General features: G+C 44.0%; 1 long non-coding RNA gene and 4 gene segments (V, D, J or C); 3 read left to right on the top strand and 2 right to left on the bottom strand.

Moving 5' to 3' along the window:
* Nucleotides 1–23,628: 23,628 nt before the first annotated feature.
* On the bottom strand, nt 23,629–56,703 carry LOC121165085. The segment is given in 4 exon segments: nt 23,629–24,148; nt 39,956–39,992; nt 56,186–56,487; nt 56,614–56,703. Coding segments are annotated over 4 exon segments (717 nt in total).
* LOC121165101 lies at nt 40,086–40,715 on the bottom strand. Of its 2 annotated transcripts, none has more exons than XR_005885196.1 (2): nt 40,411–40,715; nt 40,086–40,156 (listed from the first exon to the last, which is right to left on the bottom strand). It is a non-coding gene; the product is annotated as an uncharacterized LOC121165101 (long non-coding RNA). The 2 variants fall into 2 exon arrangements; XR_005885195.1 differs by having other exon boundaries at nt 40,463–40,715.
* Nucleotides 56,704–62,428: 5,725 nt separating the features above from the next.
* On the top strand, nt 62,429–63,091 carry LOC121165096. The segment is given in 2 exon segments: nt 62,429–62,482; nt 62,607–63,091. Coding segments are annotated over 2 exon segments (383 nt in total).
* Nucleotides 63,092–69,253: 6,162 nt separating this feature from the next.
* LOC121164972 lies at nt 69,254–94,840 on the top strand. The segment is given in 2 exon segments: nt 69,254–69,345; nt 94,509–94,840. Coding segments are annotated over 2 exon segments (387 nt in total).
* Nucleotides 94,841–97,574: 2,734 nt separating this feature from the next.
* On the top strand, nt 97,575–98,325 carry LOC121165092. The segment is given in 2 exon segments: nt 97,575–97,652; nt 97,777–98,325. Coding segments are annotated over 2 exon segments (393 nt in total).
* Nucleotides 98,326–101,929: the final 3,604 nt, after the last annotated feature.

Below are 101,929 nucleotides of genomic sequence, written 5' to 3'. Positions count from 1 at the left end.
ATTATTTAAGCAATAAATTAATCAGAACACATACACGTGACATATATTTGGCATGAACTAATCAGGAAAATGTCCTGCCTCAGGGATTTCCAGCAGAAGAAAGTGCTTCAGAGGTGAAGAAAAAAGAGCTCATCCTTGGGTTGACGCAACCCTGAGCTGAGTCCTGCCAGGATGGCACGGTGCCCACAGGGCTGGAGAGCTGCTATTCCCTGGGTGTCCTGGCTGAGAGCCTGGGGCAGACATCGCCAACCTGGACACTCCTGCACAGCGGAGACGGAGGAAGACCCTGGATTACACCTTCTTCAACCATTCTTATGCTCCCTGTCCCTTGCCAGGCTTCCCTCTGCCAGTTCTAGATGCCAATGGAGCCAGGGACAGGAAATGAGCCTGAAAGTAGATGGGCAATGACTGCCACACAGCATAATCTCAAGTAGATAAAAATCATGCTTCTGAAATGCTGCGAAGAGTAGTGATTGGTGTGGAGTGGTTTGAGTGAGTATATAGCCCTTCATGGTTTCCCTGATAATGCACTTGGAAAAGTAGCAGGTGGTGGCCCACATGTTTGGGACCCTGTCATTCATGTGGAATATCCTGTGGAGACCAGGATGAAGTTTCTGGCTCCAGAATCCTAGCTCCAGGACACACTAGGATAATAAGATGCTGGACTTTATTCTTAGTAAATACTTCCAATGAAAGAACCTCAACTGAATTTGAACTGTGGTAATGCAACAAGGTGGAGAAATCCACCATGGGGAGAGGGTTTGGGGAGGGCTGGGGGAAATCCCAGTGCATGACCCACTGAGACCTGGCTGTTGTGGCAATGGCCAATGCTGTGGCGATCTGAAGCCAGGAGCCAGGAACTTCTTCTGGGTATCCCTTCAAACAAATAAATGAGATTGAATAGGGATATGATGCAATCCACGGGTGGACACTCTGAGGCGCTTCCTTCCTGTGACCAGCAGGGGGCGCTCCTGACCAGCACACCAATGTCTCCTGGTCAGGTTGCTGAGGGAGCCATTGTGGGGCAGGATCCCAGCTGCCTAATCCTCTGCCCCTTGTATCTTTGTCCCTGTCTGTTTCAGGGCCCAGCGTTTATTTAGTGTTAGGCAAGCTACTGCCAGGATTCCCAGGAAGGCTAGACCGAGTACCCCCAGGCCTCGAAGGGCCTCCCTTTACCCTTCAGGGCACATATGTGGCCTGGTATGCTTGCAATGATTCCTGGTGACCTAGAGCTACTTGTCCAGGGATGTCAGTGGCCGCTGCTTAGAACTGTCAGTCCAGATAACAATGGTACATGCACTATCTAATCCACTGTGATTTTTCCCAGTAAGTCATTCAAACCACTGTGTTAGCGTTCTTTGATTCTGAGTTTCTGCTGGTTTTTTTGGGAGCCATCTCATCCTATGGGACTGACTCTGGGAGACCGGCTCTGGCTGCTAAAACTAGCCAAGGCCAGGTGTAGTTATGGTTGCATGGTGGCAGCTTCCTTGGCTCTGTGCTGGCCAGGCCTGCTGCAGTCCTGCCTTCCCGAAGCTCCTCTGAGACCTCTTGGGCAGCTGATTTTCACTGCACATCTTCCCATGAGTCCCCAGGGATCAGAGGAAGTTCATTTCAGGGAATGACAAGGCTGTCATGTGGGAGAAGAAGTCAAATTCCAAAGTGGGGGGCATTGCACTAATGTAGTAGGACTCAGCTCTGGAAAGCAGCTGCAGCCCCACGGGGAGCCCCGGGCTGCGGTAGGGGTGCTCACAGTGAGCTCTGCCAACCTGCTGTCTGTGCAGAAACTCTGGGTAAGGGCTGGGTCCTGACCACACACCCCTTGGGGCCGTGCGTCCCTCACCCTGTGTGTGCATCTGTGTGTGTCCTGAGAGTCCCTGGGGCCATGTGCCCCTTACCCTGTGTGTGTGTGTCCTGAGCACCCCCAGGGCCATGTGTCCCTTACCCCATGTGTGTGTGTGTGTATGTGTGTATGTGTACATGTGTCCTGAGCACCCTGGGGCTGTGAGTCCCTCACCCTCTGTGTGTGGGTGTGCATGTGTGTTGGGCTGTTGCTGGAAATCCAAGGGAGATGGATACAAGATGAGACTCGTGTAGTTTTTACAGTTTGGCTTTTCCGAGTAGCCCTCTTCCCACCTTCCTCACTTAGGGCGGGTCTTATTTGGGTGTCTTTTGTCCCTCAGTGATTGTAGAATATGTTGTTATTTCATGCCTTTCTCTTTGGGAATGTGAGTTAAAACCGCTTGAGCCTGAGTTAAAACACTGTGGAGGAACATAAAGAAGCTGTTAGCCGAGCTCTGGGTAAAGAGGGCTCAGGGTGCAGTCTTAATTGTGAAAATGAAGCAGAGTTTCCTCAAAGTGCACTATTTCAGGCAAGAAAAGCTGAGTGCCAGAGAGAGCCATTATCCTGGCATGGGAGATTCCTGAAGCACGGAGCAGGGCTGAGGGGGTGCTCTGAGCTGGGCCCACGGGAGACCGGATCTTCCCTGAGCACATTTTCTTGGGTTTTATGTATTGCACTTTTATTTGTCAGATTAAGATATAACTCATGTGCAATTAGATTCTCACTGTGCTGTCTTATGTAGAGTGCTGTATTTGTAAGATATATGTGCAAACATTTATATTTATGTTCAAAGATGATAAGGAGAATAAAAGGAGCGCTCCCTTTGTAAGCGACCCCGTGGGGTTGGTTTTTAATCGCGTGCACGTGATAAGTGCTCTATAGTTATAATGTCACTTAGGGACAACATACACTTCCTGGGTACTCCTTCCCTTAGGAAGCCCACCTGACTGTAATTCTGGGTTTTCACTTGACTACAAATGATGGCAGTGAGTAAATGATTCAAAAACATACCCAAACGAAGACTGCATTCTGACCCCACTTTCCTGAAAGCTTTCTGTGCTGCAAATGACCAGTATTTTTATAATCTGAATTTTAGTGTAAGAGTCATTCTAAACAAATTCCCCCAATTTTGGTTTTATAATTAAAGAAGTATTTTACCTCAACAAGAAGACCTGATCTAAGGGCATCCTTGCCAAATTCGTGAAATACGTGTATTGTGAAAAAAAAAAAACTGTGCATTTCAATTTTTTTACACCAATGTAAACATCTTTAATTCCACTTCGCACAGACTTTTTGAATTGCCTTCATGCAACTCATACCTCTGAGCCTTCACTTGCTGTTCTGGGGTTCCTGACACACCACTTTCTGGTTTCAGTCCACCTTTAAGAAAATCCTGACATGCTTTAGAGCTTAAAGACGTTATCAAGGATGTCTCAGCGTGGAGGATACGGACTAGTTGAGAGAGTTACTTCCTGTGGGTACTTCTTTTTTTTTCCACTATTTTACTAGATGCATGGATTACTTTTCCAAAAATTCAGTGAGAATAATTTCTGTCATCAAGGCAGTAAAACAGAGGATGCATCTGAGCTTTCTCTTCTTGCACATACTCGGCCTTTTTGAAAACTCTCAAGAACAGAACTAAACAAAGGCGTGTCAGCAATGGGAGTGCCCTGCTCCACAGTCTGCGTCTACCCTGACATACACTGCTAATTCGCTGTAGATGATTGTCTAAATGTAAAGTCATTCCAGTTCCCAGACCGCAGTGGTCAAGGTTCTTTGTGGGGCTCACATGCCACTTGCCAGAAGGAGATAATTCATGATTCGGTAAATTTTACCTCTCAGATCACTCGTGTTAGAAGGTGTTGATGCTTGTTTAAGTGACGGCACCTTTTGGGCTGGAGTGGATCCCCATGGCCACGGAATGACCACTCAGGACCAGGCAGGGAGTGACTGGTTCCACCTCAATCAGAAAAGAAGCAAAGCTTTATTGTTTTCTCTCTCTCTCTCTCTCTATTTTACTTATTTTTATTGGCAAGTCAGATATACAAGGAGAGAAGAGACAGAGAGGAAGATCTTCTATCTGTTGATTCTCTCCCTAAGTGACCGCAACAGCTGGAGCTGCACGGATCTGACGCCATTAGCCAGGAGCCAGGAGCTTCCTCTGGGATCTCCTACGTGGGTGCAGGGTCTCAAGGTGTTACGCCATTCTCCACTGCTTCTCCTGGCCACAAGCAGGGAGCTGGATGGGAAGCAGGGCTGCCAGGATTAGAACCAGTGCCCATATGTGATCCCGGCATGTTTAAAGCAAGGACTTTAGCAGTTAGGCCACCGCTCTAGGCCCAACAACACAAGTTTTAAAGGAAGGAAATTCATAATCTTGTACTTGATTGGAGCAGCGGTCTACCCCTTTTCCAGTCTTCTTTCATGGCATACCATTTTTGCACAGAGCTTATTTATTTACAGGTACCGTATCAGTGGGCAGCTTTCTGTGTTGCCAAGCAGACGTTAGAAACCCCTCAGCTAACTGCACGTCAGTCCATGGAGTTGGTTTCCCTTGGCTTCCGTGGCCATTTCCTGGATCTTGGGCACTGAGGATATTTCTGTTGTTTGATGTTTAGACTTCTTCAGTTTAGGGAGTTGAGGAGGACGAAATTTTAACAATTTTTGATAGCTGTTACTAAACTCCATTTCTAAAGGATATATTGACTTACAAATGCCAATTCAGTGGTCACAAATGCTATTTTTAACCATGTAGGCATTATCTTGCAGTTTGTTTCCACACATCATTGTTCTGCCCCGCCATTCAGCAAAACAAAACAACAAAAAAAAGGTGCTTGCGAGGACAGTAGACATGTCTGCCTGCACGTGTTGTTCACATATTGCAAATAGTCTCTTACTGGGAAACAGAAAGAACCAATTTAGCTCCAGGTCTCAAGTCTGCATTTTTTTTTTTTGCTCTTATTTGATAATCCAGTTCTGAATGTTTTTGTCACAGACCCTGAACAGTGGTCTGGAAGCTCTGGGTTTCTGTTTCGATGACTGCAGGTGTGTGGAGTTGAGGGAAGCTGTTCCCGCGGGTCCAGTTACGCGGGGCCATGTCAATGTTCAGCAGGGAGTGGCAGGGTGGGTTTGCTGGCCCTTCTCCTTCGGAGGGAATAGGGACTGAGGGGGTGGTCCCCGAGTTCCCATCCTGGAAGTGGATTCTGCTCCCCTTCCCCAGAACGAGCATTCCGAAGGTCTCATGTGTTAAGCTGACAAAGCATTTCCTGAACACTGCTCTTGTAAACAGTACTCAACCACAGAGTGTAAGCAGGTAATCCTGTCTGCAGTTCCACGGTGAGGCCTACTGTAGACGGGGGAATATCTTAGTCAGGGACAGAGTAAACCAGGACTAATGTTTTCTAAGCCAGTGTTGACGTTTGGGTACTTACTTCTGTTTGAGGCCACTTCACTACTTTCCAACATGCGATCAGAGAGCATCTCAAATGCTCTCTAGTGACAATTACAGCACAGGAGGGAAACACTGATTCGTCTGCCTTGGCAGATATGTCCAACATTGGCATTTAAACCAGGGTGCCTAGGAGTCTCTGGGTTTAATTTTAGCTTACCTCAGTAGCCTGCATCTTCTCTCGATCGCATTCCTCCGAGTGTGGACGTGCATGCTCAGCATGTGTGGGGATGAGCACCCAGGCATGGGTGCAGGCCTGGCATGAGACCTGAACCCTGGGCGGCAGGGCAAGCTGCACGGTGGGCCCAGTCTGTCTCTGTTGTTCTAGTTTCTCTTTGGCCATCTGTCTTTCTCAGAGAAGCTCTTCTTTCAGTGTTACTCCAGGAGGATTACTGCAAGGCCCCTTTTCATGGTACTGTGATTATTTCCACATTTCAGGTAGCAACTCATGTTCAAAGAAAGGACCTTAAAAATTCCTCTGTCGCCATGTGGAGGTGGTGACCTTTCAGATGTGAAGAGAACCTTCACACTCGCCTGATCCAACCTTCTCTTGTTCTACATGGGGAAACTAAAGCTCACTGAATTGCCTGGCCGAGGAGGGCCTCCAGCCTACTGTCTTTGCGGCTACACATTGAGCCTCTGATCTGAACTATTTTTCAAAAGGGTGCCGTGGTAGACAGAGGGAGGAAGACCCTGGCTTAGGAATCAGAGGCAAATAAGAACTAGAGCAGTGCCTTACAACTGGGAGGTCCTTTGCAGGTTATATACTTCTGAATAGGAGGGCCAGTGCAATGGTTCAGTTTTCTAATCCTATGTGTATAAGCACCAGCATCCACATGTGGGTGTGAGTTTAAGTCCCTGCTGCCTCACTAAATGTCCAGCTCCCTGCTTGTGGCCTGGGAAAGCAGTGGAGGATGGATGAAGGCCTCGGGGGCCTTGCACTCACATGGGAGACTTGAAGAAGCTCTTGGCTCCTGACTTTGGATTGGGTCAGCTCTGGCTGTTGTGGCCACTTGTGGAGTAAATCAGTGGATGGAAGACCTGTCTCTCCTTCTCTCTGTAAATCTACCTTTGCAATAAAAATAAATAAATCTTAAAGTTCTGAATACATAGAAGCATGAATATGGAAGATAAGGCTTATTTGCTGCTTTATGAAGCAGAGTCTAATTCATGATATTTGCCCCTGGGTAGTGTTACAGTAACTTGAGAGCTACTTACATGAATGATCAGAGGAATTCAATTGTTGAGGAAAGGACAGCACTTCTGGCTTTATCTAATTCAGTGATGATTTTGAAATATATTTCATTTAACTAGAATGATTCATTCGTTAAGTAAAGCTAACATGGAATTTCCTGAGCTTCCTTAACAATTTTGATCCATATCTTTTGCACTGCAATCAATATTTTAATTTCACCTTTGCTAAAGAAATAAAGTTTCAGATTTTAAAAGCTTTTTATTTTATTTATTTTTAAAAGACTTATTATTTGTTTTTATTACAAAGTCAGATATACAGATAAACAGAGAGGAGGAGAGACAGAGAGGAAGATCTTCTGTCCATTGAGTTGCACCCCAAGTGGCTGCAATGGCTGGAGCTGTGCTGACCCAAAGTCAGTAGCCCAGGGCCTCTTCTCGGTCTCCCACGCAGGTGCAGGGTCCCAAGGCTTTGGGCCATCTTCGACTGCTTCCCCAGGCCACAAGCAGGGAGGTGGATGGGAAGCAGGGTTGCTAGAATTAGAACCAGTGGGCTTATGGGATCCTGGCTCTTGCAAGATGAGGACTTTAGCCACTAGGCTACTGTACTGGGCCTTTAAAGCTTTTTACAAATTAATCTTATTTGGGAGGTGCCAACACACATACACACACACACACACACACGTACGTACACACACAAACACACACACAGGTGTGGCAAGGTGAAGGGAGAGTGCTGACATCTGATAGTTTGCTCCCAAATGCTTGCAAAGGCCAGGGGCCAAAGCTGGGGGCTAGGAATGTAAACCATATCTCCCATATGCTTGTCAGTAACCGAGTAACCTCAGTCATCACTGTTGTCTCCCTGGGTCTGCACCAGCAGGAAGCAGAGTCAGGATAAAAACGCAGGTACTCTGTGAGGGCTGCGGGCACCGTGCTTCATGTGTTAACCACGAAGGTAAACACCCACCCTGGTTTGGGGAGTTTGATAACCGCATGGAACAGATTTAAAATCTAGTGATGTCATTCAAAAATGAAAAAAAATGCAAAATTCCTTAAGTCTGAGTGACAGATTCTGGGGCAGGGGTCTGGATGTCACGGGTGGGAGCTCAAGGAGAAGACTGGTTGCCTGTGTTGTGTGAACGAGGGACAGAGAGGTGAAGCTTCCTGTGTGGAGGCTGCAAAGTGTAACGCATTGTTCACCCCTAGGTTGGTGGAGCTTACCTTTGCCTAGGCCCTTCCTTAGATGCTGTCACCTTGTCCCTATTCTTACAACAGCCATCAGAGAGTTACTGTGTTATCTGCAGAAATCATAGATGAGGAATTATGCATGAAGCGATAATTGGTTCAAGGTCAAGCCACATAGGTGAGCTGGATTCAAGGTCAGGTCTTCCTAACTCAAGGGCCAATCCTTTTCCCATCACAGTTTTATTAATATCGTGGAGTAATTAGAATTAAGATACTTTTCTGTCTTCTTTGACAACTGATTCCAATGTCTGATCACTTCCTTTTTATTTTTTGTGGACCTGCTAGGTAGGAGGCACGGGATCCTAACCCACCATTGCCTCTAACAGATGGTCCACTCCTGCTGAACCAGCACACAGTGGAACTACATTTAAAACAGTTCCCTCTTCTGACGTGACCTTCTGTTTCCACTCTGTGTTATGGGAACAAGTGGAGTAACTGAGTGGGAATCTTGGGAGGAAGGCTCCTCACCCCCATGGGTTGGCGGCCTCAGCTTCACTCAGTTCTTCCGGTGTTGCACAAGAGACCTGTGACCTAGACACTCATACCAGCCCTATAGTGAGAATGGCATGTTTTCTTCTTTTGCCAAGCACATCTGGCCAGAGCAGGTGCAGGGGTGGACTCCTAAAATAGAGTCTTTGTTCCGTGTGATGTGGCACTATGGAAATCCCCTAGTTTCTTCACCTGTTGTTCAGGTTAAGGAAATGGTCTCTCTCTTCATCATGGCTTGCTCCTGACTTCTGTGACGTTCATTTATCAATTGATTTTTTTTCCTAGTTTCTTCTTTGATAAAAAAATATAAGGCTTATTCTTGACAACCTCAGGGTCACTCCTAGCTTTGAGAGTCTGTGCTCTTATTTCTGATTAGGGCTCTATTTTGGAATCCTCCATCTCTATTTCACTAAGTCTTCTGGTAATGTTATTCTAGCAGGAATATCTAAGCATAAAGACTATTCTCAATGGTTAGAGCACATTATACCCCTTTGACCTGAGATTTACTCTGTCCCAGCAGCCCTCTGTTGTGCTGGGAGTGTCACTCACAGGCTTGAGCTAATCCTATGTGTGCTGAAAGTCACAGAAAACCATAGATGACTTAATTTAATGTCATGGAAATGTTATTTCTATGACAACAATTCTTCCCTTTTGGCTAAAATAGTAAATATCCTTCTTGAAATTTCTAATTTTCAAAAAAGATTTATTTACTTTATTGGAAAGGCAGATATATAGAGAGGAGGAGAGACAGAGAGGAAGATCGTCCATGCTTTCATTCACTCCCCAAGTGGCCGCAAAGGCCAGAGCTGAACCAATCTGAAGCCAGGAACCAGGAGCCTCTTCCAGGTCTCCCACATAGGTGCAGGGTCCTAAGGTTTTGGGTGATCCTCCACTATTTTCCCAGAATACAAACAGGTGTTGGATTGGTAAGTGGAGCAGCTGGGACACGAATTATCACCCATATGGTGTTGCTTGCAAGGCAAGGATTTAGCTACTCAGCCATCGCGCCAGGCATGGGGAGCAAACATTCATCATGATTTATGCTTTGAATATCTTGATATATTTCTCATTTTATTTGAGAGGAAGATAGAAAGAGAGAGACCCATCCATCCACTGGTTTACTCTTCAAATGCTTGCAACAGCCAGGGCCAGGTTGGGCTGAAGAAAGAGGCACATAACTCAATTCAGTTCTCTCATGTGAATAGCAGGGACCCACATACTTGTCCATCTCTGGCCTGCTAGTGTGCGTATCAGCAGGAAGCAGCCAAAACTGGAACCAGACATTCTTATAGGGCAGTTTAAGCACTGTGGTCCCCTTCCCCCCTTTTTTTTCTTAAGAGAAGGAAGTGCCACAGATATAGTAGGTAATAGAATTTTCTCTCTGTCATTTACATTTTTCTGGATCTTGCTTCTCAAATTCCCTATAACCTGACCTCAGATCCTTAAAGGAGGGGACAGGCCCTGGGAACTCTGATGTTTGACTTCAGGGCTTGTCCCACACTGCTTTAGAAAATGCCTGACTTTGTCTAGAATCAGTCTGCTCAACAAATAGCACCAACTGAGTGGATAATTCCACAGAGGCTTTAAATTTTTCTCTCACAGATAGATACTTCATTTACAATAAACATTTCTTTGAGATGCAGTTGATAGGAAGAATAACTTCTAATATTTGACAGCATAGTAGAGTAACTATGTTGGATGACAATTAGTTGTTCCTTTCAGAATATCCAGTCAAAATAATTTTGAAAGTTCTTGGGCCCAGCAGCATGGCGTAGTGGCTAAAGTTCTTATCTTGAACACGCCAGGATCCCATATGGGGGTTGGTTCTAACCACTGCAGCTCCACTTCCCATCCAGCTCTCTGCTTGTGGCCTGGGAAAGAGTGTCGAGGACAGCCCAAAGCCTTGGGTTCTACACCCATGTGGGAGACCGGGAAGAAGTTCCTGGCTCCTGGTTTTGGAATGGCTCAGCTCTGGCTGTTGTGAATCATTCACTCTGGGGAGTGAATCATTGGATAGAAGATCTTCCTCTCTGTCTCTCCTCCTCTCTGTATATCTGACTTTCCAATAAAAATAAGATTAATCTTTTAAAATTGTTCGAAAGTTCTCAGCACAAAGAAATGATGCATGTTTGAGGTGATCTGATCATTGAAATGTACAACTATTATGTGCCTATCAAAAAGAAGAAGAAGAAGGAGAAAAAAAAAGAACTCTGTATGAACTTCCTTAAAAAATGTTTTGAATTTCAGAGGAAACATTAGCAGTACTCAGTGACTTGCTAAGTAGGTGGTAATGCCTTCCTAGGGGTGGCCCTTCCGTGGCTCAAATAGGTGAGTTCTTGTGAAGTGGAAATAATCTCATGAGATGCAGCATCTTCCAGCTTTCAGTTTGATTCAAGCCACACCAGTTCAGCCCTGTACAAGCACGACTCCAGAGCAGTCTGATTTAGCACAACCAGACCAAGTGGTACTTGGGTACGTGTGCCAGTGCATCTGCCGATTAAACCATTCCCTTTGCATTAGCTAGAACAGGATGGCTCATGTCGTTCCTTGCTCTTCCCTACAACCTCAGGGAAGCCTGGGCCCTGTCTCAGTCTGTGTGCCCACTTCTCAAGGTCTTTCCCCTGGGTTTGCTTGACAGTGTAGACTAGAGGAAGTAGAACCAGACAGAAAAAGACCTGACCTGTAGTCTTTGTTCTAGTTTAATTACTGATAGCGCTGCCAATCGATTGCTTCCAGCCTCAGTTGTCAATATGAAGGAGGTATTCTGATTTTACTGGGTGCTGTTTTAGAGTTCATGGAATTCACTTTTTGCTCTTTCATCCAACTTTTTGATTGATTATAATCTAGCCTCAATCACTCTTAGTTTTACCTGGATCTTCTCAGAGCATTAGTGCTGTTTGTACTATTATAGTTTTTCCTGGTTTGTATTTTTTTTAAAATTTTTTTTTGGCAAAGATTTTTGTTTGCTTTTTCTACACACAGGCTCCTTATATCCCTAAGCTGTTTAATCCCTGTACCCGACATTCTTGGGGATTCTTGTCAAACCCTTGTCAGTTGCTTTATTGCTTCACCATGATTTTATCTTTGCTTTAGGCTTTCATATGTGTGAAGGAGTCATAACTCAAGAGTAAAAGGTTATTAATATTTTAAACAAATTCTGGGATTTTACTAGATCTAGTATATGATTTTGGGCTGATGTTGTAGACATTTTGCCAAAAGATTTGAAAAAAAAGATTTATTTATTTATTTGAAAAGTGGAGTTGAGGAGAATTGCAATCTTGCAATTCTGGTTCACTCCCCAAATGGCTACAATGGCTGGGATTGGGCCAGCTCACAACCAGAAGCCAAGAGCTTCATCCAGGTTTTCCCATATGGGTGGCAGGGACACAAAGGCTTGGGCTACCTTCTGCTGCAGGAGCATTTTTTTTTTCAGGGAGCAGAATTGGAAATGGAGCAGCTGGGATATGAATTGGCTGGTGTTGCCACAATGCCAGCCTCAGGTTGTTTGCTTTGTTTTGCTTTGGAAAGATTCATTCTTTTAACTAAATCAAGTTGTCTGATAAATTAATCTTCGGATACACATACACCAATTCCTTCCCAGCTGTGAAAAAGTAGTGATTCTATGTCAGGGAAACTCAATAAGCATTTGCCTCTGGTCAAACTATCTCAGTTCAAATGATCTCAGGGGCTGGTAGGTGTAGCATCCCATGTACGTGCAGGTTCATGTCCTGTCTGTTCCACTTCCCATCCAGCTTCCTGCTTGTGGCCTAGGAAGGCAGCAGAGGATGAAAGATCGTTCAAAGCCTTGGGACCTTGCACCTTGTGGAAGACCTGGAAGAAGCTCCTGGCTCCTGGCTTTGGATTAGCTCAGTTTTGGCCATTGCAGCTATTTGTGAAGTGAGCTAGTAGATGGAGGATCTTTCTCTCAGTCTCTGCTTCTCTCTGTAAATCTGACATTACAATTAAAGAAAAAAAGCTTAAAAATATGTGAAGACCAAAGAACCATAAGCTGGGGTCTGGAGTGAAAGTGGAGCAGCCAAGACAGGTACTGATGCCCAGGCACTGTAGGCAGAGGCTTGGCCAATTCAACCATCTTGCTGGCCCCAGAAAGTGGGATTTCCTTAGGCCAACTGAAAAAAGAAACAGTCTGTTATTGATTTTTAGACACATCTTTAGATAAATAGCTGCTCAAATTTAGAAGTCTATCAACTTTGTGTTACAGTTACCAAACCTCATTATTTTGGGGAATGTCATGAATCCTACAACATGAGTGATGCTGAGATTTGTGACTGCCTATCAGGTTTATCTATTGAACAGTTTTAGGAACCTGTTCATATATTACTGAATATAGTCTTGAAAGAAGTACATTCTTTTCTCTTTTCTTTTCATAAATTTTTATTTATGATAATGTTTATCTAGTTGATTAGGATGGCAGGGGTCACCATATTAAGGGAAAGTGAGATCATTATTTCTACATAGTCTTTTTCTTTTTCCTGCATATAAGAGAAGGGGAGAGATAAGAGGAGAAGCCACACCCAGACTCCCAACCACCTCAGTATGCAGGGATGGAGAACAGCCACCTGATGTCATCCCAGGCTCCCCGATATGGAGTATGTTCTGAGGGTTCTGTTCAAGTGGTTTCAGTACTTCTGAAATGCTGTTGATCTCGCAGATCCAATGATGAGGAAATCCTTCCAAGCTCCATTGGCTGGCATAATCCACCTTAGAGTCTCCATTCACACAGAAATTTACTGTTAAGCTTTGCTGGGTTAGCTAACCAATTTGTTTTCTGTTATAGCACCAGATGTCCTCCACAGGCTCCAATGGTCTGCCAAATTCTCCATGTGCATCTGGGTGTGCTGCCCACTGCACCATTTTCAGTAAGTGAGGAGGCCCAGTTAAACACATGTACTCTACAGTCAGATGACAGGTCCTGCCATTCTCCCCGTGGTTGGAGTTCTGAGTCCAGCAGCTTAGTTGGGGCCCCCTCCAAGAAATTTCATCTGAGATGATCCCAGACATGTCTCCTGTGTGCACCTGCCAGGACAGGGTCCAGCTCATTCTGTCACTCACATCAGCCTACACACACATATTAGTAGTTGCAATTGCTGGTCAGTTTTGTCTCTAGCCTTGTCTCTTACACAAACCAGTAGATACTATGACCCAGTCCAACCCTACCCACTATACACTCAGCCCTCACATACACCATCAAGAGCTGGAGCCCAGTCAGAACAACTCCCAATAGCCTCCACTGGGGTAGCCCCCAACCCTGTTTCCTGTGCCTGCCAGTGTATGTAGTGGATTGGTCCAGTCTATCCCATATCCCATTCAGCTCTTATACATCATTGGGCATTGGAGCCTAACTAAACCCATTCAACTCCACCCTCTAGCCTTCACTCATGCCAGCAGGTGCCACCATCTGTATAGCTAGGCCCACCCTCAGTCCTGGTTCTCATGCTCACCAGTGGCAGCTGCAGCCATCACAGAGATGCCCAGTTTCCCTACTGGGCCCACTCCCAGTCCTGGATTTTGCACTCTTCAGGTGGTTCTACATTCTAGCTTGACAGAACTTGCCCCTAGTCCCAGTACTTGTCAGCTGATCCCGTGGGAAAGACCAACCAGCCTGTATTTACTCTGGGACATGCCTGCACCAGTGGATACAGTCAGTTAGCCTAGCTTGGCCCTCTGCCTAACCCAGTTCAGATGCAAGCCAACAGGAGTTGTATCCCTTTCTGTCCTGGTCTGACCCAAGTCCCAGCTCTCATGCTCACCAGCAGGAGTAGTGGCCCAGTAGGGGAGTCCCCATAGCTCTCCTATTGGGCTCATGCCACCCTCACTCTGAGTTTTGTGTGTGCTGGTGGGTTCTGTGGCCCAGTCTGGCATAGCCCCTTTCACCTCAGCATATGCCATAGTCTGGCCTGATCTGCCTCCAGTTCCAGCTTGCATTTGTAGTTACTGCCACCTAATCTGGTCCAGCCAGCCCCCAATCCTGACCCTAATGTAAACTGGCTGGTGTTGCAGCCTCACCCTACCTGTCCTGCATCACATTGTGGTTCTTGGATCTACCAGTGGGTGTTATGAACTCACCCAGCCTGGTCTGTCCCCATACCTGACCCACACATATGGCAGTGGGTACTGTAACCTGGCCTGGTTTGGGCTGCTCCCAGCCTTGTTTCTTGAGCTCACTTTTACCGATGTCCCGGCAAAGGAGTTTCCCAAGCTCCTCTATCAGGTCTTCTCCCAGTGGCAAATCTCACAGACACTGGTGGGTCCTTGGCTCTGTCTGACTAGGTTTATGTTCTGTGCTGGCAGGAACAGTGGCCTTGCCCAACTGGCCCGCACTCATTGCAGTTCTTACTCTTGGGTCCTACAGCCCAACCATACCTGGTTCATGCCCTGATACCACTCTTGTGTGATTCAGTGAGAGCCAAGACCTAGTCCAGCCAATTCTATACTAACCCCGGCTTTCATGAGTACTAGTGGGTACTGCAGTCCAGCCCAATCTGGTGCACCCCAGACTCAGTCCACACCTGTGCTGAGGGCTACTGCAGTTATATCCAGCCCAGAGTGCTGCTGCTATTCTGGCCCTCAAGCTCACCAGTGGGAATTACAACCCAGCTGGGTGTCTCCTTAGTTCCCCAACCAGGCTTGTTCCCAGCCACAGATCTTGTGTGAGCCAAGACTGAGCTTGGCATAGCTCTGCCATCTTAGCCTTTGCCATTGGATGCTTCGGCCTGGCCTGACCTGACCTGTCCCCAGTCCCAACTCTCACTGGTGGGTGCTGAAGCCTGGCCCTGCTCAGTCTGCTCCCATCTCTGCCTCTTGCAAACTGATTGGTGTGTTAGCCTAGCCCATCATGACCCATAGTTTAACTTGGCTCCTGCACTTGCCAGTGAGCTAAGGCTGGCTTGGCCCTGCCTAGTCTGCTCCCACTCCAGAACTATATAATTAATACATAATTATGCTTCTGATCAATAATATTATTAGAAACTAAACAGGTTGAGTGGATCCAGCAGCAGGGGTGATAACAAACCAAACAGAAGCTATATGTGTGTGTGCTTGTGCATGTGTCGGCTCTGGGACCATGAGCATCTTATTCTCTCATTTTCCACCTATGTATACATAGATAACTGTGTTACATGAACATTGTCTATTTTTTTTTAAGAATGCTCTTGAATTATTTATATTGGTAACCAGATTTATTTTGTATTTTGTAAAAAAGATTTATTTATCTTTATTGGAAAGTCAGATACACAGAGAGGAGGAGAGACAGAGAGGAAGACCCTCCATCCGATTATTCACTCCCCAGTGACTGCAACGGCTGATCCGAAGCCAGGAGCCAGGAAATTCCTCCAGGTCTCCCACACGAGTGCAAGGTCCCAAGGCTCGACATTCTTTCCCAGGCCACAAGAAGAGAGCTGGATGGGATGTGGAGCTACTGGGATTAGAACCAGCACCCATATGGGATCCTGGCATGTGGTGAGGACTTTAGCTGCTAGGCTACCGTGCTGGGCCACATGAACATTGGTTTTTAAAGTTAGTTGTGGAGCTCCTGTTTGTGCCCGTAAGCACTGACCATGTTAAAAGGATGAGTGGTGTGGGGAATGACTGAAGACAGGGCATGAGCCCCAGAATGTTCTGGTCCTTTTGCCAGTGTGGCTCTCTCTGCGGTTGCTGCAATCTGAGAGTACCTTTCCATCTCCAGGTGGGCTGCTCCGGCTAACAGTCAGTGTTTCCATGCTGTGTTGTCAAGCAGTGGAACTCTGGTCAGTGAGCAGCAGGCCAGCCATTGAATATCTCAACAATCCCCAGAAGTCTCCAGTCAGGGACCCTGCAGAAAGGCTGCTGTTGATCACTCTCTATTTCTGTCTTCTCTTCTCTTTCCTCCGTATTCTGTCTCTATTATCTTTTATTTTTCTTCATGTTCTTTTTATTATTTCACCTCCTTTAACTCTTTTTGACATTTACTTTTATTGTCCATGTGATGGAGTTAAATTACGTTTAGTTTTGAAAACAAATTGCAGCATACATGCACACCAATAGAATGTTTCCTTAAAAATGTAAGAGAGGGCCTGATGCTTTGGCTGAGTTGGCTACTCCTCCCCCTTCAAGTGCTGGGATCCCATATGGGCACCAGTTTGTGTCCTGGCTGCTCCACTTCCCAGCCAGCTCCCTGCGTGTGGCCTGGGAATCAGTGGAGGATGGCCCAAGGCCTTGGGATCCCAAACCTGCTAGGGAGACCTGGAAGAAGCTCCTGGCTCCTGGCTTCAGATCAGCTCAACTCTGGCTACAGTGAGCACTTGGGGAGTGAATCAGTTTCTGTTTGTCCTTCTCTTTGTAAATCTGCCCTTCAAATAAAAACAAATCTTAAAAATAATGTGAGAGACAATTTTAAAAACTTAAAAACATAGAGGACTGGTCTATTACTTGCTTGCATCAGTGTTCCTCAATGCAAAATTTTATCATGTCCAGATAATTATCTCTGGCGGATGACAATTGAAAATGTAAATTGGGAACTGATAATGTGGGTCTTGAGTCTGTAGAGTAGTGAGAATTGAATAGGAGCAGGTTGGAGGTCCTTCTGTTTTTGTTGGATCCAGGGAACAGATTGGGCTTCCTTTTTGGTGAGAATCTTTTTAAAGATTTATTTATTTTTATTGGAAAATTTCATATATAGAGAGAGTAGGAGAGACAGCGAGGAAGATCTTACGTCCATTCATTCACTCTCCAAGCGTCCGCAACGAGCAGAGCTGAGCCAATCCAGAGCCAGAAGCCAGGAACTTTTCCACATTTCCCACATGGGTGCAGGGTCCCAAGGCTTTAGGCTGTCCTTGACTGCTTCCCCAGGCCACAAGCAGGGAGCTGGATGGGATGTGGGCCCACAAAGCTTGAGATGAATTTGTGATCTCTTAGATTCCGGAGTCTCTTTCCCCACAGAAATACAGCTGTTCTTCAGCTGGGAAGAAAGTTGTGTGGTTGAATCACTTGAAAATATGCGTGCTGATATCTAGACAGCACATTTTTTTCAATATGAAATACTGCTCGTTTGAAAAAATGTATCTCCCACCTTAATTCTGTAACATTTTGTGAGTTGCATTGTGTCTAAAGAGCAGGATAGGGGTAGGGTGGGATAGGAAATGAGCTGGGCTGAGCTGGATCCTTCTGACTGTGGGTAAAATATAGTAACCAACAAATAGTGCCTCAGTTTCTTTATATTTCAGATGGAGAGATTTTTTCTTATCCATACATGGGAAATCAGGTAATTATGAATAGAAGGTCTGTATTGTATCTTTGCATATAATACAATTAAAAAAAAATCAAAGAAGGGTTCTTTGTGCAATTACTGTAGGGGAAATATCCACTGGGTGCAGGCCCAGGCTCAAGAACCTGTTGATGATTAAGAATTTGAGAAGGTTACAGAATAAGCACATACTGTAAGCCATGCTCTGTACTGCTTGAATTATATATAGTATTTTATGTATTGCTCACATTACCAGTAAGGTAGAGGTATTATTGTTATTGCTTTGTTGTAGACAGATCTCAAGAAAAAACAGAGGTAAATTTCTGGACCCAGCACAGTAACCTAGCAGCTAAAGTCCTCTCCTAAAACACAGCAGGATCCCATATGGGTACCGGTTTTAATCCCAGCGACCCCACATCCCATCCAGCTCCTTGTCTGTGGCCTAGGAAAGCAGCTGAGGACAGCCCAAAGCCTTGGGACCCTGTACCCACGTCGGAGACTTGGAAGAGTCTCCAGGTGTCTGGCTTTGGATTGGCTCAGCTCCAGCTATTGCAGACACTTGGGGAATGAATGAATGGACATAAGATTTTCCTCTCTGTCTCTTTCCTCCTCTGTATATCTGACTTTCCAATCAGAATAAACAAATCTTAAAAAAGAATGTAAGTTTCTAAGTGGTGGATTTCCATGTGGGAGCCTGCTAACCCATACTTCTCAGAGGGCCATGAGGTCAGCTTCGGTGTCAGATAGCTAATGTGTGAGTAGACAGGGGAGGGCATGTATTTTCCCTTCCCTCCAACTTGCATTAGGTGTCACTTTGTGTGTTTTTTAGCCTATGAATAGACATCCATCCATTGTTCTTTGTTAAAATTTCTAGTTACTGATTCTCACCCCAGAGAAGTCTTGTCAGCCATGTTGTCTGCAGGACAAAATATAGAGCCAAGCATGTGGCGATGCTAACAAGTGCCCAGGAATGAATGGAGTCAAGTATCTATATGTCCAACATATAAGCACATTTTTCTATAGTATTTAGGTATGTTTTATAAAAGGGCAGACAGATAATCCTATGACTTGGGTGAAGATGAGGGTAAATGGCTAAGTGGCTGATCATATGTATGGATGGAAAAGAGATATGGTAGAAGAAAGCTTCTATCAGGGGGCTCTGGGAGGCTTACTAAAATATCTTCTGAAATATTAATACGTCATTGATTTCAACCCTTCCCAGCCTCCCATCCCTGAGATGACCTAACTGTTCTACATAAAGCCTTTCTTTCTGTTCTCAAATATTTTCCTGACTTTCCTGGGTTTTTGGAAACACCTTCTTGCTCACAACTTCCTTCCACATGCAGTCTATGTGGTCTTGTTGCCATGTCAGTTTTGTTCAAGGTCACTGACTATTCCAGGCTGATGTTTTCCAGAGGGAGAATCTGAGGACTGGAGATGGGGCAGTGGGCTTAGGTGGAGTGATACCAAAGGCAGTTGGGGCTGCTATTCCATCCCAATACTGGGCACAGCCTTGGCCAGGTGTGGTGGGTCTTCAGGTGCATGAGGCAATGGAAACTTCTAAAAGGGTGTGGAGCGCTCCACCCAGCCTTCTGGAGGAGGATGGGAGCGAAAGCTGCAGATGGGCCCAAGATTCTGTTTTCAGTTCCCTAAACAGTTTTCCCCTTGACCAAAGCAGTGTGACCGTTGCTATGACTGTTGCTATCTTGGTCCCTGGGACTCTCCCAGCTAAGATAGCAGAACTTTTTTTTAATCTCCTTGGGCCAGTCACCATGAAACTCAGGAGTACCTGCTCTAGGGTGGGGCTGTTGGAGGCTTGTTTGGGGTCTGAAACTGTGTTGTGATGATTGAAGATATTGGAGTATCAGGTGGGACTTTTGTTCAAAGTGTTTCTTTTCTAAATGATCCCAGCACTCCTCTTGATTGCCATGGGTTTGTTTAATTCTCCATTTTTACAGAAGTTGAATGATTGCTCCTTGGAGATGCCCATAATTAGCTCCTTACTACAACTGGTAGAAACCCAACAGGTTGAAAGAATACTAGATCTAGCCTCAGACATGTCACTAAGTAACCAGATCATGATCTTGAGTCATTTTGCTGCTAACTAAAATGCTTTATTTCTAAACTTTCTCAACTCTATGATTCATTGATGCAGTGCTCCTAAAACTGACACCCATGGATAATAATTATTGAGGAACTAACATGTTATTGCTTTAAAAAATTACTTGTTAATTATTTGCAAGGGGAAGAAAGAAAGAGGGAGGAAGAGAGAGAGAGACAGACCCTCTATCCACTGTTTCACTCCTCAGTTGTCCACAATAGCCAGGCCTGGGCCAAAGTGAAGCTAGAAGGTCAGAACTTAATCCAGATTTCCTACATGGGCTCAGGAGCTAAAGTATCAGCCATCACCTGCTGCTTTCCAAGGTGTACATTAACAGGAACCCAACTGGAAGTGGAGTAACTGGGATTCAAACCTGAATGTCTTATATTTGTCAAAGTTGTACACATGGTAGTTTCTTTGTTTTTATAACATTCATGTATGATAGCCACCATTAAATCTTAGTAAACTCTTCTGAAATTAATGAGAAAGTGATATTGAATAAGAATAAAGACTTTCTTCTGTAAGAATCTTTCTCAAGAAATATACATTTTTAAAAAAAAAGATTTATTTGAAAGAATTAGAGAGAGAGAAAACAGACAAGACACACACACTCTCTCTCTCTCTCTCACACACACACACACACACAGAAGTGGTTGGGAAGGTGAGCCGAAGGAAGAGGACCTGGTGGGTGATTGGGAGAGTCTCCCTCATGAGCCACTTTGCGTCCTGATTCTCTCTTCTCTCAGCTTCATCCTGCCCACAGCCTTCATGTGCCTACTTCAGTGTACAAGGTCTTCCTGAATTTCTCAACCTGAATCTCAGCAATATACATATTTTGAACTCTGTATTTTATTTTTTGGATGGCATATTCCTAATTTGCAAGATAGTTAAAGACTTTGTGCTGTAAGCATTTGCTGGGAGCCATGAGCCATTCTGAGCACATCTGTGGTTCTCTGTGCACCTGACCTGAACACTCCTTTCTCTTCTGTGACTGTGGATTCACTGTTCTCCCAGCTCCACCTCCATCTGTGACTCTCCCACTCCCTGCTTGTCACTCCAGCACTTTTCTTATGTGTCCCAATCTGCCGGATCATTTCATCAGCGTTCGGAAGGGTTGCCCTTTCTCCCAATTTAATGTATTCTCTCTGTAGAATCTGCTTCTCTTTCTAGAGGTCTCCTTTCTTTCCTCTGTTCTACTTCTTTTTTGAAAGAATTGTCCAGGAACAGTCTCCAAGTTTTTGCCTCCATTCTTGTTTGAACCTATCTGATCAGACTTTTGCTCTGGTAGTTCGCTAGTGACTACTTGCATTGGTAAATACAATGGCCAATTTCATTCTCTATTTTAGTTGACCAGTCTTTATTATTTTTTTTTTTTTAGATTTTTTTTTTTTTAGAAAGTCAGATATACAGAGAAGAGGAGAGACAGAGAGGAAGATTCTCTGTCTGGTGATTCACTCCGCAAGTGGCTGCCACAGCCAGAGTTATGCCAATCCAAAGCCAGGAGCCTGAATCTTCTTCTGGGTCTCCCATGAGGGTTCAGAGTCCCAAGGCTTTGGGCCGTCCTTGACTGCTTTCCCGGGGCACATATGGGAGCTAAATGGGAAACGGGGCCACTGGGACACAAACTAGCTCCTATATGGGTTCCTGGCATGTGCAAGGCAAGGACTTTAGCCACTAGGCTAGTGCACTGGGCCCTTTGTTGACCAGTCTTAACAATCAACCCCGTTGGTCACTCTTTCTTCTGTAATTTTTCTTCTCTTGTTGTCCAAGACTAAATCATTCTTCTGGGTTTCCTACACTTGATCTTAGCTAAAAGTCCGAAAGGTGATCCTCTCATTTTCCTTCTTCTCCATTGGTCAATCCCCTTCATGCTTTGCTTTGTCCTCATTTTGCCTACTTCCTAATAACTGAGTAGTGTCCAGCTCAGTTCTTAGAGTTCTCTGTCCTCACGTGCTAGGCACTCTCTCCTAGTCTCAGGGCTTTACTCGTATCTGTGTGATGATGGGCACCACATTCAGGTCTCTGGCACTGAACTGTGCACCTGACACATCTTGGCTTTGTCTGACAGGCATTTCAGACTTAGCATGTCTAAAATCAAGCTTCTGAGCCTCCAGTAATCAGACAGTGTCGCCTGGGATACGAATGGGATGAAATGGTGAGCTTATTTAGAAACCCAACTTATACTGCCATTCTCATATGTATTTATTGCTTGTTTTGGATATATTCCCAGGCACGGGATTGCTGGCTCATGTGGTAGATGAAGTGTCAGTTGTCTGAGCACTTCCCATACCTGACATCCATAGTGGCTGCATAATTCTACAATCCACCAGCAGTGGACTAGGATACATTTCCCCCACATCCTTGCCAGCAGCTGTTGATTGTTGTTTTCACTGGGTTAAGTAGAACCTCAATGCGTTTTTTGAAAAAGTAAAAAAAAAAAAAAAATAGGATCAGCATTGTGGCACAGCAGGTAAAGTCATTGTCTGCAACATTGGCATTCCCTGTGGGCAGCTGTTTGAGTCCAGGCTGTTCCACGAGTCCTGGCTCTTCCAATCCAGCTCTCTGGTAACACTCCTGGGGAAGCAAAAGATTTCCTAAGTGCTTGAGCCCTTTTCATTCACATGGGAGACAGGGAAGAAGATCCTGGTTCTGGGTTTAGCTTGGCCTAACTCTAGCCATTGTGACTATCTGGGAAGTGACCCAGTGGATGGGAACACTCCTCTCTCACCTTCTTGCTCACATCGCTCCGTGATTCGGTTTTACAAATAAGTAAATAAAATCTAATAAAAAAATTAAAAAATCTGTGAAATTAGTCTCAAAACAATTTAACCCAATATATCCAAATATATTACCATCCCACTATGCAATCAAAATAGAAAATAAAATATAAACATATTTGTGGTACTGCATCTCCTAATGTTGGACTTTTAGACTTCAGCACATCTCAGGATGGCGTAGTCTCATTCTCAAAGCACCTTAACCCAATGTTTTAGTGGTAGCTGTTCTGGACACAGGTCTAGAACATACGGGAGCTAACTGAAGGATCAGCCATTTGATATTACAGATTCTGACTGAAGCACAGGTTCAAGGAGTAAAACAGGCAATAGTCAAATTGAACTACTATTTTTTTTTAAATGGCTAACAGTTCTAGATCTTTTAGTATATATGTGGCCAAATGCTTAACCTTAATTAAACTGGATTACTTTTCTTAGTTTTCACAATTTTACAAGTTAGACTTCTCCCACCTTCAGATGGGAAAATAAAGACCCAACAGTGAAGGAACTTGCCATCATGACCAGTGAATATATTTTCCTGGAAGTTAAGCACACACCATGATAGGGAAGGCAGCTTAAGGATTCATCAGTACACATCACTAGAGCACCAATCACATGTACTTTCACCCTGAAACAGAAGAGGAATAGAAAAGGAAGACTTTTTATGTTGGACAATGACTGAGTCATCTAATGATTGCTGGGTTATGGAATGTGAACATCTGTTAGCTTTAGGGAGCATGCCCAACATTTTAAAGAATGCTCTTAGCCTCACAGTGTAATGAAAAATCAAATTAGGCTGTGTAAAGTGCTCAGCATAATCCTTGGAATATAGGAACTCCTGAATATGTGTGTTTAAAATGGTAATAAAGGTATGACATTCTGTGAAGTCCAAACTCCATGATGGATTTACATGTTCATTTAGGTTGTTTGCATTGTTTTATATCATGCTGTAATAAATGACTTTCTTATATAGTTGCTTGATGTTGAAAGATTGTGTTTTGGTAAACCTGTGGAGTACGTTGGATTGAACTGTGTGAGACTGTGGGGCTCAGTGAGGGGAGAGTAAGTGGAGAGACACAACTCTGCCTTGTGGTCCAGGGGATGGAGGTGTGAAGACAGGATAGGGGCTTGTGGGTTCTCAGGGAGTTGTGCCTCCTAGATGACTGCAGGTTTGGGTGGGATGGAGGATGCAACAGTCGGGATGGGGCAACTTCCTATTTAGTCTCTTAGAAGAGAAACAGGGCAATTGGATGCATAATGTAGGATAACCATTAAATGAGGAAGGAGAGAGAAATAACAGGTGCAAGGATCTCTTTATTTATCTATTTCCCCCACCAATATTCGCATGATCAAAGCCAAGGAAGGGTTTGGGAGGGCACAGGAGGTGAGGGGCTGGAGGACTGCACTGCAGTGGGGGCTAGGTCCACTGAAGGCAGGGAAGCATCGAGGCTGGGCCTCAGGATCCGCTGATGGTGCTGGGTGAGTGTCTGGATTTAACATGCACTCCTACTGAAGCTCTTGACGAGTGGTGAGGTCAGGCCTGCGTGTGTTATCTCGCAGGTGTACTCATCGTTGCTGTTGTAAGTTGCAGTGTCCAACGTCAGAGTGCTGCTGAGGCTGTAGGTATTGTCTGAGTCGTTCTGTGGTGTTTTGCTCTCCAGGATACCAGTCTTCTTGGTAACACCACCCACCTTCCAGGTGACACCGATTTCGCTGGGGTAGAATTTATCCGCTATGCAGACAATAGAGACTGTGCCGGTGCTCAGCTGTTCCTTAGCTGGTGGGAAGATGGAGGCAACTGGCGCAACTGTGCTACCTGAGGAAGGAAATACAGAGGTTTGGGATTTGAGTACCTGGGAGCTTCTCCCCAAGGGGGCATTGGGAATGACCACAGAGCAGTTAGGGACATACAGACAGACAGCAGGCAGTACAATTGTTGCAACACGACCAGCAAGCAAATGTAGAATCTGAAGATTTGGGGTGTTGCCCTGGATACCACTACCCATTCAGAATCCTCAGTATTGTATGAACTCTGTGGGAACCCAAACCAGGAGGCCCCTTTGGTGTGCTCCTCTCCTCTGTCGTCTTTCCCAGGAGGGGTCAACTGAAAGCTGGGCCACCTGCGCAGGAGGAAGTGGTGCCTAAAGCTTCATTTCTGACCTTGAGCAGCTGCCAGATGGCCTTGTGAAAATCCCTATGTCAGTGGGGACTCAGGATCTCGGACAGGAGAGCAGAGTTAAACAGTAATCATAATAAAAAGAATCAAGAATCTTTTCCTGGGAGAAATCAACAGATAGCTGAACAGGACTTGACAAAGCTAAGCATAAGGTTCAAACAGTAGTTCAATATAAGATACTTAATAGGATAAGATATTCAGCACAGATTTTGCTCCTGAAATTTTCAATAAATCACTCTTGCACATCTGTTGCCCATGCTGGCTGAGGGTCCACCATATTCTCTTTATGTTAACGCCATTATGAGAATTATGGTGTGTCAGAAAACCTGGCCATGGCAGAGTTGAACCGGCTCCGGCAGGGTTGCTGTGGCCTTTAGCGGCCAGGCACACTGCCACAGAGAGTAATGGAATGGCCAAGCAAGTCATCCTGTCATGAAAAACGACCACCACAGAGGCCTCAGACCATGCTAGCTGTGCCACGGCCTCCCTGGTGCTACAAGAATAGGAATAAGTAACTGAGGAAAAATAAATAATAATAATAATAAATAAATAAATAGGTACTATTTTCTAACTTCCTACTGATCTCTTTTAATGCAAGATAGTGATCATTATAGCTGTGAAAAATCAATTAATTCCTCAGACTAAAGAGAGAAGGCAGATTAAGAAATACATTTCTCTCACCTTTTCTATATCATACACAATGAGCCAGGCACTGTCACCTTTGTTGATAAAGCTCAATAAAAATGAATGTCTTTGTTCTTTAGAGCACAAAGAGCTCCCTTTTTAAACTTCATTGATTTCTGCCCCTTTGAGTCATCCAGCATAGAGACATCTAATATTATGGCCTCTGAATCCATCCAGCTTTCACACCAGATGCCATGTCTGAAACAGACTCATTGACTCACTTTGATAAAATTCCTACTTCTGCTTCTAGAAGAGTCTATCTGGGCAAAGACAGCAAAACATCAAACAGTACTAAGAGAGAAGGTACTTACAGTTCAGCTCCAGCTTTGTTCCTGGGCCAAAGATGATCCACAGAATTAGCTTTACTGCTTTGCCCTCCACAGAATCCTCCACCTGCTGCCTAGCTCACTAGACCGGCTGATAGAAAAGGTCTGGCCACGGACAAGTTCTTTGCCTCAGTGAACAGATTTTCTGCTCCCTATTCATCTACTTTATTCTTTTTTTTTTAATTGAAGGATTCTATTTTCTGTTGAACTGACCTCAACTCACATTCCCAACACAAAAAAACCTCAAAATTTCACAGCTCCATAAGGAAAAGGATTAGAAAAGTGCACTTACGTTTGAGCTCCAGCTTGGTCCCGGGACCAAAAGGATACCACAGCGAGGACTCCATCATCCTCCCCTCCACCAAAACCTGCTCTGAGGCCGGTCATGACAAACAGGTGGAGGCAGAGAAACTTGTGCTGCTTGTTCCCCCTGTTCTGCTCACAACCCTCTCCACTTTGTCTGCTTTCTCAGCTTTTGATCATTTTTCTTCTACTTACTTTTGAGTCACCACGAATGATGACTTTCACCACACATCACAAAGTTGCACAAATGATACTAAAATCTCACAGAAAATTGAGTAAAAAGGTACTTACATTTGATTTCCACTTTGGCCCCCGGGCCAAATGTGAATCACAGTGAATTCCTTTAAGTTCTCCATCTACAAATACCTCCCGGGAAAGGCAACCAAGACCCACTGTCCCCAGTGAAGTTAGTCTGACTCAGAAATCTCTAAGACTAGCCTCCTGAGGAACCATTTCCCTCCCTGGCACCAAATCCTGGAACATAATTCGTGACAAGCCTGACCTCCAGCGAACAAAGACACACAAAATTGAACAAAACAGCAAACCACAGAGACAGAAGCAGTGAAGAATGGGTTCAAAGGCCACTTACGTGAGATGTCCAGCCGGGTCCCAGGCCCGAAAACAGCACACAATGTTTCCTCCTAACTTCCCTCCTTTACAAAAACTGAGTTTCCCCTTTTGAGCTTGGGTAAGCTCTGCCCAGAACATGTTACGATGTACCCCAGAACATTTCTGAAGCTGACCAACTACTCTCCCTCCAGGACTGATTCTTGGTCTCAACAGAAAGACACAGTGCTTGCTCATGTTTGCCTGGAGGGTTCTTGAGCCTGGTTCCTCACAAGAGTCAGGTTATAGACCCCCACACAGAGCCTGCGATCACAAGACACAGACAACCAGAGAGGGAATCTGGTTTGGGTTTTACTCACGTTGGATTTCCAGCTTGGTCCCCGGTCCAAACGTCCACCACAGTGACAGCTCTTGGTTGTCTCACTGTACAAAAACCCTTTTCATGGAAGGGGAAGGCAGCCCCACCTCACTGCAAGAGGAGTTTCTGCTTTCTGAACAGGTGTAGAAGCTCCATGGCTTCTCAGATGCTGGCTGAGTGTTTGCTTCCTACGGTGAGATCCTAGAAGACACAATATTGATGTATCTGTATTACTCTGGGTAGCCTGCATTCTGTCATAGCCCACCACTGTTGAAGTGCTTTGTTATGTATGCCTGTATGTAAGTATGTTTAAATGAATTCCAAAGAAGAATGAGTAAATTTGAAGTACTGCATGTGTAAACTTTCCCTTAGAGTTGGTTGGGAGAGCTTGCAAATGATAGACTTAGTGTAGTGAGGGAACTATCAGTGTTTTCCTACTAATGTTAAGAAATGACTTCTTCTCACTGAAATTCCTTGAATACATGATGTATTTTCAAAAAGACTAAGTGCATCTCACATGAAGACTCCCTCTAACTGACACAGAGTTAAATCTAGCTAGAATGGGACACCAAAATGAAGATAGAATAGAAAGGCAGCCTTGGTTGTCTGAGTTATGTTCACAGGTGAGGTGCAGTTCAGATCTCCAGGATCTGAACCAGGTGCTGCTGTCTTTGGAGTAGGCATGCAATCCTGAGCTGTCATGAGATTTCTAGGAAACTTCTTCAAAGATGCTGAATTCCTCATTTGACTTTGAGTTCTGTTTCCTTTGTTTCAGTTTTGCTGCTCTTTAATTTTCCTCCCCCAGAGCATCTTCTATTCACAGTCTCAGAACCCTAAGCCCTCTGTATTGTTAATGACCTCCAGTATTTTAGAGACTAGTCCCTCTGAGTGGTTCTTCCTTGAGTTAGCTAGTGAACAGCTCATTGTTCAAGATTCATCTAAATAGTAAGCTATCGTCCAGTTATACCCGAGTGGGTCAGCTGTGTTGGAGGAGCACAGAGACAGGTCTCTGGGCCTAGAACCCCTGATTGCTGTGGTCTGCTCTCAGTGCCTGACTGTGTGAGAATGTTAATTGCTGAATGTTTTTTTTGTCATGTATTTGGGTTATGTATTCCAGCCTCATCTCTTTCCAAGTGAGAATGATTAAACAAATATGAATATCAATCCCAGATCAGAGATGAGAAATTATAATAAACCAGAGAATAATATTGTCTGCTTCAATAGATCATTTTACAGCAGAAATTATATGTGTGATTTCCCAGGTTAGGGGTAGTTTTCTGTGAATCTGTCCCTAGCTTTGATAGTTGCCTGGAATAGTGGAGTTGGACAGTGGCATCAGAAGGCAAGGGCAGCTGAATGAATGAAGCTGGAGATAGAGAGTAGGACGATGTTGACAAGTGAAGTGAGTTGAAGAGCTGGTGGCCAGCAGAGTTACTATGTCCTAGTGAAAAAAGAAAGTGACTTGCACAAAGGTTGTCATGTATAGGACACTTACTAAGGGCTTAAGTTTTACATGGGTCACCATGTGTAATGATTTCCCCAATTTCATGAGCTCAACCTTAGTATTTTTGTGGTTCTGCAGGAGAGCCAACCTAAGTTCAGAGTGGCACAGAACTGATAAATAAAAGCTCTGCAGTGTGATCAGAGCTCATGGACGTAGCTAAGCTTTGCCACAGGTGAAAGTCTGGGTGTGCAGTCAGCTCATTGGATCATCAGGGATGAGAGAGTGCAGGGTGGAGGGAAGGGGAATGCTTCAGCCTGACTCACAGTTCAAAATTAATGGAAAATATCATGGTAGCATTGAAATGGTGAAAATGTGGTAAAATGGGGGAAAAAAAAACCCTGAAATTATGAGCAGTAGAAGTTTTTTTTGTTGTTGTTGTGAAACCAAATATGACAGTGCCTTATGAAGAAGTACAAAGCACCAATAAAATAAGGCAGCTGCCATTCAGTCAGATGTTTTGTTTTTATTGTTTGACTGGGGTAGTTGTCTAGTTTGTTCTATTCTTCTTCTGCTATAGCACCAAAGGAGCTGACATATCCTTCTTTCACAGTCGGCTGTGTTCACTGCTCTGCCTTTTTTTTTTTTAATTAAGTATGATATGTTCTTTTATGTTAGCCCAAGGACCTGGGCCAGTTGTCCCAGGCCTCCCTGAATGCCCCATCCCTGGGGTTCATAAACTTGGCACCCACCTCCAAGCTGGCCTCTAGGAGCTAGTGCAAAAGACCAAAGACCCACTGGATCCCTTGCCACCACCCTGCCTCTAGGGCTCACAAATCCTGCACCCACCTAGCAGATGGGCCAAGAGACCTGGGCCAATGGACATTGGGAAGGTGGCTTCATCCTTGAATTGGAGAAACTGACAACATTTCAGAACTATTCAAACTGTTTGGGCAGAACCATCAGAATAGGTACATATGGAGGCCTTGGGTTGATATGAGGAAGAAGTTCCTCTTCCCTGGGAACTGGGATGTTTGGAAAGTCATGTGTGTCTTTCCCCTTTGTCTCTCCCCTTCTCTCAGAAACAACAAGAAGAAATAGCATATTCGGAAACAGCAAGTTCACCCAACTTTCCCTAAACCTTGATCCTTCCCATCCTGATAAACCATGTCATCATTATAAACAATAAAATGAAAAAAACAAAACAAAACAATTATCAACAACAACAAGATAAAGCAGGCTTCTACACACATAGGGAGTGTTTGTACCAAAAATCAAATTTACAAACATGATAAAGTTCATGATGAAATCAACACCTTTATCTAAGAGAGGAAGATATGACATGTAATAAACCATGACCTTTGCCTGTTGACTTTGCATTTACCTGTTATCTTTGTTACAATAAGAAACAACTGAGCCACAGGAGAAAGACATCTTCTTGGGAGTTTTGGATGAAGTAGCACCAATTTTGACCTCTCACAGGGGTTCTCAGAATGTCGTTTTTCAAAGGACAGATATACATGCATGATGAAAAGGGTTTCTATAATCACAAAACTTAGGGCAGAAAGGACAGGGGCTTCTCTGGTTCTGCACAGGAGACAGAACGGAGAGGTGGGCTGGACATGGACTATTAATGATGAAGTTAGACAGGGATGTCTGTTCCTGAGTATCTTGGAGGCCTATTATGCAGAGTGCAACTGGATGGCAACTAAAGCATATTCTTTCCTAATAAGAGTGGTTCTCATAAGAACCATGGTGGCAACAGGTATTTATTCATCACTCATGATAGTGATCAGTAGCCCTGGAGAAGTGGCTGAGATGTGAACCTATGTGTGTTTCAACCTGTGAAGGAGGGGTATTTGAGTGCCATCCATGAGGCTCTGTGAAGGACTGCTTTAACATCAAGTATCCCTAATGGGCAGAGACAAGGCCAATTGACTGAGGAAAGGCAAACTTTCCTAACCTGGTGTGTGAGGCTGGGATTTCATGTGTAAGAGTGATGGGGACAGAGGATTCTAGCAAACTCATATTGGAAGAGTTTACTCTCTTGACCTCCAGCCAATTACATTGTACTTGTGGAAGAGAGAATGGATAAGGATGGAGTATGAGAGAAAATGTTAGAGAAAGAGAGAGAGCGAGAGAGAGAGAGAGAGAGAGAGAGAGAGAGAGAGAGAGAGAGAGAGAGAGAAAGAGAATGCACAGCTCTAAACCATCCTGAACACTGTGGATAAGTGATCTTAGCAGGGTCCCTCAGCTCTGTCACTTCATGAAATGCCATTCTGGATGGACCCCTGACACACTAGCCAAGCCTCTCAGTGGCTTCCATACCTGGCCCTGGAACACTTGTCTGGTGTTCCTCTTGAAGCCCGGATTCAGCAGGCCTTTCGTTTGTCTCCCAGTTCATCAGGCAGCTGTGGTAGAGTCCAGAACAGGAGATTGTTTTTGCTCCAGCTTGGTTCCTCCTTAGGATCATGGCTCTGTCTTTCTTTCTTTCTTTCTTTTTTCTTCATGGAAGCAGAGATCCCAAAAAGCAGATGGGTAGTTCTTGATCCACATCTAGCTGTGCTTAAGTTAGCACCTGGTTGATTGGTTTTCTGATTGGAATAGCATCATGGATATCCATCCTGGATCCCAGGGTGAATGGTGTGGTGGGCCCCAGTGGCTCACTGGGAAGAGGGAGACAGAAGGAGTCCCTTGAGGAATAATTGGAGCTTTTGTGCCTGTTTCTTCTGTCTATGGAGAAAGAACTGTTGGCAGAAGCAAAATCCTCAGTTATAAGAACCTCTCATCCTGTGGTGGCTGGTTTTCAGAAGCGCGTGAGAGCTGTAGTTGCTTCATGGAGTGAAACAGAGAACCACTAAGCAAGGGCTGCCTACCTTTCAGTGGGTTCAGCCATCAAGATTTGCATACTCAATGCTGTAGTTTCTGCTCATTTTACATAGTGAAAAACCTTGAAGCTCTGCCCCTATCTGTCTGCTGGTCATCCACACTCAATCTTTTTAATCATGCAGAAGAGAAATCCATTGGGTTGACCACTTGAATGCAGTTGTGAAATCTTTGGACTAGGAAGTTTTTTTCCACAGACAGCAGTCCTGCCTCCTCTACATTTGACTGGTCTGGGTTTCATTCTGCCTTTCTCTCCAATTCACTTTATCTTACCTAGCATGAGTTGTTTCCTCTGAGCCCAAGCAGAAAAAAGAATCTCAGAATTGGCAGATATTTCCTGTCATCAGGGAGAAGCAAACAAAAAGCTGGAAGCAGAGCTGGATCAGGCAAAAAAAATATTCAAGAATTGAAAGACACTATTAAGAGGCCAAATATGAGAGTTATGGGAGTCCCAGAAGGTGCAGAGAGAGAAACTGGTTTTACAAACATATTTAATGAAATAAGAAAGGAAAAATTCCCTAATCTAGAGAAAGAATTGGGAAACAGCATCCAGGAGTGGCACAGAACTCCCAACAGGATTGACCAAAAGAGATCTTCACCAAGACACATGATCATCAAGCTCTCCTCAATTCAACATAAGAAAAAGATCCTTAAATGTGCACATGAAAAAAATTCAGTTGACATATAAAGGAATACCAATTAAACTCACAGGAGATCTCTCACAGGAAACTCTACAGGCAAGAAGAGAGTTTTCCAGATTCTAAAAGAAAGAAATTGTCGGGCTAGGATAACATATCCAGCAAAGCTTTCTTTTGTCTTTGAAAATAAAATAAAATTCTTCCAGAGTAAAGAAAAGCTAAAAGATTTTGCCTCTTCCAAATCTGCCCCACAAATGGTGCTTCAAGATGTTCTTTTGACAGAGAAGAGGAATAGCATCTACCAAAACCAAAAGCAAATGTGAATAACATTTCAGTAAAATGACAACAGAAGACTAAACCAATGAACAACCCATTCCTAAAATGAAAGGACCTAAGTACCACCCATACATATTAACCCTGAATGTAAATGGCTTAAGCTCAATCAAACATCATAGATTAATAGACTGGATTAAAAAACAAAAACTCATCTATTTGTTGTCTAAAAGAGACACACTTCACCAACAAAAATCAGAAACTATATCGCATGGGATTTGATGTTTTTGGTTAGTTTCATCTCTTCAAAACATCTTCTTCTGATTAAATCATTCAATGACTCATAGATCATACAGTGGCATCATTTTCTGCAAGAAGGTTCTTGATTTTTCATTTCTCCAGCTACATGTTGGTCATTTAGTAACATGTTATTTAACTTCATGGTGTTGTTAATTTCTTTTTTCTTCCTGATATTGATTTTGTTTTGTGGCTCTTTATTTAAGGGGATATATAGTAGCTGTGTAATGGAGACTGTCATATCTAGTAACATGTTATTTAACTTCATGGCATTGTAAATTTCTATTTTTCTTTCCAGTGTTGATTTTTATTATGACTTTTCATTTAAGGGGATGTACAGTAGCTGCGAAATGGAGACTAACATATCCAGATGTGAAGATACAATGTAGTATGCATTTCTACTTCCAGACAAAGATGAACTTACAATGAGACTATTTACTATACCTTGACAATATGATTCTGGACTGTCTCCCATTGTCCATGCCCGCAGTGATGGACATATGACTGAGTATGAAGAACTATACTTTAGTAATGATATAAAGGAACTTGGTGGGTGGGATAGGGAATTGGGTCTGGGATAAGGGAAATACCAGGAGCCTATGGAACTGTATTATAAAATGATAATAATAATAATAAAATGTAAACAACAACAACAACAAAAATACTGAAGGCTAGATTGTCTTGTGGCCAACTCTCTACACCTACTGCTGGGTGAAGATCTTAGGGGCCATGAGCATCTGGGCAAAATAAGGAGGCTGGAGGATTTTTGGGTCCTGTGAATCCTTCCAGACCTAGGATGCAGTTCCAAAGCAGTCCACGTGGGGGCTCTTGGTGGCTGTCCAGGGTGCTGAAGGACCTAATGAGGATCCACAGATGCCAGATGGCTGGGACTATTGACAGAGCTCTCTCAGATCCACTCCTTTTCTGTCTTGATTTCTGTCATTTTCCTTTATATATATAAAGGAAATATATGTATATATTTTTTCTTAATTTATATTAAGGAATGTATATTATATTATAATATTATATAATGTATAATATTAATATACAATACACACTATATTAATATAATATTATAATATTAATATATTAATTGTTATATTAATAATATTATAATAATATATTGATATAATAATATAATATATTAATATTAAAATATTAATATAATATATTATATATTAATTTATATATATATTTGAAATGTAGATATTCAGAAAGGCCGGGAGAGGCAGAGAGAGAGAAGAAGAGAGAGAGAGGCAGAAGGTGATTGGGAGAGGCAGAGGGGGAGAGAGAGACAGCTTCCTTTTACCGATTCACTGATCTGATGGGCATGTACATGAATTGGCATGGAGAAAAACCTGGAGTCTGTTGTTTCTTCCTAGTCTTCCATTTTGTTAATTACAGAACAAGGCATTATAAATGAAGCAATTAATAAGTCCTGTTGCAGTTAGATTACTCTAACAAGAATAGACATGCGAAAAACAATGCCAAAAACTGTTATGAGTAATCCAAATGATTTCATGATATCTGTCCACAAAGTCCTTTAACTTCTACCTCTGGGAAGCAGTAAAATCTGCGTCTTCTTGTGACATTCCCCTTCCAGAATTCAACAGTTTCAGGTTAACATGATGGTCATGCAGGGCTTCCAGCCATTAGCAATGACCTGTGGCCAACCTTCGTCAAGAATTTTTGTTCCTGGATTGGCAAGCACAGGTGTAATGAGAGTTAACAGGATGAAAAAATTTTTTTAAACTCAACTCCTATAAAGGAGAACATATGAAAATCTCTACATTGGAAAGTTGACTTAGGCAGGGAGGTGCTGAGGGAAAGGAGCTGAGGTCAGCAGCACCTGTCGGTAAGCCTTGCCTGCCTGCACTGCAGCCCACTTCATCACTTCAGTCTACCCCACCAATCCCTCAACTACTTCCATTTCAGAGAAAACTGCAGCTTCTGTATTGTCATTACTGAAGAGTGGAGCAGGCTTCAAGTAGCTGGCATGGTTGTCAACTTCAATCCCGTTACCTTAGGTTCATAGAATTACTGTGACTGAAATTCTTGGTTCTATCAGGCTTCTGATGCCATAACAACTCTGAGGTTCTCTGAGATTTATTATTTATTTTACTGTTTATTTTTTTCTTTATACTACCTGTGAATTTTTTAAAAAGATTTATTTTTATTATTTTTTTTATTGGAAAGGCAGATATACAGGGAGGAGAGACAGAGAGGAAGATCTTCCATCCGATGATTCACTCCCCAAGTGAGCGCAACGGCCGATGCTATGCCGATCCGAAGCCAGGAGCCTCTTCTGGGTCTCCCACGCGGGTGCAGGGTCCCAAAGCCTTGGGCCATCCTCGACTGCCTTCCCGGGCCACAGGCAGGGAGCTGGATGGGAAGCGGGGCCGCCGGGATTAGAACCAGTGCCCATATGGGATCCCGGGCGTGCAAGGCGAGGACCTTAACCACTGCGCCACCGCGCTGGGCCCTACTACCTGTGAAATTTTATAGAAGGACAAGGAAATAGGCTGCATTCAAGTCCTAATCCAAACTCAAGCACCTCTATAAGGACAACTCTTCTCTGCCTCAGACACATCACCATATGCCTCCAGATGGACCAAAGCCACACTGTGGGCACTTCTGTCTCACCTTTGCTCCCTCCTGAATGTGTACATCTGTCTCATCTGTCAGTATCCTTCACTTCCTGCTGACGTTTACCTCCAGCTTGTGCTTGGATTCCTTCTTTCACTGGGGATGAGAGCTTGGAATCAACCACGCACAGCAGAGAAGCAGGTGGGAGAAGGAACCTCGGCCATGGCAACCATCCTAGCACTGAATGGCTCACCCCAGACTCCTGATCCTCAGAGAAAAAACTCACCCCACTGTCTAATTAGGGTTCCCTACTTTGGCTTAAACCATAGGCAGCTGAATGGCTACTGACCTGAACTGACTAAATGAAGACAGACATACTTCCCAATATTGGCTGTTAGAGTTTTGTATTGAGATCTGCAAGTGAATTTGGTCTATAGCTTTCTTTTTCATTTTCTCCATTTTTGCTTCAAGATTATTTTAGCCCTGTGGCATTATTTATGTTTCTGAATAATGGTAGCTTTTATTAAAAAAAGAATTTGGTGAATTGTAGGCATATGTTTCCTTGGAGCTGGAGTTTAATTTAAGCCAACAAACTGTAGAGACACTAGCCAGGAATTGTGCACAGAGGCTGGGTAATGGATGACATTATGTCAACGACTGTTAATTCCAACAGGTACCACAGTGTACTGGTGAGGGGGTCAGTTTTAGAAAGCCCTCATCAGGGCTTAGCAATGTATTAGTGGATTGACTTATATATAACATGTGAAATGAGTTGGTAGCACTTAACACAGCCACTAGTAAGGTACTGCATCCCATAAGTAGGTGCCTGGGTTCAGATACCCACACTTTGGCTCCCAATTACAGTCTCCTACTAAGTAGACCTTAGAAGCAGTGTTGAAGGAAAACCAAGAGTGTGGATTTAGGCAGGAGATTCCTGCAGACAGGAAATCTGAGGGAGTTTACACTTGGATGCTTGATTTTCAGCAGTTCCAGGAAGGCAATGTTTCCTCAGGAGGTCCAGCCCAACAGTCCATCAAGGAAAGTTGCAGGAGACCAGTCCAGGTCTGAGTGTGAAAAGGGCATTTGTGCACATAACCTGATAGGGAAGGCAGCTTAAAGATTCATCAGTACACATCACTAGAGCACAAATCAAACATACTTCCACCCTGAAAAGGAAGGAGAAATAGCAGAGGAAGACTGTTTATGTTGGGCAAGGTCCCAGAGTCATCTAATGATTGCTGGGTTATGGAATGTGAACATCTGTTAGCTTTAGGGAGCATGCCCAACATTTTAAAGAATGCTCTTAACCTCACAGTGTAATGAAAAATCAAATTAGGCTGTGTAAAGTGCTCAGGACAATCCTTGGAATATAGGAACTCCTGAATATGTGTGTTTAAAATGGTAATAAAGGTATGACATTCTGTGAAGTCCAAACTCCATGATGGATTTAAACAGTTTGGTATTACATGTTCATTTAGGTTGTTTGCATTGTTTTATACCATGCTGTAATAAATGACTTTCTTTTATAGTTGCTTGATGTTGAAAGATTGTGTTTTGGTAAACCTGTGGAGTGCGTTGGATTGAACTGTGTGAGACTGTGGGGCTCAATGAGGGGAGAGTAAATGGAGAGACACAACTCTGCCTTGTGGTCCAGTGGATGGAGGTGTGAAGACAGGACGGGGGCTTGTGGATTCTCAGGGAGTTGTGTCTCCTAGATGACTGCAGGTTTGGGTGGGATGGAGGATGCAACAGTCGGGATGGGGCAACTACCTATTTAGTCTCTTAGAAGAGAAACAGGGCAATTGGATGCATAATGTAGGATAACCATTAAATGAGGAAGGAGAGAGAAATAACAGGTGCAAAGATTTTCTTTATTTATCTATTTCCCCCACCAATATTCGCATGATCAAAGCCAAAGAAGGGGTGGGGAGGGCACAGGAGGCGAGGGACTGAAGGACTGCACTGCAATGGGGGCTGGGTCCACTGAGGGCAGGCAAGCATTGAGGCTGGGCCTCAGGACCCACTGATGGTGCTGGGTGAGTGTCTTGCTCTAACATGCACTCCTACTGAAGCTCTTGACGAGTGGTGAGGTCAGGCCTGCATGTATTCTCTCGCAGGTGTACACCTTGTGGCTGCTAATCTGTCTTTATCAGTGACAGAGTGCTATTGAGGCTGTAGTAAAGCTCTCATCACTTTGAGGTCTGATGCTCTCCAGGATCTCATTAAAAAGTTTAGATTGAAATAATCCATTTTAAGCATCAGGTTTGAAATCAGCTGGGTGGTCAACAGCAACAGCAGTAAATCATTAAACCATTTTAGATGTTATGAGTTTAAAGTATCTAGATTTGTGTTTTTCAACAACAGACTTAATATATGAGAAAATATATTTTATTGTTTTATACTAATCACTTTCATAAATGATTAGACATTTTGTACAACTGTAATAGAACACTGCCCAGGCAGCTAAATTGTTGAAATTAACAATATGCCCAATATTTGCCTGACACTTATTAGTCATACATCTTATTAGTATTTAATATAAACTCTGCGCATTGATTGAAATGCAAGTGGCTGAATTGTTGCTGTTAAACTTGATTTTTTTTTGAGAGTTTGGATTGTCGCAAAAATAAAGCTCTAAATATGCTCCTTTCTTTTGAAATGACCTTTCACATGTAAATAAATGTGAGAACGAAATGTTGGATAATACTGGAAATTTCATTTATCACTCAATAAAGGTATGGTCTCCAACAGGGAAACATCAGAAACAGGATAAGATACTGAGCATAAATTCTGTTCCTGAAATTTTCAATAAATCACTCTTGCACATCTGTTGCCCATGCTAGCTGAGGGTCCACCATATTCTCTTTATGTTAGCACCATTATGTGAATTATGGTGTGTCAGAAAACCTGGCCGTGGCAGGGTTGAACCGGCTCTGGCAGGGTTGCTGTGGCCTTTAGTGGCCAGGCACACTGCCACAGAGAGTAATGGAATGGCCAAGCAAGCCATCCTGTCATGGAAAACGACCACCACAGGAGCTACAGACCATGCTAGCTGTGCCACGGCCCCCCTGGTGCTACAAGAATAGGAATAAGTAACTGAGGAAAATTGAAACAACTTACAGTTCTCTCCAAACCTGTAAAATACTTGATACTTTCCTTCAAGCCCATGGGCATTAAACAACACAATGCCATTCCTTCATTTAAGCAAACCTCTTTGAAACAGATCTTTTTGAGCCACCTGTCCCTGCATCATTGTGACTGGAGGCCATTTTGTAGTTTCATGTGAAAATGGATTTTTTTTAGTAAGACAAAGCCTGTAACAGCCTTATTCCTACAGACCCACATCACACATTTTAGGCTGTAACATTACATTGCTACCAAGTTCTCCAGCACACTAAATATGTACTATTTTCTAACTTCCTACTGATCTCTTTTAATGCAAGTTAGTGATCATTATAGCTGTGAAAAATCAATTAATTCCTCAGACCAAAGAGAGAAGGCAGATTAAGAAATACATTTCTCTCACCTTTTCTATATCATACACAATGAGCCAGGCACTGTCACCTTTGTTGATAAAGCTCAATAAAAATGAATGTCTTTGTTCTTTAGAGCACAAAGAGCTCCCTTTTTAAACTTCATTGATTTCTGCTCCTTTGAGTCATCCAGCATAGAGCCATCTCATACTATGGTCTCTGAATCCATCCAGCTTTCACACCAGATGCCACGTCTGAAACACACTCATTGACCCTCTTTGATAAAATTCCTACTTCTGCCTCTAGAAGAGTCTATCTGGGCAAAGACAGCAAAACGTCAAACAGTACTAAGAGAGAAGGTACTTACAGTTCAGCTCCAGCTTTGTCCCTGGGCCAAAGGTGATCCACAGAATTAGCTTTACTGCTTTGCCCTCCACAGAATCCTCCACCTGCTGCCTAGCTCACTAGACCGGCTGATAGAAAAGGTCTGGCCACGGACAAGTTCTTTGCCTCAGTGAACAGATTTTCTGCTCCCTATTCATCTACTTTATTCTTTTTTTTTTTTTAATTGAAGGATTCTATTTTCTGTAGAACTGACTTCAACTCTCATTCCCAACACAAAAAACTACAAAATTTCACAGCTCCATAAGGAAAAAGGATTAGAAAAGTGCACTTACGTTTGAGCTCCAGCTTGGTGCTGGGACCAAAAGGATACCACAGTGAGGACTCCATCATCCTCCCCTCCACCAAAACCTGCTCTGAGGCCGGTCATGACAAACAGGTGGAGGCAGAGAAACTTCTGCTGTTTGTTCCTCCTGTTCTGCTCACAACCCTCTCCACTAGTCTGCTTTCTCAGCTTTTGATCATTTTTCTTCTACTTACTTTTGAGTCACCACGAATGATGACTTACACCACACATCACAAAGTTGCACAAATGATACTAAAATCTCACAGAAAATTGAGTAAAAAGGTACTTACATTTGATTTCCATTTTGGCCCCCCGGCCAAATGTGAATCACAGTGAATTCCTTTAAGTTCCCCATCTACAAATACCTCCCGGGAAAGGCAACCAAGACCCACTGTCCTCAATGAAGTTAGTCTGACTCAGAAATCTCTAAGACTAGCCTCCTGAGGAACCATTTCCCTCCCTGGCACCAAATCCTGGAATATAATTTATGACAAGCCTGACCTCCAGCGAACAAAGACACACAAAATTGAACAAAACAGCAAACCACAGAGACAGAGGCAGCGAAGAATGGATTCAAAGGCCACTTACGTGAGATGTCCAGCCGGGTCCCGGGCCCGAAAACAGCATAACTAGTATGACCTTCTAACTTCCCTCCTTTACAAAAACTGAGTTTCCCCTTTTGAGCTTGGGTAAGCTCTGCCCAGAACATGTTACGATGTACCCCAGAACATTTCTGAAGCTGACCAACTACTCTCCCTCCAGGACTGATTCTTGGTCTCAACAGAAAGACACAGTGCTTGCTCATGTTTGCCTGGAGGGTTCTTGAGCCTGGTTCCTCACAAGAGTCAGGTTATAGACCCCCACACAGAGCCTGCGATCACAAGACACAGACAACTAGAGAGGGAATCTGGTTTGGGTTTTACTCACGTTGGATTTCCAGCTTGGTCCCCGGTCCAAACGTCCACCACAGTGACAGCTCTTGGTTGTCTCACTGTACAAAAACCTTTTTCAGGGAAGGGGAAGGCAGCCCCACCTCATTACAAGAGGAGTTTCTGCCTTTCTGAACAGGTGTAGAAGCTCCATGGCTTCTCAGATGCTGGCTGAGTGTTTGCTTCCTACGGTGAGATCCTAGAAGACACAATATTGATGTATCTGTATTACTCTGGGTAGCCTGCATTCTGTCATAGCCCACCACTGTTGAAGTGCTTTGTTATGTATGCCTGTATGTAAGTATGTTTAAATGAATTCCAAAGAAGAATGAGTAAATTTGAAGTACTGCATGTGTAAACTTTCCCTTAGGAGAGCTTGCAAATGATAGACTTAGTGTAGTGAGGGAACTATCAGTGTTTTCCTACTAATGTTAAGAAATGACTTCTTCTCACTGAAATTCCTTGAATACATGATGTATTTTCAAAAAGACTAAGTGCATCTCACATGAAGACTCCCTCTAACTGACACAGAGTTAAATCTAGCTAGAATGGGACACCAAAATGAAGATAGAATAGAAAGGCAGCCTTGGTTGTCTGAGTTATGTTCACAGGTGAGGTGCAGTTCAGATCTCCAGGATCTGAACCAGGTGCTGCTGTCTTTGGAGTAGGCATGTAATCCTGAGTTGTCATGAGATTTCTAGGAAACTTCTTTAAGGTCGATGCCTCAGCCTGAGTTACAGTTCAAAATGAGTGGAAAATATCGTGGTAGCATTGAAATATCAAAAAGTGGAAAAATGGAAACACTGTGGATAAGTGATCTTAGCAGGGTTCCCCAGCTCTGTCACTTCATGAAATGCCATTCTGGATAGACCCCTGACACACTAGCCAAGCCTCTCAGTGGCTTCCATACCTGGCTCTGGAACACTTGTCTGGTGTTCCTCTTGAAGCCCGGATTCAGCAGGCCTTTCGTTTGTCTCCCAGTTCATCAGGCAGCTGTGGTAGAGTCCAGGACAGGAGATTGTTTTTGCTCCAGCTTGGTTCCTCCTTAGGATCATGGCTCTGTCTTTTCTTTCTTTCTTTCTTTCTTTCTTTCTTTCTTTCTTTCTTTCTTTCTTTCTTTCTTTCTTTCTTTCTTTCTTTCTTTCTTTCTTTCTTTCTTTCTTTCTTTCTTTCTTTCTTTCTTTCTTTCTTTCGTCCTTCCTTCCTTCCTTCCTTCCTTCCTTCCTTCCTTCCTTCCTTCCTTCCTTCCTTCCTTTCTTTCTTTTTTCTTTTTTCTTCATGGAAGCAGAGATCCCAAAAGGCAGATGGGTAGTTCTTGATCCACATCTAGCTGTGCTTAAGTTAGCACCTGGTTGATTGGTTTTCTGATTGGAGTAGCATGCATGGATATCCATCCTGGATCCCAGGGTGAATGGTGTGGTGGGCCCCAGTGGCTCACTGAGAAGAGGGAGACAGAAGGAGTCCCTTGAGGAAGAATTGGAGTTTTGTGTCTGTTGCTTCCCTCTCTGAAGAAAGATCTATTGGAAGAAACAAAGTCCTGAGCTGTGTCAAATGCATGTGTGCCATAGGTACCACCCATCAGTCTACTGAATTGGACCAGGGAGTTTTTCTCCCAATAGGAGTCCTGCCTCCTTGTTTTCATTCTGCCTTTCTCTCCTATTCATTACATCTTCCTTACCATGGCTATTTCCTCTGAGCACAACTGTGTCTGCTCCTTCCAGTAACTTTTGGATACAGCTGGACTGAAACCTGACACTGTGTGGATTAGACAGTGTTGGCTCCTTTGGGAATGTTTTTATGAGTGGATGTGATTTGCTGAAAAGCTATGCAGTGCCTGGGGAAGGGGGGTCTGCTTGTTTCTATTGAAGTCAGCCGTGGACTCTCTACATTCCCTGATTCTGTTTTGCTTATGCTTTCTAAACGTCCAGGCTTTTTGCTCTCTTGAATGGACTGCCAATTGCCTATTTTGTAATCCTTTTAAATGACATATTTTGTTCCCAGGCAACATGCATGTGTACATATGGTCAGCATCCTGGTTTTTATTTTTCCTGAAGAAAATATAGCATACGGCCACTCTCCTAGGACACCTGCACAACCCTGACAGCCCATTCACTTTGGGATTCTGCTTTCTTTCTCTTTTGATATAATGTTGTCATTCCCAATGGCAGTACTCAGAATGCACAGTCTGAATATGGTTCTGGGACAATATTGGTTGTTGGTCTAAGAAAGATTCCATTCAGAAGTCCCTACTTGTAGGCCCAGTGTGGTGACCTAGTAGCTCAATCCTTGTCTTGCATGCATCAAGATCCCATATGGGTATCGGTTGTGACCTGACTGTTGCACTTCCCATCCAGCTCGCTGCTTGTGGTTTGGAAATGAGTGGAGAATGATCCAAAACATTTGGATCCTTCATCCACATGGGAGGCCTGGAAGTAGCTCCAGGTCTTTTGCTTTGGATAGGCTCAGCTCTGGACGTTGTGGCCTCTTGAGGTTGTGAACCAGTAGATGGAATATCTTTTCTCTGTCTCTCCTTTCTGTATATCTGTTTTTTCAGTAAAAATAAAAAATATTTTAAAAAGTCTATACTTGTTTTGGACAAGAGAAAGAACTTTCTCTGTGCCTTCAATTTGCACTTTGATTATTTTTGTGGTGGTTCTGTAGGACCATTGTTGCCTGGAGCTGAAGCAGCAAACTGGTTACTGCCTTGCTGAAACCTTCCCTGCCTCAGACATGTCCCCACATGCCTGCAGATGGACCAACGCCATGCTGTGGGCACTTCTGTCTCACCTGTGCTCCTTCCTGAATGTGTACATCTGTCTCACCTGTCAGTATCCTTCACTTCCTGCTGACGTTTACCTCCAGCTTGTGCTTGGATTCCTTCTTTCACTGGGGATGAGAGCTTGGATTAATGGACTGACTTATATATAACATGTGAAATATAACATGTATAATAGAGGTAGGGATTTGGAGTAGTTGTAAAAATGTTACTTAAGATGCTCACAGCCCATTTTAACTTGTCTGGCTTCTTGTCCCAGCCTTGGCTGTCCATTTCAGAGTGTCTGGGTTCGTGTCCCGGCCCCGGCCCCGGCTTTCCATTGCAGAACTCCTGGGAAGCAGCAGGTGATGGATCCAGCAGTTGGGCCCCTGCCACACACGGGAGGAAGGATTGAGTTCCTGGTTCCTTTTGGCCTGGCCAGTCCTAATAATGGTGGGTATCTTGAGTGCAAGCCAGTGAATGGGACTTCTCTGCATGTCCGTTTCTCTTCTTAAAAATACATAAAAAGGTGGGTCTCAGGACGGGGCGTCTCATGCCTGGATCCCGGACGGCCGCCATGGGCACATGGTGAGCCGTTCTCCCCGGGCCTGCTGGGTTTCGGGGGCCGCTTCCTTCGGGGTGAGTAGACCGAGGGGGGGAGGCCTCCGGGACTGGGCAGGTCCGGGGCCCACCCGCCGCCTTCATGGGGCGGTGAATGGGATTTGGGAGGGGCGCGACCTTGGGCCTGGGTTATTTAAACCTCCAGCAGCCTCCTGGCAGCTGGTGGGTCTCAGGACGGGGCGTCTCATGCCTGGATCCCGGACGGCCGCCATGGGCACATGGTGAGCCGTTTCCGGGCGGCCAGTGCGCCATTGGTGCCAGGCTCCGCCTGCTGGCCGCCCGGCCCGGGAGCTCTGGGGATTTGGTTCTTTGAGTTGCTGCTTAATTAGCTCCAGGTTGAACCCATTGTTCTTCTTGGACCTGAAACAGGCAGTAACTCTTCCTTAGCAAAACTTGTAATCACTAATAATGCTGAGCACCAAATACCAGTCATGCAGAAGCTATGGCTTGGGGCTTGTCCTGCAAAAGTAGCTCCAACAGCTGGCCAAAGCGTCAACTGGTAATGGAACAGAGTAGATTAGGCACGACTGAGCAAACCTTAGCCCACAAGTAAAACTAGAAACCAGGAGGGAGCAGAGGTCATGCCGAGCTAGGCTCTTGTACCTGCTGGTCTGTGGGAGCCTGGGACGCTAAGCCACAGTGTCTAAGGCAGAGTTCGGGACAGGGGAGGGGCTGTGCCAAGCTGAGTCAGAGCATCCATTGGCAGGCATGTGATCTATGGCTGGGAACAGACCCGGTTGGGGAGCAAAGGGGACAACCCTAGCTGGGCTGAGGTTCCCACCAAGAGGCGCGTGGCCTGGAAGGGGGCTGCGTTCTGATCTGGAAACAGTTGTAGTCTCCCTTGACACAAGGGTGGACTGGGATTGAATGCACCGAACTGGGCCGGACCCCGACTCCCCCTGGTGTTCTGGAGGACCAGGGCAGATGTGGGATGGACTAGGCAGGGTCTCAAACCCCTACTGAGCCATGTGTGAGCCATACGTGGGTATGGGCAAACCATGTCTGGGCTGGAACATCCAACAGCAAGAACCAGATTGGGTTGAAGGCCAGTCAGGAAAAGCCACAGTTCCTGCTATGACAGGAGGTGGACTGAGTAGGGTTGGCTCATGGACCCACTGGTAAGCGTGAAACCTGGCATTGGGAGAGGTTCTGATGGAGGAGCCTGGGCAACTCCTCTGGCAGGGCACAGACCCAGCAGGTAAACGCAAGAAACATGATAGGAAACAGCCCAGAAAAAGCCATGGAAAACTACCCACTGGCATACAATTGGCAGACGTGGGGGCAAGACCAGGCTGAATCTGTCCACGTCATCCACTGGCAAATCCAGGCACTAGTGTGGGTCGACCCAGGTTCGGTCGCAACAAAGACTAGTGCACATTATGGAATGCCGAGGTGAGGTTGCCTGTACCGGAAGGGACTGCAGCGCCCAACCAGCCGGAGAACAAGAAAGGAAGTGGGCAGAGCTGGCAGGGGAATAAGGGAGGGTTCCTTTGCTGGACAGCTACTTCCACAGGAGAGCGTGGGCTGGGATGGGGGCAGACCAGACTAGGCAGAGCTACCACACCTGTGCGCCTCATGTGGACTAGATCAGGGAAAGGCCAGGCTGGGCGGATTATTCCTACTGGTGCAAACAAAATTAAAGTGGGTGAGGTTTGTTTGGGCAGCATCAACTGGAATCTGGGAGTGGGAGAGGCCTGGGAGGGAAATAGTGGGCTCATCCCTCTTGGGTTACCACTTCCATGGGAGGACATAAAACTAAGACAGCGGCTGGGGTGGAATGGGATGTGGGACAGACTGGATTACTGCTACACTTACTGGCAAACCAGGGTAGGGGGTGGGCCTGGTTGGGGTTATTGTGGGTCGCTCCAACCTAGGCTACAGCTCCTGCTGGTTTATGTGAGGGCCAAGTATGTGCTGGGCAGAACCAGGCTGGACTGCAACACCCATTGGTTCCAGTGGAAGTCGGGAGTGAAAACAGAACCAACCCAGGAATTGCAACCACCAGCTGATTGGAGCGATGGACGGTGCCAGGCCCTGTACTTGTTAGCACATACAAGAAGTTTCTTTGGAGATCTTCCTAATCTAAATGCTGGACTCAGAACCCTAACGAAGAAAAGAGAGAAGACAGAACAGGTCAACCAACCATCTCAGCTATGATGGACTATGTCAATCAGTGGAGTTTTCAAAGATCTCATAGTGCTTGGAGTGGCAAGATTGACAGTGATTCATAACTGTGGCAATATCAAGACCACTTGAGCAAGAACCTCAGAGCATGCCCTATATCCGGGACCTGGGGAGGGTGGGAAATTGGGTGGGCTTCTCCCTTAAATACCCCCCTTTGAATATGAAGCTAACAATATGGAAAACATACTAGTATTATCCACTTTCCTGTAGCCCTTGAACCTTCTTACCCTAATTAACTATGTAAAGAATGTCAAAATAAAATTTATTAATAAGAAAAAAAAATACATAAAAAGTTTAAGTTTATAACTGGATTGAGATTATTTTTGAAACAGGGAGGCTTTTGAGCAGTATATAAACCTGGCCAGCAGAGGGTACTCATTCCTCATAAATAAAAGTTAAACTAACTTCCTCCTGCCTACTATACATAAGAGTGTTTAGACTATTTATTATTTTTGCTTTCAACCATAACACATATTTTACTTTAAGATTTATTTGTTTTATTTGAAATTCCGAGTTACACAGATAGAGAGGGAGAAACAGAGAGAGGTTCTATTTTCTGGTTTACTCCCTAAATAGCCGTAATGGCCAGAGCTGGACTAGTTGGAAGCTAGGAGCTAGGAGCTTCTTTTGGGTCTCCCACATAGGTGGAGGGTCCCAAAGCTTTGGGTCGTCCTCTGCTGCTTTCCCAGGCCATAGCAGGGAACTGGATCAGCTGGGACTAGAACTAGCACTCATATGGGATGCTGGCATTACAGGTGGAGGATTAGTTTATTAGGTCACCATACCGACCCCTGGACTATTTATTTACAATCAGGCCTAAAAGATTTTTTATATTTGTAAGTAATGTAAACTTCACATTTGTAAACTAAAAAGTCATCGCTAAAACACTGTCTTGGCTCTGGGAGGTCGTTCTCTCTAGGTGCAGCTCCTACCTTGGAGGTCACTCCTATCTCCTGTGCTGGTTCCTTCTCATCCCTTTGTTGTCTGTTAGGTCTGCTATGGGTCAGTCAGTCCTCTTCATCTGTTATACCCTTTGTCTAGTGATCTCACTACATCCCAGGCCAGAGGACTCCCCTGAGTCTCAGAACTGCACCTGTCCATCGCCTAAGGGACATTTGGGGGCATTTGGGGTCTAGCAACATTCCCAAAATCTCATGTGTCTGCTTTTTGCCCATCTTCTGAGATGGCTTTCTTTGGCTTTCCTCGTCTGGGATGATGTCATTCCTCATTTTTCCAGCTGTTCGATTCCAAGCGCTGGCATGAGCCCTTGCTTCCCTGTATGTCAGTGAGATTTCCTTGTTCCACCTGATGCTGTGGCCAGAGCCTGATCACCTTATGCGCAGTCACATCTGGGACTGTTGGTGAAGTGATCAAGAACGCAGGCATGTGCTGACTTGGATGTTAAGTTGAGGAGGGCAGAAGGTGGGAGGAGGTGTTTGTTTTGGAAGATGTCTCAAAGTCCAAGAAGAATGTGGTAGGCACCAAGCGACTCTTTAATGAAAGCCTTCAGGTTTTTTCCCTTCTATGCTGCATTGACAGTGTTTGTGTGTATGCGGGTTACTTTAGGCTTTTTCTTTAGACTAAGGGACAAATTTATCTTATTAATGTTTATTAAAATGTCAGGAGAATACGTGGAGTGCCATATTTAATCCTAGAACTATTAGAATGTAATCACTTGGTTACATACAGAAAGCTTAGAAACAGGATCCCTGTGGAGAGTGAACTTTAATTGATCTTGGTGAGTATAATAGGTAAGAAGAACTCAATTCATGCATAAATCCCTCAGCCAATCACCATGTGAGAAGTTCCCTGAAGAGATGACCAATGTTTTTCCTGGTAGTTTTCCTACATTTTGCAGGAAATCTGGAACCTGCCCTTTGTGCTTCACCTGATTAATGATTCTCTTTCAGTTTATACCTGTCTGCAGTCTGTACCGCTATCTTGGAAAATCCATGTGTATTCCATCTTGAAAGGTACTGTTTCTTATGTCTGATCCTGGGTGGCTATTTGCTAGCAGGTTCCCTTAAAAACCAGATGTCAGGTGGATGCAGGAGTTTGTGATGTGGCTTCACGCCCATGGTCTGGTCACTTATGCTTCAGTGATACCCACCTCCTCCCTGGTGCTCATGTTCCTTGGTACAGAGATGGTGACTTCATTGCTTCACTCTAGTGATGCAGACTCGGTGGGTGGTACAAAGATTAAGATTTGAGATATAGATGTGCAGATCTGGGTCCAAGTCTATTGGAATCCAAGATCTTTCTCTGTCTTACTGTCACTACTCTGACAAAGTGGAAACTCATGTGGAGAGGGAACAAGTGAGAGCTTGCACTTCCACCTTGACTTCAAAAGAATAGCAGAGGAATGAGGCAAGTTCAGTGCATGATGTGGCCCCTGAGCAGAGAAGCAGGACCCTCCTCGAAGTCGATGGGTTCATGAATGGCTCTTTCCCCGGGCTAGCTCCTCGCCTGTTCTCCATGTACCAGGTTCCAGTGACGGTCCACCTGAGCCCAGTGTGGATAGTGCAGCTCAGAGAAACTCACCAGGACTCTCCCTTCTTGTTCCTTTGTCTTTTTTCAGAGAAATTTTCTAGGTGTAAAGTCATCTAAATGGCCTTATGGATGCTAATCCAGGCACCTAAAAATGAATTGAAAGACTGATGATAGTTGCATTTATGTCATTTCACATCAGCAGTCAGAACTTCAAGCTGATGAACTTCAGGAAATCACAGAAAATCGCAAAAAAAAATTGTATTACAGTGGTTCTCATGTCAAGAAATAGGCAGTGCATGTCAACTTTGCCATAAGAACCCTCTGCTTTCTTATGGTGCATTTATCTGCAGTAAAGTACATCTTGTTTTTCAGATTCTAGCAGTGTCTGAGTGTCAATACATGGCTCCTTTGCATACATATATCCCTCTTATTCTCTTTTCAAAATAGAATAAATGATACAATAACACACTCTGGAATATATAATGCTACTTAAAGCATCAGAACAATTTGAAGCCAGGCTGAGTAATTCACATGTTTACCCTGTAATATGGTACAGCAATACCCTAACAGTGAGCTGATTTCATGTAAAATGAAACAAAGTCATGAAATATAGGTAGATGATGCCATCTTGTCTTTGGGTTTATTTGGAGTTTGTCAAGTGCCCTTCATATGCCTCATGTCACATAATGTGTGTCAGAGAGGATATTGTTCTCTGTAGGTAAATTAGTGCAGCCCAAGGTGCCTGGAGACACTTCCCCTGTGCTTAGTTATGAGATGAGCTAGGCTCTTCTGCTTTGCACAGCAATATCACTTCGCCTGCTGATTTGCTTGTTCCCTGGGAATAGCCCACTGCCCTGCACACTTATGAACAGGTGCTCTCACCCTGCGCAGGAGTCGGTGCTTGTCAGGACACAGCATGGACATGAGGGCTCCTGCTCAGCTCCTGGGGCTCCTGCTGCTCTGTTCCCAGGTGAGGAAAGGCAACTGCATGGATTGTCTCAGCAGGAACTGAACTCAACCAGTGTGGTCAGTGCTGACTGAATTTTCCTGTTTCTTCTGTATGGACATGCTGATGAGAGTGGATGATTGTGTTTGTGTTTCTCTTCTCAGGTGCCAGATGTGACGCCACAGTGACCCAGAGTCCCTCCGTGGTGTCTGCACCCATGGAAAGCACAGTCACCATCAATTGCCAGTCAAGTCAGAGTGTTCTTAACAATGAATTAGCCTGGTATCAGCAGAAACCTGGGCAACGTCCAAAGCAGCTGATCTATGATGCATCCAAATTAGCATCTGGGGTCCCTGACAGGTTCAAGGGTAGTGGATCTGGGACATCATTCACTCTCACCATCAGCGGGGTGCAGGCTGTGGATGCAGAAATGTACTAGCGCATAGCCAATTTTGATAGTAGTGCTAACACAGTGATACAAGCCTGAACAAAACCACCCGGAAATGCATAAGTGCATAAGTGCCTCAGCTCCCTGTCCTGAGAATTGTATCTACTAAGAGCCATTCTTAGATGCAGTCAGTGGTCCATGGTTCCTAGAAGGTAGTAAGAAAGTCCCCTAGGAATACTTTGTAGCTTCCCTCTCTTTCGTTAAACTTGGTACCTGTAGCACTGATATGGCCATGTTTTTACTGGTTTAAAAAAAGAAGTGTTAATGCCTGTGTCTCAATTTTACAACATTCCTTTGGATTCATACAGTAAACAGTAAGCATGATGGATAGTTCAAGCAGAATCATTAAACAGAGTTTATTAGAATCCAAGTTACAGACTTCAGTTTTAGGAATGTGGGGATCCTAGATGATAATTGTAGAAACATGGGACCCTGTGCTTTCTCCGTATTCAATGCCAGGAGAATGAAAGCCACAGGGCACCTATTGAGAGTAGCTAAGAATGAGAAAGAGATGTCATTACCCCGGGAAGTGTGATTCTCTGCCTTGCAAAGGACCGGGACAGATTCAAAGATGGAGTTTATAGTTAAATCCAGCAAGATCTCCTGATGCAAACTGTATAATGACTGCACAATTTCAAATCAATTTGTAAGCCACAGTAACCTGTCACAAAATACATGTGACTGTGAGCATGTAATTTTAAAACTGGAAACATACTGGAGTACTACAGAAAGTTCATGCAAAGTAGATTTCATGGACAATCCTGTTTCGCTGCAAAGAGAAGTTGGAAATCATGCTTTAGTTGATTAAGTTGATTATGTGGATTTCCTTCTAAGTTTATGTTAATATCATATCAGTGTATGGAGTGTATGAATATTAATGAGTAGAAAAGTTAGTGTCTGCATGTTGGCATCTCCAGTCTTTTGATGTGTTATGCATATTTGAAGATCCTCTTGGTCCAGTAAATGCACACCACTTGTGTTATTTTCCTCAGGTCAAAGCCCCTTTCAAAAAAATATGTCACTGTACATGTGTGAATCACTCTGATACCATTCCTTTTGCCAATCACTTTATTTTTAATAATACTTTTGTGGTACCGTAGTGGTGGCATAGCAAACTCTTCCTCTTAGCTGGGTTTTTATCCCGGCTGCTCCACCTCTGATCCTGCTTTGGCTACTGCACCCATATATGAGATCCAGAAGAAACACCTGGCCCCCAACTTCAGATCAGCCCATCTCTGGCCATTGTGGTCATTTGGGAAGTGAATCTGTAGGTGAAAAATGTCTTTAGCTATCCCTCTCTCTGTGTTACTCTGATTCTGAAACACAACAAATAAATGTTTAAAAAATCTTTTTTTTACTTTAAAATGCACCTATACAAAGGGAACTCATTTCATATATTTCATATAGATGTTTTGAGAGTGTTGTGATCCTTTCCACTCTACCTGCCCATCCACCATCTGTCCTTCTTTTGTTATTTTCCTTTTAATCTTTATGGCGACATACTTTGAATTTACTTTATATTTCAAGATTATCCATCCTCTAAATAAAATATTCAACAAGTGGAGAGGAAAAAACCCGCAGTTCCTCAGGAGGGTAGACCAGGATTATTGAGTCTCAAGTCCTCTCTAATTCCCCATGCACTACCAGACCTAAGGGGTAATGGCTCCCCCTGGAGGTCATTGGGGGAAATCATGTCAGCTGTCAATCTGGTAGAGCAGTCTGTATCCCAAATCAGGCAGAGCATTCTCATAGAATTGCATCAATAACAGTATCATTGGCTGTAAACAAATAAGAGTATCACAGTATCTCTTAGATGTAGAATATCTTGAAAAACCAATTAGAACCCTTTATCTTTCGTTTTTGCTCACAGCACAGATAATAAAGACAACTCATGTGCTGTCTCTGCTCCTACTCTGCTCCTCTGGAGCAATGCCATTGCAAGGGCCAGCGGGCAGTGTGTGTCCTCATCCACCTAGTGCATCCTCCTGTGGCGGGCTGGAGAAGGGAGGGGCAGAGGCAGGAGGAATGGATCAACGCAAACACTTGTGCTTCCTGGAAATAAACTGAGGTGCAGGCTCATCAATGGTCTGAGATCCAAACTGTTCTCTCAGTAAGGAACAGTTTTTAAAATTTCTCTTTTTGTATATGAAATCATCTGACCTGCAAGTCAGAGACAGGAATCAGTGCCCTAACTCCAGATACCCACCCCCTCAAAAAAGGAGCCCAGCTTTTATAGATATCTTTTATTGTGTTTCATATTTATTTCTTGAGAAAATTTTCTTCCTTGCTGTTCCTCTTATTTTTAAAAACAAATTTATTAATATTAAAGACCAAGCATTATAGAGATGGAAAGACAGAAGTTTATTTCCCATGACTGTGACAGCTGGAGCTGGGCCAGTACAAGCCAGACTGGACCCATTCCGGTCCCCAAGTGTGTGACAGAGGCCCAAGTAGTTGGCTAACCATCTTCTGCTCTGATCACATTAGCAATTATCCAGATCCAATCTCAGGTGCCAGATGTGCTATTCAGCTGATGCAGTCTCTATCCATTGTCTGGAAATGTGGGAGGCACAGTCACCACCAATTGCCATACAAGTCAGAGCATTGGCAGTAGTCTAGACCAGTATCAGCAGAAACCATGGCAATCTCCTAAGCCTCTGATCTATGATGCATCCACGATGGGATCCCTTCGAGGCTCAAGGGCAGTGGATCTGGGACATCATTCACTCTCACCATCAGTGCTGTGCAGCCTGAAGATGTAGCCAGTTATTACAGTTTCCAGTATAACAGTTACCCTCTCACAGTAATAAAAACTCAACCATAGAGCCCACCTAGAGGAGCAGAAGTGCATGTCTGAGCTGCCCTGACTGCTTTTCCTGGAGACTCCATCTGCTGAGAGTGGCTCTAAGCTACAGCCAGGCTTGACAGACCCTGGAAGGTTTGTAGAAGAGGCATGGGGTCTCATTTGAAGCCACCACTCCTTCCAACTCATTGATGATGGCAGCACAGATATGACTGTATCTACACTGATTTAAAGCAAAAAATTGAGGGCTCCATGTGACAGCATCCTTTTAGATTCGTGCTGCACACACATAAGCATTACAGATATTCCAGGCAGAAGTGGTTTAATACAGTTCCTTAGAATCTAAGCTGTAGTTCTATCGCACTTGGATAAGGGGATTGGAGACAGTGTGCGCCTGTGTCATGGAAGGAACAGTCAGCTGACACTGTGGTCCTCAGTCATGGAGCTGATGCTCTCAGCTGGCTGCAGCACTTACAGGAGGTTCCCCAGTCCTCATATTGTCCATGGGTCAGCCTGAAGGTGAAGAATGGTACAGAGTTCTCTTCTCCTGACTTTCACATCTCAGTGCACTCAGGTTGTTTGTTCTATGACTCATCGTAATGAAGTGTGGAAATTAGGGATATTAACACAGATGATATTTATTTATTTGATAAATATTTATCATAAATAAATCAATCTGGGATTTCCTTTCCTTACCTCCCCAAATCCCAAACCCCGCTGATTTCCTCTATATTATCACAATAGTTTGTCCATCAGAAACAGTCATAAGTCCATTATTCTTCTACTTACGTAATCCTGACATTGCAGGTATGGACAATGGTACAGAGTCCAGCATCCTATTGCTATGACATGTATTACAGTTTCATTGGCAATCCATCTCTGATTTGGAAGTAGAGATCTTCACATCTTGAAATGATATTCTGTATTGCACTGTTCCTCTAGATTTTATATGGACATGCGTGTTTACTAATATGTATTGATCTTATATTTTTGCATATACATCAGAAAGAACATATGTCTTTGGGCACAGAGTTGTAGCCTAGTGGCTAAAGTCCTCGTCTTCCATGTGAGGGGATCCCATACAGGTGCTGGTTCGTATCCTCGCTGCTCCACTTACCTTCCAGCGCCCTGCTTGTGGCCTGGGAAGGCAGTCAAGAATGAGCCAAAGCCTTAGGACCCTGTACCCTTATGAGAGACTCAGAAGAAACTCCTGGCTCCTGGGTTCAGGTTGGCTCAGTTCCAGCAGGTGCACCCACTTGGTGAGTAAACCAGCAGATGGAAAAGCTTTATCTCTCCTTTTTTAAAATTTGACTTTCCGGGCCCGGCGCGGTGGCGCAAGTGGTTAAAGGTCCTCGCCTTGCACGCCCGGGATCCCATATGGGCGCCGGTTCTAATCCCGGCAGCCCCGCTTCCCTTCCAGCTCCCTGCCTGTGGCCCGGGAAGGCAGTCGAGGACGGCCCAAAGCTTTGGGAACCTGCACCCGCGTGGGAGACCCGGAAGAGGCTCCTGGCTTTGGATCGGCATAGTATCGGCCCGTTGCGCTCACTTGGGGAGTGTATCATCGGATGGAAGATCTTCCTCTCTGTCTCTCCTCTCTGTATATCCGCCTTTCCAATGAAAAAATAATAAAAATAAATCTTTAAAAAAAATTAAAAAAAAATTTGACTTTCCAACAAAAATTAATAAATCTTTAAAAAATATTTAAAATTTTTATTGTACTTGTTAGTCAATGTTATAGGAAGAAGAAGCGTCAGAGAGATTTCACTGTCATTACCATCAGTCTCCTGGCCAAGAACAGGAGCAGCATGAGAGCATGTGGGCAGTGTGAGAGCCGTCCTCAATCAGGGATTCAGCCTCCAACACAAATCTCCTCTTGAGGCCATGGGTGAGTGAGCTCCTACTGTCGCAGCTGCTTCCTTCCTGCTCTACTTTGTCCCTCCTTTGTCTGTAGAGCATACCACATCTCCTGAATGGAGCAGTCTGTCCTGCATCCTTTGCATGAGGAAGCCAGGTCATAAAGACCCTGTAAGAGTCTGTCATGACCCTTTCTCTGCTTCATTCAGAGCTTTGCCTCTGAATAGAGGCAACTGCCTCTCCCATGTGTCTGCTGACACTGAACCTTCCCGTTTCCTTCCTTGGCTGACTCACCTGCTTCTCTCTCTCACTCCCTCTCTTCCTCCCTCCCTTGCTCCCTCTGGGCACATCACCAGATTTAATCCTCAGCAGTAGGTTTCCAAGCATTTCTTCACTTACTCATCTGCCCTCCAATCAGTCTCTTCTCCCTCTCTCCTGATTTGACTCTGCATGTTTTAACTGGTGCTCTTGGTTTCAGAAATGGAAACACAGTTCAGGTCCTGGAAATGTTGCTTTAAACGTGAAAAGACTTAAAAATTGTGCTCTGAAGAGTATTATGAATTAGTCAGCTGAAAGTAATATAATATAATATAATATAATATAATATAATATAATATAATATAATATAATATAATTCTTCTTGTAATAGAAAGGTGAGCCTAGATCAGAGAGGAGGAAGAAGGTTGTTGGAGGGAGGGAAGAGAGGAGGCACAGAGCAGGACATGTGGGTCATCCTGAAACTGCAAGGACAAGGACTTGGATCCTCCCCTCTGGAGCTGCCAGAAGGAGCACAGCCCTGCGTCCTGAACTGGCCCTGTGAAAGACCTCCTTGATTCCACCCCAGCACGATCTCTGACCTCCTGATCTGGGATGACAGCACAGTGTGCAGATTTACATAAAAGTACAATAATATATAAATAATGTTTTTCAGCTAATACAAATAATTTCTGTTACCTCCCTCATTAATTGTCTTAACTCTGAGATACTCAAATGTCACTTTGTCCTCATTTGGTGTCAGTTTGGCAGAATTAGACAACAGCTGATTATAAGGTGGGAACACAAAATCCTCTCAGAGGGAAAATCCTTTCAGTGAATTGTGGTAGTGACTTCTTGTTAACCCAGTTGTGTGAAAGCCAAGGGCTCAGCTAACAGACTGTGTGTGGAGGAAGAGGTTCTGATTTGTTGGCTTCTCTGTTTCCATATTGGGAGGAGAAAATAAGATTACAGAGACTGGAAGAGTACAGAGCTGTGTCCAAGAGATTAGAATGGACGGAGCAGATGAGAAAGACTCAGGGACACGAGATACTGCTTTCCTTACAAATCTGAAATGTGGTCAGCTGCAGTCTCTGAAGGCTTCGAGACAGTTGTATGTGACAGGAATAATACAGAGAGGGCTGGTCAAAGATCTGGATCAACATGGATTCAAGTAAGTCAGTGTGAACCCTGGATTTCACATCACCCTGGTTTTTTGTGTCCTGTCTCTAATATAGAGTCTCAAATATGGAGTCAAAATGGATATGTGGAGGAAAATATTTAAACATATTGGCCTGGGTTAAAATTCTAGACCTCCACCGGAGTGCAAGGTATGTCTTAGGGGAAATAACCCACATGCCATAAGATTTGAATGTCAGAAGACAAATTCTGTATCATTGATGCAGAATAATGAAGGATTTGGGAACCACCAGCTCCGTGGCTGAGGATTACAGACCTAACAGCCTGATTAAAGCACTCAGGAAGAGCACAGATGCTATGTTGCTACTATCACTGTGTCTGATCCACGTATTCCTAGAACATTTAAGTATAACTTGGATTCTTCATAATGCTAACCTTTAAATGTATGAATCCAAAAATGGTTGTAACATTGAAATCTCAGGCAAACACATCTTCCCTTTAATTCAGAAGAAACCTGGACATATCAGTGCTGCAGGTGTTAAGTAGAAGAAAAGAGAAGGAGGCTATAAAAGGAGTTCTGGGGACCTTTCTAACTACCTTGCAGGGACCATAGAAGACTTACGGCATGATAGAATGACTCTTACAAGATAGAGGCCCCAGAAGAGCAGCTAGGGTAGCCCAGACTCACAATTCTGCTTTCCTGGGATGTTTTGTTCAGGCTTGCATCACTGAGTGAGTGTTATCACTATAATACCCAGCACAGTAGTAGATTCCAACATCCTCAGCCTGCACCCCGCTGATGGTGAGAGTGAATGATGTCCCAGATCCACTGCCCTTGAACCTCGAGGGGACCCCAGATGCTAAAGTGGATGCCATATAGATCAGGGGCTTTGGAGGTTGCCCTGGTTTCTGCTGATACCAGGCTAGATTATTGTTGCTAGCAACACTCAGACTTGACTGACAATTGATGGTGGCTGTGCCTTCCACAGATGCGGACACCACAGATGGACTCTGGGTCACCACGGCACATCTGGCACCTGAGAAGAGAAACACAAACATAAACATCCACTCTCATCAGCAAGTCCATACAGAAGAAACAGGAAGACTCAGTCAGCACTGACTACACTAGTGCCGACACAACTCCTGCTGTTGTCCTTCCTCACCTGGGAGCCAGAGCAGCAGGAGGCCCAGGAGCTGAGCAGGGGCCCTCATGTCCATGCTGTGTCCTGACTGGCACTGACTCCTGCACAGGCTGTGAGCACCTCCTCATAAGTGTGCAAGGTAGTGGGCTGAACCCAGTGACAGGCAAATCATCAGGCGAAGTGATATCACTGTGCAAAGCAGAAGAGCCCAGCTCATCTCGTAAGTGAGCACAGGGTAAGTGTCTTCAGACACCCAGGTCACCCCCTGGTTGCACTAATTTACCTGCAGAGAACATGGTCCTCTCTGACACACATTATGGTGTATGAGGCATTTTAGGGTCAATTGACAAACTCCGAATAAACCAAAGGACAAGAATGTGTCACCCATTTGTACTTTGTGCTTTTTTTTTCATCTTACAGGAAATCTAATTCTTGATGGAGAATGTGCAGTACCCTTTTGTAGAGTAATGGTATCAATCCCTCAGCCTGTCCTCAGATTCTTCTCATGGTTTATTAATTTTTAATACATGTCTGTGAGACTGAAATTATTTTATTTAGCATATTTAGAAAAGAGGAAGACAGGGATTCATACATTTAGGAGCCAATGTAAAATCATACTCAGACACTGTTAGAGTCTGAATAGTAAGGAGCGGTTTACTGTAGAGAGATGCAGCACAACATAGTAGTGGGCTGTTTTGCTCTGAGTAAAAATGGGCTATATCTTTCTTGCCATGAGTGTCTTTGCAATAGTAGTTTCTGCCATTGGCTATTATTTCCTGAACTTCATCAGCATGAAACTCTAACTACTGATGTGAAAATCAACGTACACCACTATCATCAGTGTTCGCATTCATCTGTAGGTACCTGTATTAGGATCCACAAGATCCGTTTGATAAGGGTACACCCAGAACAGTTCTTTTTGAAAATGCAAAGCAGCCCCATGGGATTCTCTAAGCTTCAATTCCTACCACTGGGACTCTGATCAAGACAAAAAGATACAGATCATTTACTCCAGAGGAAGTTGTCCTGTGAGAACACTCAGGTTGTACTGGGGCGGATCCACATGGTGCGCGGTGGACCTTGCCTGTGGACAGCCAGTGTGGGAGCGGGTCACCTGTGGACAGCTAGTGTGGGAGCGGGTCACCTGAAAGGCCACCAGCAACAGTTTTGGATGACTGCACCTCTGTCCAACCTCAGGGCAGCAATCTGATGAGAAAGCTTGAAGCAGAACCAGCCAGGAAAACAGAGCCCAAACTCCTGGCTCACAGAAATGGTGTGAGACAATCATACTGTTCATACTTTAAGCTGCTGAATTTGAGGAGAGCTTGCTACACAAAAATACAGAAATAGTGCATGTTCAGAAAACACATTAATTTCAAGGGCAAAAAGGAGCATTTCATCTAGACAGAGCTGTTTCTAAAGGCATGGCTAGGGCTAACAGGGGACAGGGAATATCAGCAATAACTAGAGGCTCCTTGGCGGATCTGGCATGGAATGTGGCAGGAAGCTGAGCTGGGAGGGAGAAAACCTTGAAAGAATTCAGTGACAGAGTGTTCAAATGGGGAAGACAAATCATTTAGCTAGGAGCATACACTAGTGCTGCCAGATAGAGCCCCTCCTTATAAATTCCACTCCTCCACTTCATTTTTCCTCTTTTTCCCCCTTCTTGTATGTCACTCCAGGCTACTATGAAATCACACAGAGGAAGCTTGGCTGGACACAACAACAGCCACAAGAACCACAGAGGAGCTTGTCAAGGTCTGAGATTGTGCAAGCCCTGGAACCTGGTCACGGGTGGAACACTGTCAGGAAAGCAAGTCCTGAACTGTGAGAAGAGCAATGGGACATTTCACACATGGAAAAGCAGACTGTGGCCTTTCCTGTGTTCCACAGGCAGACGTTCTTGGCAGGAAATCCTGTGCCTATGCCACTACTGCATTCATTACATTTTATGCAACAGTGGCAGGTTTGCTCTCATGAACTTGAGGCAATGACACCACCTGGCAGAAAGCGGTATTGTGGAGGACTTCACATCCACAGTCAGCAGCAGCCCGTTTCCTTTCTGAGCATGAGTCCTCTAGTTTGAATTATGGTGCATCTTTCTGCAGTGAATTCCTTTACATTGTTCGGATTTCATTAGACTTAGTGCCATCTCAATTTGGCCTCTGAGTATATTTGTGGTCCTCTATACACTCTTTTTTTAGTTGAATAATTGAAATACTTTTGCTCTTCTAGAAATATACAAGTGATTAGTAGATCAGAGGAACAATGATGGGCAGTCTGAGGATTTGATAGCTGTACTCTCTAAGATGTCACTGCAGATTATCTACCAACCGTAAATCACCATTGCCTGGAAATAAAAGTAGATCTTAGCATGTTGTCTTTTGGTTCATTTAAATTATGGCAAGTGTCTCTTAAACCCTTTCGTGTAATCAAGCCCTCTCTGCAGTTTTGCCTGCCACATGCAATCATCTGAAAACCTTCACACACCCAGCTAATTTCATTTTAGATTAGTAGACAGGGGCACATTTCACATTCATGACCCTTCAATTGTATCTTCCTTCTCATGTCTTGGTTTCAGTTTGTCCTCACATTCTCTGTAATCCTATTTTCTCCTAATATGGAAGCAGAGAAGCAAACAAATCAAACTCTCTTCCTCCACTCACCATCCTTGATAGCTGAGCCCCAGGCTTTCACATCCCAGGACTGGTAAGAAATCACTAAGATATCTCACACAAGAGATTCTCATTTGTTCTCTCATCTTACATTCTGTTGTCTGTCTGCTGTTAAAACTGACACCAAATGAGAACAAAGTGACAATCAGAGGATCTCAGAGGTCAGTCGGTGACTCAGGGATGTAAAAGACAATATCTGCACTTCAACTAACTTAATAACCATTGTAATAGGTTATTATGTTGATTTCATAAATATTTGCTTTTATTGGAAAGTCAGATTTGCTGAGAGAAAAAAAGACAGAGAGATTAAAAATCTTGCATCTGCTGGTTTACTCCCCAAATACCGCAGTGACCGAACTGAATTGATGGGAAGCCAGCATTCCTGCGGTGCTTCTGGGTCTTGCATGTTGGTACAGGATCCCAAGAAGTTCTACCATTCTCTAGTGTTTTCCCAGGTCATTAGCAGGGAGCTGGGTCAGAAGGGGGCAACCAGGATACTAACAGCACCATTATGGGCTGCCAGTGTTTGCAGATAGAGGATTAGCCTGTTTAGAAATTGTGTCCATGCCCTATTATACTGTTTAGGACTGAACCCACACAAATAAGTTGCCATCCCAGTTCAGCAGGTCAGAGACCTCGTTGGATGAAACCAAGGAGGCAGCAGGACTGTGCTCCTTCTGGCAGCTCCAGAGGGGAGGATCCAAGTCCCTTTGTTGGAACATCAGGATGCCCCACATGTCCTGTCCTCCTCTGTCCTCCTCCTCTGTCCAGCTAGTTTCTCCACTATCACAGCTGGTCTTCGTCCTTGGCTTCCTCCCTATTCTTAGGAGGATTATGTTGCATTGTATTAACTTCTGCCAGACAATTCTGGATAATCTGGATTACAGTCATTAGCTAATCAGTCTGCTGGTTACCCTCTGACAACCAGTGTAACATCCCAATGATCTGGAATTTAGGATGTGGGTGTCTCTGGCTTAGACTGATTTTCCCCTTCCTTATTCTGTTATCACCCCTACTACTGAAGTAGTCTAAATCAGAATTCAAAATCACAAAGAAGTTCTTTTGAGCTCAGAGCTGCAGGACATTTGAGATCCAGTCCCTGACTCCATGATTGAAGCTGGGGCAGTTGTATATGCAGCTGCTAATGGAGTCTTCCTGGTCTACACTGTAGGCCTAGACATTTTTTGTTTTTTGAAGTAAAGGTGAAATTTCTGTTTCAGCGCAGTAACAGAAGGACGAAAGAAATTCAAATTTCCTTCATTTTGTTAAACTTCTACCCCTTAGAAGGGAGAGCTGACATGAACTGAGCAATGACACTCCTTGTGTAACAATTAGAATTTCTCTACCTATGTTATGGGTTCTAGAATTTATATTTTAGCGGAGGACCAGTGCAATAAGGAGGTGAGACAAGGAGAAGACAAATGGGAAAGGCTCTTAGGTCAGTAAGTTGTAATGGATTAGGAAATGTTGGCCCACATGGAATACAGATGAAAGTCTCAGAACTGACGTCACTGAGAGGTGAGGGAGCTGGGGTCCTTACTCCTCCTCTTGCCTTCATGCACAGAGAGTTCCCTAAGGGTTGCTCATCCCAGGCAGACTGAACTTCCTCCCCACTCAGAGAGCTCAGTGCAGCCCAGGTGGAGGGGGTCAGGTCAGCAAAGGAACAGTGAAGGGGAAGGATGGGGTGGTGCTGCTGCCTAACTCCTTAAAGATGTGAGCATTCAGTCTGGAAAGGCAGTTTTCTTATTTCTGATCCTGACAGACTCTTTGTTAACAGGTTCCTTTGGAAATCACATCTCAGGTAAACCTTGTGATGTGGCTGCACCCTCATGATCTGGTCAGCTGTGTTCATATCTCGGTAACACCAACCACCTCTCTGATTTCCAGGCTCCATGGCACTGAGGTAGTGACTTCGTTGTCCCGTTTCACTGAATCAGACTGGGTGATCAGAGCACAGAATGAAATGTGAGATATAGGGGAGCAAATCTGGGTCTAAATATACTGGAATACAAGATATTGCTCTATGTTATTGGCACTAACTTGACAAAGTGGAGACTCCTGGATAGGGAGAAGGCAATTGCTCATACTCCCATCCCAACACGAAAGAATAGACGAAGAATGAGGCATTTCAGTGCCTGATTTGGCATTGAAACCAAGCAGCAGATAGCCTCCTGTAAGTAAGGTAGATTAATAAATTGATCTTTCTCTTGGGATACCCCCTCACCTCTTCTTCATGTACCAGGTTCTACAGATGGTCCACCTGAGCCCCAGTGGTAGATACTGCAGTTTATAAGCTCCCTGCGTTTTCTTTATCTGTTGCAGAGAATTGTTCTTGGTGTGAACTCATCCAAAATTTATTGTGGATCCTAAGCCAGATACCTACAGATGAAAGCAAATACTGATGATAGTTGCAATCATTGAATTTCACATCAGTAGTCAGAGCTTCATGGTGACGAAGTTCAGGAAATCACAGCCAATGACAGGAAATTGTATTGCAGAGGTCCTCATGTCAAGAATGGGGAGCCGATTTAGTCTCTGGGCATAAGAGCCCTCTCCTGTATTATGGTGCATCCATCTGCACTGAATTGCTACTGATTATTCAGATTCTAACAATGTGTGAAGATAATTTTACATTGCCTCCTAAATATATAGGAATTCCTCTTACTCTCTTTTCTATATAAAGGAAATGAAGTAATTTCAGACTCCCAGAAGTGTATAAGAAATTAGTTACCATGGGAAGAATTTAAGGGCAGGCTGAGGAAATGATATAATTACTCTATAGAATGGTACTGCATATTCTTTACCAACAAGTACATGTCCCGTAAAATGAAACAAAGTCATAAAGCACAGTGGATGACATCATCTTGCCTTTCAGTTTATTTGGAGCATGCCAAGTGACCCTAAAATGCTTTGTCCTATAGCCTGTTTTGGAGAGGATCATATTCTGTGCAGGTAAATTAGTGCAGCACAGGTGTGACCTGAATGCCTGGAGACACTTACCCTGTGCTCACATACGAGATGAGCTGGGCTCTTCTGCTTTGCACAGTGATATCACTTCCCTTGCTGATTTGCATGTCCCCAGGGCACAGCCCACTGCCCTGCACACTTAAGAGCTGGCTGCTCTCACCCTGCGCAGGAGTCAGTGCCAGTCAGGACACAGCATGGACATGAAGGCCCCTGTTCAGCTCTGGGGCTCCTGCTACTCTGGCTCCTAGGTGAGGAAGGACAACAACAGGAATTGACTCAGTTCTTGTAGTCAGTGCTGACTGAGTCTTCCTGTCTCTTCTGTATGGACATGCTGATGAGAGTGGATGTTTGTGTTTGTGTTTCTCTTCTCAGGTGCCAGATGTTCCGGCCAAACAGTAACCCAGAGTCCATCCGTGGTGTCTGCACCTGTGGGAGGCACAGCCACCATCAACTGCCAGTCAAGTCAGAGTGTTTACAACAACAATGCTCTATACTGGTATCAGCAGAAACCAGGGCAACCTCCAAAGCTCCTGATCTATGATGCATCCAAATTAGCCTCTGGGGTCCCCTCGAGGTTCAAGGGCAGTGGCTCTGGGGCATCATTCACTCTCACCATCAGCGGGGTGCAGGCTGAGGATGCAGGAATCTACTACTGTGCTGGAGCTTATAGTGGTTACATTTACACAATGATACAAGCCTGAACAAAAAACTCCCAGGGAAGCAGAAGTGTGAGTGTGTGCTGCCCCAGCTGCTCCTCCTGAAGCCTCTATCTGCTGACAGACATTATTACATGTAGTCTGTCTTTCATGGTCAGTGGAGTGTAATTAGAAAGAACTCTGGGCTCCCTTATATCCTCCCTCTCTTCCTACTTGACACTTACAACATGTCCATGTTTCTACTAGTTAAAGGATAGAAGTGATTTTGCCTCAGTTTTCAAAGTTATACCATCTTTTGGATTCATACAGCAAAAAGTAAGATTATGTATCTTTCAAGCAGAAGCATTAAACAGAGTACAATATAATCCAAGTTATATTTATAAAGTATAATCCAAGTTATACTTTAATGCTCTAGGATTGTGGGGATCAGTGATTGTAGAAATGTGACTCTGTGTTCTTCCCGAATCCAAAGCCCCTCTGACAGACAGAAGGAATAGGCTGCTGACTCTGTGGTCCTTGGCTCTGGAGCTGATACTCTCAGCTGTCTGCAGCCACACAGGTGGTTCCCCAGTCCTTTATACTTGGGTTTTCCAATAGGTGCAAATGGAAGATATAGGATTTTCTTCTGACATTCAAATATCAGGGCATAGGGCTTGTTTCCCTAGGATACATGTTGAATTCTCGTGGAGATCTAGTATTTTAATACAGGCTAATATATGTTTAAATATTTTTCTTCCACATGGCTATGTTCACTCCATATTTGAGGCTGTAACTAGAGACAGCACACAAGAAAACCAGGGTGATATGAAATCCAGCCTTCACACTGACCTGCTTGGTTCCATCTTGCTCTAGATCTTTAATCCTGCCTTCTCTGCTTTTATTCCAGCCACATGCAACTGTCTCAAAACCTTCACAGACCCCAGGTGATTCCATTTCAGACTTGTGAGGATAGCAGTATCTCACATCCCTGACCCTTTCCTCATCTGCTCTGTCCCTTCTCATCCCTCGGACTCAGCTCTGTCCTCTCCCAGTCTCTGTAATCTTGTTTTCTCTCCTAATATGGAAGCACAAAAGCAAATAAATGAGAGTCTCTGTTTCCACTCACACTCTTTGATAGTGGAACCCTAGGCTCTCACACACCTGGTTGATAAGAGGTCACTATGATAATTCACTGAGGAAATCTTCCCTCTAACAGGAATTTGTGCTCCCAACTTAGAACTACGTGTTGTGTTGTTCTGCAAAACTGACAAGAAGTAAGAACAAAGTGAGGATCTCATAGGTCAGTCAACTACTGGGGCAAGTAAAGCAAATGATCTGTATTTGTATTAGTTAAAAATGTTGTTTATTTCTAAAGATTTATTTTTTAAAGATTTATTTCTTTTTTGCAAAGTCAGTTATACAGAGAGGAGGAGAGACAGAGAAGAACATCTTTTGTCTTATGATTCACTCACCAATTGGCCGCAATGGCTGAAGCTGAGGTGATCCGAAGCCAAGAGCCCGGAGTTCTTCTTGGTTTCTCACGTGGGTGCAGGATCCCAAGGGTTTGAGCTGTCCTCGACTGTTTTCCCAGGCCACAAGCAGGGAGCTGGATGGGAAATGGGCCCGCTGATATTAGATCCATATAGGATTCTGGCATGTGCAAGGCAAGCAGTTTAGCCGCTAGGCTACTTCACCGGGTGCTGCTAAAAATATTATTTCTCAGAGCATGCCCCACATCAGGGAGCTGGGATGGTTGGGAGACTGGGTGGGGCTTCTCCCTTTACTCCAGATACATGACAAAAACAATTTGGAAATAATAAGTAGTCTTACCCACTTTCCTATAGCCCTTGAACCTTTTTGCCCTAATTAACTATGTAAAGAAAGCCAAAAATAAAGAAAAGGTATGGAAAAAAATATATATAAAACTCAAGTAAGGAATTGGAAAAAGTATTATTTATAAACTATTGTAATGATTATAATGTCAACCTGCACATTGTGCTGTCATCCCAGTTCAGGGGATCAGGGGCCTGGCTGTGATGAATCCAAGGAGGCAGCAGGGCTGTGCTCCTTCTGACAGCTCAAGCATGAATGATCTAAATTACTGTGTATGTTCAGGATTCCCCACATGTCCCTTCATACGCTCACTCCAACAACCTTCTACACTGTCATATCCCCTCTCTCACCTAGACCCACCTTTATATTATAAGGAGGATTACATATTATATTGTTATATTTCTCTTGGTGAAATAATTCATAATAATATCCAGAGTACATTTATTAAGTAATCAATCTGCCAATACTCTTTGGCATTAAACTAACATTCCCAAGATTCATAACTGTTTTCAGTTTTGAAACCAAGAGCACCAGGTAAAAACTGCAAAGTCGGATTTGGGGACAGGAAGAAGAAAAAAAATGACTGGAGGGCAGAGTACTTTGAGATTAAGAAGTATTTGATAACTCAGTGCTGAGGATTAACTCTGATGATGTAAAGAGAGACAGAGAGGTAGAGAAACAGAGAGAGAGAAAGCATTGAGTCAGCAAAGGAAGGAAATGGGAAGGTTCAGTGTCAGCAGGCACATGGGAGAGGCAGCTGCTCCATCCCATATTCTTCCCTGAATTATTTTGCTAAGAGTCAGATGAGACTGTCACTGTTTGGGGGGTTAAGTCTACCTTATAGGCAACGGAGATCATGAGATGCAGTCAAGCTTGACTAACACAGAGGAAGGCTCATGACATTTTCTTCCAGGTCTTCTTCGTTCCCTGGCTTCCTTGTGCAAAGGACCCAGGAGAGGCTGTTCCCCTCATTCTTCCCTTGGTAGATACTCCACAGTGAAGCAGGAGACAGGGTCTGTTCTACAGGGAAGGGAGGGACAGTGCAGGACAGGAAGGAAGCAGCTGGGACACTGAGCTTACTCCCCTATGTCCCTGGGGAGGAGGTCCATCCTCTACTGCTTTCCCAGGTCACAGAGAAAGGCTGGATGGGAAGTGGAGCTGCTGGGACACCGACTAATGCCCCTATGCACTCACCCTGCGCAGGAGTCAGTGCCAGTCAGGACACAGCATGGACATGAGGGCCCCTGTTCAGCTCTGGGGCTCCTGCTACTCTGGCTCCTAGGTGAGGAAGGACAACAGCAGAAACTGAATTAAACAAGGGTGGTTAATGCTAACCACATCTTCCTGTCACATTTGTATGGGCATGCTGATGAGAGTGGATATTTGTGTTTGTGTTTCTCTTCTCAGGTGCCAGATGTGCCACCCAAGTGATAACCCAGAATCCATCCGTGGTGTCTGCACCTGTGGGAGGCACAGCCACCATCAATTGTCAGTCAAGTCAGAGTGTTTTCAACAACAATTGGTTATCCTGGTATCAGCAGAAACCAGAGCAACCTCCAAAGCTCCTGATCTATCAGGCATCCACTTTAGCCTCTGGGATCCCCTCGAGGTTCAAGGGCAGTGGCTCTGGGACATCATTCACTCTCACCATCAGCGGGGTGCAGGCTGAGGACGCAGGAATCTACTACTGTGCTGGACATTATAGTGGTAACATTTACACAATGATACAAGCCTGAACAAAACCCACTCAGGAAAGCAGAATTGTGAGTCTGGGCTTCCCCAGCTGCACGTCTTACTGTCTGCATCTGTTAAATGAATACTCAGGTAAAACCAATCACTCTTTGTTGGTCCTTGAAAGGCAATTAGAAAGGCTCTTTAGACTCCTTTCTAGCTTTACTCTGTTTCCTTCTTGGCACCTGCATTTTATAAATGTCTATGTACAGAAATGTCCAGAAATGTCTACTGAATTAGCGGAAGAAATGATTATTCTTGAGCACTAAATGTTACAGCATTCTTTTAGATTCAAACAGTACAAAAGTAATTGTTATGGACCTTTCAAGCAGATACTATAGAGTTTATTAGAGTCCAAGTTATACTTCAATGTTCTAGCAATGTGGGCATCAGAGACTGTGTGATCTACAAACATGGGATTCTGTGTTCTGAAATCCAAAGCTCCTCTGCTACAGAAGGACAGGTTAGGGAAATTTCTAAGCTGTGTCAACCACATGCCTACTGTTCAATTTTTTCTTATTGTGGTTGGTACTTGATTCTTTGTTTGCAGTCTCTTGTGCCACTCCCTCCATTGAATGTTAGATCTGGTCTCCAAAGGCACAACCACTGGTTCAGCACTCTTTACCTCCTATGATCCTGTGCTGGGGATGCATGGCTGTATGTGCAATCTTTCTCCCACTTCTGGTTCAAGCAGTTCCAACGAGTCCTAAATAATTAGGTGATGGGTGGTAATGATCTTGCTGACACTTGTTAGCTGTTAGGTCTGAGGGCTAACAAGACCTTTTTTGACCCCATAGGATGACATAGTGGGTATTATTTTCCCTGTGTGGGACCAGTGTGATGTAATGAGCAGGAAGTGAGACTGCTCCCTGCTCAGTGCATGTGCATCTCACTGTTGTGCCTCCAAACTCAAAATCTTAGCCACACTATACAAAGTGTTGCCTGAAGTGCCGCTTACGGAGTTCTGGATCTGCTGGCCTTTAGGTCTGGGGAATACCTAGATATTCTCCGAGTCGAACCAGAATGCCACATCACATTGGTGCAATGCAACAAACCAGAAATGATTTCACTCCCAGCTTAGTGCATGCACAGTCCCGTCCCATAGCTTTTGCTTACCTACACAAATAGTGCCTGATGAGTCTCTGGTAGGAATCTGGGTTGTGAAACGGACTCTGTTCCCACATAGACTGGGATCTGCTGTTTTCTCTCTGCTTCTGTCCAATCAGATAATCAGGATGGGCAGGTCTTTACCTGGGTTCACCTTTTGAGATTCTGGTGAACTCCCCTTCCCATCTGGCTCCTGGTGGAGCTCTGATTGCCAGTGGAGCTCAGATTGCTGCTCACTGACTGCCACTGGAGTATCTGGTCACTGCAACACCATACCATTGTCTCCTCTGTCTTTCAGTGTCCATCCATCTCCAAGTGCCCCTCTGCCGTGGGCCTGTGCTCTTGTATTTCTTGGAAAGTGCCCTCTCTGCTTCACCCTGGCTAATGATTCTCCATCTGTTTAAACATCTCCTTATGCTATTGCATAATTTTGATTTTTTCATCTAAAGCCACAATTTATTGAAAATAGTCTTTTCCTGTAATGTCTTTCTCTAAAAATGAATACTCTTACTCTAATAATCATTAGTAAATTTACTTATTTTCTGGAACACTGTTTGAACTAGTTTGCGATTGTCATTATCTCAAAACATCTTTTGAAGGTAACTAACGTTACCTTTCCTATCTTCAGCCTGCACTGCCCCTATATCCTGTCCATTACCATCATCTTGTTTTCCTCTGGGTGAGGTTCCTACTCACTCTGCCTGGGCTCTGACTCCTGCCCAGGAGGTCCCTGTCCCCACAACTCTACTCCTTCTCCCACTCATTGGGGACAACCCCAATGAGAACATACACTTCACCTATGCATAACTGAGATGCTGCATGCAGGGCTTGTACCCTCCTGTACCTGCCCACTTCTGTCCTGTTCTTGACTAGGCTCCCTGTGTCCTAAAAGCAGCCACTAAGACCAGAGGAAGTGAGAGATTAGGTGATGGCACAATAGGCATGTTCAGAATGCATAGAAGATACAGGGGTATAAAGGACAGCTTTGTCTAGACAGAGCTGTTCTGCAGGCATAGCTAGGGCTAATAGGGGCAGAGAACATCAGCTATAAACAGAGACTCCAGGGGAGATCTGGCATGGAATGTGTGGTAGGAAGAAGAGTTGGGAAGGTGACCCAAACTCCTCATTTAGAGAGCAAGAAAACCCTCAATAGTGCCTTTTCTGAAAGGATACAGTAAAAGCGCATTCAAATGGGGAAGACAAATCACTTAGCTAGGAATACACACTAGTGCTGCCAGATGGAACTCTTCCTTATAAATTCAACTCCCCCATCTCATTTTTCCTTTTTTTCCCACCTTCTTGTATGTCACTCCAGGCTACTATGAAATCACACAGAGGAAGCTTGCCTGGACACAACAACAGCCACAAGAACCACAGAGGAGCTTGTCAAGATATGAGATAGTGCAAGCCCTGGAACCTTGTCGCAGGTGGAACAGTGTCAGCAAAGCGAGTGGTGAGCTGTGAGAAGAGAAATGGAACATTTCACAGATGGAACAGCAGATTGAGGCCTTTCCTGTAGTCCCCAGGGAGAGAGGTTCCCAGGGCCTGAGCCTAAGCACTAGGTTTTGGCATGGACCTCTGGGGATATTGCACATTTGCTAAATTGCTCAGTTAAGACAGCTTTGTATTGGGGTTCACTTCTGCCTCACACTGTTGATCTGCATGTCTCAAGGTCACTTCCCACTGCCCTGCACACTTATGAGGAGGTGCTCACAGCCTTTGCAGAAGTCAGTGCCAGTCAGGACACAGCATGGACATGAAGGCTCCTGTTCAGCTCCTGAGGCTCCTGCTGCTCTGGCTCCCAGGTGAGGAAGGACAACAGCAGTAACTGACTCAGTTCTTGTGGTCGATGCTAACCACATCTTCCTGTCTCCTCTGTATGGACATGCTGATGAGAGTGGATATTTGTGTTTGTGTTTCTCTTCTCAGGTGCCAGATGTTCCGGCCAAACAGTAACCCAGAGTCCATCCATGGTGTCTGCACCTGTGGGAGGCACAGCCACCATCAATTGCCAGTCAAGTCAGAGTGTTAACAACAACAATTGGTTATTCTGGTTTCAGCAGAAACCAGAGCAACCTCCAAAGCTCCTGATCCATAGTGCATCCACTTTAGCCTCTGGGGTCCCCTCGAGGTTCAAGGGCAGTGGATCTGGGACATCATTCACTCTCACCATCAATCAGGTGCAGCCTGTGGATGTCGGAACCTATTGCTGTCAAGGGTATTATTACAGTAGTAGTGTAGACCTTGCATGGTGATACAAGCTTGAACAAAACCACCCAGGAAAGCAGAAGTATGAGACTGGGCTATCCCAACTCATTCTCTTGTGGCCTCTGTGTGCTTAGACTCATTTTCTGATGCAGTTTATATTTTATGGTCCTTGTAAGGTAATTAGGAATGCCTCTGGGACTCATTTGTAGCCTCCCTCCATTTTGTCCTTCTTTGCACTTGGATTTCATAAATGTTTATGTTTCTACCTAATGATCAGAGAAATGATTATGCCTGAGTAGTCAGTGTTAACAGCATCCTTTTAGATTCAAACAGTAAAAGGCAATTGTTATGAATCTTCAAGAAGAAACATTACATACAGTTTATTACTTTGCAAATTATCCTTTAACGTTCTAGAATCTGGGGATCAGTGATGGTGATCCTAGAAACATGGGATTCTGTGTTTTCCCTGAATCCAATGCTCCTCCGCCACAGAAAGAACAAACTGCTTAGCCTGTGGTCCTCAGCCCTAGAGCTGATGCTCTCTATTGCCTGTAGTCTCACAGGTCCTTCACATAATAGTTTGCCTGCAGGTGCAGATGGATTGTCCAGAATTTGTCTTCTGACATTCGAATGTCCGGACACTTGACTTTGATGTCTTTCCTAGTCTCTGTCACTGCCAGTCCTAAGGGATATTTGCTGCCCCTGGCAGTCATAGGGCTAAATAATGTCAGTTTTCAATCTGGTAGCACTGGTTTGCATGTGTTTCAAACCTAATTGAAAATTCTCATAGAATTGCTCTAATAATTTGCAAGTAAGTAACCATGTGGAATCTCCCTTACACATAGAATATTTTGGAAAATCGAGTAGGATCCTTAGCACACACAGCTTTAATCTTAGTGGACATGACAGATAACAAACAGACAACTAACATTTTCCCTCTGTGTCCACTCTTCTCTGAGAGTCGTCCCCTGGAGCAATGAAATTGCTCAGGGAAACTTGGCAATGCATGCCCTTATCCACTTACTGTATCTTCCTGTGACAGGTTTGAAAAGGGCAGGGGCAGAAGGAATAAATTGGTGCAGTCAAACACTTATTGGACATGTACTTCCTAAAAACGTGGTGATGTGCAGGCTTATTAATGGTCAGCAAACAAAGTTGTCCTTTAATTGAGCAAAGAGATTTTAAAATTTCTCTTGTTGTTGCATATAAAAGAAATTTACAATCAGTCTGTGACAGGAATTAGTTTTAGAAGGATGTCATTACTGAATTTAATATTTGTTTCTAGGGATGACAATTTTCTTCCTGGCTACTCTTCTCCATTTTTCAAAATTTTATTATTAACTTTAAGGATAGAGCATTGGAAAAAGGAAAACAGAGATCAAAACGAAGTGAGAGAAAAAGAAAGAGACAGAGGGAGGGAGAGAGAAAGGAAGAAAGGAAGGAAGGAAGGAAGGAAGGAAGGAAGAAAGGAAGTTTGAGAGTCAAGATGACAGAATAGGGTAACAACACATTTAAACAGATGGAAAATCATTATCCAGAGTGAAGCAGAGAGGGCACATTCCAGGAAGTAGGAGAGGACAGAACAGCAGCAGAGGGGTCCCTGGAGACTGACAGACAGGAAAGTAGCAGACACAATAGTGTGATGTTGCAGTGATGGATACCCCAGCTGCATTCTGCAAGTGGGAATATGAACTGTCCCAGAGGTTGGAACTCCATCAGCAACAAGGTGGGAACGGGTATTCACCGGGAGCTCAGGATGTGAACCCAGACAAAAAACTGTCTGTCTTGCTGGTCTGTTTGATTTGACCAGGAGCAGACACAGAGCAGCAGGTTCCAGAGGGGTGGTGCAAGAACAGGGTAAATTTCACAGTCCAGTTTGCCCCCTAGAGTTGAATCAGGTGCCATTTTGTATAGGAAGGCAAAGGCTATGGACATTATTGCTCATGCACTGAGCTGGGAGTGAATTCATTTCTGCCTCAGTGAACTGAAACAGTGTGGTTTCCTACAGGTTCCACCCAAGATAGGTCTGAGTAATCCTGATGGTCAGCAGATCAAGAACTCTAGTAGTGGCACATCAGGTACCATTCTGTACAGTGTAGAAAAACTTTTAAGACTACAGGGACAACAGTGAGCTGTGCATGTGCTGAACTGGAAGCAAACTCACTGAGGTCATGGGGAAAATAATAACTTTGGCATTGCACGAGTCAAAATAGGTCCATGTGACCCTCAGACTTAACAGTCAAAAGGTTCCTGCAAGTTCAGCACCACCAACAATCTAGTTATATAGGCAACCTAATGTCTCCTAAATCCTGGGAACTGCTCTAACAGCAAGTGGGAGAAAGTTTGAACAGACAATGGTGCAGCATCAGCATGATATCACAGAAGGTGGAGAGTGGTTAGCCAGTGGTTGTAGCTACGGAGATCATGGTGGAAGTCTAACATAAGAACCCAAACCTGGAACTCGGTGCAGAGAGTGGCACAAGTGACTGCAAACAAAGAGCTGTGTGCCAACCACAATAAATAACATCAAATTTTAGACCTGTGGGTAACACAGCTTGGAAATCTGCCCCAAGGAGAAGAATCTGATAACTAGAAGTACAATGACCAAGAGCCAGAGAAGAGACAAAGGCACAAGGAATATTATTGAGGACTCTATTGCTAAGGAGCAAAAGCCTTTGCCAACCTCAGAGTTAACTGAGGAAGATATAGAGAAAATATGTGATACAGAATTCAAAACACTTGTTATAAAGCTTCTTACGAACAATGAGAAGCATGTAATACAAGAGTTCAACAAATGTATAGATTGTACCATAAAATTCAAAAATTCAAAATAAAAATTTAAAAAAGATTTAAGGAACCTGTTACAAAGGAAATGAATCAAATGAAAGCTGATAGATCAGAAATGAAAAATACAGTAGAACAAATTAAAAGTACAGTGGAGAGTCTCCAAAATAGAACAAATGAAATAGAAGAAAGAACCTCAGAAGATATTTCCTAGCACCAGGAGGAAAGAAAAAGCTGGAAGTAAAGCCGGGCCAAGCTAAGAAAAGTATTCAAGAATTGAAAGACAAAGCCAGAAGGTGCAGAAAGATAAGCTGCGTTTAAAATCTATTTAATGAAATAATAAGGGGAAATTAATCTAGAGAAAAAATTGGGAAACAACATCCTGGAGGGGCACAGAACTCCCAACAGATGGAGACTCTTGGATAGGGAGTGATGAGTGCTATCCTCTCACTACTACAGTGTAGAAGTGCATGGTGAGGACTGGCACCCAGCAGAGGCAACCCTCACCTGGGAGAGAAGGTCCATACCTTGGCCTGTCCTTGGACTACCTGTTTACCTGGTCTCTAGCAGAGAGGATTCCAGAAAGGATTTACCTGAACCTCAGAGACATGCTGGTAAGAGGAGGAAGCTAAGAGAAAATTCACAAGAGATACTCTGTTGGTTTTCTTCATCTTTGCAGAAAATTGATGTAGGTCTGTACTTATTCAGAGGGGCTTATGGATCCTACACCAGGCTTCTACAATCTATGCAAACACTGATGACTGCTTCATTCATTACCTTTTAGGTAATAGTGAGAGGTTTACTCTGATGAACTTCAGGCAATGACCCCACCTGGCAGAAAGTGGCATTGCGGAGGACTCCATGCCCACAGTCAGGAGCAGCTCATTTAGATTCTGAGCATAAGCGCCCTCTAGTTTGAGTTATGGTGAATCTCTCTGCAGTGAATTCCTTCACTTTATTCACACTTTATTAAGCTTAGTACCATTTCAATTTGGCTTCTGAGTATATTTGAGGTTCTTTATGTGCTCTTTTCTTAGTTGAATAAATAAAATATGTTCACTCTCCAAGAAATGTACAAGTGCTCAGTGGAACAGTGGAACAACGATGGGTAGACTGAGGGATTGATAACTTTACTCTCTAAAATGTCACTACTGATTCTTGACCAGCAAAATTGTTATCCTATAAATCATCCATGGCCTGGAAATAAAGATAGATTTAGCATGTTGTCATTTGGTTCATTTAAATTGTGCCAGGTTTCCCTCTACTATTTCTGTGACATACTACTGTGTCCTAGAAAATCATCTCCTGAGCAGGTAACTCAGTGTTGCCCCAGTGTGACCTGGGGTGCCTGGGACACTCTTTTTACTGTGATGAAAAGGGGTGTGATCATCATCTTACACAGAGTTGCCCCAAACCCTGCTCATCTGTGTGTTCTGAAAACAGCCCACTGCCCTGCAGATGTAGGAGCAGGCTGCTCTCAGCCTGTGCAGGAGTCAGTGCCTATCAGGACACAGCATGGACATGAGGGCACCTGTTCAGCTCTGGGGCTCCTGCTGCTCTGGCTCCCAGGTGAGGAAGGACAACAGCAGAAACTGAATTAAACAAGTGTGGTTAATGATAACCACATCTTCCTGTCTCTTCTGTATGGACATGCTGATGAGAGTGATGTTTGTGTTTCTCTTCTCAGGTGCCAGATGTGCCACCCAAGTGATAACCTAGACTCCACTCGAGGTGTCTGGACCTGTGGGAGGCACAGTCACCATCAAGTGCCAGTCAAGTCAGAGTGTTTACAACAACAATCAATTAGCCTGGTATCAGCAGAAACCAGGGCAACCTCCAAAGCTCCTGATCTACTGGGCATCCACTTTAGAGTCTGGGGTCCCCTCGAGGTTCAAGGGCAGTGGCTCTGGGACATCATTCACTCTCACCATCAGCGGGGTGCAGGCTGATGATGCAGGAACCTACTACTGTGCTGGAGCTTATAGTGGTTACATTTATACAATGATACGAGCCTAAACAGAAACCACCCAGAAAAGCAGAATTGTGAGCCTTGGCTGCCCCAGCTGCTCTTTCAAAGGTCTCTATCTGGTAAGTCATTTACAGATGCAGTCAGTCTTGATATTCTCTAACTGGTAGTAGAAAGGCCCTTGGAACTGCGTTGTAGCCTTCTTCATTTCTTTCTGCTTGGCTCCTGCAGCAGGGAAATGTCCACGTTTTTACTGATGTAAACGAAAGAAGTGATTATGCCTGAATAGTCAATTTACAATATTCTTTTGTATTCATACATTAAAAAGGAAATTGTTATCAATCTTTAACGTAGAAATTATAAACAGAGCGTATTAGAATACAAATGATGCTTTAATGTCCTAGGAATGTAGGGATCAGAGATGATAATCCTAGAATAATGTGATTCTGTGCTCTCCAGAATCCAATGCCTCTCTGTCGCAGAACAGGCTGCTCACTGTGTGGTCCTCAGTCCTGGAGCTGATGTCTAAGCTGTCTAGAACTTCATAGATGTTCCCAAGTCCTTCATCCCTGAGTCTACCTACAGGTGCAGATGTGTGTTCCAGAATTTGTTTAATGACATTCAAATTTCATGTTGCTTGGGTTGTGTCCTACAAGACATATGGTGAGCTGGAAACTGAAATTTCAACTCAGGAAAATATATGTTTAAATACTTTCTTCCACATGGCCATGTTCACTCGTTGTTTGAGGCTGGAACTAGAGGCAGGGCACGAGAGAACCAGAGTGATGTGAATCCGGAGTTCACGTTCACCTGCTTGACTCCGTGTTGCTCCAGAGTTTTAATCCAGCTCTCTCTGCAACTTGGCTTGCCACATACAACTGTCTCAAAGCCTCACAGACCACAGGTGATCACATTTCACATTTGTGGAGAAAGAAATATCTCACAGCCCTGACCCTTTCCTCATCTTCTCTGTTCCTTCTCATCCCTTGGTCTCAGTTCTGTCCTTTCACATTCTCTGTAATCTTATTTTCTCACCTAATGTGGAAGCAGAGAAGAAGCCAATCAGAACCTCTTCCTCCATTCAAACTCTTTGATAGCTGAGCCCTAGGCATTCACACCCTTGAGTTCCAAAGAGGCTAGTAAGATAATTTACCTAATGGATTTTCATTCGAAGGGAAATTGGTGCTCCTAACTTACAATCAGTTATTATCTGCCAAAATTACATTAAATAAGTACAAAATGACATTTGAGAATATCAGATGTAAGTCAATTTTAGAAAGTAGGGGGGGGGAGTGATGAAATAATCTGTATTTGTATGAACAGAAAGCTATTATTTATACATTATTGTATGGTTTATAATAACAGACTACATTCTGTGCTGTCATCTCAATTCAGGAGGTCAGAGGCCTCACTGGGATGAAACCCAGGAGGCAGCAGGGCTGTGCTCCTTCTGGCAGCTCCAGAGGGGAGGATCCAAGTTCCTGTTCTTGCAGCTTCAGGATGCCCCATGTGTCCTACCTACTCGCTGGCCTCTCCCTCCCCTTACTGCAGCAACCTTCACTGCCACACTTCCTCCTTGACCTAAAACCCCCTTGTCTTATAAGTAGGATTATATAATATTATATAAGATTACATTAGTCAAATAATTCATGATAGTCTTCAGAGCACTATTAATAGCTTATCTGCTGAAATTCTGCTGTTATACCAAGTAACATTCCCAGGATCCAGAGCTGTGTTTCCAGTTCTTGCTCTCTTGCTCTGTGTGTATATGTGTGTGTGTGTTTCCAATTCTAAAACAAAGACTGCCAGGTATAAAGTACAAAGTCAGATCAGGGGATAGGCGAAGAGGCTGATTGAAGGACAGATGATAAAAAAAAAGAAGTGTTTGAAAACCTAGTGCCAAAAATTAAATCTGGTGATGGAGAAGGGAGAGAGAGGAGCAGGTGAGTCAGCCAAGGAAAGAAATGGGAAGGTTCAGTGTCAGCAGGCACATGGAAGAGGCAGTTGCTTTATATCTGAATTCTTTTCCCTAAGAGGCAGATGAGGTTGTCCCAGATTTGCTGGTTAAGCCCATCTTACAGACAACTGACATCCTGATAGACAAAGTCAAGCACTGAATGGAGAAAGGCCCATCATAGATCCTTAGAGTCTTCATGTTCTGGGTTCTCTGTGCAAAGGACCCCTGATAGATTGTTATTCTAGGTCTTCCCTGCTTACCAGTACAGACTTTACAGTAAAGGAAGAGGTGTGGTCTGTTCTGCAGACAAGGGAGGGACAGAGCAGGGCAGGAAGGAACTGGCTGGGACAGCAGGAGCTCACTTCCCCATGGCCCTGAGGAGGAGGTTTGTATTGGAGGCTGAATCCCTATGAGAGGACTGCTCTCATGCTGCACACAGAAGTAATTTCCCATATTGTTGGCCTGGAGGCAGCTGATGCTGAATGTAAAATCTGTCCCTGATTCATTTCTACTGAATCTGTCCTGGACAACAGATGCTTGGATGGCTAACCAATAGATGAGTAGCTTTTGAGAGTGTTCTGGTTTCAGCAGGTACCCGGTAGGTAGTTCTTGTGGATGGAAGTGGGTAGAGACTCTGCTGGACTTGCGGTTGATGGTGACCCTTTCTTCTACAGACATAGCTAGGGAGATTGGAGCCTGGGTCATCTCGATGGCCCCCACTAGCATCTGTCATGAAGAATAAACAGGAACCACACAATGCATCACTAATACCTTGGAATGCATACAGGGGCAACATAGATTTCCTTATTTTTCAGAATTAATAAGACTGCTTAGTGCACCTGCAGAGGAGACCCAGAAGAAACTCCTGGACCCCAGATTCAGACCAGCCCATCCCTTCTGTTGCAAACATTTAGAATGTGAACCAGTAGATCGAAGATCTCTTTCGACCTTCTCTCTGTAACTCTGACTCTGAAGTGCAAAAAGTATTTAAAAATATTTTTTTACTTTCAAATGTGCCTATACAAAGTGAACTCATTTAATATGTTTCATGTAGAGATTTGAAGAGTTCAGTTCTCCTTCCCACTCTATCGACTCAACCTCTCACCATTTATCTTTTTTTTTGTTAATTTCCATTTAATTTTTCACACTGACATACTTTGAATTTGCTCTATATTCCCAAGGTTATATATCCTCTAAATAAAAAATTCAACTCTTAGAAAGTAGTGAATCTGTTGCTCCTCAGGAGGGTAGACCATGGCTGTTGAGTCTCAAGTCCTCTCTATTCACCATTCACTACCAGATCTAAGGGGTAATGGCTCCCCCTGGAGGTCATAGGGGGATCCAGTTAATCTGCTGCTTCAGGTGATGTTTAGTTTTTACTGGAGTGAGGCTGTGTCTGCCACAACTCCCCCACCCGGTGAGCCAACAGCCTCAGCATTTCCATATGAGGGCATCTGCTTCACCCCAGCATAGCTCACCTGCTGCCTAGAGGCCTTCTGTTCTCATCTTGACTGGGCCCTACAGTGTCTTTCAAAACCAGCCACTGATACCAGATGAAGTAAAAGAGATTTGGTAATGGCACAATGAGCATGTTCAGAAACAATAGTGGATAAATGTGTAGGGGTAAAAGGAGCACTCAGTCTAGACAGAGCTGTTGGGAAGGTGTGGTTAGGACTGCCAGGTGACAGCTGAGGTTTTAGGGAACATCTGGCATGAAATGTGTGGTGGGAATTAAGCAGGGAAAGTGATTCATACTCCTCATTTATGGAGGGAGCAAATGCTTGGCTGTGCCTGGCCTTGAAGGAAGGAGGAGACAGAGCATTCAAATGGGGAGTCAAAGTGCTTAGCTATGGACAGATGTTGTGCTGATAGATAATGCTCCTCATTGTAAATGCTGTACCTTCATCTCCTGTTTCCTGTTTAAAGCTCTTCTATGTCACATCAAGAGCATTAGGGAATCATAGCAAAGTGGAAGCCTCCCTGTACTCAACAACAGCCATGGAAACCACATAGAGGAGGTTGTCATCTTTCTCGCAGTTTCTGGGGTTGTACAATCCCTGGGAACCTGCTATTGGTTGGATAGTGGCAGCAAAGCAAGCCCTGTGCAGTGAGAATAGCAATGGGGACGTTTCACACATAGAACACCAGACTGAAGCCTTGTCTGTGGATCCCAGGGAGAGCCTTCCCCTGTAGGAAAACCTGTGCCTCTGCCACTGGTCTGATATGGACCCCTGGGGAATTTCAACATTTGCTGAGTTATTCAGCTAAGAGAGTACTGCCATGCGTCTACCTCTTTAGTACAGTTTTTGATTTGCGTATCTTCTGGGAAGAGCCTACTATGTTGCAGACTTATGAGCAGGTTGCTTACACTCTGTGCAGGAGTCAGTGCCAGTTAGGACACAGCATGGACATGAGGGCCCCCCTACTCAGCTCCTGGGCCTCCTGCTGCTCTGGCTCCCAGGTGAAGAAGGACAGCACCAGGAATGAACTCTACCAGTGTGGTCAGTGCTGAAAGAATCTTTCTGTCTCTCCTATAGTAACATGATGATGAGAGTGGATATTTGGGTTTTCCATCTCAGGTGCTAGATGTGCCAACCAGATGACACAACTTTCATCCCTGGTGTCTGCATCTATGGGAGACACTGTCACCATCAATTGTTGGGAGAGTCAGAGTGTTATCAGCAATAGGTTGTCCTGGTAGCAACAGAAACCAGGGCAATCTCAGCTCCTGAACAATATGTTTGAATTCTTTTACTTTTTTCTAAGTAGCATAAATGAAATCATTTCAGCTCCAAAAAATGTATAAGTAATAAGTAAAACATGGAAAGAATTTGAAGTAATGCTAAGGAGTTTATGGAATTACTGTATAGAATGGTACTGCACATTCTGTAACAGTAAGTTGTTCTCCTGTAAATTGAAACTTAGGCATGAAATACAAATAGATTGACATCATCCTGAGCTTGGGTTTATTTAATTTGTCAATAGACCCTTAAATGCTTTGCTTCACATAATGTGTGTCAGAAAGGATCATGCTCTCTGCAGGTAAATTACTACAGGCCAGGGGTTGACCTAGGTGTTTGGAGACAGTTCTCCTGTGTTGAGTTATGACATGAGCTGGGTGCTTCTGCTTTGCACAGCTATATCACTTCGCCTGATGATTTGCATATTCCCATGGCATAGCCCACTGCCCTGCAGACTTATGAGCAGGTGCTCACAGCCTGTGCAGCAGTCAGTGCCTGTCAGGACACAGCATGGACATGAGGGCTCCTGCTCAGCTCCTGGGCCTCCTGCTGCTCTGGCTCCTAGGTGAGGAAAGAGAGCGCCAGGAATTGACTCAGGTCTTGTATTCTGTGCTTTCTGTCTCTAATGTATCTACATGATGATGAGAATGGAAGTTTGTGTTTGTATTTCTCTTCTCAGGTGCCAGATGTTCCGGCCAAACAGTAACCCAGAGTCCATCCGTGGTGTCTGCACCTGTGGGAGGCACAGCCACCATCAAGTGCCAGTCAAGTCAGAGTGTTGCTGGCAACATTGCTCTATCCTGGTATCAGCAGAAACCAGGGCAACGTCCAAAGCTCCTGATCTATGCTGCATCCTATTTAGCCTCTGGGGTCCCCTCGAGGTTCAAGGGCAGTGGCTCTGGGACATCATTCACTCTCACCATCAGTGGGGTGCAGGCTGAGGATGCAGGAACCTACTACTGTCAAGGAGGTTATAGTGATGAAACCCGCACAGTGATACAAGCCTGAACAAAAACCACCCAGGAAAGCAGAAGTGTGAGCGTGAGTGTGAATTACCCCATTTGCTCCTTCTGGGGCCTGTATCTGCTTAGAATCATCCTTGGTGCAGTCATCCTTGCTTGTAAAGTATCTCTGGGCTCCTTTGTGACCTCTCTTTCCCTCCAACTGTCCATGTTTTTACTGAGTTATATGAGAGAAGTGATTATGCCTGAGTTCTTAATGTTATAGCATCGTTTTGTATTCATACAGTAAATATGTAAGCATTAAGAATATTTCAAGCAGAAGCATGAAACAGTTTATTAGAAAACAACGTCTACTTTAATGTTTTATTAATGTGAGGATCAGAGATGGTGATTTTAGAAACATTGCCTGTCTGTGCTCTCTCCTAATGCAGTGCCCCTCTGGCACAAAAGGAAGACACTGCTGAGACTGAGGACCTCATTCTTAGAGCAGATTCTCTCAGCTACCTAGCACCCCACGGTGGTTCCTCAGTCCTTCATCCCTGGTCTGCCTGCAGGTGCACGTGGGTGTTGCACAGCTTGTCTTCTGACATCCAAGTCTCAGGATACAATGGTTGTTTGTCCCAAGACCCATGTTGACTTGGGAACTGGCATTTTATTTTTTGGCTGCAGCAGGTTTTTATTATAAACAAACAAACAAACAAACAAAATTCAAAAATTTAAATATATATATATTTTTGAAATTTTAAATCATGTGGTACAATTTTGTATACACTGGGATTCCCCCCAAACTACCACTCCCTGACAGATTTTCCCCATTTTACTACAATAATATAGTCCTTCATAAGGAATCATAACCCATCAGTTTCTTATTTAAGTGTATCCCGACATTACTGGTACAGACAATGTCAGACAGTCCAGCATCCCAGCATCTACACATGTCTAGCAGTTACACTGGGAATCCATCTGGGAAGCAGGGATGCATGTTGCATTATACCCCCATATCTGGATATGGTAGACCCCAGTACTCCATCACTATACGTTTCCATAAATGAGAAGCCATGAAACAAGGTCAGCAACTGGTATGAATTAGAATAACAGCCACAACAACAACAATTATAGCACCATGAAATAACATGCTGCTGAGTAACCAACACATGTGTGACAAAAAGGAAACACCGAAGTCTCTTGGGAAAAATGATGCCACTGTGTAATCCATGTGGCAGCAATGAATTTGACAAGAGAAAAGAAAGTATTTGAAATAAATAAAACTGAAATAAAAAATCAAAACATATGGGATGCAGCAAAAAAAAACCCCACAAACCCACCCCCCAAAAAACTCAAAACCAAAACCAGTATGGATCAGATTATTGAAGTTACACTATCCATGCTGGTTTCCTTATATAAGAGAACATATGGTATTTGTTCTTTTGTGATTAACTCATTTCACTGAGCATAATGGTCTCCAACTGGAACCACCTAGTTGTAAATAGTATAATTTCATTCTTCTTATTAGCTGAATAATATTCCTTGGAGTAGATGTGTCATGGTTTCTTTAACCACTCTTCTTTGGACACACATCTGGATTGTTTCCATGTTTTTGCTATTGTGGGTTGTGCTACTGCAAATATAGGATTACAGATCCCCTTCTCATATGCAGATTCCATTTCTTTTTTTGAAAGAGTTATTTTTTTACTGTTATATTTTATTGTTATTATTATTATGATTTTATGATACAGTTCCATAGGCTCCTGGTATTTCCCTTATCCCAGACCCAATTCCCTACCCCGCTCCCCCCCACCTAGTTCCTCTATATCATTATTAACATATAGTTCTTCATACACAGTCATATGTACATCATTGCGGGCATGGACAATGGTAGACAGTCCAGAATCATATTGTCAAGGTATAGTAAACAGTCTCATTGTAAGTCCATCTTTGACTGGAAGTAGAAATGCATACTACATTGTAGCCTCACATCTGGATATGCTACTCTCCATTTCACAGCTACTGTACATCCCCTCAAATGAAAAGTCAAAATACAAAATCAACACTGGAAAGAAAAATAGAAATTTACAATGCCATGAAGTTAAATAACATGTTACTAGACATGACAGTCTCCATTACACAGCTATTATACATCCCCTTAAATGAAAAGCCATAAAACAAAATCAATATCAGGAAGAAAAAAGAAATTAACAACACCATGAAGTTAAATAACATGCTACTAATGACCGTCGTGTAGCTGGAGAAATGAAAATCAAGAACCTTCTTGCAGAAAGTGATGCTACTGTATGATCTGTGAGTCACTGAAGAACATAATCAGAAGAAAGTGTTTTGAAGAGATGAAACTAACCGAAAACATCAAAACCCATGCGATATAGTTTTTGATTTTTGTTGGTGAAATGTGTCTCTTCTAGTCAATAAATAGATAGCTTTTGTTTGTTTTTAATTCAGTCTATTAATCTATGATGTTTGATTGAGCTTAAGCCATTTACATTCAGGGTTAATATATATGGGTGGTACTTAGGTCCTTTCATTTTAGGAATGGGTTGTTCATTGGTTTAGTCTTCTGTTGTCATTTTACTGGAATGTTCTTCACATTTGCCTTTGGTTTTGGTAGGTGCTATTCCTCTTCTCTGACCAGAGAACATCCTTCACTATCATCCAAAACAGGTATTTACAGATGAATGCAAACGGCATTGATTGAATTTCACATCAGTGGTCAGAGCTTCATGCTGATGAAGTTCAGGAAATCACAGCAAATGAAAAAAAAAAAACTGTTATAATAGATGCTCCATGTCAAGAAGTGGGCAGTGCATTTATTCTCTGAGTGTAAGAACCCTCTAGTTTGCATCATTTTTGTGCATCATTCTGCAGTAAATTGTTTCTCATTATTTACATTGTAACAATGTCATAGTGTCATTATATCATGGCTCAAAAATATACATAAATCCCATTTAGTCCTCTTTTCTAAATAGAGTAAAAGAAACAATATCAGACTCGCAGAAATTTCTAAGTGATAAACAAAGCATGGAAACAATTTGAGGGAAGGCTTGGGAAATCGTAGAATTAGCTTTAGCTTGGAAATGGTACTGCACAATCTGTAACAGTATATTGTTCCCCTATAAATTGAAATACAGCCACAAAATACAAGTAGATGTCACCATCTTATCCTTGGGATCACTTAGATTGTAGCATCTGCTCATCAATTGCCCAAGTCACATTATGTGTCAGAAAGGATCACATTCTCTGTAGATCAATTAGTGTAACACAGAGAGTGACCTGGGTATCTGAAGACACTTCCCAGTGCTCAAATATGAGATGAGCTGAGCCCTTTAACTTTGCACAGCTATATTACTTCCACTGTTGATTTGCATGTCCCCAGCACACAGACCACTGCTCTGCACACTTATAAGCAGGTGCTCACAGCTTCTGCAGGAGTCATTGTCACTCAAGACACAGCATGGACATGAGGGCCCCTGCTCAGCTCCTGGGGCTCCTGCTGCTCTGGTTCCTAGGTGAGGAAGGACATCACCAGGATCTGAAATCATATAGTGTGGTCAGTGCTGTCTGAATCTTCCTGTCTCTTCTGTATGGACGTGATGATGAGAGTGGATGTTTGTATTTGTGTTTTTCTTCTCAGGTGCCAGATGTGCTGCTACAGTGACCCAGAGTCCATCCGTGGTGTCTGCACCTGTGGGAGGCACAGCCACCATCAAGTGCCAGTCAAGTCAGAGTGTTCAGAACAACAATGCTCTAGCCTGGTTTCAGCAGAAACCAGGGCAACCTCCAAAGCTCCTGATCTATGCTGCATCCACTTTAGCCTCTGGGGTCCCTTCAAGGTTCAAGGGCAGTGGCTCTGGGACATCATTCACTCTCACCATCAGTGGGGTGCAGGCTGAGGATGCAGGAACCTACTACTGTGCTGGACATTATAGTAGTGGTTGGATTTACACGTGATACAATCCTGAGCAAAAAACCTCCCAGGAAAGCAGAAGTGTGAGTCTGGCTGCATCAGCTGCTTGTCTTGAGACCTGTTTGTTCTAAGAGTCATTCTCAGATTTAGTCAGTCTGCCATGTTCCCTGGAAGGCAGTTAGAAAATCCCTGAATCTCCATTGTAGCTTCCCACTCTTTCCTTCTATTTGAAACCTACAGCACTGGTATTTCCATATTTTATCAATTTAAAATAAAGAAATGCTTAAGCCACAGTCCTCAGTGTTAGAATATTCATTTAGTTTCATGCTGCAAAAAGTTAATCATTACGGATATTTCAAGTAGAAACACTGAATAGGGTTTATAGTGATTCAACATATACCTTAATTTTCTAGTGGGATCAGAGACTGTGTTTGTAGAAATATGGGACTCCGTTCTCCCAGAATCCAAAGACCCTCTGAGACAGAGGGAAGAGTCAGGTAATCCTATGGTCCTCAGTCCTGGAGCTGATGCTCTCAGCTGCCTGCAGCCTCACAAGGGTGTCGATTCCTCTATGTTGTCCATGGGTAGCCTGCAGATGCAGTTGGGTGGTCCAGAATTTGTCTTCTTGCATTCAGATCTCAGGGCACATGGGTTGTTTGCCCCAAGACACACAGCAAGTTGTCACATCTGAATTTTAACCCAGGCCAATGTATGTTGAAATATTTTCTTCCATATGGCCATGTTCACTCCATATTTGAAGTTGCAACTAGAGACACACAAGAAAGGTAAGGTGATGTGAAATTCAGGGATCATGAAACCTGCTTGATTACTTGTTGCTCCACGGCTTTAATCCTGCCCACTTGCATATACCCAGCCACATAAAACTGTCTCAAACCTTAGTAGGCATAGGTGATTACATTTCCTATTTGTGGGGAAAAAGTATCATGTATCCCTGACCCTTTCCTCATCTGTTCCATTCCTTCTCATCTCAGATTCAGACGGGCCTCTCACATTCTGTAATTTTATTTTCTCCTCTCATTATGGAAACAATAAGCAGACAAATTAGATCCTCATCCTCCACTCACACCCTTTGATAACTGAACACTAGGCTTTCACACACCTGGGCTAGCAAAAGGTCACTGAGATAATTCACTGAAGAGATTTTCCCTCAAAGAGGAATTTGTGTTCCCACCATATCATCAACTATTGTCTAATTTTGCAAAGCTGACACTAAATGAAATCAAAGTGGTATTTTAGGATCTTGGAGGAAGAAAAAAAAGAATTTTTTTATATTCATATTAGCTGAAAAATATTACTTAAAATTTATTGTACTGTTTATGATGTCAAACTACACACTGTGCCCTCAATCAAGCTCAGGAGATGAGAGACATTATGGCATGAAAACAGCAGGGCTGTGTTCCTGGCAGCTCACGGGAGCAATATTCAAATCCCTTTTGTAACAGATTCAGGATGCTCCACCCGTCCTGCGCTGTGGACTCTCTCTCCCCTCACTGTAGCAACATTCTGCACTGTCACACCTCTCTCTGACCTAGCCTCACCTTTCTGTTATAAGGAGGATATTATATGATATTTATATTATATTATATTAGCCAAATAATTCATGATAGTCTTCAGAGTAATCCAGTTCATTTTTCAAAATTCTTCTCACATTTAAGGCACATACTCAGCATCTAGAATTTTGTTCCCACTGTTGGAAAAAGAGCACCAGGTAAAAATGCAGTCAGATAAGGAGACAGGGACAGAAGAGGCTAAGAGGAGGGCAGAGTGATAAGAGAAGAATGTTTGAAAATCCAGTGCTGAGGATCCACTCCTGTGATGCACCCAGAGGAACAGTCTTTATAACCTGGATTCCTTGTGTAAAGGATCCAGGACAGGCTGCTCCACTTTCACCTATAGTTAGTACCACAGACTCTACAGTGAAGCAGGAGATGGGGTGTGCTCTACAGAGAAGGGAGAGACAGATCAGGGCAGGAAGGAAGCAGCTGGGACAGCAGGAGCTCACTCCCCTGTCCCCTAAGGAGGAGGTTTGTGTTGGTGACTGAATCTTTGTGAGGACTGCTCTCATGCTGCACACAGGAGAAATCTCCCACATTCTTAGGCTGGAGGCTGCTGATGGTGAGATTGGAATCTGTCCCTGAGCTGCTGCTTCTCCATCTGTCAGGGACCCCAGATGCTAGGTTGGATTATCAAGATGTGAGTTGCTTAGGAGACTCTCCTGATCTCTGCTGGTACCAGGCTAGGGAGTTCTTCTGGAGGTAAAGGATAGGAGAACCTGGCTCACTTGCAGTTGAAGTTGACCTTTTCTCCTGCAGATACAGCTAGGGAGGCTGGAGACTGGGTCATGCTGATGTCTCCACAGGCATCAGCCATGAAGAATGGACAGCAACTACACAATGTGTAATTAATATCTTAGAATGCATAACTAGGAACTTTTTTCTTCTTCAAATCAAATCAGACTGCTCAGATGAATTATTGAAGGTTTCCTGATGCAATTTAAATTATTAGAATACTGTTTACTGCTTGAAATCTCTCACCCAAGACCCAGAGCCCCAAAGGATACATTCCATCTCCTATGGAATGCACTCAGGCACAGCTCCTGGCAAAGCCCATTCCTACAGCTCTGAGCAGACAGCCTTGGGCCTGTGGTGCCTCTGCAAAGCACCAGGAAAATGAAAGCCACAGAACACCTGTGGGGAGTCAGAGACCAACAATGGAAGGAGGAGACAGAGATGTCATCACCCTAGGAAATGTGATTTTCTGCCTTTTAAAGGGCCAGGGCAGATCCAAAAATGTAACTTACAGTAAAATCCAGCAAAATCTGCTGATGCAAATTGTATAGCAACTGCACAAATTCAATTCAATCTGTAAAACTCAATAACCTGTCACAAAATGCATTGATTGTGAGCATGGAGTTTATAAACTTTAAATACACTGGAGTACTTCAGAAAGTTCACGGCAAAGTAGATTTGGTGGATAATTTTGTTTTGCTGCAAAATAAACGTGGAAATCATGCTTAATCTTTTGTAATGTGAATTTCCTACTAACTGTTTGAAGACCCATGTTAATATCATATCAGTACCTGGAATGTGTGAATCTTACTGGTTAGATAAGACAGTGTCTGCATGTTGATATCTCCAAGTCTTTTTGGTTTATCATGTGTATTTGAAGATCCTCTTGGACCAGTGAAGCCATTTCAATAAATCCACACCAGACTTTGTTTTCCTCAGCCAAAAAAAAAAAAAAAAAGAAATTTAAAGAAATCATTGTATACTTGTGAATTATTCTGATCGCCGTTTCTTTTGTCAATCACTTTATTTTTAAAAATATTTATTGTGAGAGTATTGCTCTGGCATACCAAACTAGTCCTTCCCTACCCGGGTTTGAATTCTAGTTGCTCAGCTTCTGATCCTGCTCCCTGATTATGGCCTATGAAGGCATTGGAAGATGGACAAAGCCTTGGGCTGCTGCACCAATATGGGAGACCTGGAAGGAGCTCTGTGCCTCCAATTTCAGTCAGCTTATCCCTTGTGTTGAGATCATTTGGGAAGTGAATCTGTGGAGGAAAGCTGTTTCTCTCTCTCACTTTAACTTTGACTCTGAATTACAATTTTAATGTAAAACTCACCTTTATTTCATGTATTTTATATAGTTTTAAGGTTATTGTGACCCTTTCCACTCTACCCTCCCATTTACCATCTCTCCTTTGGTTATTTTTCCTTTTGATTTTTATAGTGACATACTTTGATTTAATTTCATATTCCCAAGGTCATCCATCCTCTAAATAAAAATTTCAACAAATAGTAAATAGAAAACCCAATGTTCCTCAGGGGGTTAGACAGGGCTGTTGAGTCTCAACTCTTCCCTAATCATCCATTCACTACCTGAACTGCAGGGTCATAGCGCCCCCTGGACGTCATCGAGGGGAAATCATGCCAGGTTTCAGTCTGGTAGAGTAGATCTATATATAAAATCAAGCAGAGTATTCTCATAAAATTGCAATAGCAGTGTTATTGTTTGCACCCTAATGAGAATATTGCTGTCTCTCTTAGATGAATAATACCTTGAAAATCAAATGGAACACTTTATCTCATACATCTTTCATTTTAGTTGACAGTGCAGATAATAGACAGCTGATGTGCTGCCTCTGCTCTCACTCTGCTCCGTGTGAGGGACCTCCTCTGCAGCAATGCCATTGCAGGGGCCAGTGGGCAGTGTGTGTCTTCATCCACCTAGTGAATCCTCCTGTGGCGGGCTGGAGAGGGGAGGGAGAGGCAGGCGGGATGAATCTGTGTAGTCAAACACCTCTGCTTCCTGGAAATAAATGAGGTGCAGGTTCATTAATGGTCCGACATCCAAGCTCTACTGGGGAAAGAGCTTTTAAAATGTCTCTTGTTGCTGTACATGAAGCCAGCTGATACTCAGGTCAGTGACGGGAATCAGTGCCCTGACCCCGGATACCTAAAAAGTGAAGCTGAGGTTTTGAAGCCTGTTTTATTGTGTTTCTTATTTATTTCTTGTGAAAATTTTCTTCCTGGCTACTACTCCCCATCATTTAAAAATTATTTATTTATTCATCCTGAAGACCAAGCATTATAGAGATGGACAGATCTCTCTCTCTCTCTCTCTCTCTACATACAAATATATATATGTATAATATCACTAAGATATTTCCCTGAATGTATTCTCAATCCAAAGGACTTTTCTTCCTCACTTCACAATCATTGTTGTTTGTCTCCTATTGTATATGTAGTGCTTTGGCTTGAATCCCTATATTATGGAGGAATTTATATTATATTATATTATATTATATTATATTATATTATATTATATTATATTATAATTTATTACGTGATAAATTTGTCTATAATAATCAAGGATAATTGCCAGAATACAGTCCTGAAGTTAATTAGTTTGCTAAATTCCTCTGACATGTAAGAACAATCCCAGAATCAACAAACTCAGACAGGGATATCTTTTATGTTTGGGATGTTATACAGTTCATTTTCAATTCACATCATCACTACTCTCTCTGAAGTCAGAAAGGAAATCGCCAGATATATCAACAAAGCATAGAGTTGGAGGATTTTTGAGACCAAGTGCCTGTGACTGTGAGATGGAAGTCTGGAGAGCTGTATTTGCTGTTTTTAATGGAGCCTTCCTAGTCCGCAGCTGAAGGCCACTTTGGTTCTGCGGTCAGTGATGGAATTGTTGCTCCTGCACACTAACAGACTGACAAAATAAATTCAAGTTTTCTTGATTTTCTTAATCTTCCTTCTCCTTAGAAGAAGAATTTACATGAATTCAGCTCGGACACCCCTTGTACGAATCAGAACTTGTCCACCTGTGTCGAGGGATCTAGGCAGACAGAGTATTTACCTGGAGTGGAGTACATGGGAAGAGAGGCAGAGATTTGCTGAGGGAAACTCTGCCAAGCAAATCTGTATTAGCTGAGGATGCTGGAGGTTTAATCCACATGGAATGCAGGGACAAGCCTCAGAATTGATTCCTTTGAGAGGTGAGGGAGCTGGGGTCCACAGCACTTTCTCCTGCTGCCATGCACAGAGGGTTCTCTAAGGGCTGCTCAACCCTATGGTGTGCATGTGTGAAGTCCTCATGTGTGAAGCGGGGCTACCTCCTCAGCTCAGAGAGCTCAGTGCAGCCCAGGCAGGAGTGGAGGGAGTCAGCAGAGAAACAGTGAAGGATGGATGAGATAGTACTGCTATCCCCCTCCAAAAACCTTTGTGCATTCAATCTGGAAATGCAGCTTTCTGCTATAAGACCTTAGTAATCTCTTTGTTAACAGGTTCCCTTAAAAATCAGACCTCAGGATGAGCACCAGGATGTTTGTCATGCGGCTACTGCTCTGTGGTCAGATCACCTGTGCTCATGCCTCAGTGATACCCACTACTGCCCTAGTCCTAGACTCCATGACACTGAGGTAGACTTGCAGCTCATGTGCTACGGAACCACTGGGGGAGACTGGAGTGAAGATGCAAAGGTTAGACACAGTGGTTCGATGTAGGTGTTAGTCTTACTGAAATCTGAAATATTATCCCATGTAGGTTGTGACAATGCTTGACAATAGGAGACTCCTAACAGTGAGAACTTGAGTGCTGTCCCTTTCACTGCTAAAAAGAGAAAAGAGGCACCTATAGGGCTTGACCAGGATCAGCTCAAGCAGCAGCTGCCCTCACCTGGGAGAGAGGGGTAACTAGACTGCCTTTCTCCTAGACTACCTCTTTTTCTGTTCTTTAGTACCAGGTTTCAGAGGAGTTGCACCTGAGTCCTCAGGAACATGCTGGTACATAGTGCAGCTCTCAGAACTGCACCAGGAGTCCTAATGCTGGTTTTCTTAATCTTTAGCAGAGAATTAATCTAGATGTGGACTCATCCCAGAGTTTGATTGATCCTAATCTATGAAATGCTACAAAATGGCTGAAAATAGTGTTCCGTGGAACCCTGCATAAATCGGCAGCTCATTTAGTCCCTGGTGGTAAGGGACCTCCAGCCTGGATGATGGTGCATCCATCTGCAATAAATTCCTTCACATTACTTGAATCACAACAATGCCCAGGGCTACTACAAATTGGCATCTGAATAAATCTGTGGTGTTGTATATGCTATTTTATAAATTAAGTGAAATTATTTTAGATCCCTAGAACTGTGTAAGTGCTAAATAATGTATTGAGACAGTTGTGGGCAGCTGTATCATCTAAGATGTCACTGTAGTTTCTCTATGATCAAAGTTATTCTGCTATAAGTTATGTCATGATCATGAAATAAAACTGGAATTTACCATCCTGTCTTTCAGCTCATGTAATGTGTGGCAAGATTCAGCATAGAAAAACTATGCCCAAACCTCTGTTGATTTGGTTATTTCCATGACAAAGCCCACTGCTCCGCAGATGTATGAGCTGGCTGCCCACACTCTCTGCAGGAGTCAGTGCCAATGAGGACATAGCATGGACATGAGGGTTCCTGCTCCTCCCACCCCCGTGACTTGAAGTGACTCAGCCAGTGCAATCAGTGCTTCCTGACTTCCTGTCTCTCCTGTAATAACATGAGGTTCAGAGTTCATGTTTGTGTTTGTGTTGCCCATCTCAGCTGCCAAGGTGCCATCCAATCACTTGTTCTCCATCCCTGGTGTCTGCAAATGTGGGAGAGACAGTCACCCTCAGTTGCCAGAAGACTCAGAGCGTTTGCAGTAATTTAGCTTGGTATTAGCAGAAATCAGGGCAATCTTCTCAGCTCTTGATATATCAAGCATCCAGTTTAGAATCTGGGGTCCTTGGGCAGTTCAGCAGCAGTGCATCTGAAACACAGTATCAGCAGCATGCAGCCTGAAGATGCTTCCACTTATTCCTGTCAACGGTGAAACAGTTACCCTCCCACAGTGATACAAGCCCAAACATACATCCCTCCTAGAGAGCAGAAGCATAGGTCTATGTTGCCTAGACTGTTCCTCTTTGGCCCCTATCTGCTGAGAGTGATTCTCACATGCAGCCAGCCTTCAAGATCCCTTGAAAATTTGTAGATGGTCCTTGCTTGGTAGCCTAAGTCTTTGCCTTGCATGAGTGGGTCCAGTGTGGGCCCCTGTTGTTGTTCCAGCTGCTCCTCTTCCATCCTGCCTACTGCTTGTGGTCTGGGAATGCACTGGAAATCTGCAACCATGTGGGAGACCTAGAAGAAGCTCATGGCTCCTGGCTTTGAATAGGCTCAGTGCAGCCACTGCAGCCACTTGAGGAGTGAACCAGGAGACAGATAATTTTTCTGTCTGTCCTTCTTTCTGTAGATCTGACTTTTCCATAAAAATTAATAAAAAGTTTGTTGAAGAGGCTGTGGCAGCTAATGCGAAGCATCTGCTATTTTCAACTCATTGGTGATAGTAGTAAAGGCAAGACTGTCTACTGATTAAAAAAATGAGCTCTCCATGTGAGAGCATCCCTTTGGATTTATACAGCAAAAAATGAAGAACTGCAGGCATTCCAATTAGAAATAGCTTAATACAGTTTATTAGAATCTAAGTTGTAGTTTTCATGCACTAGGAACAGGGGGGTTAGAGACAGTGATTGAGAATGTGGGGATTCTTCTCTCCCAGAAGCCACTGCCTTCTGCCACAGAAGGAGCAGGTTGCTGAACCCTGGGGAACTCAGCCCTAGAGCTGATACTCTCAGCTGCCTGAAGCACTTACAGATGTTCCCCGTCCTCATCTTAATCCCTGGGTTTACCTACAGGTGCAGGTGTTGGTACAGTATTTGCTTCTGTCGTTCACATCTCAGGTTACACGGGTTGTTTGCCGCAACGTGTTTGGTGAATAAGTGCAGAGACCTGGGATTAAATCCCAGCTGAATATAACTTTAAATATCTTCCTACCGCGTGGCCATAGTCTACAGGAGAGGTTGTAGGCTAGAGGAAAGAGAAGCAGGATGATGTGAAGTATCTAGTTCCCGCTGCCCCACTTTCACTCCATGTTGATGAGAATCTTAAATCTAGACCTTCTTTAATTTTTCATGCCATAAAATTCTCTCAAAATTCCAGATGTTCTTCTGTGGGCAATTCCCTGCTATCTAGTGGGCATGTTTCAGAGCTTCCCTGCCTATGGCCTGAGCTACAATTCCCAAGCCTACACAAGGAGTGTGACCTCTGATATGGCTAGAAGGTCAAGGGGAATACATGTGGAACAAGACCTCTGACACGACCGGAAGATCAAGGGAAATAGATGTGTCATATACCAATGACAGTGTCTTTGGTGGGCGGGGGAGGGGGAATCTACCAGAAAGGAAGGTCTTCCATCCGATGATTCACTCTTCAAGTGACCGCAACGGCTGGTGTTGTGCCAATCTGAAACCAGGAACTTCCTCCGGTCTCCCACGTGGGTGCAGGGTCCCAAGGCTTGCGGCCATCCTCGACTGCTCTCCCAGGCCACAAGCAGGGAGCTGGATGGGAAATGGAGCTACCAGGATTACAACCGGCGTCCCTATGGGATCCCAGCATGTTCAAGGTGAGGACTTTTAGGCGCTAGGTCTTGCCGCCAGGCCCTTTTTCTTACTTTTTAAAAGCTATAACCTGTGCATAATAAAGTGGACATTCCTCACCAGCTTGTTTTTGGTGTTTCTTGTGGCCAAGGGACATTATTTGCCTCACTCTCAGTGACTTTGGGACCTGCTGGCAGAACTAAATCTGCAGATTTTTCTCCTTCTCCTTTTTTTTTTTTTCTTCTTCTTCTTCCTCCTCCTCCTTCTTCTTTTCTAAATTGTCACCACGGGCATATCTCTCATCTCTGACCCTTACCACATCTCTTCTGTCCCCTTTCATTCCTCAGGTTTCACTTTGTCCTCTCATATTCTCTGTGATTCTGTTCTCCCTCCTAATATGGAAGCAGAGAAGGCAACAACTCAGAAACTCTTCCAACATTCATTGTTGTGTTAGCTGAGCTTTCCATTGCAGAGTTGGGAAGAGATCATGAAGATACTTCACTGAAATTCTGCATTTAAGCAGAATTTGGGTTCCCTAACCTTACAAATATGCTTATATAGCTTTGGTTATAGAAAGTTTATTTTCTGTAAATTGAAAACTAGTCATGAAATACAAGTAGATGACAATATCTTATCCTAAGTATCATTCAGAGTTTATAAAACAGCTGCTCAAATGCCTTATGACACACACTGCCTGTCAAAGTGGATGATGTCTTTCTGGATAAGTGTAGCCCAGGGGGTAACCTAGGTGCCTGAAGACACTTCCTCCGTTGTGTTGTGAGATAAGCTGGGCTCTACTACTTTGTACAACAATGTCACTTCTCTTCTTGATTTCTATGTCCCCAGCCCTGCACACTTATGAACAGGTGCTCACAGCCTGTGCAAGAGTCAGTGCCACTCGGGCCCGGCGCGGTGGCGCAAGTGGTTAAAGGTCCTCGCCTTGCACGCCCGGGATCCCATATGGGCGCCGGTTCTAATCCCGGCAGCCCCGCTTCCCTTCCAGCTCCCTGCCTGTGGCCTGGGAAAGCAGTCGAGGACAGCCCAAAGCTTTGGGACCCTGCACCCGTGTGGGAGACCCGGAAGAGGCTCCTGGCTTCGGATCGACATAGTATCGGCCCGTTGCGGCTCACTTGGGGAGTGAATCATCAGACGGAAGATCTTCCTCTCTGTATCTCCTCTCTGTATATCCGCCTTTCCAATGAAAAAATAATAAAAATAAATCTTTAAAAAAAAAGAGTCAGTGCCACTCAGGACACAGCATGGACATGAAGGACCCTGCTCAGCTCCTGGGCCTCCTGCTGCTCTGGCTCCTAGGTGAGGAAGGACAACAGCACGAATTGTCTCAGCTCTTGTGTTCAGTGCTGTCTGAAACTTCCTGTCTCCTCTGTATGAACATGCTGATGAGAGTGGATGTTTGTGTTTGTGTTTCTCTCCTCAGGTGCCAGATGTGCCATGGTGACCCAGACTCCATCTGTGGTGTCTGCACCTGTGGGAGGCACAGCCACCATTAATTGCCAGTCAAGTCAGAGTGTTGATAGCAACAATGCTCTAGCCTGGTATCAGCAGAAACCAGGGCAACGTCCAAAGCGCCTGATCTATGCTGCATCCAGTTTAGATTCTGGGGTCCCCTCGAGGTTTAAGGGCAGTGGATCTGGGACATCATTCACTCTCACCATCAGCGGGGTGCAGGCTGACGATGCAGGAACCTACTACTGTGCTGGGCAATATTATACTAGTGGGAATTACACTCACAGGGTGATACAAGCCTGAACCAAAACCTCCCATGAGAGCAGGAGTGAATGTAAGTTTAACCAGCTGCTCCTCCCAGCCTTCTATCTGCTAAAATTCATTCTCTAATTCAGTAAATCTTCACTGGTCCCTGGAAGGTAGTTAGAAAGAAAAAAATAAACAAATCAGAACATCTTGTTTCATTCACAGTGGAGAGGGCTGAGCTTTCCCACTCCTCAGAGGAGAAGAGGTCACAACGAGATTTCACTGAAGAGATTCTGCATCAAAGAGCAGTTTGGGCTCCCTCACCTTGTAAATGCCTTTGCCTGTCTTCTGTTATAGCTGACACTGATGAGAACAAAATGATAGTTCATGGATCTCAGGGGATATTCAATTTATCAGGGATGTACTGTAATAAATTATTTAACTGTTTTGACTAAAATCACTCACTTCTGTCCCTGTTCTTTCAGGTTCAGGGTGCCCCATATGTCCTACTCTGTGGGCCCTTCCTCCCCTCTCTGCAACAACGTTCTCTACTGCCTCACCAAGCTTTCAACCTTGGCTTTATTCCATCATGTGTGGACGAGTATATTGCATTATATAACTGTCAGCCAGATAATTCAGGATTGCAAACTGACTGTAATTTCCAGATTACAGTTGTTAGCTAATCGATCTCAGATTTCAGAATCAAGGAAGATGTGTGGAACACAGAGCTGGAGGAAATTTGAGATCAAATCTGAGTATGTGACTGAAGTTGGGTGATGTGTATTTTCAGCTTATAATGGAATTTGCAGATTGACACCACAGGTCTAGAGTCACTTTGGTTTTGTAAGTAAGATTGAAGTACTGCTTTGGCAACTAACAGATGGAATACAGACATTCTAGTTGTTTTTTTTTTTTTTAATTTTCTTAAAATTTCCATCACTTAGAAATTAGACCTGACATGATTTGAGCTGAGGTACACTGTGTAAAAATCAATATTGACCACACATTTATGTTGGAACAGAGGAACAGTGAAGTAGACTAGTGAGACAAAGAGAGAAGAAAGAAGGACTCTCCTAAGTTAGGAGATGTTAGTTTCCATGGAATATAGGTAAAAGTCTCAGAACTGACTCCTGGGAGAGGTGAGGGAGCTGAGGTCATTTACCACCTCCTGCTGTCATGCACAGAGGGTTCCCCAAGGGCTGCTCAACCAAGGCCCTGTGGTCTGCATGTGAGCAGGCTGAGCTGCCTCCTCAGCTCAGAGAGCTCAGTGCAGCCCAGTCAGGAGTGGAGGGAGTCAGCAGATGAACAATGAAGGGGAAGGATGGGCTGGTCCTGCTACCCTCCTCCTTGACAGATGTGAGCATTGATTGTGTCTGGAATGGCAGTTTTCTGCTGGGAGACCCTGGTCTGTTCTTTGTTAGTAGGTGCCCTGAGATACCAAACCCCAGGAGAGGCATCAGGAGGCTTGTGAAGAGGCTGCCCAAGTGATCTTGTCACCTGTATTCATGCTTCAGTAATACCCACCTCCTTCATGGTGTACAGGCTCTTTGGTACTGAGATGGTGACATTCTGGTCACACTCTAGTGATGCAGACTGTGTCAGGGGCACAGATAGAAATGTGAGATTCAGGAGTGCAAATCAGGGTCCAAGTTTATTGCAATACAAGATATTCTCTATGTTATTGGTACTAGCGTGACAAAGTAGATCTTCCTGGATAGGGAAAAGGAGAGTGTTGCCATCCTCCCCTGGCCCTGATAAAGAGGAGAAGATGAAGGACGACACTGCAGTGTGTGATGTGGAGTGGCACCCAGCAGCAGGTACCCTCATTTAAGAAAGAGGTGTCAATAAATTAGTTTTTCTGCTGCTCTACCTCCTCACCTGTTTTCCATGTCCCAGGATCCAGAGATGATCACCTGAGTCCCAGTTTAGATACTTCAACCGGAAGAGTGTATATGGGATTTCTTTGTGTGTATCAGAAACTTGTTCTGCGTGTGAAGTCATCTAAAGCGACTGGTGGATCTTATTCCAGGTACCTACAGAAGAATGTAAACATTGATGATCAATGCATACTGACATTTCACATCAGTTGTCAGAGTTTCAAGTTGATGAAGTTCAGTAAATGAGAGTCAGTGACAGAAAATTGTATTGCAGAGGCTCTCATGTCAAGAAAGGGAAGGCTATTTAGTCTCAGGTCACAAGAACCCCTTGTTTTATTGAGGTGCATCTATCTGCAGTATGTTGCTTCTGAGGATTCAGATTCTAATCATATTTGAGTGCTATTAATTTAGGGATCCCCTATATACTTCTATGAATCCCTCTTTTTCTCTTTTCTAAGTAGCATAAATGAAATAATTTCAGACTCCCAGAAATACATAGGTAATAAGAAAAGCATGTGAAGAATTTGAGGGCAGGCTAAGGAGTTGATGGAATTACTATATAGCATGGTCCTGCACCTTCTGTAACAGTAAGTTGCTCTCCTATAAATTGAAACATAGACATGAAATACAAATAGATGACATTACCTTCTCCTGGGTTCATTTAATTTGTCAACAGATCCTTAAATGCTTTGCTTCACATAATGCGTGCCAGAGAGGATCATGTTTTGTTCAGGCATATTACTGAAGCCCAGAATATGACCTCATGGCTGCAGACTATACTCTGTTGTGTTATGAGATGAGCTGGGCTCTTCTGCTTTGCAATCAGTATCACTACCCTTGCTGATTTGCATGTCCCCTGGGCACAGCCCCTAGCCCTGCACACTTATGAGCAGGTGCTCACAGCCTGTGCAGGAGTCAGTGCCACTCAGGACACAGCATGGACATGAGGGCACCTGCTCAGCTCCTGGGGCTCCTGCTGCTCTGGCTCCTAGGTGAGGAAGGACAACAGCAGGAATTGTCTCAGCTCTTGTTGTCAGTGCTGACTGAATCTTCCTGTCTCCTCTGTATGGACATGCTGATGAGAGTGGATGTTTGTGTTTGTGTTTCTCTTCTCAGGTGCCAGATGTTCCGGCCAAACAGTAACCCAGAGTCCATCTGTGGTGTCTGCACCTGTAGGAGGCACAGCCACCATCAATTGCCAGTCAAGTCCGAGTGTTTACAACAACAATTATCTAAACTGGCTTCAGCAGAAACCAGGGCAACGTCCAAAGCTCCTGATCTATGATGCATCCACTTTAGCCTCTGGGGTCCCCTCGAGGTTCAAGGGCAGTGGCTCTGGGACATCATTCACTCTCACCATCAGCGGGGTGCAGGCTGAGGACGCAGGAACCTACTACTGTGCTGGGTATTATTATACTAGTGGTAGTTGGACTTACACAGTGATACAAGCCTGAACAAAAACCACCCATGAAAGCAGAAGTGTGAACCTGAGCTTGCCTAGCTTCCTGGAGCCCTAATCTACCAACAGTCACTCTCTGTTGCGGTCAGCCTTCCATGGACTCTTTAACATAGGGATCACGCTCTGTGGAATACTGTAGCCTCTCTCATTTGCCTTTACTGGGCACTTCCAGTATAGTACTGATTTAAAGGAAAGAAATAATTATGCCTGAGTATTCATTGTTACAATATCCTTTTTGGCTCATTCAAAAAAGGAAGCATTATGGATATTTCCAGCAGAAACCATAAATACAATTTATTAAAATCCAAAATACAGTTTCATGTTCTAAGAATGTGGGTATCAGGGGTAGTGATCATTAAAATATGGGATTCTGTGCTCTCCATGGATCCAATGCTCCTTTGCCACAGGAGGAACAGGCTGCTCACCCTGTGTCCTCAGCCCTGGAGCTGATGTTTTAACTGCATATGGTTGCACAGGTGATTCCCCAGGCCTTCATTCCTGGATCTGCCTAAGGGTGCAGATGAATGTTCCAGAAATTGTCATCTGACATTCAAATCACAGAGTACATGGGTTGTTTGCCCCAAGTCCCATGTTGGTTTGGGAACTGCAATTTTAACCAGGAGTTTATATATTTAAATATCTTCTTCCACATGGCCATGTTCACTACATGTTTGATGCTGTAACTTGGGACAGGGCACAAGAAAAGCATGATGATGTGAATTCCATATCATGCTGACCTGTTTAGCTACATACACATTTCTCCATATAATCAATACAGTTCTCTTTGCAATTATTATTGCTACACTCAACTCTCTCAAAAGCTACAGAACATGAACATGATTACATTTCAGATTTCAGGGGAAGGAAGCATCTCACAACCTTTCCCTTTCCTCATCAGCTCTCTCTCTTCTCCTTCTCATCCTTCAGATTCAGCTCTGTCCTCTCACATTCTCTGCATTCTTATTTTCTACTGTTAGAATGCAAGAAGAGAAGCAAACCAATCAGAATTTCTTTCTCTACTCATGCTCGTTGATATCTGACCCTAGGCTTTAACACATTTGGTTCACATGAGGTCACTAACACCGTTTATTGAAGAAATATTCCATCTAACAGGAATTTGTGCTGCATCGTACTATCAACTATTGTCTAATTCTGCCAAACTGACACCAAATGAGGACAAAATGACGTTTTAACTTTTCCCGAAAGTCATTTAGGGGGTGGGAAAGGCTGAGGAGAGCATAAATTAATTGCTTTGTTAGGCTGGTAAGTATCATTTATAAATAATGGTAGAGTTTATGTTATCAAATTGGACACCATGTTAATATCCCAGTACAAGAGGTCAGAGGTTTGCTGGGATGAAACCCAGGAGGAATCAAGGCTGTGCTCCTTCTGACAGTTCCAGGGTGGGGAGATCCAGGTTTCTTGCTCTTCCAGCTTCAGGATGCACCACGTGTCCTGCTTTGTGGTCCATTTCTCCACTCATTTAGCATCATTCTCCATTGATATACTTCCTCGCTGACCTACTAAAATTTCTATGGATAGGAGGATTATATTATATTATATTGTATTATATTATATTATATTATATTATATTATATTATATTATATTATATTATATTATATTATATTATATTATATTACTGTCAGCCAAATCAAGATAATATATAGAGTACAGTTATTACATAGTTAATCTGCTAACCTCTTTTCACATTTAAAGTCTGGAGCGTCTGGCCACTATGTTGTACTGTGCAAGGAGATGAGCTGGGATTATCATTTCTGCACAGCACTGCCTCATTCACTGCTGAATTCCATTTTCCCAGGGTACAGCCCATTGCCCTGCACACTTATAAGCAGCTGCTCACAGCCTCTGCAGGAGTCAATGCCAGTCAGGACACAGCATGGACATGAGGGCCCTGCTCAGCTCCTGGGCCTCCTGCTGCACTGATTCCCAGATAAGGAAGGGCAAGAGAGCAAGAATTGACTCAGTTCTTGAGGCCAGTGCTATCTGAATCTCCCTGTCTTGTGTATGATCATCGTGTGTGGATCTATGTGTTTGTGTTTCTCTTCTCAGGTGCCAAATGTTCCGGCCAAACAGTGACCCAGAGTCCATCCGTGGTGTCTGCACCTGTGGGAGGCACAGCCACCATCAATTGCCAGTCAAGTCAGAGTGTTTACCTCAACAATGTTTTATCCTGGTATCAGCAGAAACCAGGGCTACCTCTGAAGCTCCTGATCTGGGGTACATCCACTTTAGCATCTGGGGTCCCTTCGAGGTTCAAGGGCAGTGGATCTGGGACATCGTTCACTCTCACCATCAGCAAGGTGCTGGCTGCAGATTCAGGAACCTATTACTGTCAAGGAGCTTATGGTAGTGGGAGTAGTATTAGTTACACTCCCACAGTGATACTATGCATGTTTTCCTACATACTTTTCTTGGGACTGTGCCACTGGGTCTCACATGGTTCCCTGGGGACATTCCACATCTGCCAATCAACTCATTTAAGACAGCCCTGAAATGGCACACAACCTGTGGAGCACTGCTACTGATTTGTACATATCTGTGGCACAGCCCACTGCCATGCAGACATAAGAGCAGGTACTCACACGCTTTGTAGGTGTTAGGTGCCAGCCAGGGCACAGCATGGATATGATGCTTCTGCTCAGCTCCTGGAGCTCCTTCTGCTCTGGCTCCCAGGTGAGGAAGGACAACACCAAGAACTGCCAGTTTTGTTAGATCTGCCTGACCTTTTCTCTTTCTCCTATGTAACATTGTGATGAGAGAGGCTTCTTCTGTTTGTTTCCCATTTCAGTTACTAGATGTACTAAATGAATTATGCATTCTTCGTCGCTGATGTCTGCCAACATGGAGACACAACAGCATTTCTCATACGAGTCAGAAAGTTAGCAGCAATAGGTTAACTTGTTATCCACAGAAACAAGGGAAATCTCAGAAGTTACAGATATATCAAGCATCCAGTTTAGAATCTTGGGTTCCATTGAGGTTCAAGTGGCAGTGGATGTGTACATCAAGTGTGCCATCTAGTGTGCAGCCTGAAGATATTACCACTTCCTACTGTCAACAGAGTAGCTGTACACCTCCTACAAGGTTTCTAGCCTGAACAAAACCCTCCAAAGGAAAGAAGCAATGTGTCTGTGTTCCTGTTTTATTCCTCCTGTGGCTGCCATCTGCCACTGGAGACATTCCCAGTGCCATCCATGCTTGAAGTTCCTTGGGAGGCTTGAGGAAGGGCCAAGGTTCTCCTGTGCATCTTCCCTCTCTTTTCTTCTTCTTGACAATTGCAAGACAGACATGACTAATCCTCCACTGCATTAAAGGAAAGAGAATAGTAAGCCTGACTACTGAATGCCACAGCATTTTTCTTGAGTAATAGAGCATAGATTTATGCTTTGTAGATAATTCTAAGCAGTAATATAACTTCATACCATTTATTAGGACTACACTAAAGGCATCTGTCTCCAAGACCTGTTTAGGTTAAAGGTGTTGATGGTAGAAATGAGAGACTATGCACTCTGGAACACACCAATGTCCCTTTGACACAAAAGGAGCAGGCCCCTGAACCCTGTGGTCCTCAGCTCTCTAGCTGATACACTCAGCTGCCACAGCATTCACACATTGTTCTCGAGTCTTTATTTTATCCCTTGTTCTGCCGGGCAGGTGCAGAAGAATGGCACAGACTTCTCTTCTTCATATTTTCACATTTCAGAGCTTATTTGTTTTTTGCATGGTGAACAAGTATGGTCATATGATATTTGAACCCAGGCCATCATAGCGTTAAATAATCCCCTTCT

The sequence above is a fragment of the Ochotona curzoniae genome, unplaced genomic scaffold (assembly GCF_017591425.1).
Source record: "Ochotona curzoniae isolate NIBS_2020 unplaced genomic scaffold, NIBS_Ocur_1.0 contig_883, whole genome shotgun sequence".
Lineage (NCBI taxonomy): Eukaryota > Metazoa > Chordata > Mammalia > Lagomorpha > Ochotonidae > Ochotona > Ochotona curzoniae.
Note: the sequence above shows the minus strand (reverse complement) of the source record. Positions and strands in the feature narration are given on the sequence as shown.